Here is a 102,220-nt window from a genome sequence, read left to right on the forward strand (position 1 = left end):
GAAGTGGTCCTAGCCCTCAAGAATTATACACTCATGAAGCAAAGCGGGATATAGAAGCAATGCAGGGCAGTTCATCTGGACAGCTTTGAATGAGTCCTCCTCACTGGAGGTGGTACCCCACAGCATGCCAGCCAGAAGACCTCAGTCTGTGGTGTCCACTTGGCAATGTCACAAGGACAAGGGCAACACTTTGCTGCTTACAGCAGTTAGAAACCATGATGCTGTTAATCCACAATACCACGTCAAACTTTGTTTGCTTCTGCAATGGTAACAAAACACCCAAGACTGGATAATTCATAGAAAATAGAATCCAGATTCAGAGATACGGGAATTTAAGAGCATGCTCTGGATATGATAAAGGCCTTATTGTGGAATGATGACACGATAGGGAGTGTCAAATGGCAAACCAAACCAAACATGGAAGCTTGCCTCACTTGCCAGGGACCAGCCTCAGTGAACTGGGTCTCAAGATTGGGAGATTGGATCGGCGCTAGACAGAAAGGGCAGGTACAAGCTGATAGATGACTCATTTCAAGAGACTGTTCCCAGTGGCAGTTTCTCTGGTGTCTGGTGTCTGGTGTCTGCTCATGCTCTCTTTTTTCCTGCTCTGGAGCAGAGAGTCCATCCCAGTCTTTTAGTGTTAAATCATTTGCTTATATTTTTTTTCTACATGATCAAAAACCTTTTTGTCTTTCCCCAGAACACTGGCTTTTCCCCAAAGACCCACATATGAGAATAAACAGAATATAGCAAGCTGTACTCTTCATACACGGTACAGTGATTCCATTGCAAGCAAGCATATTTAATCATTAACTCAGTGCTTCTCTCAGACAAATCTTCACATCATAGGTCATCTGGGCAAAATCTTGTGGTTAAAATAAGTGGCATAAGAACAAAGAGGTGATAAACAAAATAGACATTTTTTTATTTCTCAGCTGCTGTTTGTAGCTGAGCAAGTTCTTTCTGAGCTTTTGAAACATCTTTTGGAATAGGAGTGATCTTTCAGAGGGTCTCTAGCCCCTCCTCATAAACTATACACAACTCCTGTAATCTCCTTATCCTATCCCAAGGAGTCATGTCCATGTGACCAAGTTTTTCTAGAAAAGGAAGTTAATATGGGTCCAGTAGTTTCTCTAGGGTCTAATTTCTTTCTGACTGCAGCAATCTGGGGGCTGAGTGTGGAAACACAAGCAATTCCTGATATCATTTGCTATCCATGAGCTGACTGAAATTTTTTCAGGGAACAATTAGCACAAATGGCTTCTATGAATTCAATTTCTTGTTCAGATAATTCAGGGTTCACTGCCTTTATAACCAAGAGGAATGCTTCCTCCGTAATGGTTGTTTCTGAGTCATTTCCTTCTCTCCCAGTCCTCCTAAAAATCTTACAAGTTGCGTTGACTAGGGTTGAATAAGGTAGAGTCACAGTAAGAAACAAAGCAGGCAGTCATATAGGAAAAAGCAACACCATTTGTTGACTGCTAATGCAGAGATTTTTTTTTTCCCCCAGGGCAACAGTGCTTCAGTGGCTGAAACTGTGTCAAGCAGCTGCTTCCACAATCATGTTGTACCTGACACTCACTTTCTCTTCTCGGAAAGTAACCGGGCCTGGTGACTTCATTTATTTCCAAAGGCTTTACCTCTAAACACCATTAACATTTGGGTATGATCTTTTCACCACATAAACCAGATGTTGGAAATACAGCACACAGAGGGGGCCAGGAGATCAAGGCCAACTTCAGCTACATAGTGAGTTTAAGCCCAGCTGGGGCTGCATGAGACCTTGTCTCAAGCAACTATAACAAAGTCTCTACCAGCAGACTTTGGAAGGACACATTTGACCTATTGCAGGCACCAGAGAATTACCTATCTCAAAACATCAACCCTATCAATGTCTGAGAAATGACGGATCAGAGACAGGCAGTCCTATACACTCCTAGGAAGAGATGTGTCAGGCCCACTCTAGGCCAGTGCAGAAAGATCTGACAGAGGAGGTGGTAACTGATCTGAGGGGCTTGGGGGTTTTATTGTTGCTGCTTACAGCTTCTTGTGGCTACTTCCTCTCAGACTCACTGCTAGTCACGGATGACATTGAACTTTTGGATCTATTTTGTCTACCTCCTGAGTGTCGGGATTACAGGTGTGTGCTATCACCAGTACTGCCTCAAGTGGTACCAGGGAACAGACCTCAGGGCTTTGTCCATTGCTGACATGTACTCTAGTGACTGAGTTATAGCCATGGCCCTGTTCTGAGTTCTTAATGAGAAATAAAAATTGACTGGTAAGAGAACACTTCATTTACTGCAGAGAAGCATTCTGAAATAATGACAGATGTAGCAGTAGAACATTTGAGGTTTGCTGTTGTGGGGTCTAGGGGGACTTGATGTGTAAAGGTTAGGCAGAGAATTGATAATTATTGAGGCTGGTGATGGACATAAGGAAGTTTGTTGTATTTCTGTTGTTTTATATATTTTATTTTATTTTTATTTAAAAAAATATGTCTTACTACAGGCTGTCCCCAAACTTGTGATCCTTCTGCCTCAGTCTTTGGCATACTGAGATTAAGCGCTACACTCAGCAGCTTCATTTAACCTTGTACATTCTTGGAATTTTTAATAAGAAGAATTCATAAGGAAGGTGTGGTCTTGTTGGCGGAAGTGTGTCACTAATTGGACTTTGGGATCTCAGAAGCCACGCCAGGCCAGTGGCTCTCTTTCTTTCTTCTGCCTGCTGAACTAGATGTAGAACACTCTTCTCCCTCACCAACACCATGTCTTCCTGAGTTCTGCCATGCTTTCCGCCATGACAATAATGGACTATACCTTTGAACTGTAAGCCAGCCCCAAGAGTTGTCCTGGTCATAGAGTCTCTTCACAGCAATAGAAACCCTAAGACATACCTCTTTTCTCTATATTTAGTAAACACAAAATTCCTCATAGGGGGCTGGAGAGAAGGCTCAGAGGTTAAGATCACTGTCTTCTTCCAAAGGCCGTGAGTTCAATTCCCAGCAACTCCATGATGGCTCATAAACATCTACAGTGAGATCTGGTGTCCTCTCTGGCATGCAGGCAGAACACTGTATAAATAATACACAGAATAAATATTTTTAAAAAGAGATTCCTCATAGTAATTTGGGTTAATTAAAATTTGAGGAACGTAGCAGGGCAGCGGTGGCGCAGGCCTTTAATTCTTCTAGCACTTGAGAGGCTCTGAGTTTGAGGCCAGCCTGGTCTACAGAGTGAGTTCGAGGACAGCCTAGGCTACACAGAGAAACCCTGTCTCAAAACAAAACAGAACAAAACAAAAACAAAAATAAAACAAAAAAAATGAACAACAACAACAAAAGGAATATGGCTGGAAGTGTAGCTCATGCACGAAGCCCTGGGTTCAACACTCAGCACCTAATAAAAAATAAGTGATAAAGTGGAAAGTTGTTAGTTGATAGGCATTCCCACTGGCCTGCTCTCAGGGACCTAGCAGCAGCTTACATGATCACCTGCCGCAGCTGGGTTCACAGGTATGCTAGGTGCTGCACATAGAAGGACCCCTAGCCACCCCACATCGCTCTGCCCTTTCTGTCCTCCCTCGCATCTCTCTCCTTGTCTTCTCTCAGGCTCTCTTCATCTCTCGTCTCTCTCGTTTCTTCTCTATCTCCTTGTCTCCCTGTCAGTCTGCTTGCCTGCCTCTGTCTCTCCCTCATGTCCCCACTCTGAGAAGTCCTTTTGTGTCCTCTCCTTCTCCAAATATTACATTAGATTTGTTGCGTGGTGTAATTTTGCAAGGGGCATACCTTAGCTTGGGGCACCCCACCACTGTTGCTGAAATTTTATCCTATCACACATAAATTTACTTTAAAAAATTCTTAATTAAAGATTTATTTATTTATTATGCCTACAGTGTTCTGCCTGCATGCACATGTACAAGCCAGAAGAGGGCACCAGATCTCATTATAGGGGGTTGTGAGCAACCAAGTAGTTGCTGGGAATTGAACTCAGGACCTCTGGGAGAGCAGCCAGTGCTCTTAACCTCTGAGCCATCTCTCCTGCCCCAAATTTGCTTTTTTAAAAAAGTTAATTTCTTCCTCCTTTTAGTACTGAGGCAAAATTCACGTAGTGAGGAATTAACTATTTGCTTTCATTTTTGAATGAACCGTCTTTAAGCATACCAGCCAGCAGTGTTTAGTACATCAAGATTCCAGTGTAGTCATCAGTTCTATCTAGTTCCAGGATATTTTCATCAATCCAAAAAGAAACCCATCCCCAGCCCCTCTGGCTACCACTTTCTATTCCTGCGCTAACCTATTCTTGATGTTTCATGTAAATAAAATCACAAAATATACAGTCTTTTGCATCTGTCTTCTTTTTGTTAGAATTATGGTTTTTGTTTTGTTTTGAAATAGGCTCTCACTGTGTATCCCTTCTTGACCTGGAACTCACAGAGAGCCACTTACCTCTGCCTCCCAGGTGCTGGGATTAAAGGCATGTACCACCAGTCATGGCTTATATGTTTGGTTTGACAGGGTCTTGCTTTGTAGTCTTGCTTTGCCTGTAATATATTACATAGCCCAGACTATTCTTAAATTCATGATCCTCTTACCACAGCAGGGCAAATATTTGGAATACAGGCCTGCCTCATTGTAACAGGCCTCTAGACCTTAGCACAACTGGCTCCATGATGGAAGTGCCATTCAGGCCATAAAATTCAGCATGCAGACCTTGTCATCTACTGAAATGAAAACAAAGGACTAATCCATCAAAGTCCATAGTTCTGGGAAAGTCTCTAAATGTACTAACCTTGCATTTTGGCTTTTATAATTTCACTTCTGGCTAACTGATCTTGTAAACCGAAGTATGTCAACCCAGGACATGAGTTTTGTGTTTAAAACTTCACCCTGAGAAAGGATCTTGTTACATTGTGATCCTGAACACCCAGTGTAGTAGCTTGCAAGCTAAGAAAGACTTTCAGTTGGCTTAAACTTGTGTCTGAGTAGCCTTCTCCAGTGGACATCCCAGATTACCACCACATTCAGCAAGCTTTCTATGAATACAAATCATCTTACCTCTTCATCACTAATTGCAGTTAAGAGATGAAAACATAGCACACCACACGCCTTTAATCTTAGCACTCAGAAGGCAGAGGCAGGCGATCTCTGTTGAGTTCAAGGCCAGCCTGGTCTACATAGTGAGAGTTACAGGACAGACGGGGCTGTATAGAGAGAACTTGTCCAGAAAAAAAAAAAAAGTTAAAAAAAAAAGCCAGTCATAGTGGTGCATACCTTTAATCCCAGCATTTGGGAGGCAGAAGTAGGTAGATCTCTTTGAGTTAGAGTTCTTTCCAAATGCAACTGTTGAACATGTAGTGTTTTCTTCCAGACCATTTGTCATGCTTGCTTAAGCACATCTCAATTCATATAAAATATATATATAAAAAAAAACCCTTGGTATGGTGATGCACACCTTTAATCTAGCACTCAGAAGGCATAGGCCAATGAATCTCTTTGAGTTCAAAGGTGGTCTGGGCTAGGTAGCACGTTCCAGGACAGCCAGAGATACATAATGAGATCCTAGCTCAAAAAACAAAACACCTTTTAAAAAGGTGATGAATTGTACTTTATTTATTTGTTTACAGTTTAAACAAGCAGATCCACTCTCTCCATCTTTCAAGTTTCTACGTGAACCTTGTGATGTGCATACTTCACAGCACAGCTGTTTACCTGCAGTGCCAAGTTCCTCTGTTACACAAAACAGAACAGCTGGAGCACAGGGCCTGGTGCGGATAACTGTCAATCTGGCTGCTCTGCTGTTGTTAGCAGTCACAAGGCCCACCACGGATGAATTTTTTCCCCTATGTTCCTTAGGTTTTCAGTGAATTGTATTTCTTTTTTATGGAATTCTCAGTCTTGAATCTGATACAACACAGCTGACAGTAAACTTCCCTGTTGAGGTTGAAGATGTCGCACAGAAATATTGGACAGCTTCCTAAGGGTAAGAAAATGCCTGAAGGGAGCCAGCACCTGCTCCTTTATAATGTAAGCACGAATCCCATCAGTATGTGTATTGACAGGCTACATACACACCCCATACATCACACACACACACACACATACACACACACACAGAGTGAACAGCTTGGTGAAGTCAAAGCCTTCAGGTGTTCTTACGTGTGTGCAGAGCACAGAAACTCAGGAAGGTCACGGCACTGGGCCTCCTCTGGTGGCACACTGTGGCCTCCTTTTGCACCCTCTTGCCTGGGAACAGGAATAACTTGTAGGAGTAGTTAGCATTGAGAACACAAAGCACCTTTCAGTTCCCGAGCTTGTGGAATTCAAGAAACGTGGAGTATCAGGAAAAGCAAGTACCGAGGAGAGGGCTTGCCCCAGGCAGGCCACAGAGCAATGGTGACACTCTTGAAAAGGTAACAATCACTCAAAACTGGCAATAGCTGAATCTGGAAAGAAAAAACAGCCAAATCTTGTCGACCCCTTGGGGTTATTCTGGTTCTTCTTTGATTAAAAAAAAAAAAAAACAAAAAAACAAAAAACAACTTATTTTATTTTTATGTGTTGTGCATGCGTGTATGCATACAGTTTCCTAGGCAGCCAGAAGAGGGTGTTAGATTCTCTTGAGCTGGGGTTACAAAAGGTTGTGAGCTACCCTATGTAGGTGCTGGCAATTGAAACAAAGTCCTCTGCAAAAGCAATAAACACTCTTAATATCGAAGCCATTTCTCCAGTCTCCAATCCCCTTTTCTGAGACACGGTCTTATTATCCTAAGCTGGTCTCAAACTTGAAATATAGCTGAGGCTGAACTTAAATTTCTGATCCTTCTGCCCCCACCTCCCAAGTGCTGAGATTGTAGGCATGGGATAGCAGAAGGCCGGGTCCTGGGAAAGGAACTCAGAACTGCCTGCACGCTAGGCTGCTGGTCAAGAGCTCTACCAACTTAGCTAGGCCCCGCATTTGTATGTTTGCTTATTTAATTACCGTACTGAGGTTTGAACACAGGGCCTTGTGTTTGCTAGGCAAGTGTATGACTGGGCTACAACCTCAGCCCTGTTTGGTTTTAGACAGGGTCATCTGTATTACCTAACCTGGCAAACAAAACCTGGCGGTTGTCACCGGCAGGATTATGCGGTAATGTAATCGATCGTGCAAGTTGTCCTCCAGAGTGGCTGCATCAATTTATATCAACATACAAACCTGCTCAGAGATCAGTCATCATTGTTAACGCAGCAGAACAGTTTTCCCCAGAAACAAGGCAGACTACTCAGAAAGCCCAGTACGACTCCCACGAGTCCTGGCCCCGCCCCAGGATGCCGGCTCCGCCCCACCCCGTCCTGCCCCGCCCCCTTTCCTCCCACTCGCCTAGTTCCCGCCTCTTCCGCTCGGTTCCTCCCGCCCACTCCCACCTCCAGGCGGCGTACGCTTTCCCAGGGAGAGCAGCGCGAGGGGCTGGGCCCGACGCGTGACGTCACTGCCGGCCGGGCGCCATCTTGCTCGATCGCGACCGGCCTCGGACTCCGGGGTGGCAGTGTTGAGAGGGCGTGGGGAAGGGTGGGGTGTGGGGGCGAGGCGGCGACGAGGGCGGCGACACTCCCCTCCTCTGGGCTCCACGGCGTGGGACGGCGCGAACGTGGTTCCGGAGGGATGTCCGCCTTCTCCGAGGCGGCGCTGGAGAAGAAGCTGTCCGAGTTGAGCAACTCGCAGCAGAGCGTGCAGACCCTGTCCCTGTGGCTCATCCACCATCGCAAACACTCGCGGCCCATCGTCACGGTGTGGGAGCGGGAGCTGCGCAAAGGTGAGCGGCCGCGCGCGTCCTGCCCCGGGCTCCCCAGTGCCTGCCGCGGGGCTCCCGGCTCTCCTGGACCCGGGGTCCCCCTCCAGGCTCCCCGCTCTTTCCCTGGGTTCTTAGCTTCCCACCTCCAATTCCGTGCGCCGGCTTCCTGAGTTGCGCCCCGGCTCCCCAGCTTTCCCCAGGTTCTTGGTGGCTCGGGCCGGACCCCCTTTCTCTCCACGCGGTCTCCCTACCCCAGGTTCCCGGCGATCTGGTCCGGAGTCTCCTTTTCCCTGCCCCAGACTTGCCGCTTTCCACCCCGGGCTCCCGGCGCCGCCGCACCCCGGCCCCTGGATCCCGCGTCCTTTCCCCGGCTCCCGGCATTGTCCTTTGCATTCCGTGAAGCACCCGACTTTCTGGTGGTACTGTCAGGCGTCGCGGTCCTCCTGGCTTTTTCCCGCTGGCCCTGCGCGACCCTCCCGCGCTCCCTGCGTCCCCGCCGCGGCTCGTGGGGTCAGCCGCCCGGGGGAGCAGTGTGAACCCGCTCTTGGTTCACCACGCCTCCTACAGAACCGGTGGTTGGCCCGCATAAATAATCAAAAAGTTCCACAATCTAACGCTGGATCAGTGTCGAGAGGTTTAGGCCCCGCACCCGCCTAGAGCCCGAAATTCCCTCAGTCGGCGTTTTCCTCATCCTCATGGACAATAGGAGAAGGAAAGATGTGTGGGGTTGGGAGTTGTGCCCTTTCAATGATAAGTCAGTCTGCTCATGTATTACCAATACAGATATGTCAGCTTTTGAACCGCGAGTCTAGAGATGGGTGATGCGGAGTAAAGAGCCCCTTCTTAGTAGGAAAGAGGGTCCTGGCTGGCGAATTTCTTTCTAGCGTTTGGATTGTAGATGTGTTTCCAGAAAATGATGGGACTTAGTAACCTAAGGACACTTTAGTTCGGCGTCTTTGTTTTTATAAAATATTTAATAGTGATTCCCAAAGCGAGGTGAACTTTTTTTTTTTTTGGAACAGATGTCTTTTGCTCACTACCACGCAAAATATTTAGTTCATTCCTGCTGAGAATGAACTATTTGTAAAGAGCTAGTTTGTGTTAGACCCACGGGGGGGAGGGGCGGGTTGCCCGTTGTGGTGGTACCCACCATTAATCTTAGCGTACAGGGGCTCTGAGTTCGAGGTCATTCTGATCTACAAAGCGAGTGCCAGGTCAGCCAGGGCTACGTAGCACATAGTGAGATTCCGACTTTTTCCATTGGCTGTCCTTGCTTTTATAGGCCTTAACAGCTATCGCTCCTGCTTCTGCCTCCCTGAGTGCTAGGATTAAAGACTGTATCTTAACTCTCTCCGCCTTTTATTTATTTATTTATTTGTGTTTTAATTTTTGTTTTTGTTTTCCCAGACAGATCTTTTCCTGTAGACGAGTCTGGCCTGGAACTCACAAAGATCCGATTGCCTCTCCTCCCAAATGCCAGGATTAAGGGCGTTCACCACCACCACCACCGGCTGTATCTTAATTCTTAAGTCATTGACTAGTACCACTGTTCTTTATTGTTTCAGTCACCAGCATGGATTTCATATAAAGTGTCTGGACTTTAACTTGTTTTTATTACATTAAGAATTAGTTTTACATTATGAATTAGTATGATTATAATGTATGTGTGTGATCTATTTGTGTACCTGGTGTGCACGGATTCCAGATGAGGGCTTTGAGTTCCCTAGAATTGGAGTTACAAGTAGTTGTGGGCCTACTAAGTATTGGGGACTGAATACTCAAAATTGCAGGAACCCAGGTCTTCTGCAAGAGCAGCAAGTGTCCTCTGCAAGAAGAGCAAATGTTCTTCTGAGCCATCCCTCCAGCCCCCTTTTTACATTTATTGTCTGTGTGTACTTACTTAGACATGGTTACATGTGGAGATCAGATTGTCTTGTGTGTTTGCTGTGGTTAAGAAGATATCAAATTTTAGAAAAAAATTGAGCTAAACTGTTCTGATTTTTGGGTTGGTTTCCAATTAGGTTTTCAGCTCAGGATCAAAAGCTTTGAGGAACACCAATAGGGCCTGGAAAGTAGTTGCAGATTTTAAGAAGTCGGGAATTTCAGTCAGCAATGGTTCTTTGGGGTGGGGGAAACATTTATAAACTCATGCAACCAGCACTGGGAGGAGACAGTAGGAAATCAATAGAAAAGGGACAGTATTGTTTATATTCTTTTTGCATGAAGAAACCTGAAAAGTTCGGTAAGTGACATTTAGTAATTAGGAAAAAAAATAGACCAATGGTTGATTAGTTTGGCAATTAAAAAGTATGTTAGGGCTGGGCAGGGCGTCATGGCTTGTTCCTAGCACTTGGGAGGCAGAGGCAGGTGGATCTCTGAGTTTGAGGCCAGCCTTGTCTACAAAGTAAGACAAGGCAGCCTGGCCTATTTCACAGAGAAACCCTGTCTCGAAAAACAAAACAACAACAACAAAAAAAAAAAAGAGAGAGAGAGAGAAGCATTAACAACAGTGCTTGCTTGGTGGAGGAGTTAAAGTATACCTGCTTTAGAGATGAACTTGACCTCTAATGAACCTGAAAGTTTGTATATGCCTGTTGGCTTCAACATTCTCTTGCTAGAAAAAGATCCTGAAACAAAGCCCATGGGCAGATTTGTGTATTGCAGCCTTATCACAAACTTGGAAATAGCTTTTACGTTGGGGTGTGTGTGGTACGGGGGATTGGACCCAAGGTCTTGCGCACCATATTGCTTTCTTCATAACCAGTGTAAGTCCCAGTCCTTTGATACTATCTAGTACCATGACTATTGATAGTCTCCCGGTTCACAGTAGTTAACTGATTGCCATTAGCGTTGTGCTACAGGAGATGAGCGTGCTGAAGGTGGTAAACAAAACTGTGGGGATGTGAAGATGATGTATGGCCTATGTCCTGTGTGATAAAGAAAGAAAACAGTCCACTCTAGTAGTTAAAAAATGGCCTTCAAATTGTGATAGTCACACAAATAAGTAATGCCCAGCAGAGTTTCTTGTTTGTTTGTTTTTAATCAGTGAACTAAATGCAGGTGTGTTGATTCTGCATCTGGAGGGCTCCATACAGCCAAGTCCAGGTATAAATGCTGTCTGACAACAGTGTCACAGTATGTGTTTTTTTATTTTTTAATGTGTGGTTTTGTTAATCTTCGGCCATTCTGTTGCACCATTCTTTTTTTTTAATTAATTTATCTTTTTAATAAATTACAGTTTATTCACTTTGTATTCCAGCTGTAGCCCCCTCCCTGTTGCATCATTCTTTAGAAATTTAAAAAAAATTTATTTATGTGTATGAGTGCACATGTTTTTTGTGCACCATTTATGTGTCTGAGGAGGCTGGAAGATGGTGTTGAAACCTGAAAGTGGAGTTATAGATAGTTGTGAACCACCATGTGAGTGCTGGGATTTGAATCTGGGTTCTCTGTAAGAGCAGGAATTTCTCTTGACCACTGAGTCATCTCCAGCACTATTGTATAGTTTTTAAAAATTGCTTATTTGATGTGTATGAGTGTTTCACTTGCTCTTATATGTGTACATGCAGTACCCAAGGATGCTGTAAGGGGTCCTCTCCCTTGAAACTCAAGTTGCAGACAGTTGTGAGCACCTGTGAGTGCTGGGGGCTGAACTCAAGTCTTCTGCAAGAACAATTGCTCTTAACCACCGAACCATCTTTGTAGCCTTATTGCATGATTTGTGAGTGTGAGTTTTGTAGGTGACAATGTCTTACAGTGTCAAAAGCTTGGGCACTCTTGATAGAGCTACAATTCAACAATATCTTCAAAAATATTCAACAAATACCTTGAAACAGCATAACTAAGTTAAGAAACAACCAAATCTTAAGTTAAACAGCCAAGGTACAGACCAATTTGCTATTTAGAAAAGTTAGAAAATGAGTTTGAGTGGGGAGTAGTGAGCTGTTGTATATGAAGTAGATAATGGGCTTCTTTGGGTTGTTCTATTTTCATTTTTAGCTGTTTTAGCTTAGCTGTTTGCCTTTGATGGAAGTTCTTAAGTATTTGTTGAATTTGTATTCACTGATAATGCTTTAGATAGTACTGAATATTACCTGCTCTAGTTTGTTTGGTTTTAGAAACAGCATTTGCTTTAAAAAAATAGCTGTTTATAATATGTATCATATATATCTGTGCCCTTGAAGAGATTGTTATAATTGATAACTCTGTATTGTGTGATACTGAACAAGTTTGCACTGAAGTTTCCATAGTTACAAAGAATTGCTGTTCTCAAACTAATGCAAACCTTTGAAGATATTGTTGAATTGTTGAATTGTAGCTCCGTGACTTTTTCTCATTTTTAAAGCTTTTTCACTTCCCTTTCAAGGAATAAGACCTTTAAATATATAAATATAAAGTGAATTTGTAACATTATTTTAGATAGAAAATTTAAATAATCAACTAGTAGACTGACCAGGAAAAAAAAAAATCACGAAACATGTCAAGTAAATGTAAATGCCATGTCGTTGTCACCCAGCTTCAACAGATAGTCTTTACTAACACTTAAAAGCTGTTAACCTCTGTCTTTTCTTCTTCATCTTTGTGTGTGTGTGGCTTGCCGTGCGTCCTTGTGATGGTCAGAGGACAGTCTGGAAGTCAGTTTTTTATTGTCATCAGGCTTGGTAGCAAGCACCTTTACATGCTGTGCCATTTCACCAGCCACAAAAATGTTACTTTTTGAAAAATATCAACTATATAGCCACTATTTGTTTTCTTGGTCATCTTCTTTTCACTACTTCCTGTTTTTCTTTGCCTCAGAATCAAAAAGTTTGTTGCAGGTTATTGCTGTACTCCATAAATCTGTCTGTGGCTTTCAATTTAAGTGGTTTTTTGTTTGTTTGTTTGTTTGTTTGTTTTAAACACAGTCTTATGTTGCTCAGGCTAGCCCTAAACTTCTTATTCTCCTGCCTCTACCACCCAAGGGTTGGGATTATAGTCATATACTTTCATGCTAGGCTTTTGTTTTGTTTTTGTTTTTTTGAAGTGGGATATATATTTATTACATTTGCTAAGTCTTTAAAAATTACTAAATTGATTTCATGCAACACAATATTTTTGATGAAAGTATATCTTCTAAAAGAATATTAGGAAGAGGAGTGAGTACTTTCTGTTTTGTTTGTGGTGCTGTGGGTACAGTTCAGGGTGTCCTGATGTTAAGTGATCACTCTACCATTGAACCACCTCAGCACCTGCAGATCTTTTAAACGCCTTAATGGGAAAATGAATTCTCATGTTTGTTTCTGAATTCAGTCTGTTCCATCACACATCTCATGACTGTTGTAAAGCGCCACTGAGTGCATGTGAGAGACAGAGGAAAAGATCTAGGGTAATTTAGCATTAATGTAAAGGTAGTTCTGACTACATCCGCCGCCTGGAGATGGTTCTTTAGATCCCAGGGGACTCGAGGTGTGATGGTACATGTCTCTTTAATCCCAGCACTCATAGAGGAAGAGGCAGGTGGATCTCTGTGAGTTCACGGCTAGCCTGGTCTACAAAGCAAGTCCAGGATGCCCGGGGCTACACAGAAAAATCCTGTCTTGAAAAAAGTAAAAACGACAAAACAAACAAATTAGGAAAAGGGCTTGTAAGATGGCTCCGTGGGTAAAAGTGCTTGCTGCCAAGCATGGTGATTCGAGTTCTAGTCCTGCTACCTATTTGGTGGAAAGAGTTGTTCTCCACCCTCTCCATGCACACCAAAGGATGCACATACCCGTGTGTACACATGTAATATGTGTAAAATTATAAAAGACGCCTTATGTTTGTATGCATGGATGTGAGTGCAACCTACATGCATGCACATGTCAGTGCTAGAGCTTGAGGATGATGTCTTTCCTCAGAAACTGCCTGTCTTGTTTTTTGAGATAGTGTCTCACCCAGAGCTCACTTAGGCCAAGCTGCCTAGCCAATGTGTTCCAGGGCTCTGCCTCCTAGTTGCTGGGATGCACTGTCTGACTTGCTCTGACTTTCGTGGATTTTGGGGATTGAATTCAGGTTACATACCACGCATAAGCCATTTCTCGAGCCCAAGATTTTTTTTTTTTAAGTGAGTAGAATGTTCTAGAAATTGTTAAGATTAGAAACTGTTGTAAGAATACAGATTTATACTGTCGCCTTAAGGATTTATTTTCTCGGATTGTTGGGAATCAAACCTAGAGCCTTGCACATACCAGTCAAGTACTTTACCACTGTGTAGTCCTCAGCTGCTCTGATCATCTGAATGTGGACATTTGCCATTGACATTTTCATGGAACATTTCCAGTTCATAATTTCTGTTTTGGAGGAAGGAAGGGAAACATGCTGCATTTTAGATAAACCTTTCATGGGCTTCTCCACTGTCTGCCTTGCTGGTTGGTGTTCTTAGGAACTGCTGCCACACTCTGATGTTCATGGTTCGCAGGACATCACTCACTTCTCCAACTCCACAATTGTCCTTTTTACTTATTATTTTTAAAAAACTATTATTTTTTAAAATTAATTTTGAATCATCTTATTAGTTGCAGGAAAAGGCATTTTGGTCTTCGGGAGGGCATCATTTCAACCTATTACCATCTTACAGACAGTTCACATCTTTGTGATGGCAGGGTTTTTATTATTTATATAGCATTCTGCCTGCACACCAGATCTCACGATAGATGGTTATAAGCCACCATGTGGTTGCTGGGAATCGAACTCAGAATGTTTGAAAGAACAGCAAGTGTTCTTAACCTTTGAGCCATCTCTCCAGACCAGATGGCAGGGTGTTTTAGTTTGACGACTTTTTCTACACGTGTGGTTATTATAAGTGGTTCTCAAACTTGTTCACCATCCTCCCTCCCTCTTTCTTCCTCATGAAAAAATACTTAACTGAAAAAAAGTCAACTGTGTTTTTTTAAATTAAGAAAATTGTATCATTGAACTGTAGCATTTTGCTGTAGTTCTAATTCAGTGACAGCTTAAGTAAAGTTCATCATTTCACCCAGCATCGTTGGTATTTGCAGGTAACTCAGCTGGTCTTGAGTTTCTTGTTATGTAGCTGAGGAACTTGAATTTTTGATCCTCCTGTCTCCTCTCAAGAGCTATTTTATATTAGTATTTAAAACAAATTTAATTTATTTGAGTAGTCAAGGACTATATTCTAAACTACTAGATCATCCAGTTTTCTTAGCAGTATATTATAAAGTATTCTTTTGTTTTTTGAGTTAAGAGTCTTGCTGTAGTATGGCTCTATCTTCTTGGTACTTGATATATAGCTCATGCTGGTACCTGACTTTTTGGCGATCCTCATGTTTCAGCCTTTAGAGAGTGAAACTCGGAAGATACAAGGTACTATTTTTGTTTGTTTTTTGTTTTGTTTGAGACAAACTTGTGCTTTCTTTCCTCTCCTCCACACCCCAAGTAAATAACTTGGGGGAAAAAAAAAAAAGACTGTTCAGGCCTCTTGTTCCTGGGAGCCAAGCTACCTAGAGGGGAGAAGGGCTGGGAAGCTGTTACAGGAAAGGGATTGGATGGAGTTAGAAATAAAATCTTGCTGGGTGGTGGCTGTGCATGCCTTTAATCCCAGCACTAGGGAGGCAGAGGCAGAGGAATCTCTGATTCAGGTCCAACCTTGTCTACAGAGCTGGTTCCAGGACAGCCAGGGCTATACAAAGAAACCAGATCTTGACACCCCCCGCCCCCAAACCAAAACAGAAAAGTAAATTAGTTGAGTCAGTGGGTGGGCCCTCCTTTAGAACAATTAAGACTTACAAATCAAAAATACAGTAATCCTAGCTTTTGTGTTTGCTTACATACTTACCCTTACTGTTGAGTATTATCTCTTAGGACTTTTAATTAATATCTAGTGTTTTTCATGTCAGCCCTAAAGAGTCCTTTTAGCATGTTCTTTGGTAGCATGAAAGATTCTCTTTCATCTTTACAGAGCAGTCTTCCAGAGGCTGTAGAAATGGCATGTGTTTAAGAGTACTGGTTCTTTCGGAGGACCTGAGTTCAATAATTTAGCCCCCAGGGCAGCTCACAATCTCAGGATCTCCAGTTTCAGGGGCTCTGATAATGGCTTCTTAGCCTCAGCACCAGACAACCAAGTGGTGCCAACATGCATGCATGTTTTACACCCATACATGCAAAAAATGATATATTTTTAAGGGTTGTTTCATAGCTCAGGCTGAGCCTGATCTCTGGTAAATCGCACTGAAGCCTGTGTGGCTGGGATTAAAGGGAGAAACAACTGTGCTTACCCAAAATTGTTGGTTCTAGGGCTGCCACTCCTACCCCCTTCAGGACTTTATGCTGGCTCTGTTTTCTCATGACCGTTGTTTCTGATGAGAAATTGGCTTTTAGTCATTTCTTAGGCTTTCGGACTGCACTGTTATCATTTCATGGTGTAGTTAGTTGTCTCTGTAAGTTCTTTTGAGTTTATCCTACTTTGTGTTTAGTAAGGTTGGGCTTGTAAATTCCCATTTTTGTTCAAGTTTTTAGAGTTTTCAGCCATTAAAATATTCCACTTACCTTCAGGTCAAGCATTCCAATTATCAGTCCGTGGCTCCCCAAAACTACAGGTAGCACTGAATCCTTGTTCACTGTTTCCCCCTTAAACAATATGCACAGAGACTTAACGGATTTTCCATCTTAGCAAAGCACCTGTCAGACACTGTGGTCATAACATACACTTTAAAGTGTCAAAAGCAAAACTAGTTCAACTCTCTTTTTGCCTTAGGGCACTAGGAGTAGATCTGTCCTTACTGTAAACTACAGTAACTGGAGCATATGATTTTTTTTCTTTTAAATTAAGTGGAGGGTAGCACTTTTCTAGTTCTTTCTTACATTTAGTTATTTCATGTGTTTTAACAAGCCTGTGTTGATTTTATTATTAGAAGACTGAACTTTTTGCTCTGTTTTTACATAACAGCTCAGTAGACATTTTATAGGTATGTATTAAATGAATTATTGATTGGACCTCAGAAGACTAAAATCTGAGAGCTGCACAATATTTTCATTTTAAAAGTGGAGGTTCCATGTGACCTCTTCAGATAATGACATCCTTGCATAGTTCCTGATGCTGCTGATGACTGGCACTTTCCTCCTTTTTTTTTTTTTTCCTTGTCTATTCATGCTGAAGACTTTTCAGTTGGCTGTATGCTGGTGTATGCCGTTAATCCCAGGCAGGTCTAGTTCAAGGCCAGCTTGATTTATGTTATGACAGGTTCTGGGTCAGCCAGAGCTAGGAGTTTTCAGTTGTATTGATCTTTCTCAAGATTAGGCTTTGTTTACATCAGTCCTTTCCTTCTTTTCCATTTAATTGCTCTCTTCACTGTCCTCCTGTTTGCTTGGGTTTATTTTGTGCTGCAACTTGCCTTCCTAATTTTTGAGCTCTGAGCAGTGTGCATTTAATGTGTTCAGTGTTCTCTCTTGGGACTACTTCACCTGTGTCCCATGGATTTGAAATGTATTTTAAGACATTTTCATGCTGGTTTGCATTTTTATGATGGCTATTTTAAGGCTTTTTATTAGATAATTCTCACCTCTCCTTGCTGTTGGCATCTGTTGATTATTGTGTTTTTATTCTGTTTGAGAACTTCTTGTCTCTAGTTTTGGTGAGTAAAAACTGATTCACTGCCAGGTGTAACCAGCCCTTGGGGAATAGAAACACCACTCCCCAAGTTGAAAGAACAATGAGAACCCGTCTCAGAAAGCAATGTAAGAAACAACCCCCTAAAAGTTGACTCATGTTTTGTTTTGTTTTGAGACCTAGTTTTACTCTGTAGCCCTGGCTGTCCTGGAACTCACTATGTAGACCAGGCTGGCCCTCAACACAGAGATTTTGCCTGCCACTTCTCCACCCCCTAATCCCCACTGGGTTTGAAGGTAAGCTCTATTCCATCTGGTTTTTGATTCATAGATTCATTGTGTGATATTATGAAACTCTCCCTCTTGCTCACTCTTGATTTCATTGGATCTCAGACACAGCACATCACAAGAGGGAGGTGTGGTGACTGTTGGGTGCTAATGTGGATTCACTGGTTCTTCACTGACCTACTGCACAGGGACAAAGGGAATGGGTGCTGCCTGTTAACTGCTGAGCTTTTATGAGAACAGGACTCAAGCAGGACTCCTGTGACACACACTCTTTGGATGTGCTGCCTATGGCTAGGGAGGGGATGGGGTCTGTGCATGCGGGTTCTCACTTTATCTTTGACCAGTGCTGCTGTGACAGGGGTACTGGCCTTGGTAGGTCCTGTGAAGGCAGAATTCCAGGCTTCCCATTTGACTACAGATTTGTTCTGCTAGGAGTGTAGCAGTTTTCTGCCTTGGGCCTGGAGAGCTGGTTCAGTAGTTCAGAGCAGTGGCTGCTCTTTGAAGTCGGGTGCCATTCCCAGCACCTGTATGGGGGCTTACAACTCCATTTCCAGGGGATCCAGTGCTCTCTTTAGGCCAGCTGTGCATATTTGTACACATGTACTTGGAGTCTCTCTCTTTCACACATACACACATAGAGTTTTTGCTTTGCTAGGTGCTCTTTTCCATGGTGATTTGGCTAGTGAACCAGACAATGTTTTAGGAGTTTTTATGTCAGCATTTGTTTTAGTTTCTCAGTCCTTGAGCTACAAAGAAACGGGAATGTATCCTGCTGCTGTTTGGGCTCCCAGATCCCAAGCCAGTCTTTCATTTCTGTCTCCTTTTGGTTTTAGTCATGTTATACTAGCAGCAGGAGTAGAAGAGATGCCTGGGTTTTCTCCCTAGAATCAGAAGTCCCTTGCAGGTGCTGAGATTTGAACTAATGTTTGGAACTCTTAGAATACTACTCTTTCTTAATTATTGTTTTTGGAGGGTATGCTAGGTATCAGACTTAGTGGTTTGCCATTGAGCTGCTTACACCTTAAACTTTTTTTTTTTTTTTTTAAGTCAGGGTTTCAGTTATGTAGGTTGGCCTGCTTGTCTCAGCCTCCCAAGTGCTGGTATTTAAAAAGGTATATGTTATTACTCCAGGCCCAGTTTTTTTTCCTTTTCCTTTTTCTTTCCTTTTCCTTTCCTTTCTCTTCCTGTCCTTTTCTTTTTTCCTTTCCTGTCCCTTCCTTTCCTTTCTTCCTTCTTTTCTTTTCCCTTCCTTCCACAAAAATAAAACAACAACAACAAACGTGGGGTACCATTATGTGGCTCAGACTGCCTCAGATTGATATAGTCTGACAGGTGAGCTGTCACATTCAGCCAGACTAGTGTTTTCCTGTCTCTGTCAGCAGAGGATACTTTCTGTTTGTCATGCTATGTTAGCTCTTTCTGATTTACTTATTTATTTTATGTACATTGGTGTTTTGCCTGCATTATGTTTCTATGAGGGTGTTAGATTCCCTGGAACAGGAGTTACAGACAGTTGTGAGCTGCCATGTGGGTGCTGGGAATTGAACCTGGTCCTCTGGAAGAGCAGCCAGTGCTCCTAACCGCTGAGCTACCTCTCCAGCGTGTTAGCTCTTTCTGAAATTGAAAGATTTAAACTTATTGTTGTGTGTGTGTATTTGATGGCAGGAAGGTGGGGTTCATGCTGTGGAGCAACAGAGGTCAGAGGACAACTCTGTGGAGTAGGTCTTGTCCTCCCACCTTTACATGGTCCTGGGGGTGGAGCCCAGGTCATCAAGTTAGCAGCAAGCACCTTAACACCCTATATCTCTGGCTGAATTTTAGCGAATTCAATTTAATGTAATACTATGCCAAACACTAATTGTCACTTTTTTTTTTTTTTTCGAGACAGAGTTTCTTTGTATAGCCTTGGCTGTCCTGCTTTGTAGATCAGGCTAGCTTTGAACTCACAGAGATCTGCCTGCCTTTGCCTGTCTGAATATTGCAATTACAGCTGTGAGCTACCACTATACCAGGCCTAATTGTTACTTTTTAATGCCCTAAAATTCTTGGTTTGAAATTTTGAATAACAAAGCAGTATACAAAATTGCTTAATAAAAATCCATTGTAAAGAGGTCAGTATAGTAATCTCCAGATTAATTTGTAAATGCTGAGAAAATTGTAAGGATTTTTTTTTAAAGAATGTTTTTTTAATAGTCCAGGTTGGCCCTGAATCTTGATTTCTGCTGCCTCAGTTTCCTGGCATGGGGGTTTTGGTATGCACTGGAAGAGTGTTTGTGTTTGTGTGTCTATGTAGGTCAGAGGACAACATGATGGAATATGTTCTCTTTTTGCTATATAGGTTCTGTAATTGAATTCTAATTGTCAAGTTCAGTGGCCACTACTCTTATACATTGAGCCGTCTTGCTGATCACAGGATCTTTGTCATAGGGTTTTTGTTGTTGTGGTGGTTTTTTTGTTTTGTTTTGTTTTGTTTTTGTTTTACTGAGACAGGGTTTCTCTGTGTAGCTTTGGCTGTCCTGTATTCACTTTGTAATCACAGAAATCTGGCCTTGAACTCAAAGAGATCTGCCGGCCTCTGCCTTCCCGATTGCTGAGATTACAGGTGTGTGCCACCATGCCTGGCTCCCAGGATCGTTTTTTTCAACAAATTTAGAACTAATTCTTAAGATTATTGGGAAAGGTAGACTTTGGAAAAAGAGCCTAGGTCATTTTGAAGGAAGGCAGTGGAAGTACCCATTTTAAGTTTCTAGGCAGACTGTAAACTCGTTTTACCTGGAACAAGGATGCTGGGTAGGAGTTAGAAGTGTACAGAGTGGAACAGAGCAGCGGTTGAGGAGTATTCTTGTTGTCTGGAGTTCTGTGGTCATGTAGATACTCAGATCCTTGAGAACCCGTGGAGTATTAACAAGTAGTCTTTGTCCTACCCAGTGGCAGGGAGAAAGCAAATGTGAATGAATAAAAAGCAGTTATGCAAACATGAGAGAATGTACATTTACCACTACTTCTTGGAATGTCAGTGATTTTTCTAAATAGGCTGTCAGCCAAGATTCATGTAGGAAATAAATTTAGCTACATAAATCTCTTAAACTTTTTGAATATAGAAAATGCCAAGTTTCAATTTTAAGCACTAACTCCAGAGAAGATACCTAAAGCATAAAAGGGCAAGTTTATTCATAAATATAAATTAATAAGTGATTATCTCAGCTGAAACCAGGCAACATGATATTAACAGGAAGTTTACCAAAGAGGGAATATGAACATTTTAAGAACTCAGCCTTACCCCGTGGTGGTGCATACCTTTAATCCCAGTCCTGGGGAGGCAGAGGCAGGATGATCTCTGAGTTCCAGGCCAGCCTGGTCTATAGAGCGAATTCTAGGACACCAGAACAGCCAGGGCTACACAGAGAAATCTTGTCTCCAAGATCCAAAAGAAACAAACAAACCCTCAGCCTCAGCCTCTCTAGTTTGGAATTACAGATGAAAATACTGTTGCACAAGATTGACAAAAATTTTAAGTATTCAGTTTGGTTGTACAGTGTGTTGTTCATATGTGTTTTTGTGGACATGACAACGTCGGTTGAAATCAATGTACCTCTCAGTACATCATCTTGGGATCCATCCTATATTCATACTTGTTCAGGTTAATGGGATAAAAGGCATCAGTGATTTGAAGCCTGTGTATTATGTGACCCAGTTGCCATGAAGAAATGACATTATTGAAAAGTGTTTGGTAGTGTACAAAAGTCTAGATGAAGTGCTCTTTTTAAAGGCATGTTGTAGCATTTCATTTTTGAAAAAAGTCTTGTGTGTGTATTGACTTCATGTGTATTCAGAGTGGCTGAAAGATGCATACACTAAGTTACTCCCCTGTGTTTACCCATAATTGGGCATAGAGATGAGGATATCTCACTAGCTCATTGCTTATAATGAATTTTCAAAATCATACGCTGGGCAGGTGGTGGTGGTGGCACACACCTGCATGTAATTCTAGCACTTGGGAGGCAGAGGCAGGTGAATCTCTTGGTCTACAAGAGGCCAGCTTGGTCTACAAAATGAGTTCCAGGACAGCCAAAGCTTCACAGAGAAACCATGTCTTGAAATATCAAAATCAATCAATCATATACAAAAGTAAGAAATGACCAGATATTTCATGAACACCATCCAGTTTCAGCATCATCTTTTTTTTTTTTTTTTTTTTTTTTTTTGAGATAGGCTCTCATGTATTTAGGTCTGGCCTTCAACTCATTCTGTAGTCAAGCATGACCTTATGATTTTGAACATAATGATTTGAACATAATGACTCTACCTCCCAAGGCTGGGATTACAAATGTGCACCACTACTTCCTGGTTTATGCAGTTCTGGGGATTGCACCCAAAGCTTGTGTATGCGTGGTAGGCAAGTGTCTTTCAGTTGAGTTTCAGTAGTTTAGCTGTAGAGTCCAGCCCTGGTTTCAGCATTAGTGACATAGTGTCTTTACTATTTCATGCCTGTGGCTTCTCCATTTTGCTACTTGATTCTTCCCTGGTTATTTAAAGCAAATATCAGATATAGAGACATTTTTATCATAACACATCAGGATGTATTTACCATAGATTAAGACCTATATTAAACTTTAATGCAATCATAAGGGGATAATCATACCTAATAAAATTAACCACAACTTTTTCAAATTTATGTGTGCGTGTGCTCATTTGTGCCCCACTAAGCCATCATCATAATTATGAGCCCCATAGCTGATTATTTCCAACCTAGTCTATGTTTTGTATCTCTGGTTCCCTTAGAAATGTCTTGAATAATAATATTATTATAAAGTAGAATACACACATAGATTTTGGTTGACAGATCTTTTCTTCACTTTACCCTCCCTGTTTAATTTTGAGAAAGGATTTCACTGTGTAGCCCTGGCTGACCTATGTAGATCAGGCTGACTTCAAACTCACAGAGATCTGCCTGCCTCGCCTCTCCTGTGCTGGGTTTAAAGCTATGCAACCACCATGCCTCGCATCCTTCCTGTTTTTGTTTATTTTTTATTCCGTGAAATTTATTTGCTGAAGATTGTGTCCTCTGGACTATAGCATTTCTCTCATGTCTGTCTTCAGCCAGGCATGTTGGTGTTTACTTGTGATTTCAGCACTCTGGAGACAGGCAATAGAATGAGCACAAGTTCAGGGCCTACCTGCTCTACATCTAAGCTAGCCAGTGCTACATGGTGAGACCTTGCCTTAAAAAAAGTATAGGCACCAGACAGGTAGCATTGGTATCATCTGAGAACTGTGAGAAATGAGTATTTTTGGAGTTTTATCTCAGACAGAAACAGGGTAGGACCAGCTGTTTGTGCTTTAGTAAGCCTTCTAGGTGATTGAGTCATAATCATGTTTGGATATCTGACCTGCAAACTTCTCCTTCATCAACCATTGATTGTCTGAAATACAATTCATACAGGGGAAAATAGCCTGTTGGCACTCTCTTAAATATCAGGGCTCAAACTGTATTAGTTGCTTTTCCTATCACTGCCACAGAATCCCTCACATTAACAGTGTCTAAGGAGGAAGATTTTTGGCTCATGGCCTCACAGGTTTCATCCCATGTCCCATTATTTTGGCTCTTGGATGAGGCAGAACATCTTGGCAGTGAAGAGAAGGCAGTTGATAGAGGTGGTTAATGTGGACAAGGAGAACAAGACAGAAATCCCAGCTCCAGTTTGCCTGGCCTTTTACAGTATTCTCTGTGCAGTTGTAACCTGCAACTCCTGTGACATGGTGCCTGAGATAATCAACGTGGAGGCAAGAAAACTCCAAGTTTAAGGCCAACCTGAGATACATAGCAAGACCATGTCATTAACACCCACAAACCAAAACCGAAAATGAAGGAGGGGTTCTTTTTTACTCTTTTACTCATGGTTCAGTCTGTGATTGTTTGGCTGATTTGATTTTTGGAACTGTGGAGAAGCATCATCATGGTGAGTGTGAGGTAGCAAAGCTGTTCAAATACAGCTTTCAAGGGCATGCCTCCCGTGAACTTCCCTTGAGACCCTTGACTTCTGAAGTTTCTCCCCTCTGTAGATACAAATCTTTTCTGTTTGAGCTTTCCAGAAGGTATCTGTGTGCCCTGCCCACCACCTACTTGCAGAACTGCTGAGTGCCATTTTTTTGCAGTGACACTTAAACTTTTGATAGTTTGGTATTTTCTTTTAAAATGTTAAACTGCATTTTTATTTATTTAGTCTCCTTTGTGTATGTAGGTTTGTGCATGAATGTGCCGAATGCAATGCCCACAAATATGGTAAAAACTAAAATAATTACCTGAATTAATGAAGGAATGGCGTGAGCTTTTCATCATTTATAACTAATCCTTTGTCAAATTTCATTCAGAAAACATAATTAAATTGTACTAAAAATTATATGCTTGCTTTTTTTTTTTTTTTTTTTAGCTCAGGTTGGTCTCACACTTACTGTTTAGTGGACAGGTCTTGAGTTCCAGATCATCCTGCTGTGTATTCCGCAACAACTAGGGTTATAGGTCAGCACTACCATATTTGGCTTAATAGAGCTTTTGAAAACATTACAACATATGTTTACTGGCCATGCCCCACCTGTGGAGGGCCATGGACAACGTACAGAGGTCAACTCTTCCCTTTACTACGTGGGCCCTGGGGATCAAACTCAGATAGTCAGGCTTGTCAACAATTGTCATTACCTTTTGATCCGTCATGCAACCCAGTACAGAATTTTTTTTTTTTTTTTAAAGATTAGGTCCCATAACATACCCACACTGACCTCAAAGTTGTGATCCTCCTGCCTCAGCCTTCTGAGTTTAGTGTAGGATTACCAAGCGTGGCTGTGGCAAACCTTTCTTTGTAATAGATAGTTGTTACAAAATAATGACTTTTCTCCTCATCTCTTTCTGTAAGACCTAAAGTGTGCACTCCCCACCCCCAGAGCGTCCATGTGCGCTTGTTGATATATAGGCTCTAGGAAGAATTTATATTTCTATACCCAGAGCACCATAAGACTTAGCTCAGGGAAGTGGGATGTACAGTGATAGTATTTCATTATATGAATATTGAGTGGCACTTAGTTGGGTTATGTTTTATTGATTAAAAATACAGCAAAGTACACAGACACAGTGGGCTATAATGTTTATGATTACTTTTATGTTGGTGTTATTGTATTTACGGAGAGAAGAAATAAAGGAAAAAGGAGCTTGCATTTTATTATAACCTAACACTAAATTGTGTTGGGTTTATAATCTGCCAGTATTTGAGGAACTTGAAAAAGTTTCTAACCCATGAATAGGGCAGACAAAATGGTTTTTGTTTTGTGCCAGTTATGATCCTTGGCACAAAGCAAACATCAAATAGAAACTGTTTAAATGAATGGAAGATGTGCAGACTAGGGAATCTTGTGAACAGCAGAAGCGTAGGAACTGGCCAGGTCAGACTTACTAGGCAGATTGTTTCTTTAGGGAATTCGGAATTTGAGGTAGAAATCCAGATCTTAATGCATGCTTGGAAAGTACTCTACTACTGAGCCACATCCCTAGCTTTTTTGTTTTGTGTTTTGGATTTTGAGACAGTCTTACTCTGCATCTTAGACTGGCTTAGAACTCCCAGTCTATTTGCAGCTGCCTCCCAGCTGCCTGCTATTACAGGCCTGTATGAAAGTATGAATGGCTGTTATTTTAAAAACTGTCTGAATTTATTTGTAAATCATTTTTGCAATTTTACTCCTGGCATTGCATTATTCATTCTCTCTCTCTTCCCCTTCCTCCTTCCCTCTTTCCTTCCTTTTTTTTTTTCCCCTTGTTGTTGTCATCCCGAGACAAGGTTTTTCTGTGTAACAGAACTAACTTTGGTTGTAAACTAGGCTGGCCTTGAAAGAGCTGCCTGCCTCTGCCTCCTCAGTGCTAGGATTAAATGTATGTGCCATCACATCTGGCATTATAAGGAATACTCAAAATTTCTTGTATTTTAACCTTGGTTCCACAAGAGGAAAAATTGAAAATAGTGCTTTGCTGTCAGGACCTAACCAATCCAAGCTGGTCAGCAAGCCCCAGGGATCTCCTTGTGCCTGCCTCCTCAGGACATTTGTTTTTCTGTGTGTTGAGATTGGATCTCATTATATAGACAAGGATGGCCTGAAACTTGGAGATTTGCTTGCTTCTGCCTTCTTGAGTGTGGTGCATAAATACATGTACTACCATGCCTAGGCCTAGGCAGCTTTCCAGAACAAGGGAAACTATAAAATCGAGATACTTCTCAAATACCTTGGTTAGTACATCAGGTAAGAAGATTGGTGCAAAATGGGAAGAACTGCACTACAGGCCTTTGATGCTGCCTGATAGAACTGACATTATTCTTAGCTGTTTTATTGTTTTGTTTTATTTTATTTGTTTGTTTGGATTTTGGAGACAGGGTGTCTCCTTGTAGTCCTGGCTGTCTTGGAACTGGCTTTGGAGACCAGGCGGGCCTAGAACTCACTTAGATCCTCCTGCCCTCTGCCTCCTAAGTGCTGAGACTAAAGCATGCTCAACCATGCCTGACTTCTTAGCTCTTTAATTGTTGAAAACTAAGGGAATCATACATTTCAAGGGATTCTTGTCTGTTAGCCACAGGATATTAGGTCTGGCACAGAGGTGGATAAGAATGGCTGTTTAGGGAGTTGAAGATAACTTAGGTTCTGGGCCTGCAACATTCCAACCTCTCCATAGCTCTGCTTTGTAGACACTTTCTTCCTAGGAATTCTTGTTCATGGTTATTCATCCAATTCATTTTGTCTGCCCGCCTGCCTGCCTGTCTTTGTCTCTCTTTCCTTCCTTCCTTTCTTCCTCCCTCTACCTTTCTCTCTCTGCCTGTCTCCCTTCAAGGTCTCATGCATACCAAGTAAGTGTTCTTCCATGGAGCTATATTCCCAGTCCTTAGAACTGGAATGTTTTGATATAAATTAAACAATATCCTCTGCTTCTGAACTTTCTCATCAGCACCTTCCTGTGCTCTGGCTCTGTGATTTCTTTTTGGGTGGACAAGAACAGTGATTTGATTATTTTTTAGTGACTGGATTCTTCTACTTGGTGTCTAAGTTGTAGACTGTCAGATTTTTTTTGGGGGGGGGTCAGGCTGAATAGCTTTCAGAAGGGCGGTAAACATCACTTTTGTTGTTGTTTTCTCTGTGTAACAGAGCCATGGCTGTCTTAGAATTTACTTTAGAGACCAGGCTGGCTTAAAACTCACAGAGATCTGCTGACCTCTGCCTCCCTGAGTGCTGGGATTAAAGGTGTGTGCCACATGCCCAGCTGAACAGCACATTTTATCCATTGCTGAACATGTAGGATGTTGGATCTCGGCTGACCTCATGCCTACCTCTTTTACTATGGATAAATTGCCTTTTTGATATTTCTTTGCTCAATTAAATAGCTATAGTAATTTTTTACATTATTTGGGTTATGTATATATGTATATATGCATATATATATACACACATACACATTGCTTAGTGTAGTGTGTAGTATATAATAAAAGTTTTAAAAAAATGATGTAACTAAGAAAGGAGCCCCTCTATTAGCTCCTATTAAAAAGTACCGCAGGCACTCTCTTACTTAGATTAGAAAAAAAAAAGTTTTAAAAATTATCTGATGGAGCTGGCACAATGTCACAAGCCTGTAATCCCAGCACTCTGGAAGGCAGAGGCAGGCGGATCTCTGGGAGTTCGAGGCCAGCCTGGTCTACAAAGTGAGTCCAGGACAGCCAAGGCTACACAGAGAAATTGTGTCTTAAAAAACAAACAAACAGACAAAAAAAAAAATATATATATATATATATATATATATATATAAATAATTTGATGGAGGCTGGACATGGTGGTGCATGTCTTTAGGAAGCAGAAGCAAGAAGCACACTGAGTTTGAGGTTAGCCTGGCCTACATAACAAAATCCAGCACAGCCAAGACTACATAGAGAAACACTGTCAAATTGGGCCGGAGAGGTGGCTCAGTGGTTAGGAAGATTGACTGCTCTCTCAGTGGGACCTAAGTTCATTTCCCAGCTCCCACATGGGGCAGCTCATAACCAATCCAGCTCCAGGGAATCTGACCTCTACAGGCATGCACATAAGGTCACATACACTCTCACAGATAGAATGCATATACACACATTACTAAAATAAAATCTTAAAATCATTTGATGGGAGACAAAGTGAAAACTTGATAACTATTGGGTTTTTTTCCTGGGTATGATTGAGAGGGTGCCCATAAGTAAAAAGAGAATACCCTTATAACCCTTATAATCCTCTTCACAAGAGGGTCTTGATGTCTTCACTGGCTATATCATGTAACCAGACAAAAACTCAGTGAACTAGATACTGGTGATTATTAGATTTTTTACATTGTTCCACACCAGCAACTTTTAAAAGCAGGAGAAGGATCTGGTAGCAACATGAACAGGCAGCTTAAGAATGTCATGGCTCAACTTAGAGCCTAATTATCCCTCACTTTGTGTTTTATTGTGTAGTGTGAGAAGGCTGTTATAGGTGTGAACTGAAAAGTGGGGTAGGGAGGTGGGGGTGGAAGTGAGTTTTCCACTAGGTGTTACAGTCAGCTCTTCTAAATGAGATTGTCTTATCAGAAGAAGTGGTCTATACCCTTTGGCTAAGCTGCTGTATTAACAGCTGGGATGCCTCTTTGGTTTGCAGCTGAAAACAGGCCTGGCAAGGTTCAGGCCCAGCTGTCAGGAAGATGGGTCCAGGTCTGGAGAGTACTTAAATGGCTGTGCTGCTAGGAGTTAAGAGGCAAATTTCCAGGGAGGAGGGGAACATCCCTCCCTCCCCCCAATAAATGAGGAATCTCAAGTGGCTGTGGTGGAAAGCTGATGGTAATACCCAGCACCTTTATTTCATGTGAAATCAGGGATTTATAAACTTTTGAGGGCGAATTTCTTTGATTCCATGGGACTAGAGGTGCAAGGGAACACTGGATTTGCATATAGTGGTATGGTTTTATCACAAGGAAAACATAGTATTTAATTATCCTATAGGTGGGGGAAAATCTCCAGGTACAATTGAAGGTCATTTTGCTGAAAGCTAGGATCTCTTTAGCATAGGGTGGGGTATTTCCTGGAGTCCTCACATGCTTGCTGAACAGGTTTCTTATCAGGAAGGGCCCTGTAATCTTCACTGAGGGTTATGTGATGTTCCTTACAGGTTTTAGGGTTCATATAGAGAGGACACCGTCCTGAGAAAGGGAGTTGACAGTTATTGACAGAGCTCAGAGACTATCTGAAATGTCAGACTTTCCCCAGCAGAGTCCCATAGTTTTAGTATCTTAATTTTTTTTTTTTTCTTTTCTAATTTTTTAGCCAAACCCAACAGGAAGCTTACTTTTCTCTACCTGGCCAATGATGTCATTCAGAACAGCAAAAGGAAGGGACCAGAGTTCACAAAAGATTTTGCACCAGTCATAGTGGAGGCATTCAAGCATGTTTCAAGGTAGGATCCTTTCTATATATGAGGTAAGGTTTAGAATAAGCAAGATAAACAGGATGTGTTTATTTGAAGCTTTCATGCAGTATGTGATGTTTTTGCTTTCTGTGAGGCTTTGAGCTGCTGCTGAGGCATTTGGAGTACATGAATTACAGCTTTCCTGTAAGGGATCAGAAGTCCTGCTGTATCCTGCTGGGATTAACATCACTGAGAGTAAACAAGGAACTGAACTGAAAATGTATGCTTGTAGAACTACATCTTATGTCTGATATTCTGGACTTAATATCACAATATTTTTGTTTTCTAGTGTGTGTATATATTTCTTAACCTTTTTAAGTGCTTTAGAAATTAAGAATATTGAGCCCACCTTGGTGGTTCACACCTTTAATCCTAGCACTCAGGAGGCAAAGGCAGGCAAATCTCTGTGAGTTCAAGGCCAGCCTGGTTTACAAAGTGAGTCCAGGACAGCCAAGGCTGTTACATAGAAAAACCTTCTCTGGGGGTCGAGGGGTTAATATAAAGAATATTTAAAATAATCATAAACTTTTCAAAAGATTTTCTTAAAGTAATTTTTTTCTGTGCATTTTTATTTATTTATTACAATTTGTTCACTTTGTATCCCAGCTGAAGCTCCCTCCCTCACCCCTTCCACCCTCCCTCCTTCCCTCTTCTCCTCCCATACCCATCTTGTAGTCCACTGATAGGTGAGGTCCTCCTCCCCTTCCCTCTGACCCTTGCCTATCAGGTCTCATCAAAACTGTCTGCATAGTCTTCCTCTGTGGCCTGGTAAGGCTGCTCCCGCCTCAGGGGGAGGTGATCAAAGAGCCAGCCACTGAGTTCATGTCAGAGACAGTTCCTGTTCCAGTTACTAGAGAACCCACTTGGAGACTGAGCTGCCATGGGTTACATCTGTGCAGGGGTTCTAGGTTATCTCCATGAATGGTCCTTGGTTGGAGTATCAGTCTGCTTGAGGTAATTTTGTGTGTGGAAATCTTTTAGTTTATGCACTCTAAAATGTTTCTTTCATTTATTTTTTTGTGTGTGTGTACATGTACCAGTGCACACAGATGGAGATTAGAGTTTTTTGTTTGTTTGTTTCCTATAATGTGGGTCTCAGGATTGTACTCAGGATTGTACAATCCTGAGTTCGTGAGACAAATGCAAAACCCAGGTGAGGTAGTGCTGAAGGAAATGGCAAATGGTTGAAAGTCACTTTGTCCTATTTTCCTTAAGGCCAGTATTCAGATTTGCTCTTACTGTTCAGATCCTCCTGATCTCTAACCGGGCTGCATCTCTCAGGGTGCTATTTGAGGCACCACGTTCTCATTCATAGTGCTTATGAACTAGAGGTGCTGTAATAAAGCTTCATTTGATTTCCATGACAAAGATGTTGGTAGGTTCGGTACATTTAAAAGTGTACTGGAACTGTATTTTAGCTCCTTTTACTTGGGAACATTGTCTCTGTAAAGCCCTAGTGCCTGTTCCTAAAACTGACAATTAAAACCATTTTGATGTGTTACTGAGTGAAGTGAGGGCAGTATTGCAGTCACATCCCGCCTGAGTACGTCCGTTGGGAGCTAGTTTTTGGTCCTGTTTTAAATACCATTACTTTGTGGTGGCACTCACTGTGCAGTTTTACTGTTAGTGTTTTAATTGTTTGTTTTTTTTTAATTTAGTGAAACTGATGAAAGTTGCAAGAAGCACCTTGGGAGAGTGTTATCTATTTGGGAAGAACGATCTGTTTATGAAAATGATGTATTAGAGCAACTTAAGCACGCCCTGTGTAAGTATAGGCTCTTGATCTCATTGTGTGATCCTCTCAGGAAAAAAGCTCATTAAAACTTCATGTTTTTAAAATCAGATGGAGATAAGAAGACGAGGAAGAGGACTTATGAGCAAATAAAGGTGGATGAGAATGAAAATTGTTCCTCTCTAGGGTCCCCAAGTGAACCACCACAGGTAAAAACTCAAGACAGCTCTGGGATTTTACTCTGTGACCTTTGGGCTTTGACACATTCAGTGTTCTGGGTACAAGAAAGGCACTAAATTAATCTCTTTTCTGGTTAACAAATTGCTTTTCTTTGAAGTAGTATGCTGTGCGTATATATGTGTGTGTTTGTGTGTATAAGGGGGGGTTTGAAAGATTTTGTTATGTTTGTTTTTTGAGATAGGGTTTGTGTGTAGCCTGGCTGCCCTGGAACTCATTATATAGACCAGGCTGGCCTCTAACCATCAGTTAAAGTAGCCCCCTAACTACTGGAATTCAAAGCGCGTACCAGCATCACCAGGCTAGTTTCTTTACTTAAAATATCAAAAAGGATGGGACCCAGGAGAGGTGGCTTGTTGGTTAAAAAACACTGCTGCTCTTAACCTCAGTTAAGCTGAGTTAGTCTCAGCACCCATTAGGTAGCTCACAAAATCTGTAATCCAGTTTCAGGGCATCTGACACACTTTTCTGGCCTCTGGGGTCACCAGGCATGATCTTGTTGCACAAATAGATACACATGGAGACAAAACATATGAAAAACATTAGTCTAAAATGTTATTTTTAAAAAGGTTGCCTTAAAAAGTGTTAAATTTTTGGGGACTTCTTGCTAGTGAATACTTCATAAGGATTAGGAATATGAAAGAGGTGTCAAGTCCTTTATATTGTTAGTTTTATTTTTTATTTTTTGGTTCTGAAGTTGTATAATTTTTTAGACTCTCGACCTTGTTAGAGCATTACAAGATTTAGAAAATGCAGCCTCAGGTGACGCAGCAGTCCATCAAAGGATCGCTTCTTTGCCTGTTGAAGTTCAAGAAGTATCCCTGCTTGAGAAAATAACAGGTAAGGACAGAAAGTGAGATCCAGGATGTTGTTTGGGAGGCAGGGTATGGGAGCAGCATGTCGTCATTTTCTCGGGTAATAATTGCTACTCTCCGCCTTTCTTAGATAAGGAATCTGGAGAGAGGCTTTCTAAGATGGTAGAGGATGCTTGTATGCTGCTGGCAGACTATAATGGCAGACTGGCGGCAGAGATAGATGATAGGAAGCAGCTCACCCGAATGTTAGCAGATTTTCTTCGCTGTCAAAAGGAAGCCCTTGCAGAGAAAGAACATAAATTGGAAGTGCGTAACCTTTTCCTTCTTTAGTGCCTATTTAATTTAATTTAATTTAATTTTCATATGCCTTAATTTGTCTGTGTATCTTAAAGTTCTTGCATTATGGACTGTTTTAGGCAGTGGCCCAGGTAAGCTTTTTCTTGCTATCAAGAGCTTTTCTCTGCACTTGAACCACAGCATCCTGATTAAGTAAACCTGAAATTTTGGTATTAGAAGAATTTGTTATATTTGAAAATTATTTATGTGAAATTCCATGTAGTAGTAGAAATTTAAACCCTTCAAGCACAAAAATAATAGGAAAATAACAAGTCTAATGAAGTCTTGTGTTAGTGGTAATAAATGGTTCGGTTTATTGCATTCCTATTCTTAGCATGTATCCTCTTTTAGGTCAGTCATTAAGTATGCAAATTATTCTCTCCAATTGTTGTTTCTCACACTTAACATATTCCTCAACATGTATACTCTGTGGGCTTACACATGCTCTTCTAAGGTAATTGATGGATCAGGTATAGTTGTTACAGTTGGACAAGTCTGGAGGCTCAGGACCTAATAAAGAAGCAGCCCCTTATTCTTGAGCAGAGAACCTTGTTGGCATGGGAGAGCTGGGTTTGGTTTTATTTGAAAACAGACTGTTGGATTGACTGGTTCTTACTTGAACTGTTTTAATTCCAATGCTATGTAAGATTGTCCTGCCTTTTATTTATAAGACAGCTCATTCTAAGTTTGTAGGTGTATCATGGTACTGCCTCCTAAGTCTGTTTTTTATTATTTAGCCCTTGGTGCCCCAGTAAGCCCCAGGAGGTGCTTAGACTGGCTTATACTGCTATTACAGTTCTGAGAGCTGTTTGATTATTCCACCCCAAGTGCTCAGCTCCTTATTGTGCACTGTCATTTTTCAGTTTGCTCCCTCTGCTCACGTAAACTTGCTCATTTATTGGCACTATGCTCTGTCCTGGAAGAGGTTGCCCAATTGAAATGGAAAAGATGCAGTGGAATTTCTTAGAACATGAATCTGGTAGTTGACTTACCTGTGTGTGATGTTGTAGTGGCCTTTCATCCTGATGTACCATTACTTGTTTCACTGTTTGCAGCACTAAGGGTGAGTATGTCAATGGTTTTTGTCTTCAGCCTTTTGGTACAGCTTCTTTAACTTCTGTCGAGCTTCTGTTGCAGATATTGGACACGGCGTATCTTCTATTGATGCCATCACCAATAGCATATTCTTCCAGCTAAAAATAAACATCAAACTCCAAAGCCTGTATTGTCTCATGTTTTTGAAAATTGAAGCACGAAGCTTTATTATTCTACCTAATATACCTGCTTTCTCACTTTTGATGTTGACTACCATTGGTTTTGAAAATAGCGTTTATATTTGACACGCAACTGTAGAAAATAGATCACCACCCACCCACCCCCGCCCCTTTGGCTGGTGCGATCTAGCTAAATTTTCTACCTCATAGTCATACACAGAGCTGATGATGGTAATGCTACCATTTTCCATGTCTCAGGGGTACTGTTGTAGGCACTTCACATAATCACCTCATTCAGTCCTACACAGCAGGGTGTGTTATTATCCACACTTTGTAGTCACGGGTGTAGGGCATAAGGAGATGAAGTAGCTCCCGCGCTTTCACAGAGCACTTTCGGATTGTTAGGAGAGGCCAGACAGTGCCTCCCGCATCAATGCATTCTACTTCAAAAGCCATCCTGCCTTCCTATTCTTACAGGAAGAAGTATACCCTGTGGCCAAATCACAAGTCTTATTTCTCCAGCTTTCTAATCCTTCCTTTTCCATCTAATCACTGGGTTAAAATAAAGTCTTAGAGGGAGGTTTATCGTTCAGCATGACTGATTTTCTTTTTTCCTCCTTTTTTTTGAGTCACATGTATTTCTTTTTTTTTTTTCTTTTTCTTTTTCTTTTTTTCTTTTTTTTTTAGAAGATGTATTTATTATGTATACAGGCCAGAAGGCGGCACCAGACTTCATTATAGATAGGCTGTGAGCCATGGTGTGGTTTCTGGAAATCAAACTAAGGACTTTGGGAAGAGCAGCCAGCGCTCTTAACCTCTGAGCCAACTCTCCAGCCCACATGATTGAATTTTATATTGAAGAAACCACCTCAATTATGATCAGATTTTTTTATTTAAAAATCTTTTGGGGTTTTCAACACAGGGATTCTCTGTGTAACTCTGGCTGTCCTGTTCCATGCTGGCCTCGAACTCAGCGATCTGCCTTCTGACTGCTAGCTTTAAAGGTGTGTGCCACCATGCTCAGCTCATGATCATATTTTAAAGATGCTCAAATAGCAAGAACTCACTGTACATTGTCATTGAGAAGAAATCAGATATTTAGACATGCTTTGTATTAGTTGGCATCAACACCCTGAAGCAGGGACTGAGGATTGAAAGTTTGTGGTTTTCTAAGTCACAGTCCTTAGCAGTCTCAGTTAAAATGCAACAAAAGTATCAGTCTTGAGAAAGCTACTATTAAAGCATTTGATATCAGTGAAAGCATGAAGTGTTCATAACAGTTTTGGTGTATTTGGTAATCACCTTTTTATTAACTTTGGTTAGTAAACAGATAATAGACTGTTATCGGATAACAGTTAGAGAATAGAACTAGCATCAGGTGTAGTACTTGCAAGGCTGAGGCAAGGAGATCCTGAGATTAAGACCAGCTGGGGTCACATAGCAGTTGTCTGACAAGGGGCAGGAAAAGATAGATAGTAAGTAGATAGATCTGATAGGTGATACTATTTGATTTGGTCTGGAATCTCAAGCTTCCTGCCTTGGCCTCAGGAGCACTGGGATTGTGTCTACCACTATAACATGATTTAAAGTGACATTTTCATTTGATGTTTTTGGAGAGGAACCAATGTACAGATGGAAATTCTTTCATATCAATAAGATCCTTGATTGCTCAGTTTCTACAATATAGTTTGTGGAAGGGAATGTGCTTTTATGAAGTGCTTGATGCCCTTATCTCAGCACTCAGGAGGCAGAGGCAGGCAGATCTCTGAGTTTAATGCCAGCCTGCTCTACAAAGCATAGTAGTCATTGTGTGAATGTTGGCTATTAAAGCTCATTCTGGGGTGGAAAGATGGCTCACTGAGTAAAATGCTTTCTAGGTAAGCCTGAAGAGCTGTGTTAGGATCTGTAGCCCCTATGGAAATGATGGGCATGGTGATGTGTACCCAAGATCCCAGTACCAGGAGGCAGAGACAGAGCCCCTAGGGCTTGCCAGTCAGTCTGGATAGCTGAATCTGAGTTCCAGGTCCAGTGAGAGACCCTTAAAGTGGAAGCAGTGTAGGGAGATACCTTGACTGTGACCTCTGTCTTTCACATGCATTTGTGCTCAGACACAAAAGCTGTTCCTTCTTGAGGTGTTGTCATGTTGCCTTTGTTAAACTGTTTGCATTCATTATAGTAATTTGCTATGGGCAGAACAATGGAGCAAGTTTGCATAGCTATATAACTCTTCTTCGAAGGATCTGCTCTCAGTAGGTCTCATTCATGCTAGGCTTCTGCTTTTCCATTGAGCTGCATTTCCAGGCCAGACTCTTAAAGCCTGCAGCATGAGGACGTCTTTTTTGTGTGTAATTTCACCTGTGCTGAGTACTGGTAATCTTTTTGGTGGTTGTATGTTTGATTGGTTGGAAGTGTTTGCTTTATTTTTCCTATAATTCTTATATCTTTTCACCACTCTTAGGTTCTGATTTTATGTCTTCACATGTCTTTGCCTGTGTGTGTGTGTATATACATATGTACATATACATATTTACATACATAAATGCATATATAACTCCCATATATGCCGTAAATATCCTCTGATATTTTATATTGTTTTTCAGTAATTTTATTGAAATTTGCATATGATACAGAGTTGTGACTTTTTTTGAGACAGGGTTTCTCTGTGTAGCTTTGGCTGTCCTAGACTCAGTTTGTAGACCAGGCTGGCCCCAAACTCAGAGATCTACCTGCCTCTGCCTCCATGAGTGCTGGGATTACAGTCGAGTGCCACTGTGCCCAGCGAGGTGTGACAAATTTTAAGTGACAGTTAAGTGTTCCTTTACTGATTAATAATTAATAGACCAGGTGTAGTGTTTCTTGTCTCTCTCTCTCTCTTTTGGTTCTTTTAATTGTAGCACACTGTAGATTGAAGCACGAAGGCATGAGTTTGAGGCCAGCTTGGTCTTTGAGGAGGTTCCAGGGTGGCCTCTACTTAGTGAGATTCTGTCCCAGCCTTCTCCCCTAAAGCCCCAAAATAGTGACTCTTTTTTTACTAGTCTTGTGAAATGCCATTCCCGCAAAACTTAATTCCTACATGTCCATACTGACCTGTAAGTCTTGCATTTAATTGTGAACATTGTGAATTTGATCACTTTCTCATCGTTCATGTTTGTCATTTCAACTAATCTTCATTGTTCTGTGTATGAAATTTTATTCCTCATTTTCATGCTTTGCATTTTAATTGGGAATGCTCATTCTTTTATCATGTCATGGGTCATTTTTTTTCCCTATCATTAGTACCTGAGATAGTTTAATTTACAAGTAGATAGAATAAGGAGTTAATAACAATGCAATAATTAAAATAAGGTATTGAAATAAGCATATGAAGCGTGGTTTTTCTTCCTCTCGATACCTCGGTTTGCTATAGTAAAATTTGTGGGCCATGGTGGCTGAGAATGACTGACACTGTGGAGAGAGAAAGCTGGGAAGAGGACCGCCAGAAATTTGGCTCTGTGGTTTGAACAAAGGAGAAAATGGCCACTTTTTACGTTGTGAAAGTGTTATTTTCTCCTTTAAAGAGAGGAACACCTTAGTGATCTAAGACTGCAGGAGCAGAGTGGCCAGTGCTGGGCAGTGAGCAGTGCTGGGGCTGAAAAGAGGACAGTGCCAAGTGCATCTGGATTCTTGGGATTGAATTCCCCTCTGTCCTTACTCATGCATGGGGCAGAGAGCATGTGCGGGTGAACAGGTGTGCTGCCTGCAGAGCACTTAGCTGGTCAGCCACCTATAGTTTAGCACTTTAGCAGCTGAGGGTTCTTAGGAGTGAGATGAAAGTCAAAGTAGGTTGGAATTGCAGTGAGGAAGGCACTTGAAATTCCACGAAGAGATGGTTACAAAAGTTCATAGTGCAGGAAGGAACAGTGGCACTGATGGTACTCTGGTTGCTGAGTGAACGAGAGAGGGAAGGTGAGCGACGCTGAGCCTTACAGGGCTTTATCTAAAGTGTTAGTATGCCTGCAGTGGTGGTCTGAGCTGCCCGAGTAGTAGCAATGAAGTGTTGGACAAGTTCTTGCTCTGAAGCCCAGGCTGGCCTCTGTTGCTTACAAGTGTGCACCACCATGCCTGTTAGAGGTAAAGTTTTGTTACTACTGTAAAGATAGTGTGTGGTCATAGTTTTGTACCAATTGCTAAAGGCATAGATGCTACCTACAATTCCATTATTCCTTTTAACGAGAATTTAAGGATGAGATTGTTGTACTCACAACTGTTGTCTTATTTTGCACATTTACTATAAACAGTTCCATATAATTATCACCCCCCCATTTCCTTTTATTTTAAGGGATAAAATAAAAAACCCTGAACTTTGCCCATTCTAAGCAAGCTTTCTACAATATACTCTTTGCTTGATTACCAATCTGACTTTAAATAGCCAGGTTATGGAGGGGCCTACAGCTGGGATACAAAGTAAATAAACTAATTAACATAAAAAAACAAAAATTTAATTAAAAAAATAGCCAGGTTATATCCTGTTTTACAGATTAGTAACTAACTGTCCACCTGCATTGTTTCAGTTTGTTGTTGAAAACTACTGGCTTAAATAACATTTGGGATGTCTGTTAAATTCAACTTTATGTTAGAAAATCCTGCTCCGAGTTTCTTTCAAGTTAAATCTTTGCTTATTTCTGGTAGTTTCAAGTGCTTATGAGGAAAAAAAGTGAGCCAATAGGAAATAATGTTTTTGTTTTGTTTTGTTTTTCAATGTGTACAGTATTCTGCCTGCATGTGTGCCCGTAGGCCAGGAGAGGGCACCCTTTCTAGTTAGAGGTGGTTTTGAGCCACCATGTGGTTGTTGGGAATTGAACTCAGGACCTCTGGAAGAGCAGTCAGTGCTCTTAACAAACTCTGAGCCATCTCGCCAGCCCAAAATACATGGTATTATGTGTGTGTGTGTGTGTGTGTGTGTGCTGCTGGATATCAGCCTCTGTTTCCCTCGTACCTTTGACTTAGTAATTTTGAGACAAGATCTCTTACTAGCTTTGTACTTGGCAAGTAGGCTACACTGGTTGGCTAATGAGTCTCCGAAATCTTCCTGTCTCTGATTTTTCCTGGTGATAGGATTACAAGTGTGCCTCACCACATTCAGATTTTTTTTCCTGGGTTCTGGAAACCAAATCCAGTTCATCATGCTTGCAAGGCCTCTCATCTTTTTTTACAGCCTTTTCTGTAGTGTTGATGTATATTCCATTGTTGCATGTTGTGCATCTAGAACTCTTCTTGCAAATCTGAAGCTTTTCACCCAGGAAACAAGTTTTCCATGCTTTCCTTTTACTTAGGTTGACTTTTACCTTGATTTTTAGAGTAATGAAATGCTTGTTTAATTTGCATTACAACTTCTAGGTCCATCTATTCTACAGCCTGTCAAAAACAATTTAGTTCCTTTTATTGATGTTTAAAGGGTAAGTTTTCAGGCATTCTATTGTTTTGTTGATTGGCTTGAAAAGTCATTCTGGCCAGGCCAAGTGGCTTACTCCTTTATTCCTACATTTGGGAGACAGAGGTGGGTGGATGGATTTCTTTGAGTTTGAGGCTGACTTTGAGTTTGGTCTTCATAGTGAGTTCCAGGACAGCCAGAGCTACACAGATCCTGTCTCAACAAAAGAGACAAGAAAGAAAGAACAGTTATTCTAGTTGACTATGTCAAAATTCTCTTCAGTAAACAGTAGCTTTACTTTTCTGCATTAGAAGCTCGATTTTGTTTTTATCATGCACACACCAGGATGTTAGTCTTCCTATTTTAACCATTTCTAAAATGTTTTTTTTTCTATATTTTATTAAGCTATTGATGGTTTTTGCCTTAGTCTTCTGGAATGCAGTCTTTGTTTGTCTGTTGTTGTTAGTGGTTGTGGCGTCATCTCATCTTTTCTGTTGCTTTTGTTCATTGAGATAAGATGTCTCTAGCATGGGCTGGCCTGAAATGGGAGATTGTTCCCCCTCAGTTTTCCAAGTGTTGGAATTAAGCATTTTCCACCATGCCTAGATTAAAGTTGAGAGAGTTGGTTTTGTAGGTTTGTTTCAGGTCTGCATTGAGGAAAAGGATTTACTGTCACAGGTTTAACTAGTTTGTTGATTATTGTTTAGGTGAGTGAAGAGGTAGTCGGAAAGTCAGGACTAGGACTTCTGGACACACCTGAGACCTGACTGGAAGTGGGTTTTCCCAGTGTATGCTGACTACTGTCGAGTATGCCCGCTATTGTCATAGCCTGTGGGATTTTACCTTGTTTTGGGGAGCCACAGGAAACAGGCTTCCTTTTTAAAATGACTTGAAGTGAGTTAGCAAGGATCATGAATATCTGCCGTGACTAAAATATTCAGACCTTCGGAGCTTGGCAGAGATCACAGCAGTGTCAGACTTGTTCAGCATAAATATAAAAACTTACTAATTAGCTCCTGTGCATTTTCTACAAATGCGAGTATGTGCTTCTTGTTGAGTTTGTTAATTCCTTAGGCTTTTGATTGCTATCATGTACTTGTTTAAAGCGTGCTCTTTTTTTCCTTCCTTTCTCCTTTCCTTTTTCTTTTTCTTTTTTTTGTCCTCCCCATTCCCTCCCCTCCCTTCTCCTTTCTCCTCCCCTCTCCTTTTCTTTCTTTCCTTTCCTCAGGGTCTCGCCACATAGCCCTGGCTGTCCTAGAACTCAATATGTAGACCAGATTGACCTTGAATTTGCAGAGATCCATCTGCTTCTGCCAAGCACCACTTTTATTTTCCTGATCCATGGACTGAATAATTAGGAAAATAAACATTTTGAAGTACATGCTTAATAGACAAGTTATGGCCTCTGAGGGAAAAAAAAATCTTAGGATAATAAATTTGTGAAATATTATCTTTCTGTTTTTTTAGAGAATATTCAACAAATTCCAAAAAGTCTTTTCTATGACAAAATAATTTAAGGTATTTTAAAAAAATTGTTAATGTTTTATTATGATAATTTTATACATTTATACAATTATTTTGATCATATTCATCTCTGTTACCCTCTTCTCCCTTCTGTACTGAAGAATATGTGTCTTCCTTGGCAGCAATTATCTGGGCACTGAGTTGTTTGTAGTTCAGTGGTACAGAACTTGCCTAGCATGCATGAGGCTTTAGGATTGGTCCACTGTTATCTCAGTACTGTGAGAGTTGGTAGAGTAGGGTTGTAGAGAGTAAAAATGGTCACAGTTGAGTAACCATTGGAGATGCCCTAACTTGTTAGTGTCCGTCATAAGACACATGCAATAGGTGCTATGTATGAGAAAATGTCTTACTTTTTTTCTGGATCATCAAAGGCATTTTCAATAATTCTAGATAAGGCAAGAAAGAAAAAATATAAGCAACAGCAGTAAAGATATAATGGCTGTGACCTAAGAACAGGGCATGGCACAGCAAAGTGAGACAAGGTTGGGTTTGTAGTAGAGTTAGTATGTTATGGTTGTTTTTACCTGTGAGCTTGATACAGTTACAAACATGTTTAGAAAGAACTGGCAAGATGGTCTAGTGGGTAAAGCCACTTGCTGCCACACCTGATAATCTGGGTTTAGCCCCTGGTCCCTACATGGGAGAAAGAGAACTGATTTTTACAAGTTGTCCTCTGATATCCACAAGCGAATGGACACAATACATTAAAAACACCTTGAAATGTGTATAAATCAAAGTATTGGGAGATCAGTGTTAGGGCTCAGCAGGTAAAGGCACTTGCTGCTAAGCTTGACCTGAGTTTGATCCCCAGAACCCATGTGGAGGAAGGCAAGAGCTGATGCCTTCAAGTTGTCTTAAGTCCTTGAATCCTATGTCCTGGTACATGCATGCCCCCTTCTGGATGGATGGATGGATGGATGGATGGATGGATGGATGGATGGATGGATGAATGGATAAATTATTAGGCTGGGGGTATAGCTCAGTTGGTAGTGTGTTTGCCTAGCATGCATGAAGCTTTGAGTTTGATCGAGCACCACAAAGGTACATACCTGTAATGCCAGCACTGGGGGGTGGAGGTAGGATCAGAAGTTCAAGGTCATGCTTAACCACATAGTGAGTTGGAAGCCAGCCTGAGCTATATGGGACCCCTTCTAAAAAATACAGTGTATCAACATTTGTGTATGATAAACAGAACTGGATATTTTTTTCCAGTTTTTAAAAGGTTTTAATTACCTTGACTTACAAGTTCTTTAGTATTCAAGGTATAAATTTTGTACGCCCAGTAAGTGAATTACAAAATGCCGAAATGTAGTTTAAAAGTTTCCCCTTGGAGTTAAAGAAGAGGAAAATTGAGCAGTTTTTAGTGGATTAAATGTTTCTGTGTGCTGATTTTGATGTCATTGTTGTGAATTTATATGCCGAACAAAAGATGTAGAAATCATCTCTTGGTTCTTTTTTGAATCCACAATACCTTCCATTTGTGCTACTGGAATTTTTTTGATGCTGAATTGCAGCCAGTTCACATATATGACATACTTTTTCCTGTGGTGTGGCACACAGTATCAGCAGCTGAAAGTCAGTATGAATGGACCAACATTTGCTACTCATGTTGTCACTGTGTCTTTCATAAGTCAATCCATAGAGCCTGCTGTGTAGAACTGAAGTGTGAGGTATAGAATCCACATGTGACAGGAACAGGAAGCTGTTTGATACTAGTATATACTATAGCATAGTGAACTATATGTGGAAGTAGGCTACAGGTAGGTAGTTTTGAAGTTTGATAGTGGAAGTAGGATGAGACAAGGGAACAAAACAGTGATTAACAGTACAGTGTTTTTTGTTCTGTAACCAAAATATGCTGTGTTTTCAGCATTAGGGTTTTAAAATCTGGTTCTAGTGTGCAACCAAAAGTGATGGCAACAGCTTGTGTTTAAGGGGCCTCTGACCAATAACTCATGAGGAGGTGTCCCAGGGCTGGCTCTTAAACAGTGTTTAAACATTTAAGGACAGCCTGGCGACATCTAGAGTAATGGAATGTCATAGTAGAATTTGATCAGGCCTACTGGCCTGTAGTCAGTCTCTAGAACAGTAATTGCTGCAGAACAAAGTCTGCTTCATTCTTGTTCCAATATAATGTAATTAGTGCCTGGGAGTTTATAGGAACAATCAGTATACTTCAAAATTGAGATAATTCACATGTCACAGTGTGGAACTAAGTAGAAACTGATTGTGATAAAAATTTCGTGTTTATTATGCCACAGTGTTTTAAATTATTTTAATTTCAAAGAATATTTTAGTTAGTGGACTGTTGAGAATGTAACTATGTTTAGATTTTCTGGATAAGAAAAAAGATACGCACCCTGCACCTAAGCAGCCTCAGAAACCTATTATAGAATAATTAGGAGATAGCTAGTTCTTTGTTGCCACCTGCTTTGAAAAATGCTTTTGCTTACATAGCAAGTTGCTCAGAGCTTTCTCTGAAAACTCACCCAAGATTAGCCAACTCACCCATCATTAAGATTTGTTATTTACTAGGTTAATACCAAGTAGGGGGAAGCACTGGTCAATGTAGCTGTTAGCTAGATGATGTAGATAAGATGGCATTGAGCTGAACTAATGTGGGATTCCGCATTACCAAATGAGCTGTCCAGTTTATCCAGAAGCAGAACCCAGGACCAGGGCCAGGGGACATGCAAACAGAATTCCTTAGAGTAGAGCACTAGGAGAGTGAGTGCTGGGGACTAAAGGCACGTGTGTGCTAACACTTGCCTTCCAGTGCTTTGGAAGCTCTCACAAGAGCTTAGTTTACCTCCAAGAGCAGCAGAAGCAGTACTGCTGCTGTGCCAACACCTACATCTTCAGCCTTAAACAGCCTCATTCCCATGAGATTAACACAAAACTTCACACACTAGACGTTCCCTTCACTGGTGCCTGGTACATTCTTTCATTGTCAGGAAAACAACATACTGATCACTAAAAGGCAGTCCAAAAAGACAAATCAAGAGTCAACCAAATTGTGACAATTTTTTTAAATGATCATGTCAGGAATGTAACATAAATGATTGGTATGCTAAGGGTTCTAGTGGATAAAACACCATGCCAAATTGGACAGGTAATGTACGTAGAGAGGTGAAGATGTCCCAGATAAAAACAAAAGAAAATTTCACCTAGTTCTTTTGACAGTTCAGGACAGCTGTGGAAATAACTGAACTTGTGAGAGATCAATGAGAACTTTCTAAACAAATGCAGAGTGGAACCCATAAATAGTATATAGTACATCCAAGAATTGAGACAGTTGTTATGTGTATGGAATACCAGATGAGAAGCAGGAAAAAATGTGAAGCCTCAGTGACTAAGGATTTCCAGAATGAATGGCAGAAACCAAACTCCTGCTCTAAGGGAACTAGAATGCCAAGCAAGATCAAGAAAACAAAATGCAGTCTAAACCTACGCAAATCCTCCACAATGGAGAACACCAGAGATAAAACCTTAACCCCAAGGCGAAAACATCTGCAGCGCAACAAGAAAATTGCAGTGAACTTAACAGAGTTGTGCAGGCAAGAAGGTGGAAGAGTGTTAGGCTACCGATGCCCAACATTCCAGGAAAGCTATGGTTGAAAAATCAATACGGGCTTTTATGTCAGAAGACATTTGAAAGCTGAGTACTGATAAGAGTTGATGGAATGATGGGATTAAGTGGCCAGGATGAGGGGAGAGTTGGATTCATTGTTGACCTAAATGTATCACTGTATCGCTGGCTTTGGGGACAGCTTCATGCTTACCTCCTGGTATCAGCCTGCTGAGGCTAGAACAGATGTAGCACAAGCCACTATATAAATTATAGTGTTTAATTATTCCTGTTTTGGAATAATTAAAACTTATTCCAAAACAGGCTTCGCTTTTGGCATACTTGTTTAAAGCTGTGGAATAAGATTCCATTTAGATGTCATAATACATGACATTTAAAAATCCTAAGGTACTGTGATTTAGTAGTAACTAGAAAATACACTAAGGGAGCGACTAAAGAGACACAAAGTAAAATTTCAAGCTAACAAATTCTGTCAGCTCTATTTATTGCTATGTGTAGAAGTAGGTCATTTCTTTAAGTTGCATCATTATGCTTTTGAGGTTGCCTGGTTGGTGGAGAAGCCACGAGTGTTGTATGCTGCTTGTCAGCTCCTGTCTTAACAACACCTCTGTTCCTTTACCTTTAAGGTTAAAACAGACTAGCAATGGATTGAGCTTTCCTGGAGTTCTAGGCACCATTTCTGGATTAACTAGCCCCTGATCACCTTTTCTATAATTTTTTTCTGTCACTGAATGTAAAAGATCATTTAAATATCTGTATAGGAGAAAATGGTGATTCTGCTACTGAACAGCCAAAGGTGTTTAATGACAGGCCTTTAAACACAAAAAGGTGTTAATCACAGTTTTCTCCTCGGGTCTTGAGTTGGGAAGTCATGACTGCTAACCCTTTTCAGTGGTGATCCAGTAGGTGATTTAGGTGACTTTCAGAATACCCACTGCTCAATTAATTCTGGGATTTAAGAAACCAGTTGGCGTAGTGGGTGAGCATAAGGACTGGGCCAGTCTGTATAGGTTTTTCATTTTTCTGTTGACTTTGAGTGATGTTTCTTAATGGTTGTGATATAGTTTCATCATGTATAGCATGTAGTTTCTATGTGTGGAAATTAAATGGAGTGTTTAGAAGAATGATTGGCGTTTTTCGTTTGGGTTAGAGTATACTAGATGTAATATCTTGAGTTCACAGTAGAATTTAAGTGATCATATATCAGTTTAATTGATATACACAGAGCTGTTTGAATATTTACATAGATGCCGCTTCTGAAATTCTATGGAAATAGTGTTCCATTGTCTCTGTCTTTAAGAAATTTTGTGGAAAGGAAAGTCTTTGACAACCATGCCAGGATGTCACTTCTGAAAGAGTAGATGTTGATGTTGGGTATTGTCAGTATAGTTGTGTTATACTTACAGAACTATAGAGATAGTTTCTATAGTTCTATAGGGGAGCTGTGACTTGTCTAAGGCTGTTTTCAAAGCGTTCTGAAATGTACTCAAGTTGCTTCCACCCGGTCACAAAACCAGCTCACAAGAATCATCCTTGGTTTCTGGTTTGTTGTAGTATTCCTTATGCTACAGCAGAAGGGTCCTAAGAAGGGGGTGGGGCTCTAATAGACAGTCCTCACTGCTGAGCCTTCCCGGCATCTGGGGGATGCAGTGGAAATTCTCCATGTTTGTTTTGGTAGATTTTTTTTTTAATATGTATTTATTTAGTTAGGTCTTTGAGACTAGATATCCCCAGCTCATGTGGGCTTCTATTTACAATCCTGCCTCATTCCTTTCAAGTTCTGAAAGTACAGGCATGTGGCACTACACCTAGTTTTCTTGTGGTTTTTGGTTTTGTTTTGTTTGTCACAATTGTGTATGAGAAGAGGATAGGAATAAGAGCATTTTCAAGAAACCATGAATAAATGTACAAGTTTTAAAATGTTTAAATCAGTGAGAGTTTTTGAACAACTTTATGAAGGCTAAATTAACTCTTGATTTTTATTCTATTTTATTTTATTTTCTGTTTTCTTCTTAAGACAGACAGGATTTCCAGAACTCTAGCTCAGGCTGGCCTGGTACTCACGGTATAGACCAGACTAATTTTGAACTTTAGGCTACTTTGCCTATGCCTTCCAAATGCTAGGATTATGGTGTGTATGGCCAGACCCAGTCTTTGAAGTTTATTCTTATAGCTCAGTGGTTCTCAACCTAGGGATCGAATGACTCTTTCAGGGGTGTTGCCTAAGACCATTGGAAAACACAGATATGTACATTACAATTTATAACAGTAGCAAAATTATGAAGTAGCAGCAAAAATAAGTTTGTGTTTAGGGGTCACCACAGCATGAGGAACTGCCTTGAAGGATTGTTGAGAGCCACTGTTCAAGCTACAGGTTTTGAGCTAATTCAGATGCTCTTCCAGAAAGTAATCACAGTTACATAACACTTTTATGATTTGAAAGTTTGAGGGTATTTAAGCATCATGGATCTCTAAAATAGACACTCTCCCTAAAGAAACCACAATACTCAGATAATCAAAGGTATTCCTTGTCCAATGTCATGCAGGTAGAAGTTTAAGGAGGCAGTTTATCTGAAGTCTCCCGACTTGCAGTGCTCTGCTTGTTACAGTAAGAAAAGTTGAATCAGGAACACTTCACTCCTCCCCAGAACACTCCTCCCCAGCACAGATATGAAGCTTTGAAGAGCGAGCATAGCACAGAGGTCAGCTGAGGCTTGGAGTAGCCAGTAGGCAGTGTTGGTGGCTGTATTTGGTCAGGAGAGTGTTGAAGTCTTCTGGGATGTACAAGACAGTAAACATTGGCTGCAAGGCAAACTACTTGTAGTTTGAAGTCCCAACTCTCTTGGCAGGACTTACAAGTCTGATCGTATCACCTAAGGGACTGGTTTCACTACTACTACCTTTTGTGCTAGGCTTGAGCCCTCCAGGCCTGTTTTACCTCTGAACTAAACCTGAACCTTAACTCAGTATTGAAGCATGGCAAGAGGAAGGCTCCTGCTGTCAAAGGTGACAGACATACATTAGTGCATAGGAAGAAGGATGGATAAAGAAATGTTCTAGGCAGTGAAACAACTCTATAAAATATGGGTAAGTTTTTATCTGTCTTTGTTTTATCGTTGTGGGCCTAGCCTTTAGCAGCTGAGCCTTCTTCCGGCTCCCAACCCTTTGTATGTTTGAGATGGTGTCTGTCTATGTAGCTCTGCCTAATTTGAAACTCTACATAGACTAGGCTGTCCTCAAACTGCCTTTTTCAGTCCTTGGATTAAAGATGTGCAACACCACCACTCCTGGATTATGGGTAAAAATTTTAAGGATGGAGGGCATGGGGACTAGAGAGATGTGTTTCCAGAGGTGCTCAGTTCAGTTCCCAGCAACCACATGGTGGCTTAGAACCATCTCTAATGAGATCTGGTGCCCTCTTCTGGTGTGAAGGTGTACATAGTGTTTATTTGCTATACATAGTAAATAAATAAACCTTAAAAAAAAAGTGGAGGCATGGGTTAAACCAGTGCAAGTGAGCTTAATGGAAACTGGGACTGAAAAGACTGCAAGCGTTAGGGTTGTGGGGATGAGCTGGGCAAGTGAATAGCAGACTGGTGCAGACATAAAAGACCAAGGTTAAGGGGCTGGAGAGATGGCTCAGAGGTTAAGAGCACTGGCTGTTCTTCCAGGGGACCTGAGTTCAATTCCCAGCAACTACATGGCCCACAACCATCTATAAAGAGATCTTGGGTCATCTTCTGGCCTGCTGGCTACACACACACACACACACACACACACACACACACAGAGAGAATACTGACTAAATAATAAAATATTAAAAAAAATTGTTAAGAGTAGTTCCCCATGCTATCGGCTGCTTGAGAAGGTGTCAGTTCTATTCATCTTACTGTGTGAATTGAAACCCAAATTAGCACTCATTTTGCTTAGTTTTTTTTTGTTTTGTTTTTTGTTTTTTTGTCTCTGGCTAATCTAAGCCATTGCATTTAATTTTTTATATATTAATCACAGGTTATTACTTTGTATCCCTGCTGTAGCCCTCTCCCAGGTTTTATTTCTTACAGTGGAGATTTGTGTGTGTGTGTGTGTGTGTTAGCTTAGACAGATGACGTAAATAGTGGTATGCATGGTTTTTTGAGAAAGACATAAAACACAGCCAAAGTTTGACAGTGATTTGAAATTATGGAGAAATGTTATGGGGAAGTTGCCTCGGGTTCTGAAAAAGCCCACATCCTTTCAAAATTAAACATAATCTGTATGTGCACATATTTGTGTGCCGTGTTGCACATGTGGAGGTCAGAGAACAGTTTGTGGGACAAAGGTTGTAGAGTAATAGCACATACAGAAAAGAAACAAGCTGGTTATACTAATAGGTAGAAAAATGTTTTCAGTTTTGATTAAATTCTTTAATACTTAGGGCTATAAAACCCCAGAATGTTAAATACAAAAATGTCAGCATTATTGCTCCTGTTCAGTTCTTACCTTTGGTTTCATACACAGATCCTCTTTCAAGCATATGTTCTATTGTGTTACATGGTCTCAGAAACAAGATGCTCTGGTAGTTCATTGTACATCTCCCTTCAGATATACTGTTTTACCTGTTGCTGAAGAGTGAACCCACGGCTTTGCACATACTAGGCAAGCACTCTATCACTGAGGTACACCTTTCCTCTCCAGAATTGATGTTAACAAGTGTATAGTTAAACCAAAGAAGCCTATTCCCCTGCTTTTAAAGTCTGTATAGCGCTTGAGATTCTGTGGTAGGAATCAACTTTGCCATCTTACAACGGTGAGCCTGGAAAGAGTATGAAAGTGAGAAGGGAGTCAGCCCATGAGACTGTAGAGCCTTTGAGGTGTCTGTTAGTGGACCTTGGCATCAGAATTGGTTGAAAAGGCAAGAATATTGATAGCTCATGTGTGTGGCTCTGCCTGTGCTTTGCAGCTAATATGCCCAGGTCTTTGTTTTCGAGTCTTCCTCCCTCTTTAGAGCGTGGGTTATACTCATCTGACAAGTCCTCTGCCCTGCTAGGGTAACTCCACTTTTAAAGAAGAGGCTTAGAAATAGGAAGACACTCCCTGACTGATAGTATTTTGGACATCAAAAATACAGGCAAGTGGTTCACACTCATTTGGGAGGCTTTTACACAGTTTACATGGTCTGGACCTTTCCCAGATAGTCTCAGATACTGATGTATAGTGGGGCCAATAGTTCTCATAACAAACATACAACCAACAACAAAATCCCCAACAAACTGTATGTTCTTGGAAATCCCTAAGGAGATAGAGGTGTGCAGCCAGCACTGAGGTACACTGAAGAATGGTTCTAGATACCCACCTTTTGCTCCTCCTAAGCCCTAATCCCTGTTGGCTAAAGGAGTATGGGAACTTCATGTGCTCTCCTGGGGAGGATTTAACTGAGGATCTGAGCCTTCATTTAGAGTGAGAAATGCCTACTACAGACTGTAGGCTCTTCCTGCTGAACCAAAGATGATCCTGATTGACTTTGTATTTTGTTCCTTGGGTTATCGGATGCCAGCCTTTTAAAATCTATTTTTGTGCTTTTGGTGCCTAGTCTGTTGATCTGTGTTCCCCATTTGAGGTTAAGTACATCAAAGAAAATGTATACCATTACAAATGTTGCAAGTTGCATTGAAGTGAGGCTATTAGAATTTCAAAATGTGCATAATGCTGAAACCTTTATTAATAACAGTGGGGGCATACTTATGACCTTAACTTTTAAGGCAGTAATAACTGGAGATAGTAATAAAGACTCTAGAGTCTGAAACTGTAGTTCCATTGGTAGATTGCTTGCCTAATGTACACAGAACCCTGCATTCCATCTCTTGCACCACATGGCTGTCATCCTAGTACTCAGGAGGTTGAGGCAACAGTATCAGAATTGCAAGGTCATTTTCAGCTACATACTGAATTCAAGGCCAACCTCGGTTTCATGGAACTGTCTCAAACCTACCACCACCAGTGAAACTACAGTGTGTTATTATGAAGCAGCAGGTTTGTATTGGAGACAAAGTCCCAGCTACTGATAATGCTGCAGTGGTTTATAGCCAGCAATCACAGAAAACACTTTGAAACTCAAGTTTAAGAAAACATACGCACATTCAAGTGGGTTTCATCATGCTGTTTTCATGCATGGGTATTATGTACTTTTATCTTCACCTCCTCTCCTACTTCTATAGCCCTTTTGACTAAAGTTCATAGTGAAATGATTTATTTGCCATTAACTGAATAATAAAAGTTTTCTTCAGAGAATTAGCAAAAAGCTGTTTTGTTTTTTCAGTGTGAAAGCTAACAAGAGTGGTTTGTTGTCACAGGAATACAAGCGCAAGTTAGCCAGAGTTTCCCTGGTGCGCAAAGAACTCAGAGCCCGGATCCAGAGCCTGCCAGATTTATCTCGACTGCCCAATGTTACTGGCAGTCACATGCACCTACCTTTTGCTGGGGACATCTACAGTGAAGATTGATGGCCAGTCTCCTCCAGGGCCAGGACTTTGCCAGACATGGAGACAGGTTAGGTGAATAGTCCTGTAGAGTTATTTTTGTACGTTGTGAGAATGGTACTAACACAAGAAATGACAAGGAATTATAAAAAATGGTTTAAAATGTTGGTTTGTTTACTATTTTATTAGTGAGTTAACATGAATTAAAGCCAAGTGATGATTTCTGTGTATTAATGAGCTTAAAAAGAATGATTATTTTCAAAAGATCTTTTTGTAAGTTTTTTTTTTTGATCCAAGGCCTTGTGAGAAATTCCATGTTTCTATTTCTTCTTGTATTTTCAATTATTTTTCTTTATTTTTTTCAGTATCTAATCACTGTACACTGTCTAATTCCTAAAGAGAAGAACTGATCAGGAGCTGATGTGAGACTGTATTATGGTATTGTTAGGACTTGATTATAGAAGAGACTAAATGTTTCAACTTCACGTTTATCCTTGCCACCCAAGTATTGGTTCTGTTGTCCTCATGCCTTTGAGTTTTAACACTAGACATGGATGCCACTTAGAGGGTCAAATTAAAGCCTACAGAATGTTTCCCTGGTAGCACTATAGTAATTCCATTCCAAATGCCAATCCAGAATAAAAGGCCTGTATAATAGAGACTTCCTTGATGACACTATTTAGAGCTTAAGTGCATTTAATGTTTTAAGAATGTTGTAAGTTTTGACGTCCTACCACAAGGACAACTCCAGCTCTACAGCTGACTGCTTCTGTCAGGTCAATCTTCTTACATCATTGATCCTGTTAATAAAACGCCAGGTGTGGGGAGTAAAGGAAAGCATCTCAGGCAATGAGATGCTTCATCCCTTGTCCATATAACTTAAGCAATGGCACTTAGCTTGAGTACCTCAAGAACTCAGTATCCATAATGTTCAGTTATGTAGCCTGGGGCATTTTATTTCCTAGAGGTTTTTGAGTGACTGTAATTGGGAACTAAGCAATGCTATACTACAGGGTAGATGTGGTGAATTTTATATTTGTATGTTTACAGATGTAAATACAGAGCAAGTGTCCCTTTACCTTTACTTGAACCCGGTGTGTTAGAGCAGCTGCATGCTCTCCAGCTTTCTTTAAGTTAATTGTGAACCTGCAGGTTTGTATTTGATAACGATGGGGGGATATTTTTCTCCTTTATTGCTTTGCATTTCTCATTATAATCAGAGTCAAACTAAATAGTTAATAGAACACCTTTTAAATTTCACAGGCCAGTTATACTCACTTCTCTGAATGGCTTCACTGTTTCTTTCCCACTATTAGAGGTTATAGTTGAAGAGAATTTACATGTGAAGTTAACGACAGGTAATTTATCTTTACTAGCCAGTAGATTGGGAAATAGTGCTTTTAACAATCTGACCTCTCTCCAAAACAGTTATATGAATGGCATCATCTCATCCCTGCTTGTCCTATCTTTCAATGATTTAGACAACTTTTGGAAGTTAGGACACATTTCTTGACAGAACCTAGAGCAGTTCTGTGCATACCCCTGAAGCTCAGCTGGCAGCCAAATCCACTTGACCATGGATGTACTGTAACGTGGCTGAGGAGTGGCTCATGGCACACTCTGAGCCCCATTTGTCTGTCACAGTAAGTGTGCGGCAGCCAGACCCTCACACTTGGGTGTCTGCCAATGCTGCTGTCTTTTTCCCTAGGTGTAGGGAGCGAAGAAAAGATTCAGCAAAGGAGGTGGGCAGACGCACAGTGCACACCTGATTAGGCCTGTTTTAAAGTATGCCAAGTTAGTTGTTGTTGATGTTTTTAAAAGCAAAGCTTTGTGTATTAACTTATTTTCACTATCATGACCTTATTTATGATTTGTTGACATGGTAATTTAGTCAATCTAAAATAGTTACTTTTCCATTTAAAACTAATTTATAAATGGTATACGCTTGAGAAGATATAAAATCTTTTAGAAGTTTGCTGAAATATTTTCACCATGAAGACAGACTTAGATACTCTTTTGATGCCAGTATCTGATCTAAATATTTATGATAAAATGTATTATTTTTTTAAAGAGCTTGATGAGATCTGTGATAAATGCTAGTACTCAAAACCTGAGCCCCACAAACCTCAAGTTGTTGGTTAGCTCACTAACTGAATACAAACTGTACAGTTTATTTTAGAAGTAAGTTTTTCAGCCTTACAGTAATAAACATGGTAAGCATTAGGAGATTGTCTTCCTAAAAGGAAGCTTTCACAGTGGGCTTAAGCTGGGTGTGGTGGTGCATGCCTTTAACTTCAGTAGTTGAAAGGCAGAGGTAGGAAGATCTCTGAATTCGAGGCCAGTGTGTTCTGTAGAGTGAGGTCTTTGCCGTTAAAGGTAGATAGTGAGACTTTGCCTTAAGAAGAAAGAAAGAAATGTATTTAGGTGAGGCGTATAAAATACCAAACTCTGAATCATGCACATTTTCTCTACCATGTGCCTGAGAGAGCAGCCTGGTCTAGCCCTCAGGGGAAAGCGTGTCACATTTGTAGCAGGGTCCCGTGCTGTGAATGGACACCATTCCTCTTTTCTCCACAAACAGTGCAGAGAGCTGTCGGAGTGGCAATTGGAGCAGATTCCCCGATGCTCCCTCTGCTCTTGCAACACTACAGTAAGTAAAAGAACCACAGGGGGAGCTGGGAGCCTGGAAATGAGCTATGCTCTGCAGTGAGCTTTCCCTGAGGAAGACCATCCCGCCTGCAGCTGTTGGGATAGCTCATCACAGCATTCTGAATCAGGGTTTTTCTATAAGGAATATTTTAGAATCAACAAAAGCTAGGGTGATCCCAGCCATCATGATTTTTAAAGTTCAAAGAATGTTGTCCACTGTCACTGTGGTGAACAACTTCACGGTGTGTGATTCATGAACTGGTCTGAGAAGACTGAAGAGAAGGACGATGACTGGGAGGTAGGAGGGCCTTCCTGAATTCCCACTCTGAAATTGGGGTGTGAAGCAACACAAAGCCCCTGCGCTGCTTTCTAGCTGTTAGGAGTTATTCCTATAGGTGAGCCTTGCTTCTCAATTGTGCTATAAAAGCTTTTAACAGTGTGAGTTCAGTTCTTCTCTGTATAGAAAGGGAACATTGGATTACTTAATGGATTGACTTATATAGCGCATTTGTTGCCATCAACAGTCTAGATGGCAGGAGCACATGGGAAGAGGATTCTCCCTGTCTTTTACAAACCCCTTTCTTTGGCTGTACCTGATGACAGTGTAAGATCTTAATAAAGTTTTATGTTGTTTTTGAAGAGTTTTTGTGTGTGCTATTTTTGTGACTTCCAATTCATTGGATAAAGGACAGGAAGGTGTGGGACTAAGGGAAGGGAGTTGGCAGAGTCATGAAATAGTCATTGAAGCAGAAACTACAGAAAGGGGTTTCTTTACTTGGCCAGTAGTCCAGACTTGTGGGGTTATCAGTATCACGAGGGGCACTTAATAAACTGCAGATGGCTGAGCACCAACTTGATTCTTGTTTAAGTAGGGGTTGGGGAAATAGCTCAGTGGGTAAGAGCCCTTTCTTCCTGTGTAAACACGAGGAGCTGAGTTTGATTCCCCAGCACCTGCATAAAAAGCGAGGCCTGGCCACAGGTGCCAGTGTGGGTGGAGACAGTGAGGTTGCAGGAACTCCCTGGCCAGCTAGCATAGCTGAAAGAGCTCCAGGCTCAGTGGAGATCCTGTCTCCAGACAGTGAGGCAGACAGCAGCAGAGGAAGAAAACCCAACAGCTCGTCTAGCCTCTGCCTGTGCATGTACCATGTACACACACAAACACACCGCGAACATTCTTTCCTAAGCATCTAGATAGATCACTTGCTAAAGTAGGATATGTGACAGATTTTAGAATTATCACATTGGAATTTTGTGCTTCGTGGAAGAACACAAAACTGAAAATCTGAATTAAAGTAATTCTGTGATTCTGAACCACTGGCTAATTCAGATATCTAGAAATACTGCTACATTTAGTTAATTCTGTCTTCCTGTGTGTGTGCTGCTGGGGATGAAAGCCAGTACCTTGCCCATGAGAGCCACTCACTCTGCCACTAAGCTATATTCAAGTTCGTTTGTTCGGTGAATACAACTTTACTTATTTGGAAGTACAAGTTGAGGGGGGGAATGGGGCATCATACGTTAACATACGGCTTTTCCCAAATAATACTGTCATTGGTTGTCTATGTGATCTCTTTTTATTACTGCTTCTTTGCATAGTGTCTCAGTAGAGTTCAGGCTGGCCTTGAACTCAGTCTGCCTGAGTGCTGGGATTATAGGCATGCACATGGATAGGCATGTCCAATAAAATCTTTCTGGAACTAAACTATTAGATTACTCACAAGTCTTAGGCTGTGTAATTTCACTGTATTCACTCTACTGCCATAAATAGGGCAATTGGGTTTGGGTTGTGGTTTTCAAATCTGAGCTGCAGTTAACGCTCTTTGCCTTGCTTTTGAACTGGTAATTGAGTACTATGGGGCCTCAGGTGAGCATCACAAGTTTATCAGATCCCTGTCTACTAGGTGTAGATGCCCAAGCTAGCAACAGATGTCACTGATGCTTAGCCTCTTCACTGTTTGAGCCTTTGGTCTGAATGCCTTGACTAACATTAAGAAGACATACTGTAGTTGTCCGCCCCTGCCTCTTTGCTTCCTTTTATGCCCATTCATGGGGCAGAACAATTATAGATGTAGTAAAAGTTTAAATCTGTATCATAAAAGTAGGTCTAATTTCCCCACTGTGAACCTGTAGAAAGCTAACTTTCAGCGACTGAGATTGGTTCATCAGCATGCACTTTCAGTGCGTATACTCTTCAGCACTTTATGGTGTACTTGCTGGGGTTACACCAGTTTTACTTAATACACGCTTCAAAGCATACCACGTAGTTACAATATTTAAAAGACATGGCTGGCAGAAAGTCCAGCCCTGTTCTCTCCCCTGCTAAGCAATTGGCTGTAAGCTGCTTTTTTGGCAATTGGGAGAATTTATACCACATTGAAACAGGAGATTCTCAGAACAAGGCTTGCAACCAGATTTGAGGGCTACATAAATAAGCATTTGAATAACAGAATAACGTTATGCCCCCTCAGAGAAGGGTAGGTCTCCAATTGGTACCAGCCCACCTTGGTACCTCAAGTCACAGCAGGACTAAGTGCATCCTCTCCCACTGAGCACACACAAGACAGCCCTGCTAGGGTAAAGGGATCCAAGGGCAGGGCAACAGAGACAGCCCCTATTCCCATTGTTAGGGGACCCACATGATGACCAAGCTGCACATCTATCACACTTGTATAGGGGGTACTGATTTTTCTTGCTTTGACTTGTCATTCCATTGGTGCACCGTGTGGATAGACAGTCATATTACACTAGAAATCTGGCTTTTAAAAGTTCAGAAGGTGTTTTTTAAATGTTTTTTGTATGCTGCTGAAATTGTCCTTCCTATTTATGCTCTCTAAAATTCCCTCTGTCAAGTGTACTATTAGAAAACGAAATTCGCAACATTTCTTCAGTTATTATTTGCAGACGTGTTGGGATTTTTCAATCTTCCTAAGACTTCCTATCATCCCCAAGATCCAATAAAACTAATGCTCAAAATTTTATCGCCCATAGTGTTTTTGAATCTAGAAAATAATGCATTGAAGAGCTCCCTAGCTATTCATATTGTCTCAACTCCCACCATGTTCCCCTTAGAAGGACCAAATGTCATATCTGCCTTTATTCCCATGAATAAATGCAGCCCTTCTGGTAGTACCATCAGCTAAGTGGAGCTGGAACTGAACTAATGTGTTTCTTCACTGTGTCTGGGTGAAAAGCTTGATGGGTGCTTAATTTCAAGATGGCACCAGTTGATCTCTAAGGAGGCGTATGTTGTCTAAAGTCATACTGCGTAATCCCTTCTCCACTCTTCACAATTCATGATCTAGTCTTGAGAGGCTCAGCAGTGACAGGGTAGACTATAGGCACAAGGAGTACCTGGCTTGGCTCACCACTGCTACAGTGCTTAAGACTTGCGGCCTAATTCTTAGTTTTGTACAGTGCTATTGTGCAAGGTCCTGAGTTTAATCTCCAGAACAGGTAGGTGTTTATTTTTGCTTTCAAAATGTGAAAAAAATGTTCATAGTTTACTAGTATTATTATGCATGACTGAGGAAATACACTTGACTCTTTTCTACACCCCGACAGAGAAGGGGAGAGCAAGAAGGGGCAAGAGAAGCAAGAGGGACCAAGAGAGACCAAGTGTAGGGTTGTCCCTTTAAGGGGCAAGGTAACCACGCCTTCCAGGTGTGACATGATGACATCATAAGTTGCTAGGCAACCCAGGAGCAGGTTTAGTTCCAAAATCCTAGCAACTATAAAAGCTAAAGTAAACATTACCATTCAGTATCCATTGTACCTTCACCATAAAAACTGTCAGTTTTTAAAACTTTATTGCATTTGTTCATCTTCTGTGTGGAGGTCAGAGAACATGTAGAATGGGTTCTTTTTGCCTTGTAGTTCCTAGAAACTGCACAGAGGTTGTTAGGCATGGCAGCAGCAGTACATTTATCCTTGTACCTCACTCTGGTTTGGTCATTTGTTTTCTGATCTTCACACTCACCCAGAGAGGCCTAAGTCACCTGATTTAATGAGACACTTTTTCCACAAACACTGAAGGATGCCAATAACAGCTTGCTTTTGGTCCTAGTTTCCATGTGTTTGGACCTCAAAGTGAAGACAAAAGCTGTTAACTGACTTGTTTTCAGAGAATGAGTACACAATTGTTTTCTAAGGTCATTCTCTTCACAGAGAAGATAAGAAGTGCCTGAAGTCCAGCTTCGGGCTCTTCTCAGATTCACTCTGACTAAGCAGTGCTTTCAGTTGAGAGAAGTGCTTCTTTCTTTTGCTCCCGGTTCTTGAGGAACAAATGGGTGTTGACTGTCCAGATATAGGTGTTCTGAAATGAGAGAAAGACTGCTGTCAATCACATTGCCAAAGGACAAATGCTCCTCCTGCTAAGAGCTCTGCTCCCAGCATCTTCCACTCTGCCCATCACACTCTGCATTACAGCTCTGCGTGGACACTGGCTGTCTTCATAGTAATTCTCATCAACAACAACAAACGCCTCATGGAATATCTGATTCTGGCATCATTTAGGAGCACACTGGATGGTTCCAGAAGCTCCCATGATACCAGAAAGATAAACCTGGAAGTAAAGTATTATCAGACTGATTTACACCTGGATGTCAACATTCATGACAATTCTAAGTGAGAACTTTGTCTTTCCCACGAGGATGGCAGGGCCACAGGACAGGCACCAACCTACTAGGTCTATGTTCTGGTACGTTTGGACAGTGCTAGGTGCATAGGACATACTCCACAAACACCCACAGAATAAGCCATTCACCATCTGGTGTGAGCTTTCATGTGGGCACTGGGAATCTGAACTTAGGTTTTTGTGTTTAGCCAGCATGGACTACCATCTGAACCCTTTCCCCAGTGCCCCTAAAAGCAACTAAACTGTTTTAAATACACCAAATTTTCTTTTATCCACATTTGCAAAAAAATGAAAAATTCTGTTGAATTCTTATACCAAATACTGACTTAAAATCAATAATATACAGAAAACTGGACTTGACATTTTAACTCAGGATCATAAATTTCATGTGCAATTTAAAATTTCAACCATTAAATGGAAATAATCCAGACACATACTTATGCCATGCCACAGAGTTGGGGTTAAAGGGGCTGAAAAGAGCTGCGCTTTAGATCACTGTCCTGACAAAAGGTCACTGAGGACTTGGCCCAGGTCAGCAACAGTAGAAAAGAAAACACTGAAACAAGCAGTAAGACTACAGTGTAGAAGCTGCCAACCCCTCCTGCCATTTTAGGTAAAGATGTATAAAAGGGCATTTTGTTCAGTTAAGAAACAGGAGGAAGGAAAACTTCGTAGCTGGTTGTAGATGTGTGCCAGGTGCCAGGGGCTGGAGAGACCGCCTAGAGCCACATGCACTGACGTTAAGTTAAGGATTAGAAACAGCAGGCAACCAAAGGACTTGGAAGAAAATGTGTCAGTCCTGTAATCCAAGGGCTGCTCAGGAGTGTACATTAAACAGATAATGAATACTTCATAGTAGCTGACAAATTAAGGTACCTGAGAGTTGAGGAGGGGCTCTTGCCTTTGGAACCAGGCATACTTTGACTGAGGTTTGTGGAGCCCAAAGCCTTTCTCTTTGGTGTCTTTAAGCCGGCTTCATTTATAGCAGGGGCAGTGTTGCTCTTCAGTGCTGACAGGAAGCTTCTACTCTTACCATGGTGTCTCACTGTTCTGTTGCATGTTCTGCAGGTAATCAGCTATCACAAAAAGAAGTTGGTCCCATGAGTTCTCTGGTAATGTAACCCAATAAACCACAGGTTTCCTCAGTTCCTACAGCTGTATGACAGAGGCCAGTTAGCACAGAGGCTACTATCTGGAAGCTTACAGGAGTCAGACAAGACAAGTTAAAAACAACAAAATTGCCAATAAGGTTCTAGCTAAGCATTTATATTATAAATACTTTAAAAAAGAGACAACAGGACTGGGGGAGAGGAGACCCCGAGAACCCAATTCTACACAAAGAACTATAGGCAACTAAGGAATGTGGAGCACAGGAGAAACAGTCTTACCCAGGGAAGAGCACACCAACTGGCTATCCAATAGTACGTGGACAGCCCTGAAAACATATGCACATGTAGCATTATCTAGACTGAGCAGCTTATATTTAGGAATATAGATGTACATAAATACATGCATGTAACAAAGAAAGGGGCCATGAATTTGGAAGAGCAATGACTAGTTTATGGGAGGTTGGAGGGAGAGAAGGGAAGGAGGAAATGGCGTATTACAATCTCAAAAAATAAAGTAACTTTTGAAAAGGTGATGGTCTCTACTCAATATGAAACTGGTTTGTATGGGAACTGGGATGAGAGCACACACTAACATCTAGATTTTCTTTGTAACAACAATAGAGATTGACTATTTTATTTTGAGACAGAGTTTCTCTGTGTAGCCTTGGCTGTCCTGGACAACTGTAGACCAGGCTGGTTTTGAACTCACAGCCATCTGCCTGCCTTTGCCTCCCAGAGTGCTGGGATTACAGGCATGCACCACCACACCTTGCTTTATTTTCTTTTTTGATATTGACTATTTTCTAGCTGAACTTTAGTTCTTTTCCCAGTAAGACATGGTAGATGACTGACATTATAAGTAGCACCTCCAAATCTGTAGTGGCTCTGTAAATGCTGGTGTAACTAATAAAACCTTTCAGATCCCATCAGTATTTATTTTATGTACGGATGTTGCCTGCACGAATATGTGCAACATGTGCATGACCTCAAGAGGCCAGAAGAGGGTACAGAAGGCAGTGTTGGCTATGGGAATGGCTGCTGAGAGCCAAACAAGCAGCAAGTGTTTTTAGCTGCTGAGTCATCTCTCGAGTCCAGCAGGTTGCTTTAGGACAGGGTCCACTTTGTACAGAAAGGCCTTGTCTACGTAGCTCATTCAGACTTCAGCCCGTATCTCAGCAGAATGTAAACTAGTTAGGTGAGAGGTACTCAGAGACAAAAGTGCAAATGAATATCTACGTGGTGGTTTGAATGAGAATCGCCCACATAAACTCATTCTGCTTGAACACTTGGTTCCCTGTTAGTATAACTAACTGTTTGGGAAAGATTAGGATATGGCCTTGGAGGTTTGTCACTAGAGGCAGGCTTTGAGGTTTTAAAACGTGATTCCCAGTGTGTCTCTGCCTCAAGATTGTGGATTAAGACCTGAGCCCTCAGCTGTTCCCCACTCAGCCAACATGGACTCTAGCCCTTTGAAACAGGAAGCCTAATTAAACACTTTTATAAGTTGCCTTGGTCATGGTGTTTTATCACAGCAATAGAAAACTACAACAATCTGTATAAAGGCCTTCTGCCTTACAGTTTTTGGAAAAAGGCTATATACAGACTAAGATAAATCAGCAAAACATCCCGAGCCTGCCTTTCTAGTGATCTCTAACTAAAATATGTGGAGTATAAGCTTCAGCAAAGTAAAGCATCAAAACACTTATCTTCCTCTAGGAACATTTCCTAAATATGGTACACTAATGTTTTCTAACAATTTCCTGTGGCAGGAGGCTCGTAGGGTGAGATCAGCCTCGGCTACAAAGCAAGACCCTATCTCAGTGTCTGCATGTACTTGAGTAAGTTGATAATGTTCACACAGAGCATGCAAGATATAAAATATATCTGATACTGGCCTCCACCAGTATCAGATACTGGCATTTTTGTTTTATTCCATTTTATACCCTGATACTAAACACTTTGCTGGGTGGACAAGTATTATACACTGACATTGGGGCTTCATACACAAGGTCAGTGTGGCAAAAGTAACTGTCACTGAAGAAATGATTTTACCAGTGGTGTTACACTGGTAAACACAAGGACTTCCCAGAATTAAAAATACTGTGCTCAACAGTAGCACTAAGAGCAGGTTAAGAGTATCAGCCCTTGGTTTTTAGGCAGTTATCAAAATAAGAATAAACTAGCCAACTCGGTAATGCATGCCTTTAATCCCATCACTTGGGAGGCAGAGGTAGACTGACCTCTGAGTCTGAGGCCAGTCTGGTCTACAAAGCAAGTTCTAGGACAGCCAGGGTAACACAGAGAAGTCTCAAAATAAACAAAATATAAACTATCCCCTCAGTGACTCACTATCACAGAAACATCATGTGTGCAATCTTACAGTCCAAATGTACTACTACAGGCCTGTTCTGCAAGGCAATGATTCTTAACCAAACAGAAAAAAAGACAAAATGACAGCTTGTTTTGATGCACCATAGCAGCATCCTTACCAGCACACTTGTGGACTCTTTGTACTTTCTCAACAGTTTTGCTTCTTTAAAACTGAGTATCTGACTTCTTGCTTCTCGATTAAGAAGTTTCTGAATCTTAGGTGTCAATTTGGCCTTGGGTTTGAGGCGCACTCTAGAGTTATCCAGAACCAACAATTGGAAGCAGTGTGGACATGTTTCTTGAAAAGTGCTGTTTTCCTCTACAATTACATAAAATCCACAGTTCAGCAAGTCAGAATATTCTGTTACTTCAAACAACTGGTATCATAAATGGGAAAAAGAAAAACATACTGATGGTATCAACAGATAGTCACATGAAGCAAACTCCAGATATAAAAGCAAACTGGAAATAATGTGCTTTAAAGAATTCTCTGATATCCTAACACACTCCTTCAGCAACAGATAGGCAGGTCTCTGGCCTTTATTCCTTTGCTCATCTGTTTCTTAGTTATCAACACATTTACCACAAAGACAATTGCTCAGGGATTTTTCTTTCCCTTCCTTTTCCCCTCCTTTCAAAAGTAGTACACCCAGTGCTTTTTTTTTTTTTTATACAAAACCAAAGGACAGCCAGATGACATACATTTTAAGTGCTGGGGCGGGGCTGGGGCTAAGGGAGGGGATCAGAGGCTGGTGGGGAAGACTTCATCAAATGACATTTACAGAGAAATAACAGCAGCCAGCAAGTAGTGTTCCAGACACAAAATGTCTTACTTTTGGAACACAAAAGCAAGCAGGTCTGGTGTGGCTGGTGCTGAGTAAACAAACTGGAAGTATGTCAGAGAGGTTATGTGGCGTGCTGCCTTAGACAAAGATTGCAGAATGCCTCCAGCAGTTAGCAGTAATCCACGCGGAGGAGGGAAGCACTAATTTTTGGACCAGGTTGCAAGCAGTGAATGTAAGAGGGAGTCAATTTGGGAGGTATGTTAAAGCCAATGTGATTTGCTGGCACAAGGAGGAGGTGTTATTAGGGTGTCAAGAATGGCTCCAAGGACAGGATCACTGTTTAATGAGGCAGAAACAACTATCTAGTCGTAAAAAAAAAAAAAAAGTCAAGAATACAGTGTAGAATCTGGAGAAGAAATCCAGGCCGGAATTAGGGAGGTCTCAGTATACTGTATCTTGCTCTAAGGCTGAACGAAAAACTGTCATCCAAGAACTGAGTTCTGGGACACAAACAATATTCAGATCTTCTAAGATTAGGAGAGCCAACAAAGTACACTGAGGTACGGGATTACGAGGTAGAAGCCCGCCCGGAAGACAGGTGAAAATTACTTCTGAAACACTGACCAACCTGAGTTCCATCCCTAGGAACCCATCTGGTAGGATAGAATCTAGTCCCAAAAACTTGTTCTCTAGCCTCCAGGCATTCACTCTCTTGGGCACACAAACAAAAACTGTGTGGGCTAGAGAGATGCCTCAGTAGTTATGACTGCTGGCGGCTCTTCTACGAAACACAGGTTTGATTTCCAGCACCCTCTCTGCACAGCTCATACTTGTTTATACCTCCATTTCCAGGGAATTCCGTCACCCTCTTCTGGTCTCTAGGCTTCCAAATGATGCAAACATGAGGGCAAAATGTATACATTTAATAGAATAAAAATTAAAAAGAAAAAAACTGGTCAAGGACCCAAGATCTGATGGGTCAGGGGTTAGGATTATTTGTTGCTCTTGTGGAGGTCTCGGGTTTAATTAATTCCCAGCACCTACACGGCGGCTCACAACCCGTTGAGACAGCAGTTACAGGGGATTCCATGCCCTCTTATAGTTTCCGTGGCACTAGGCATGCACGTGGTGCCCAGATATACACGTAGGCAAAGCACCAAAACACATTTTAAAATTAAAAAAAAAAAGGACCGATCAGTGTGCCAAGTGCCAATAGTTAAGATATTATAGAATTTGAGCTTTTCACGCAACTGAGAAGCCTAAGACTTTTTAATTTTTTTTTTTTTTTAAATGTGACAAGTTGGTCAGCCTTCTCTTTTGGACTTCTGGGGCGACAAGAAACGAAGCCACCGCGGCCGGCATTCTCCTACCGTGTGTCGAACTGTAGGCCCAGCTGCAAAAGAGAACGGGACGTGAGGCCGAGCACCGTGGCCACCCTCCCTACCCCGACCCTCCTCCCTACCTTCCGCCCTATGTCCCTCTCTTACAGGAGGTAGCGGGCTTGGCCCGGGCAGCTTTCCACCAGGCCCCGAGCAGCGGCTTCAAGGTAGTGCTTCTGCCTCATGGCTTGCCCGTACAGCCGCCGAAACGCCGCGAAAGAATGCCACGCCGGAAGTCGGCTTTCTTAGTGTAACCATCCTAAGGGCTCCGCATTTCAAACTCCCTCCGGAAACACGCATTCGCGACTCAGGAGTTCCGGTCTCCCCCGTGTGGCGTCTGGTGTTCGAAGTCATCTGGTTTGAAGTCATCTGGTGGAGAAGTCGTCCACCACCGCCACCCCTCGCCCCACGCCACGCTCCCATTCCCCACCCGCGGCCCCAAAATACAGAGCTAAGTTCTTGTACCCAGAATGGTGACAGGCTCTGGAGCCCAGGGCTCCACCAGCCTCAGGGACTTGCTCCCTGTCTTGCTTCTTCTAACCATCAGGTCAGAGATTTTCTAGGTTAATCAATTAACTATCATCCAGGTGTTTTTGCCTTTGTAGTTCGCATTATTTTAAACAAGACCTTATTTATTGTGTGTATGAGCATTTTGCCCGCATGTATGCATGTGCCTCCCTTGAGTGCAGTGCCTGGGGGAACTCAGAAGAAGGTAGCCGATGCCTTGGAACTGGAGTTACAGATAGTAGTGAGTGCTGGGAACAAACCTGGGTCTTCTGCAAGAACAATCTGTTTTTAGACCAGGCTGGCCTAAACACTCATGGAGATCTGTCTGCCTCTGCCTTCCAAGTGCTGAGATCAGAAGCTGTGTGCCATACAATGGCCTGGCTCAGTCAGTGCTCTTAAATACCAAGCCACCAAGTGCTTTTAGTGATGGAGCCATCTCTCCAGCCCCAAGCTTCATGTATTTCATGAACTCTCTACATGGTTCTGGTTTTCCTGGAAATCACTATGTAGACCAGGCTGGCCTCCAACTCAGAGACTGCCTACTTCAGCCTCACGAATATTGGGATTAAAGGCATTTGCCACACCAGGCGCACACATTCTTTAACTGATATTATGTTTCTCTTTCTCTTTTTCAAGACAGGGTTTTTCTGTGTAGCCTGGCTGTCCTGGACTTACTTTGTAGACCAGGTTGGCCTTGAACTCAGAGATCCGTCTGCCCTGCCTTCCTGAGTGGGATTACAGGTTTTTTTTTCCTCTCTTTCTTAAGTGTAAAGTAGAGCATCCGATACTTTTCAAGATGGTGAGCAAGTTATGTTAAGGCCTTTTACCATATACCCTTGCCTTTTCTCATTTGAAATAGAATGGGAAACAATTGGTAATGAGCATGACTACTAGGTGCTTTTCTTTTCTTTTGGAGAGGAGGGGTGTCAAGAGAGGGTTTTTCTCTGTAGCCCTTGCTGTCCTGGAACTCTATACACCAGGTTGGCCTCAAACTCAGGGATCTACCTGTTTTTAACCTCCTGCTGGGATTAAAGGCAAGGCCCAGGCACTTTTCTTGACACACTAATGTGCTTTGCTAACTCATTAATCCTTATGACAAGCCCAGAGCATAAATGCAATGCCACTTCATCTTCAATGTTTTTGTTTTGAGGTTCAGACACACCATGTAGTCCAGGATAACCTCAAACTTACCATGTGGCCCAGGCTATCCTTGATCTCACCCTGTTGCATGGCCTACTGTGTCCTGAGATTGCACATGTGATCCACCACATCACATCTGTTTCGAGACTCTCTGATCCGTTTCACCAGCCGGTAGAGCAGAAGAGGAGGGAAACACACACTTCCACCACGCCGTTCTTCACTGGCGTCTTGTCTCTCCCCTGAGCACCACACTGCTGTGTTCCGCCTCAGCAAAGTTGCCAGAAATAACTCTCCGGTTTGTCCACACAGACCTCAGATGCTCAGTCTACTTCTCTCCTCCGAGCCCCACTCCCAATTGCACTTTCCACCACGTCTCACTGCTCTGCTCCCAGGTCAACGGCTCCCTCCGTGAGCCTCGAACCATGACTCACTAGGCCCAGCGTTTCCTCAGACAGTTATCTCACACATTGTGAGTCCAGAAAAAGATAAGTCAAAATATGGCTTCTCCAGAAATGTCCTTGGTTCTCTGGACAAAAATGTCAGAAGGGAACTCTAACTTTCTCCACCTCCTCTTCCGAAAGATAGGGCTACTCCGTGTAACAAACAGCCGTGGCTGTCCTGGGACTCCCCCTGTAGACCAGGCTGACCGCGAATTTACAGAGATCTGCCTGCCTCTGCCTCCCAGAGTCCTGGGATTAAAGGCGTGTGCCACCACGCCCGGCTGTTTGCTTTTCGAGATGGGTTTCTCCGTGTAGCTCTGGCTATCCTGGAACTCGATTTGTAGGCCAGCGACTCACAACCATCTGTAACTCCAGGTCCAGGGGACCCAATGTCCTCCTTGGATTACTTCGGCACCAGGCATGCATGCAGTGCACAAACATGTAGGCAAAACACCCCTGCACATCAATCAATCTTTAAAATAATATAAGGTGGAGAAGTGACTCTAAAGCCTAAAACGAGTTTCCTTGTGTTGATGTGGCCATATAAAACAAGACACAATACAATCAAATCAACTGCTTGAAGGTAGTGCGCGGGTCCAAGGCCTATCTCGGAGGGAACACCCCAAGCCGAGCCACCAGCGGGGAGGCAAATCTTTCTGCAGGTCTCCGCTCGCCTGCAGTTCCCGACAGTCACCAGCAGAGGGGAAAGTACTTTTGTTTCGCATCGATCCCCGCGCGGCGCAAATTCTCTCACTAACCAGAAGCAACGGAGGATGCCCGGGAGATTCCGGTCTGTGGGTGGGTAAGCCGGCCTGGAGGAGTCACTGGTACCTGACAGGCCCCGCCAGGATGATGCACAGACTGTCGGCAGCTCCCCTCAAACGAAATATGAGGGACAAGTTGGTTGGGACGCCCTGCTGACCGCCCAGCCCCGTACTCCTTGGCTGCCGCAGCGGAAAGCATTCTCTGGACCCGGCGGACCCAGGAGGCGAGTGCCATCCCGGGAGCTCAAGCCTGGGTCCTAGTGTCATCCTGAGGGCCCAAGTTCTGGTCCCAGTGCTAACCAGGTAAGCATCCTCTTGGGGTCCGAGCGCGGTCCCGGCGAGAATCCTCCTCGGTTCCGGCGCGATCCCGGCGAGCCGGCGCCAGCTGCACCGCGCAGCTCCGGAGCCCAGTCCACCGGCCCCACGTCGGCAGGGCCGAGGCAGTGTGAGTGCAGAAGGGTCTGGGCTGGGGTTCTGGGCACAGATTGCGGAAAGGACCTTCCACCCAGGGGATGCGGTAGGAACGGTAAAAAAAAAAAAAAAAAAAAAAAAGTCCCGCTGATAGTAACCGGGTCAGCGAAGGGAGGCCGGGGAGCGGCTGTTTTATTAGGATGGGCGTGAAGAATTACTTCGAGGAGCTCGGCTGGACGGTGGTGAGCAGTGGCAGAGCCTGGGTCAGTGAGCTGCGGGAAGGGAGAGGTGAACTCGGTTCCAGACACAGTGGATGGGAGCAGAAACTGACTTGAGAGATAACGCAGGGGAGGCAAAGAAGGGAAACAGGAGGTTAGACCAAGGAACAGCCTGGAAGCAAGCGGTCGGATCCGCAGCTCCACCAGCGCCGGCCAGGGGAGCCAGAGCGCGCGCAGGTCCGGGACCCACTTGTTAAGCTCCGAGGCGTTTTAGCTGGTCATCCCCGCCGTGGGAGTAGGAGCCGCGGCGCGCAGGCAACAGGTTTGCCCGGGGCGGGACGGAGAGGGGAGACGCAAAGCTCGATTTGGAGGCTGGCTCTCAGGTGCTGGCTTTTCCTGTGCCCCGAGGAATTTCTTTAAAAAAAAAAATCATTAGTGTTAAAAATTAGACTTCAAGACCCAGAGGTCTTGCCAAAACAGCGCAATGAATAATTTGTTTACGCGAAGTCTGGGTAATTCTGTGTGCGGCAGCCATACCTCTCTAATGATATTTAAATATATTCAGAAAGGGCCCATTTGTTTTTAGACAGCTAAGCGCTCTTTGGAAATAGATGGGGGCAAGAAAATTTTCAATCACTTGAAATATATGCAGAAGTTTTGCCAAACTTTACAAGAAAATGAGTAAAATAATGACAGAGCCAAGTTCAGCTACCTCAAAAGAAATCTATTCTGCTCAGCTGCCTTCCCTTCGCTTGTGTCGGTGCTTGAGGGGAGTAGCTGCTTGTCACGGCCCACTCACTCTTGTGTGCCCCACTCTCATCTGCACTAGCCAGCTTGCTTCTTTTGCTTGACTTGGCAGTTGGGGGTGGGGGTTCCCGTGCCCACCTGCTCTTGCTTCAGCTAATTGCCTGTCGTGTGGATTTGGAAGAAGGCAAGTTGCTCAGATGGTGGCGGTAGAGGTAAGTGATGAGAGGGGCTTGTTGACAGCGAGAGAGCGAGAGAGCCATGGCAGGTGGGAGTGTGGGTTTGATTACCCGGTTTGAACTTTCCGTGTTGCTTCCCCCCCCCCCCCCCCCCCGCCAAATGGCGCCATGTCCGGAGCCCGCGCTGAAGCTCCGGTGTGGTTGAAAACCCGCAAGACAGTCTTGCCTCAAGCAGAATGCGTGTGAAAATATAAAGGAGCTGCCTTGCGTCTTCTCCTGTAACCCCAGGGCTCCCCAAACTCCAGCCAAACCTTTAGCTTGGAATGTGTTTTACTGTAATGAAAGTTCCCAATTAATCAGGCTTAGAGCTAGTACACACACACACACACACACACACACACACAACTATCATGTGGCCCAGGCTAGCCTTGAACTTGCCATGTAGCTGAGGATGGCCTTGTATTTATGAGAGTGTGTGATGCCCGTGTGTACACGTGTGTAGGTGCATTTGCTCGCATGTTTGGAGGTCAAAGGCTGTTGTCAGAATGTCTTCCTCAATCATTTCTCGACTTATTTTACTTTAAAGATTTGGTTGGTTTGTTTGTTTGTTTGTTTGTTTTTTAATATGTAGGAGTGTGTGGCCTACATGTTGGTCTGTGCACTACATGTATACCTGGTGTCCAAGAAGTCCAAAAGAGGGCATTGGATCCCCTGGACCTGGAGTTAAACATGGTCATGAGCTATGTGGTCCTGGAGGATTAAACCTAGATCTATTGGAAGAGCAGCCAGGGCTCTTCACCACTAAGCCATCTTCCTCTCTCTCTATCACTCTCCCTCTCTGTCTATCTCTCTCTCCCTCACTCACTCACTCTCCCCTTCCCTCATTCATTCATTCTTCAGGCAGGGTTTCTCTGTGTAGTCCTGGTTGTCCTGGAACTCACTCTGTAGATCAGGCTGGGTTTGAACTCACAGAGATCCCCCCTGCATCAGCCTGTTGAATGCTGGGACTAAAGACATGCTCCACCACCACCTGGCTCACCTGGCTTATTTTTTGAGTTTCCCACTGAAGGATTTCATCTTGGCCGGCTGTCCAGTAAGTCCTAGGATCCATCTGTCTCTGTGCCCATGCCACACACTCAGCATGTGGTGCATGCCACAGAACCCAGGGTTGTTTTTGTTTTGTGGGTGCTGGAGATCCAAACTCAGATCCTCACGTTTGCACAGCAGTCACCTCAGCCACTAAGTCATCTCTCCAACTCAGCTTGTTTTAAAGACAGGCTCTCTTGTAGCTCAGGCTAGGCTTCCAATTCTGTATGTTGCTGAGGAGCAACGGCTTGATGGTCCTGATCCTCCTGCTGAGGGCTGGGATTACAGGTGTGCACCGCCACATCCAGTTTCATGTGGTGCTGGGTAACAAGCCTGGGGCTTGATCTTGGAAGCCAAGCAAGCGCTGTGTCACCCGAACATCCCTAGGCCCTTGGTCCAGAGTCTTCACATTAGGAAATGCAGTGTAAGCCGTCTGTGGGATTCCTTCCATTAGTTGTTCATATTTGCGCCTGGGCACAGTGTGTTTTGTAGAATGGAGAAAGCTTTGTGCATGTCAGGGAACTCTGGGAGGAGTCATACCTGGTGTGACAGATGCTCTGTTGGAGCCTTCCTCCTTCTCTTTCCTTCTCTCCTGCTCTCAGTATGAACTCTCATCTCCCAGGTTGCCTCAGGGTCAAAAGATGGTCGCTGAAGTTCCGGTCACTGCACCTACGTTCTAGGCGGGGATAAGTAGAAATAAAGTCAGAAAGGTCTGTGAGACTGGTCTGCTTTTTTTTTTTTTTTTTTTTGGTGGCAGATTGTCTGCAAGAACTACTGCCAATAACCCCTGTGGGCACCTGTCGCTTTTTGTATCAAGGAGTGGAGTCTATTTATTTTTCATTTCAAGAGAACTCACTATGTGGTCCACTGTGTCCCACAGAATACTTTGAAAGGCCCAGCCAGGCCTTGCTGTTTCTGTGTCCCCTTCTTGGGATCCTGCTGTGTAAAGCAGCTTAGTGTTTGTGGCTGGATGATGGACAGTGGAGGCCTAACTTTCTCCATCTCCTCCAGCTGCCCTTTTGGAGGCATCAGCCATGGTGTGGAACAGTCCTGGGTGGGCCAGCCCAGCCCCAGCCCCAGATCCAGCTCCAGCTGCTCCCACACAGAATGCAAGATCCACCCTGAGCCCTCTCACCCTGTGTTGGCATCACTGTGTCACCCTGAGTGTTCTTTCCCAGCTCTTCTTTCTCTGCTTCTGGTGTCTGTGCCTGATGGGCCCTGGCCAACCCTATGCATATGGTATGCTCACAGCTCTGGCCACAGTACCTGGCCACCTTGCTTCTGTTTGCAGCTGAACAAGCTGTGTGTCTCCCCGGCCTTGCTCATTTCCACACCTGCACTGTCTGCACAGCCCCCTGCAGCCAGGTGTGGCAGGAGGAGACGCAGCTCCTCGAGGTTTTGCCAGTGATGGGCCTGTGGGAGAGTGGGGTGTAGGCTCCCTCAGGAGGTATGGGGGAAGTAATCACCAAGGTTTTATGAGGATGCCTGAGGAGGAGGATGTCCTTCTGGTGCAGTGGATTATTCCTTGAGCTTTAAGAGAACTGGATAAGCACCTTCCTGACCATGTGACCTGAGTGTGTTTTGTTGCACGTTGCCTCAGTTTCCACATTTGAGGCTTCCGATATCCATTTCAGAGGACTATTATGAGATTAAAGGAGAGGGTGTGTGGTGTTTGCTCAGGGGTGGTGGCTGTCCTCTTACTCTTGTAAGCAACTGAGTGTCCTAGTGTAGAATCAGTGTCTCTTGAACAGTTAGCTGTCCATCTTTCTCAAGAGCCATTGGAAGTTACTGGCTGCTGGAGCAGGAGAGTCATTTTTCATCGGTAGTGTAAATTGCACATGTCCTCGCAAAGAATTCCACTATGCTCATGCAAGCGTCCATAATTAGACTCACTGGTTTCCCCTGTTCTTCCAGCATGAACAATAATAAGAATTAAAAGAGACATGAAAGTGGGAGGGTGGATGCGGTGGTCGTCGCTAATTGCCAGTTTGGCAATCTACAATTGCTTGGGAGATGAACCTTCGGGAGAAAATTCTCTTTCCACCCAGTTGGAGTCAGGGGTCTGATTTAGGCTGTCAGGCGTGGTGTCAAGTTCCTTTGTCTGCTGAGCCATCTCACTTTTCCAAGTCCCATCTTTATTGTGTGTGTGACCAGTCCTTGGCTGGGATCCTGGGTGCTCTAAATAGAAAGGGAGCTGAGCAGCAGTGTGCAGCCATCGCCCTCTGCTTCCTAACTGTAGATGTGATTGGGTCAGGTCCTTGCTGCTTTGGCTTCATACTCTTGAACTGTGGGCCACAATGAGCTTCTCCTGTAAGTTGCTTCTGTCAGGGAGTTTTATGACAGCAACAGGAAAAGAAGCTTAAATGGGGACTTTCTTAGCAGAATAAGGGGTTCAGCAGGAGAGGGAAAAAGAAGATAATGGGTGAATCTGATGTAAATATATTGTATACTTTTATAAATTGTCGAAGGACAGATTAATACATTTTAAAGAATTACGGGTATGAGTGCAGTGTGTGTGTGTGTGTGTGTGTGTGTGTGTGCACACGCGCAATTGAGCACAGGTGCCTATAGTGGCCAGAAGAGGGTGTCAGATCCTTTGGAGCTGGAGTGATAAGTGGTTGTGTGCTGTTCAATGTGCCAATAAGGGTGGTGGGAACTGACTCCAAGTCCTATGGAAGAGCAGTATGTGCCCTTAACCACGAAGACATCTCTCCATCCCCCAAAATGTTTGTCAAGGCTTTAGCTATTGATCAAAACACATTTTTCTGTAGATGTCCATTATAAAATTGAGAGTTCTTTCCTACTGAGTCATTGCTACTATCATTGCTACAAGTTACTTTAAAGGTCGGTAAATATTATTTTTTAATTACCAAAAAAAAAAAAAAAAAAAAAAAACTGGGCCTGGTGGCACACACATTTAATCTCAGCACTTGGGAAGCAGAGGCAGGCAGATCTCTGAATTCAAGGCCAGCCTGGTCTACAGAGTGAATCCCAGGAAAGCCAGGACTACACAGAGAAACCCTGTGTCGACAAATAAACAATCCCCAAAACCCAAACAAGCAAAAAAATAATAAAATCAGAAGAAAATTATCTGGTCACATCTGGTCTTGTTCTGTATCCCTAGTTTTCTCTGTCTGAGGTGGGGTTGGAAGTTGGGAGTGGGTATGAGGACTGCACAGGTCACGTGACCACTCTGTGTCTCTCTTGGCAGATGGAGACTGCTCCCTTGGGGCCCGAGGGACCTGAGAGAATAATCTGTAAGACTAGGAGCTTTGAACAACACATTTTCAATTTGTTCTGGTGAAGACCCCTCCCCCCCAACACATGTGAAGTTCAAACTTTCCACCTTATGGATTCTGAAGGTGAAACTCGGGTCTTCAGACATCTTGTCACATACACACCCCCATTGCTTATTTAATAGCTACTGGGGCTTATAGCATTAACATATGAAAATGGAATCAATAGAGTCATTTTTTCTTTCCTGCCTAAAATGCGAGGCTTGCGCTCCACTGACTGGAAAACTAAAATCGACACTTCTCAGATCCGTCTCAGTGGCCTCCCACAACTGCCCAGGAGCAAAAGAATGCTCTGAAATACATTCTCCTGAGACCTTGGAGAGCTGTCTGACAGCCCCAGGGTCTGAAGGCTCCTATCATGATGCACTTTGAAATGCGCACTCATCCTTCAGAAACTGTGTAGCTTGGCAAACATGGTCCGTGGAAATCTTTCGCCTTTGGCTGAGCCTGGAGTCATTCTTTCTGTGCCCTGCTCCTCTGTGGCTTCTCCCTCCTTGGCAGGTAGCAGTTAGTGAGTTCAGCGAAGGTTTGAATCTTCTGGGGCTCCGATAGCAGGCTTGCTCTGTGATGTTCTTCGGCGATGATGCCTTCTCTTAGCTTAGGTCTTAGTCAGTGTTCTATTGCTGAGAAGAGACACCGTCGCCACAGCAGCTCTTGTAAAAGAAAGCATTTAATTCGTGCTTCCTTACATTTTCAGAGGGCTAATCCATTAGTATCATGACAGGAAGCTACCAGCTTAGATGCAGATTCAGTGAGAGACCCTGGCTCAAGGGAATAAGGTGGAGAGTGATAGAGCTGGACACCCACTGTCCTCTTGGACTCAGCACACAGGCGCCCACACACATGGATGCCACTGCTAGGGTTGCTAGCTCAAAAGCTCCCCTTGCCCACTGAGGCTAAATAGATGGCAACACAGAGAAACCCTCCAGCTTGGTGGAGTTTGTTCCTAATGCCAGGTGCAGCTTTGCAGTGCAGGCTTAGATGGCATACAAACTGATATGTAATTGCTTCAACAGGACCAGGCCTTAAGGGCCAAAGGAGTCAGCACAATCTTTCACGTGAACAAAACAAGGGTTGTGTGGCACTCAAGCAGAAGCATCTGAAAATTCTGCATTTGGCTCCACAGGCAGCAAGAAGAGAGAAATCCTTCGGGCCCGTCTTGTGCTTCTGAAACCTCAAAGCCCACCCCCAGTGATATATTTCCTCCCACAAGGCCACACCTCCTAATATTTATAATTCTTTCACACAGCTCCACTCCCCAATGACCAAGCATTCAAATATATAAGCCTGTGGGGGCCATTCTTATTCAAACCACCACAGTTTAATTTTCTAGCAGAGGTGCTGCTTCACTTGGTTTATGTGGAGAGTGAGAATGAGATGGAGGAGTGGGATTCTCTGTGTGGATCGCGCTGTGTGCAGGACCCAGGTTTGCAGGGCTGAAGGGCTTTCAAAACCTGTAGAAGGCCTGAAGGCTTCAGGTTTCTCATCAGCTTGTGGTGCTGTAGCTACCTGGAGCAGCTCATTGTTTTGCAATTCTGGACCACTGTAGAGGAGTCATGTGGTGATGTGAACAGCTCAACATAATAAGCCCAGGGGTGGAGCTGCTAGCCCAGCTCACACGTAACTGGCCCCCAGAAAAGCAGATGGGACTGAAGTAGCCACAGGGCTGACCAGGTGGCTTTGGACCCTAGCTATGATAGCTCTGGCAAACAGCCAATCAGCACTTTCCTCATCAGTGTAATGGCCGTAAAAATAGCATCAGACGGACCTTGTGAGATTGAGATGCTTATGCAAGCTCTTCCTGTAGGCAGTTGTGTGCAGCTTGACCCGCCTCTCCTAAGATACGTAGCCACAACCACTCCACCCTCCCATGGTTCCGGAGGGAAGCGTGGTGCCCCATGGCATCCCTCACGAGGCCCTCTTTCTCCCACTACATCCTTAGGGGCTAGGAGCCAGAGCTGTCCTGCCCAGAGCCCCACCCTCTACACACTCTCCCCTCCCCTCCCACCCCCTGCTTCTCCACCTGTTTGCCCTGTCTGCAGAGGGGCTGCAGAGGCCTAACCTCAGTGTACACTCCCGAGGCTGCTGCCAGGCTGTGCTTCCTTTGAAAATCCCTCTGCATCCCACCGTGCTGTCTTGCAAGTGCTGATGTGAAGGTTTCTCTGCCAGGATCAGTGACATTCGAACAGTGCCAGCACTTGGATTAATGTTGACATTTTTGGTGTCGCTTGAAATACAGATAAGCTGAAGTGTGGTTCTGCTAATGTCAGCATTCAGGGGCCTAAACTTTACAAACTGGCTGCCAGAAAAAAGCATCCTTTCCTTTTCAGGTAGTAAGATCATAATTTTTCCTTGGCTGTCAGGATGTGCCCAGCTAACTGTGTGAGTACAGCAGTTAAACCTCATTGATGTTTCATGATATAGTTATTGGCCTTTTTCCTGAATAGTTGTCTTAGTTAATGTTCTATTGCTGTGAAGAGACACCATGACCAAGGCAACGCTTATAAAAAAATATTTAATTTGGGCTTGCTTACAATTTCAGAGGCTTAGTCCATGATCATCATGTTGGGAATCAGACAGGCACCAGACCGGTAGCTGAGAGCTTTACATCTTGATCTTCAGACAGAGGGAGAGAACTGGGAGGGAGGGAGGGAGGGAGAGAGAGAGAGAGAGAGAGAGAGAGAGAGAGAGAGAGAGAGAAAGAGAGAGACTGGACCTGAAGGAAGGCTTTTGAAACCTCAAAGCCCACCCTCAGTAATACATACAGTTCCTCCAACAAGGCACGCCTCCTAATCATTCTCAAACAGTTCAACTAATTAGGGACCAAGCATTCAAATATATGAGCCCTCAGGGGCCATTTTCATTCAATCCATCACAATAATTAATTCTTACTTTAATTGCCCAGATATAGGCTATTTCTTGTAAGCTTACGAGATCTTATAAGCTCATTCAAACCCTTTGAGGAACAAGCCGTGTGTGAGTGGAAAACAATGCACGAATGATCTGAAGGATCAACCAATGCTTCATAGAATATAGAATACTCTGTGTAGCTTACTGTTTTCTTTCTTTCTTTCTTTCTTTCTTTCTTTCTTTCTTTCTTTCTTTCTTTTATTCTTTCTTTGGTTTTTAAGACAGGGTTTCTCTGTGTAGCCTTGGCTGTACTGGACTTGCTTTGTAGACCAGGCTGACCTTGAATGCACAGTGATTCACCTGCCTCTGCCTCCCTGAGTGCTGGGATGACGGGTGCGTACCACCACGCCTGACTTTTTTGGGTCATTCTTGAGAATAACCCATCTCAAAGCCCAGATTTCTAGATCTTATCATCTGAGATTGTGTGTGTACATGTTTGTATGTACATACACATGTTCATTTGTTTGTGTGCACACACATTCATGTGTGTGCATATGTTCATGTGTTTCACATGTGTTCATGCCTGTAGCCATGTTCAGAGGTGTTCATGTGTGCGTATACATGTGCTTATGCATGTGTGCATGTGTGAATGCATGCATATATGTATGCATCAGGTGTCTTTCTCAACTGTTCTTTCTCCTTTTTTGAGATAAGGTCTCTCTCAGAACTTGGAGCTCACTGATTCAGTTGCCTGGCTGGCCAGCACACCTCATGCCCTTCCTGTCTCTACCTTCCACATTGTGGTATCAAGTGTAGGCCACTGCACCCAGATTTTTTTGTGGGTGCTGGGTATTTAGACCCAGGCCCCCCCACTCCTGCATAGTAAGCTCTTTATGGACAACCATCTCCCCAGCCTGTTTTTGTTCTATGGTTGCTTAACAGTTCAGAGGATGTGTGGCACTTTAGTCGGGATATTTCTGGTTTCCATTGTGAGAAATACATTCAAATATGCAACCTTGAGCTTAGACACAGGTTTCGTGGCCTACCTGTTTGGGCTCTAGATGTGATCGGGCTGGGGTTCTGGGCTCCTGTTCTCTCTCTGCTTCTCTGGTTCTGTTCTGTGCTAGCCTTCCTTCAGGCTGGAAGGGGGAGGGCTGCTAGCTGCCTCTGCTCATGACCCTGTGTGTTGTGTGGGGGCCATTCTCTCTTTGCAGGAATGTACCCCAGAACCACACACTGCAGCCAAGGCCCACATGAGGCTGGGAGACCATATCGATCAGCCCACACAAAGCTCAGTGAGTAGGGTGGGAGATAGGAGGTACGTCCCACCCCTCCTCCAAAAACAGCTGATAAAGGGAGAACCAGAGGGATATTCTCAGGTGTCTCCTCTAAGGCCGTGTGCTTCTGTCTGCTGGGATTCAGTCTAGACTGTCAGGATGCTCTCATTCTGCCAGGATCCAGGGAGCATGGGTCTCATGATTCCCCAAAATGGGGCAGATGGAAAGCTGCCGGGACTTTGCCGTTCTACGGGCCCATGAACCACTGGCCCGTCCTTGAGATCTGCACTCAGTGGCATTCAGAGGGCTGAGCCCGGCATGGAGGAGCACACCTTGAACTCCGGCACTTGGAATGTGCATGGAGGGAGGAGGTCAGCACAGTCTTAACCACAGGAAACCCTGTCTCAAGACAAGCTAGTGCTGGGGCTGTAGCTGAGTAGGTAGGGTACCAGAGGCAATGCCTTTAATCCCCTAAACCGCCTAAACCAAGGAGGTGCCACACAGGCCTGCAATCTCTGTCACTGTGGAAGTGGAAGCAGGAGGATCAGGAGGAATTCAAGGTCTCCCCTGTCTCACCTTTAGCCCACCTGGGCTCTGTAGACCTTTTCTCTAAACAACAGCAGGACATTAGGATTTTGGCTCTTTCTCAAGCTAGCAAGATGGCCCAGTAGGTAAAGTGCTTATTTACAAGCCTGGTAACTTGAGTTCAATACCCCCTCACCTCCACAAGTGTGTGTGTGAGCATGTCCAACCCCCCCCCAACACACACCTCATTCACTTCTATTGTAGGAACCTTTTTTGTCTGGATTAACCAATGAATATTCCAATTTGTTTGAGAAAATAACCTTTTTTTCTTATATAAATATGTATACATAATACTTTTTCTTGTATATTTTCTTATATTCTTGTTATAGCCTGCATTTAATATCAATGGCTACTGGGGGACCGTCAGACTTCGTGGGAAAGGGAACCCTGGAAATGTACATTACACACACACACACACACACACACACACACACACACACACACAGCACACCTGTACTTCACTCCTGGACTCAGAACCTGTCCAATCCTCGTTTTGGATCTTAGGAGCTGAATTTGTGGCAGAAGGCCTGAGTTCAGGTAGTGCTGTATGTGAACACTGTGTGGAAGGAGAGTGGGGGCTGAGGGGCTGGGGTACTGAGAAGGACCAGGCCCTTCCTGACTATGTCTGGGGAATAAGATGGAGACATAGCTGAAGCCAGAGTCAGGAACTTCCTCTGTGTTGGGAGCCTCGGGGCACACTGCAGTTACTCAGTGGCTCTGGTGGCAGCCAAAGGGAAGATGCGGCTGCAGTTTGCATGCTAGATTAGAATCCTGCCTGAGTTCTGCTTCCCGAGGTCCCAGGTCCCAGGTCCCATTCTGAGAAGCTTTTCTTGTTCATTGCCTTTTCTTTTTTATTTTCACAGCACACATGTCCCTTCACATCTGTTTCCTTTACCTCCACCACCCTTTCCCTGCTGGATGGAAGGGGGACATGGCGAAGGTCCCTGTCCTTGCAGAGTGCTGTGAGGTCTGCGGGGCATGCCTTCTGAATTTTATTGCAGATCTGAGGGTCTGCAGTGTGCTCCGATACCCAAGTATTGGCATTAGGAAGAAAACAATTCAGGAAGGAAGAACGAGTGTGCTGGCCAGTGAGGGAACACCCCAAGAACCTGTCCACCACTGTGAGGTCACAGCGCCTCCATCACCCCAGAGCTGAGAACTTGGTGACTATCCTAATAAGGAAAACCAGGCCATGGTGGCCCAGGCTGTTTCTCTACCGGGGAGGGTGCAGGGAGCATCAGGAGGTATAGCACCTTCTCAGGAATTACTGCTGACTGATTAGCACATCTGCCTCTTAGTGCCACTGCTGCATTTGTTGGACCCAGGGTGCTTTTGGTGACAGCACAAGGTAAGGGAGGGCACCAAGATTGTGTTCTGCCCGGAAACACTGCTGCACATCTGTGCCAGTGAATGTGAACCATTTGTACGGGGTTGGGGCAGGGAGTGAGGGGTGTTGAGCTCAGTGGAGGGGTTTTCTGGGGAGGACAGTCAGGAGACAGGGCTGCAAAGGGCAGGGCAGTGCTGGAGAAGCAGCTTAGACAGAGGAATGACCCTCAGAGGGTGCCAGGCTCTAAGGGTTATCTTGTCAGCAGGATCAGGGAGACACAGCCCAGTACCCCTGCAGCCACAGCCAGAGCCCCTTCCTCCCTTCCCCCCCCCACCTGACAGGCACCTGTCAGGTAAAGCTACATACTAGACTACACTGGAAGAGAATTTCAGGAGGAGCCAGGATGATGGAAGTTTATGAGTTTAATAGGTAGAGAAAAACATATTTCTGATTGATACACAGGATAGAGAGAAAAAGAGGGAGGGGGGAAGGAGGCGGTAAATGCAGGGAGAGAGGGAGAGAGAGGATGAGAGGGAGAGAAAGAAAGAGTTAAGAAAAGGACAGTGCATATCCTGGGCGTGGCTATGGGCTTTTCAGAAGCAGTTATGTGGCTTCCTAAGCCATGTTATTCAAATAATATAATTTGCAAGAAGATTGAAAGATTAAGCAAGGCTTAAATTTTAAATAAAGTTTAAAACGTAAGTAGATATATATGAGCTGGCGCACTGACTTCTTTAAGAATTTCCTCCTGTAATGTGGTTCTTTGAAGTACATCACTCTGGGTTAAAGATGAGAAAAGCACGCTAAGGTGGTCAAAGTCAAAGTCACAGACATCCTGGCCTTAAGATCATTAGTTGCTTTGAACATCTTTGCTTAAAACAGTCTTGGAAAAGGGGACACAGACTCTGGACACAGTCCGGGCTTTCTCAGCTGTGGTGAAATTTCTGAGATCATAGCCAGGTTCTGGGGGGAGGGGCTTTTTCCCCCTTCCTGTGTCCCCTTAGCTTTTCTACCCTTTGGCTCGGAAGCCCTAGATTCATCTGCTTGGGACACACACAGAGGCCGGTTCTTGGGCCCAGCCTGTTGGTCAGAGCTTGAGACAGAGGCTCTGACTCATGAACAGTATACTTGGTGGGGTTTCCAGAAGGACTCACTCTAGGCACACAGGCTGCTGCTCTGAGTCTTTCTTTATTCTGGATTCAGGCCTCACTTGCAACTGAAGAAAAGGCAGGGCTGCAAACCCAGGCAATGCGGAAACCATGATGGAAGCTACACGTGGCTATGTAGTTCCTGAACAAAGGCCCAGGGGGGCAGCAAAGCTAATGTCCCAGCAATATTCTTCACCAAGCTGAATCCAAGATAGGTCTGGGTCTGTGCAAGAGAGAGTCTGCATTTAATTTGTGTCTATATGTGCAGTGTGCCCTGAGGACAGTCACCCAGAGCTCCTACAGGAGCACTGTTCCTTTCCTATCCCTGGAACTCAACACAGAGCTAGGCTCACAGCCCTCCTAGGCTTAGCGAGTAGGGGACAAGACACTTCCTTTTTACCCTTACCACTCTCTCTTCTGCAGGGCATGGGGGGATCACCCTTTAAAATTATTTCATTTGATATGTGTAGGTGTTTGTCTGCATATATGTCTGTACACCATGTGTGTGCCTAATGTCTTTAGAGGTTCGGAAGAGCATTGGATCTATCGGAACTGGAGTTAGAGGTAGTTGTGAGCCACCATGTGGGTGCTGGGAACCAAACCCAGGTCCTCTGCAGGAACAACCAGTGCTCTTACTGCTGAGCCAGCTCTGCAGAGCAAGCACCTTACTGCTCTAAATACAGAGGCATTAGCGCATGTTTTAGTACACCATAGGGTTAGCCCTGCTTTGATTTTTTTTAAATTGATTTCTAAGTTATGTATGACTATTTTCTATATAAAGTTTTAAGTGGCTTTTTGGGGTATATATACATATACTTCAGCTGCTTAAAATATCCAAATCAGTATCTTAGTATATTCGCAGGGTATTGAAGCAAGCCACCCTATCTAACCTTAGGGTAATTTATCCTCCCTAATTGAAGCCATCTACCCATTATCATCAATCACTGTTTTACCTTCTACCTTTGTCCCTGCTTAAGCAATCATTGACATTTCTGTCACTATGAACTTTACTTTTTTTTTTTTTTGGACTTTTCTATAAATATATTTATATACCATGTGGCCTCTGTTGACTGGTCAACTTATGTAGCTTGATGAAAATGCTCCTTGGTGTTTGGTTGGTGTCTCAGTCACTGTTCTATTGTAGTGAGGAGACCAGAGCAACTTACAGAAGAAAAGATTTAACTGGGGGTTTGTTACAGTTTCAGAAGGTTGGTCCACTGTCATCCTGGTAGGGATCATGGTTACCGGCAGGCAGGCAGGCAGGCAGGCAGGCGTGGCACTGGAGAAATTGCTGAGGGTTTCATCATTACATTCGGCAGCAGGCAAAGAGAGACACTGGGCATGGGTGGGCCTTTGAAACCACTAAGTCACCCCCAGTGCCACACTTCCTCCATGCAGGCCATCCCTCCCAATCCTTCTGGAACAGTTCCACAAACTGCTGACAAACATTCAAACATAAGAGCTGGTGGGACATTCTCCTTCAGATCACCACAGTTGGCCTTTCGGTATCCCTGTCCATTAGTGAGATGAGAACTGACCTCTTTGGTTGTGGAGTCTCCCACCTAAGGACAGAAGCTCGGTTCCTTTTGTCCCCGCCTCCTTTCCTACCATTGAGAGCTTGGATGAGTTTCCCACTCAGGTTCAGACATGTCCAACCACCTTGTCCTACTCATTTCACTGTGTTTATTACTGTTGTCTCCGGGCAGGACTTGTTCCTGCCTGTGTCTTCTGACATATGAAGGTTACTGCTTCGAGAAGTTTGCATTATCTTCTTCTGCTTTGGTGGTTGTTTTGTGGAGTTAGTCACATTGGGTCTCCAGGGTTTTGCAGGTGTGAACTCATGTCACCTGCAGAGAGATGGAAGTTGATTTCCTCTTTTGCCCTTCTCCAAGCCAGGTTCTACATGTGTTCCCTAATGTGTATGTGTTGGCTACAACCTGTGACACAGCATTGAACAATAGACCGGAGGAGAGTCCCCAGCCCTGTTCCTTGTTGTAACAAATGCTGGTAAGGAGGAGCAAGCCCTGTCATGACCAGAGCCTGAATGGTGTATCCTTGTCGGCAGAGTGAATAAATGAGTATTTACTCCTCTGAACGTTGGCCTAACAACCTAAAATCTTCATCTTGAATTATCAGGTCTCTTTATTGCCCAGTGTTCTGTGCCATTAGATTGCAGAGGGCTGTTAACAAGCTTTACGCTAGAGCACAGAATCTGCCACAGCTTCTTCAATGTGGATCATTATACTCTAAAACAGTTTTGTTTGTTTAACTGAATAAATAAAATGTTACATTTTGGTACAGTTACTTCTGGGAAAACATTATAACAACATCTAATAAAGCAATGCAATGTGATATAGGTATTTTCTAGTGTACATACATACAAATATACACATACAGAGTCCCAAAACATGTGCTAGAATGGTAATAAAAGCTTTACATAGAGCAGAAAAAGCGAAATATTGGGTACATTGGGATATATTCAAACAGCAAAAAACTCTCAACAGTACAGAATGGTCAGAATCTGTGTGTAACTACGTAGATGACTCTCACAAACACGAGTAAAAGAAACCCAAAGGTCTACTTAGTGCAGTGGGTTAGCAGTAGTGGGCACAGGGTTGGTGGGCAGGGAACAAAATCACCCTTTAGAACAGAGTAAGAACAGTCCACTGACTAAATTGCAAGGAGTCAGCAGGCTGGGCAGTGATTTTTCCTGCAGCTTAGGGTAATGGGCTACAGGGAGGTGAGTAAGAGGAGGTGTCGCCATTTCTGCTCAGTTTCCTGACGTGATTTTTTTGTGCTGGGTGAAGGGAGAGAATACAAACCAGCTAGTGTTCAGTTCTAGAATGTTACCGTAGGCCACCTTGCATTTCCAGGTATGGTGTTTATGCCATGCAAATAAGAGCCGTGTAAATAAAGGCAGTTCTGGTTGATCAAAGTTCAGCCTGTTAGTGGGTCTTGGGGTGTGGAGCTGAGGCTCTGTGGAGTCACATGATGTGGTCCCAAGCTAGCAGTTGGAGATCTCTGGACCAAGCTTCTGAAAATTCTATAGCAGGGACCTGCTCCATTTTCTGGCCTTGTATTAATGACCCTTTCCTCCACTCACTATGTGTGTTTATTACTCAGTGACCCCTTTAGTCAAAGGTCTCGGTGGTTGTGAAGAGTGACAAGAAGCATAAGGGGATCATTGGGGACAGGCCACGCTCTGTAAAAGAAGGGGGCTGTGGGTGTCCTGGCTCTTCTTTCGTATTTCTGAGCTTTCCTGTGTGTATATCACACTGAAACACAAACCTTATTGCTGTGCATGCGCTTATTAGCCACCCATGTGACCGTGTGTGTGTGTGTGTGTGTGTGTGTGTGTGTGTGTGTTTCCACAGTGGTACCAATTCGGAAGATACCTACTTTCCTCAGTAGCTCATAGTAACTCTCTGGTCACACATTACACATTGCCCAGTGGATCTGTCTCCTTATGAACATATGTAGGTTCCAGAATAGCTGTAAATGGCTGAGAGGCCACAGCAGAGTTGGAGAGGGTTCGAAGCCCGAGAGGAGGAAGGCTGAAAGGTGAAAGGTAATGGCATCTCCATGAGGGGTAAAGTAACACACAGCTGGGTCTGAGAGGAAAGCTGCCGGAGTGGAGCCCAGCCATAGAAGCAAAAGCACAGGACTTTTGAATTGAGGCGAACAAATGGGTAGGTGACCTCAGGGCCAGCTGGGTGAACAAGAGGACAGGCAGATGTCAGTCAGTCACAACGGCAGTGGGGACCAAATTACGCCGAAGCTCCTGGGACAGCTGGAAGTTCTCTGCCTATTGGTCCTTGACATTGTGTGGTGATGGGTTAGTGAGGACTGATGCCACCATAATGCTAGGTGTCACCTCGTTATGGAATTGGGTGAAAGAGTTACATCCTTCCTGGTAGGTTCCTAGGCCTGATATGATCTTCATATGCCTGGGTCCTATGGTCTCAATTCACCCCAAGAAATTTGTGGGGTGTTGTGATGGAAGTTCTGGTTTCTTTGTAAACTCATTTATGCTATGTAAATATGTTTTTGTTTTAATCTCAAGCATGGGATTTTCGTTGGGTTATAGTTTGTCCACAGATGTTAGTTATCATGTGCAGGGCGTGGTCTTTGCCAGTTGGTAACAAGTGGCACAGAGGGGTGTGGTCTGGGACTCTGAGCGTATAAATATGAAAGCTGAGACAGAGAAGAGGAGGTGTGTGTGGTGGCATTTGGTGTTGGCGTGTAGCGGTTTGGAGAGACCAGAGACGGTGTGGTGGTTTGGAGCAGACAAACAGAAAGAAACGCTTCAGGACGCAGAGGCGTGGAGGAGACCGCTGGCTGCATCTGCGTTTGATGGAGATTGGTGGAGAGCCCTAAAAGAACCTCTTGACCTTAAATAGCAGGGAGAAGTAAAGGGGTCTGGGCCTCTCTCCCCACTAGCCTTTTCTCTCTCCTGCTTAAGGTTCGGGGCTTGGTGGAAGGAGAGAGAGGCCTAAAAACCCCACATAAAGTAGAGTTTTAAAAAAAGACTTCTACAGGTGGCTTTCCGTGATGGGGTGTTCCCAGGAATGTCCTTCATCAGTCTCTGGTGTCTGACAGAGTCATTCACAGAGTCGCCTTCCAGCCTCAAAGTGAAGTCAAAAGCTGCTTGCAAATGAAGTCTCCCAGGGCAGCACACAGCCTGAAAAACCAGTTTTTTATACTGTATGGAGTAGCTTAAAGAAGACACAACCTGAGCCTTTTGTGTGTGCGTGTGTATTTGTGCGTGCCTGTGTGTGTGTGTGTTTCGAGACAGTCTTACTGGTCCTTGATGTCAGCATGGATGACTCTTCCAAGGCTGTGGCATGACATATAGCCCCAGCTCTGCCCAGCAGAGCAGAGCAGGAATGGGCCACTGCGCCCCTGCACTCCTTCTGCATCCCTGGCCAATGGCTGGCCTTCTCATCACCCCAGTCCCAAGGTCAGGGCTCCAGGTTGACGCTGTGAGAGCAAGAGCTAAAGGGCACAGTTCTGCTTCTCGGCTCCCAGCTCCCAGGGAGGTGGAGGAGCATGACCTACTTGTAGAAGAGGAAAGTGGCGCTTCTCAGCATGTGACTTTTTATCTTTAGAACATGGCCAACCAGGTGTTTCCTTGAAGTGCTGGGTGATCCTTGGAGCCAAATGTGATTATTCAAGTGTGTCTTGGGCTCCACAGTGTTCAGATTACCGTTGTTTTAAGGCAGGGTTAATACTCCATCCTCCTGCCTCAGCATCCTGAGTGCAGAGATTATAGGAGTGTGCCATTGTGCCTGGAAATGCTTGTTCATATTTACAAATGCCTGAACCCACTGACTCTGAGTGTATATGTGTGTGCCTGTGCATGTTTGAAGACCAGAGAACAACGCAGGTGTCATTCCTTAGTTGCTTTTTCCACTTAAAAAAATAAAAATCAAGTCTCACCCTAGACTCTCAGTTCCAACCACAGGACCTTGAAATATTTACTTTATTATTGGGTATGTGCAATGTCAAAGAACATCATTGTGGAGTCAGTTCTCTTCTGCCATGTCTGTGTGGGTTCTGGGGAACAAACTCAGATCACCAGGCCTGTGCAGCTCTTTTAGCAGCTGTGCCATCTTGCTGGCCCCATTTTTTATTTTCGAGACAAGATTTCTCACTGGCCTGGAGCACAGGGAGGCTGGCCAGCAAGCTCCAGGGATCGGCATGCTTGGCACTATGAGTGTACACCATCATGGATTCTGGGGATCGAACTCAGATCCCCAAGTTCGGGAGTCAAACATTCTGCCAACCGAGCTACCTCACCCCCAGCCCTCCTGATCCATTTTAACCTCTCTCCCTGCTCCATTCCTTTGTTTCCCATAATTTCTGTGTTATCTTGCTGTATTTGGTACCTGCTTTAGGTCAGCTTTCAGCAATCTGCAGATTCTTTGTTAACGCTGAGAGCTCTTCTCACACAGTCCATAGCTCGAAATCATCATGGTGGGATCATTTACATCGGGAATATAAGATACACTATGAATTAGAGCTTCAGTTTTTTCCTTCCAGGCAATTAGTCTGCCAGCACAGCCATGATTATGTCTGTTCAGGGAAAGGTGGAATTTAGCAAAATGTGATTTTTTTTAAAATTATATTTATTATTATTGTTATTTTGAGACAAGTTTTCTCTGTGTAGCCCTGGCTGTCTTGGAACCCACTCTGTAGATCAGGCTGGTCTCAGACTCAGAGATCTACCTGCCTCTGCCTCCTGGGTGCTGGGATTAAAAGTGTGTGCCACCATTGTCAAGCTTTAAAAAAAAGGTATTATCTACTTCCTTAGCAACTACACAGTGTTTAAAGTCTTTCCTTTATTCTTTTCAAAATTTGAATCAGAGTCAGCTTAACTGATACATTAAAATGTAAACACACAAGGTTCTGTGTGGTAGTGGCTTCAGCACACCTGTACAGTTTCAACCAGGTTCTATACATCTGTCTCCTCGAACACATCTCTTTGGGATAGCCAGTGTTTTCTTATCTACAGTTAGCCTATGGTTCAATGCCCACCAGAACCTGTTTTGTGCAGCTGCCCCATAGGACTCACTGGCCAACCTCAAGCCATCCTTTCTCTCTGCTGCTCTCCCATCCTCCCATAATGCTCATGCTGCTCCCGACTCCTCAGAGATCAATGGTTTCAGAGTGTACAAATGGTTGAGACCATGTGGCATTTGTCTTTCACTGTCTGGCTTAAATGCTGTCTGGTTCCATCAAAGGTTGTCTCAAATGTCAGGCTTCTATTCTGTGAGGATTCTGGCTGGAAGAGTATTCTGTTGTGTGTATGTGTGACATTTCACTATCCACTTACCCGTTGATGGACTCTTACCCTCTCTCCCTCCTTTCTTTTTCTTCTTCCTCATCTTTTCTTCCTCTCTCCATCTCTTTCTATGACTCTCTCTCTCTCTCTCTTTGTCTCTGACTCTCTCTGCCCTCCCACCTCAACAGGGATCTCCTGTAGTCTAGGTTGGCCTCAAACTGTGTAGCCAAGGATAACCTTGAATTTTTGATCTTCCAGCCTCTACCTACTGAGAGCTGGATTACAGGCATACGCTACCTCTTCCATATTTATGCAGTGCTGGGAGTCAAACCAAAGGCTTTATGCATGCTGGTGGGCAAACACTCTACCAACTGGGCTAAATCTCCAGCCCATTTGTGTCCATTTTATAGGTATGGTGAGCGGTGTATCCAGGAACAGGATGCCAATGTCTCCCAGAATACGAATTTCATTTACTTGTGGTATATACCCACAAGTGGGATTGTCTGGTTTGTGATCGTTTGTTTGCTTGTTGAGTTTTGTTTTGTTTTGTTTTCAGACAGAGTCTCAGTACGTATTCCTGGCTGGCCTGGATCTTGCTATATAGACCAGGGTGGCCTCAGACTCACAGAGCTCTTTCTGCCTCTCCCTCCTGAGTACCGAGATTAAAAATGTGCATCACCACACCACTGATGGTTCCTTTCCTAATTCTGGAAAGAATCTTCGGACTGTTGTCTACAGCGGCTATACAAATTCACGCTCCTGTAAACATGCAGAGGTCCCCCTTTCTCTTAATTCTCTCTCGCACTTGTTATTTTATTTATTTACATAATAACCACTTTACTGGAAACAGGAAGGATCTTATCATGGCTTTGGTCTACGTTTTCCTGGTTATCAGTCACGCTGAACATCTTCATGCACATTCTGCTCATTTGTCTGAACGTCTCCCACTCCAAGTCCGTTCTACCAGAAGTAGTTCTGCCTTGGGTCTAATAGTCTTTCAAGGGTAGTAAACTATTCAGATTTGTTTTTCTTCCTTTAATGGCCAACGAACAGCACGCTCCACCTCAGATGTGCCTCTCGAGCAGCTTGGTTCTGTGTGGTCGTTCGGTAGAAGGCATGTGAGTATCTGGATGAGGTGAAAGCTGTTCAATTCTCTGTTTATCACATGTTAAATTGAAGAGATGCAATTCTGGTGAATCTAGGAGGATTTGAAGTGAGTTGGTATCCAAAGCAGTGTGTGATGGTTGCTAAGGGGCCATTCAATGCAAATTAGAAGCAATAATAGCTGGGTCTAAAAGGGCAAAGAATTAGGGCTGGAGATGGCAAGGAGTCCCTAAAGAGGACAAGGGTTTTGTGCTGACAAACGGAGATGCTCTTAGGGTGGGAGAGTGTGTTTGTGAACCAAGGAGGGCTAGGGACAAGCGGGAGCAAGGCAGTGCTGGAGTTCAGGCCACTCTGCTGTCAGAGAAATCCGAGCTGGCTGCAAGTAAGTGGTGAAAACAAGTCAATAGCTCAGTGATCTTGAACTTGGGCAGTGGTGTGGAAGAGAAGAGAGTGAATTTCCTGGCAATAAAACAGCATCCCCGAGTCAAAAGCAACAAGATTGAAGGCAGCTGTAAAGTGCCTAGACCCGAAGGTCCCCACAGGCATTGCAGCGGATGGCATGGCTCATTGGCCACGGGAAGAGCTAACTACAAATGTGCTAATAAACACCTCACTCTGCATTAGCCATTTAATCTCACAGCAGTGGAAGACCCTGAGTGGTACAGAGGAGCCCAGCATGGTTCCTCCAAGGTGCCCAGAGGACAGGAGGAGGAGGGATTGATTTGAGTCTCTGCCCCTAGCTACTCAGATCAGACAGGGGAAAGATGTGTTGAGGAGGGGGGAGGAGCCAAGGAAGAAAGTGTGGGCAGGCTGGGGAAGGAAGAATGGCTGTGTGAGCAGGGCGAGCAGCCAGGGGAGCCCAAGAGGTGGAGGGTTGCAGACAGGCAGCCTTGAATGAGAGGGAGGCAGACCACACCTGGAAACCTATTCTACCAGCTCCTGTCCACATACTTCAGGCCACCGAGGAGGCTTGCTGCCCTTAGGGCCAGCTACAATGCTGGAACCACAGAGGTGGAGGCAGATGGGAAAAAGTGCGGCTAAGGCGTCCTCAGCTCTATGCTGGGTAGTTCAGAGGACTTGGTGACTTTCTGAGGGAGCCTACACCAGCTCAGGGCAGTTTTCTCAGAGGACCGTGTTGAACCGTGTGTCACATACACAACCCTGTGATTCAAGAGGCAGAGCCACCTGAGATGCAGAGACCCTGACACAGCCAGGAGCAAAGCTGGATAGGCACAGGGAGAGACTTAAGCGAGAGAATGGGGGATTTGGATAAATAAAACGTGAACGTGGGAAATTTGGCTGGATGGGCACTATGGTTGGGTGAAGGTAAGAATGAGCCCATGGGCCTCATACGTCAGAAGCTCCATGCCCAGTGTGGTTATGTCAAGAGGCTGTGATGCCTGTAAGAGGTGGGACCTCCAGGGAGTCTGAGTAGGTCACTGGGGCCCCTCTTTAGCAGATGTAGGTATAGGCTCCCTGGATGAACATGATGGCTGGCCTGGCCTGTTTCTCCCTGGCTTCCTGTCTTACCACGTTACCTCTCCATCTTCTACATAGTTCTGCCATGGTGCCATCTACCACGAAAACACCACCAGAGACACCACATGCTGACACTATGCCCGTGATCTCTAAAACTGAGCTAAACAATCCTCTTTTCCTTACATATTACTCAGCCTCAGGTATTTTGTTATAACAGAAAAAAAAAAAAAAAAAAAGGACACCCGCAATGAGCAAGCACTGTTCCTGCCTGTGGATTCTATCTGTCCTTCTCTGAGGACAGCTGTGGCTGTGAAACAGTGCCCGATGCTGAGTTCTTCACTGCTGGTAAATGTATTTGTAAGCTGCTGTTCAAGTCATTGTAGATTACCTAGAACAAAACATACGCAGCCTTTGTTATATCCAAGGAACTCTTGGTTGCCCCAGGAGAGAGCCCTGATTTCCACAGGTGGCTTTGGGGTTTTCTGATTAGGCAGAATAGAAGATAAGCTGTGCCTTCTGAGTGATGGGCATGATATCCTGGAGATAGAAATGGAGGGCCCTTTCCCAGAGGACCTATCTCTTCTATGGTCAGTGTTCTCTTTTCACAAGTTTATTGAGATAAAAATGTATAGACGCAGCATAGTATTTACCTGCATGTAGCATACAGCTCAGTGAATGCAGATGTATCCTTAGAGTTGTAGATATAGTCCATGACCTGATTTCAGAAGTGTTCTGGCACTTTTGCATCCATATCCTGTGGCTACTACTCAGGCCTGGGTGAGCAGGGATGCGCTTTCTCTGAGGTTATGGTTTTGAGGCACAGCTGCCCTGCAGCTGGAAGGGCACAAAACAAGCTAAGTCAACTATTTTTGCATAAGATGATGTTTAGTCTCACAGATTAAAGGACTGGCAACTTGAGTGTGCTAAAGGATGCAGCTCCCCGCTTACCCTGGGCCCCAGTGCTTCTGTGGGGAGGATCTGTCTAGTCACTGGCTGACCTGAAGGTCCCAATTTTCATTTTTGTTTAGCGTTTTGTTTTCTTCTGAAGGTCAGTGTTGGTTTAACATTGCCCTAGGTGCTCCACAGAATATGGGCTGCTCTTCCAAAGTGTGAGGAAGTGGGCCCAATATTTGAATTTCCCAGGTGGCTTTGAGTTTCCTGTGATTTCTGCAGTGTTAGCTGGCCAAGTGTGAGTATCTGCTCCCCTCTCTCCCGGCCCTCTGTTCCTGAGCATTCTTCCCTCCTCTTATGGGTGCCTGACTCATCCCTTTCTTGGAGACTATCGACCCGCAGCTTGCTGCAACGTCTTCCATTTGCAAATCTCCTCTCTCTGATGAAATTCCCCTTCACATGTTGCTTATTCTCTCTGATTGTCTTTTAAGACAGTCCTGTGGTAGAATTGCCTTGTGGGATGTCTTGGTTGCTGCTCCATTGATTCCTTCCAGACTGTGTGTAGGCTCAGCTTTACACTAGAAGAGGCCAGAGCTTGGCTCCTCATGGCCAACCCAATAGTTGGTCCTCAGACTTCGAGTATGCTTCCTGCTAGAAACCCAGCTTGCCTGGTCTTGGGACTGGCCCCTGACAGTCTGCTGTGCTGGCTACTGCCCATCAATACAGCCAATGCCTGGTGGAGACTCCATCCCACTTCCCACACATCTCCCTTCTCTCCCTCTCCCACCTCCCCAGCTTGGTTCTTTAGCCTCCCCCTCCTCTGCCTGGAACATTCCTAGGTCAGTCCACATAGACTGGCAAGTTCTTTCAATATACTCCATGCTGAGTTCCAAGTTTGTGTCTCCAGGAGTATTCATCATTTTTTTTCTCTCTCCCTACAACATGACACCTGAGCACTATAGTTTGAGGAGAGATTTATTTGGCTCCTGGATTTGGAGGCTTCTGCCATTATGCGGGGAGTATGGTGAAGCAGATTACTCCATAGTGGCCAAGAAATCACTGGTGAGATGTCTCCCTTTTATCACACACAGACCCTCCTCCTGTAGTTGTGCTACCCACACTTAGGGCCATCTGTTGTAGTTTGAGTGATAATTATTCCCCACAGGTGCTGATGTCTAAACATCTGGTGTCAAGGTGTTTGGGGGTAGGTTTTGGGAACTGGTTGGTGGAAAGATCATGGAAGGGAGGTTGAGAATGACAGCCTGGCCTTACTTCCAGTCCCAACCTCTTGCCTCTTGGTGCTAATTAGATTGTAAACAAAGTGTTTTGAGCTCCCTCTGCCATAGACCAAGCCCCTCCAACCACCATGCACCCCATCATGATAGACCATACCTTACAAGCCGTGACCTTACGTAAACCTCTTCTGCTCGCTCTCTCTTTTGGATTTATTTATTTTATTGTATATGCATTTTGCCTGAATGTATGTACATATGCGCAACATATATGTCCCTGATGCCTCCAGTGGTCAAGGGAAGGCGGTGGCTTCCCCTAGAACTGGAGTTATGGATGGTTGTGAGCTGCCATGTAGGTGCTAGGAACCTGGGTCCTTTGCAAGAGAAACAAGAGTTCTTGAGCATTTAGCCGTCTCTCCAGCCTCAAAGTTGTTTCTCTCAACTGGAGAGAAAAGCAACTAACATGAGGTGTGCCTAGGCACGTCTCATCTCAATCAAGTTGACAGGCTTAGCCATGACACCAACCCTGCCCACTCCTAAGCCCGCTGGAGTACAGGGCCTGTTTGTGGAGAGGCTGGAAGTGTCAGAATGTCCCTCCTTGGGCTTTTTGCTTCCTCCATGTTTCCTTTGCTGTCAAGTCTCCTGGCTACCCCCTTTTCTTGAGTAAGGTTAACTGTTTCTTTCTGTCCCCTTTTAAAAACAAACAAACAAACAAACAAAAACATGGCTTCTGGTGTTATAGCTAAAAGCTTGCTACTAAACCCAGGTTGCCGAGCTTGTCTCTTGTGTCTCCTACAAGCCTCATGGTTTTATGGTATGCATATGACCCATGGAGAGCCAATTTTTATGAAAAGCATAAAGCAGTCTGTGTCCATTTCAATCAACATCTGATTGTTCCAGTGCTATTTGTTGAAAAGACCGTTCTTAATTGCCTTTGCTTCTTTGTCAAAGAGCAGTTGGCTGGTTTTGTGTGGGTCTATTTCTGGGTTTTCTACTTTTCCACATCCTGGCTTTAAATATCATTTAAATGCTCTCAATTTATACACCAAGCCTGGACGTCTCCCCCGAAGTCCAGAGGAACATCTCCTCTTGGATGGCTAATAGATACCAAGACTGAGCACCACTCCGCCTGCTTCCAGTCTCCTCTCTCCTTCATCTTACCTAACGGCAACTCTTTCATGCTACTCAGGCCCAAATGATCTCTGTCACCCCTCATAGTCCTTACCATATATGGCAGGAGATGTTGACGCTTCTATAGAACAGACCAGTAACTTAACCACTTTTCAACATTGACCCTGCCAGTCCCAGTTTCTTTCACCTCTTTGCTAGTGTTACTCAGGCCTCCTGACTGGTCCAGATACTCCCTGTTGCCTGTTGGCCATGGAGCAGCTAGTGGTTCCTGCCACATCATGCCACTCTTCTGCCCAGTTCCTTCCAATATCCCCCTCTTGGATTCAAGGATTTCAGAGATCTTATATGGATACAATCCCAGGAGCCCCCAAATCTACCACTTTGAAGTGTGAGGATGAGCGAGACTTAATTTGACTGTAGTGTAACTATTTCCTCTGAAATCCTTCCTCGTCACTTGTGTTCTTTTTCCCCACTCACTTTGCTTAGCCCAATTTCCTTCCTGTTGGCAAATAAATTATCTGTGGGAAAATTCCACCAGGTGGGGTTCATGTCCTTATTATATTCCAAGTGCCTTCGGTGGTGCCTGACTCCAAGCTTCCTCCTAAGAGGTAGTTAGATAAATTGAGGAGCCAAGGGCAGAGCCACTGTCTGCCCCTCTCTGGATTGCTATTGGCAACTCCAGTACCGGAAGACCAAGAACCTATGAGTGCTGCATGGAGGATGGGGGTAGCCCTTGGCCTGCCCTTTCTTATGGTTGAGATGGTTGTGGTTCATGTGGCTGTTGGGTGGTTTGCTGAACTGGGATGTGGGGTGGAGGAGCTTCCGGAGGCTGGATCCAGGGCAGGGTTGGGGAGGGCAGAGTGGGGCAGCTTTTCTGGGTTCCTTGGGAAAGGAAAGGAGGCAGGGAGGCTGCAGGCACTCGGGGAAGCCTGCCTCCAGCTGGGTCTGCAGCATTTGGATTCTCCCCTCTTTCCAGAAAACAGCACAGCTGTCAGGTAGCCCATGGGGCACCACAAAAAGGAAGCCACAGTTCCAGGTTTTTTCTGCCCATTCTTCTGCCCTCCTTTCCGCCTCTGGGCTAAGAGGAGTAGAAAAGAGGGGTTGAGTGTGCCAGATAGAGTCCTTTCTACTGGCCCCCCCAGGTGAGTTTGGCCAGAGTTAGAAGAAGGGCCAGACATGAGGCTAAGATTTGAAGTGGACTGAGCCTGAGCTGAGGGGAAGGTCTGAGCTCTACCAGAGTACCCAAGGGAGGGAAAGAGACGTCCGCCTCCAGAATGGTGGACCAGAAAGGTGAAGGAGGAAACAGGAAGCCACTGGATGAAGAAAACAGTAATGTGTTAATGTTAACTAAGTAAAGCATCCACAGGAAATTAACTGTTCTGAGGATCAAGCCTGCAAGTAGACACCTTGGTTTTCTCAGACAGCTATACTCAAGACGTAGATAAAAAGCAGAGAATGGCTTCCTGAGAATATCTTTTACATCAAGTATCTTCAAAACAGAATTTAACAAACCATGATTCCTCATCTCATCTCCTTGCTATGTGGCTTCCTCAGGGACCCATAGGCAGAGAAATGACACTCAGCTTGTCTTCAAATCTCACCAGTGTGTCATTGTGCTTTGTTACCGAATCATAGAATTTTAGAAACAGATGATAGGATTTAGTCTAATTCTTCACTAGTTATAAAATGAGGCAAGATCAGAGAGGCTGATGGCTTCATCAGGATCACACTAGTTGGGGGTTACTGTGGACAGAACAATGTCCCTGAACAACACCCACATCCTTATTCATTGTTTATGTGAATGTGTTCCCTTAAAGGGGAAAGGAGAGATCTCTTGGCCAGAGCTTTTCCTGGCATGGCCGGGCATAGTCACAAGGGTCACTGTGAGAGGGAGGCAGGAGGGATAAAAGAAAGATGTGACAGCAGAAACAGGTTGGGAGTCCTGGAGCTTATGGTGCATGGCCCGTAGCACAGTTTCCTCCAGTGGTGGGTGGAGAGAGACATTCATGGAGTCCTGTCTCTCCGAAGCAAGCTTCCTCACTCAGACCTCACACCGCCCCAGGTTGGGGAGAAGATCCATCGAAACCGGTGTGGGGGTGAAAGATTGTCCACATATCAGATCTTGGTTTCCCTTCAACCTGCATCCTCCTGTGGCTGATTGAATCTGCATACAAGCAATTTGTCCTCTGGCTTTTTGATCAGGCCACAGGCACTGGCCAGGAGGGGAGAGTGGTAGAGCTTTCTTCAGGAGATAGTCATGTCCAGGGAAGACGAGAATAACATAACCACACAAAGTGACTGCAGAACCATGAGATCTGGACTAGACGTCATCCTGATTTTATTTCCCTTGGGTCTCTTCCACGTCCCCACACCACTCTTCTCACCTTAACCTTGTCAGAGACACAAGATCAGAGTAGAAATGGGCAGTGATCTCAGTTGTGGCTATAACATCTGAATTCTGGAGAATTCACGGCAACATGGACCCTGCAGTCAGAACTTCACAGGTCTATGTGTAAGCGAGGGAGTATGAGTCTTCTTCATTGTCGCCAAGGTGGGATTAAGCAGACACACATCTGGATTTGCCTTCGAGGGAGTTCATAGAGAGGTTTAGTGAGGAGAGGAGACCGCCTTGCATGAGTCCTGGACTAGATGAAAGGGAGACACTGAGCTGAACATCAGTTGCACCAAACAGCAACATTTGCTGGCCAAGGGCCAAGGCAAGGGCATCCCTGATGAGGGTGGGCCAAATGTCAGGCAGTGCAGATTCTGTAGGGCTGAGTGGAGGGAAATTCTTGTGGCTTCCCCCGGGGCTGGCTTTGTTATCACACTCTCCTTGAGCATGTGAAACTTCATTAACAGCTCTAAAGCGAACACACATTCCTAGATGAAATGTCATAAACGCCACACACCCAATACACTTCCGGTCAGTGGTGTTTGTTTGAGTTAGTGAACGTTGTGCTGAGATGAAGCTGCTGCTCACTGAGAGGACAGAGCCCTCCTGCCATCTTCATTCTGAGTCTCTACTTACCACTTGGACTTGCTGCGATCCTGGCGTGGTGGCACCCGAGTGTCATCCCAGCCCTCAACTGGCTGAGGCAGGAGGATTGAAGAGGGTTTGAGATGAGCTGGACTACACTGCCAGAGACACCATCCTTCCCGGAATAAATGTGCCAGGGCAGCTGCTCTCTGTGGTAGCTGCATCCGTCTTGCTTGGTCATGATCAGCCAACCTGCTTGTCTTCCTTTGTAAGCGTATCTGGCGGGCCTCGGGGCTGCTTCTGCACTCTGCCCCCTCACACAGCGGAGAGTCTGGCAGTCAGGGCGAGACTGAAAGGTTATGAAAAGCAGACTCGGAAGAAAAAGAAGAAGGAGGAGGCACAGAACTTCGGGGGAAGTCACAGACACACCGTGCTGTGAAGAATGCTTGTGACCGTGGCCCTGAGCGGAGGCGAGCGGCTGAGCGGTGCCAACAATCTCACACTGAGGAAAGCCCAGGAATCCCGTGCGGGATCCTTACATAGTGCAGTTGTCTCCATGCCTCTGTGTCTGTGGGCAGCCCTTGGTGACAGGGAGAAGGGCGTGTGTGTGTGTGTGTGTGTGTGTGTGTGTGTGTGTGGTGTGGGAGGGTAGACGGAAATCGGTGCCGTTCAGATGGCCTGAGATGATTAGCGGTGCCCTCCCCCACCCCAACACCCCAACACTTAAGGCTGCTGCTAATTGCCCCGTCTCAGGATTCTGAAGTGACACACCGGACCCACGAGCTTTCATCTTCACACCTCCTCACGCCTCTTGTGACAGATAATTATGGCTGAGTGTGAGCATCAACAGGAAAGCAGACCTCTTATCTCAGCGTTGGGCGCTTAAACGAGCATTTTTAAGGCAAATTATTAATAACTGTGCTTGAGAGGATGATCTCAGCCAAAGCTTTTGAGACACTGAGCTGTGTTACGTCTGCAAGAAAAAGGCCATTTCAATGATAAAATGGGGGAGGGGTTATGAAGAAATTTAATTTATCTGACAAATATTTGTTACATACCCTTAATATTCGGTGTTCCTTATTAGATACCGTGGGGTATAGCGTTCAGTCGGTGACAGGACAGGGTTTTCCAAATGCATATACTATCTCAAAAGATGTATAATACAGAGAAATCTCAGAAGCTCCACACAGTCTGAACACATGAGAAGATAAGACAGGAGGACCCCACCCCCCACCCTGTCCCCGCCATCCTGGCTGGCCCTGGGAGCATGGCAGGAGAGGCCTGCCTTGTAGGAGATGGTGGAGGCAAGGGCAAAGGGAAGGGAGATGGGAGCCAATCAGCTCCTCTGGATGTGAAGGACCTGTGGGGGATTCTGGCTAAGATCTCTAACCACTGCATCCTAGAAAACAGAGTAACTAACAGGTGACACGCAGGGGCCATCCGAAGGGAAGGCTGACTCAGGCAGTCGGGAAGGAAGTCTGATGGGGCAGGAGCATTTTTATCTATGTGCTTGTGAACTGTCAGGGGAGCACCGAGGGAGTCAAGTTTCACCTGGCTTATGGAGCCTGCTGGGGGTTATGGATGAATACAATGGCTGACCCGTCCCATTTCTCCCTGCCTGTCCCACCTCATGATATCTCCCTCTTCCCCATACTGCCACAGTAGAGGTTAGGATTGCAACAGGTGACCTGGACACATTCAGCACACTGCACTGCTATATATAACATCAGAAAAATCAAACCCGGGTCTCCATCTGCTCTAGGTGCTAGCAAGCCCTTTATGACAGACCTCCTGATATCATCCTATACCTGTGACTTTGTCACCTCCTCCTGTTTCTCAGATGTAGAAACTTGTTTTCAAAGGGACAGTTTTCTAGTTATACAGCTCAGTGGCTGGATTTGAACTCAGAACAACCTGACTCCAAAGGTTAGGTCTTGGCTCTGAACTGCTCCTTATTTCATTTGCCTGTGGAGAGCAGAATTGGACCTGAACCCAAGCAGGCAAGGTATTTACTGCCTTTTCCGTGTGCAGTGTAGACCTGGTGTACAAAAAAAGGCCCAACATATATTTGATCAATGAGTTCAGAGTGAATCATTTTTCTACGTAATGACTCTGCTAACATTTTGTTGTTAATTCTCCAAGCATTTATTTCTGGGGTCACATATACTGTTTGTAAATACAGCTTTACATGTCCAGAGGCAGGATTAGGGTTTTTGTTTTGGGGTGAATGTGAGCAGGTGTGTGCACGTGTGTGTGTGTGTGTGTGTTTGTATGTATGTGTGTGTGCGCACACCTGTGTGTATGTGTATGGACATGTGTAGAGGTACATTTAGAGGCCTGTGCATTTAAAGGCCAGAGGTCACGCCCAGGTGTCTTCCTCAGTCACCCTCTCTACTGCTTTTGTGGAGGCAGGGTCTCTCATCTTACCTGGAACTCACTGATGCGGTTTGGTCAGTAAGCCAGTGATCTGCTTGTCTCTGCTTCCCCAGCTCTGTGGCGACAAGCACACCACACCGTGCCCAATTTTTTCACACGGGTTCTAGGATCAAATTTAGTTTCTCATATTCTCATAAGCACTTTACCAACGGAGCCATCTTCCTAGCCCCAGTATTTTGTAACCCCATTTTGCAGAGGAAGAAACCAAGGCTTAGAAATTTTAAGTGACTTGTCCAAAGTCATAGAATAAGGCTTTGCACGACTGAGTCTGACCTTGAGGCCAGTCCTCTTTCTTCATCAGTTACCTCCTCTGAAGAACAAGGTAGACTCTAAGATCACGCTGTGTTTCTTATTAGCATTATTTTAAAAATGGCCATAGCTATTTCACTAATGTTCACATTTATTAAATGCAGTAAGCTTTCTGTGGCTCCGTGTGGAGTGGGCTGGCTTCCCAGCACTCCCTCCCTTCACGGGCTTTCCAAAGCACCCCTCCCCATCCCTGTGAATGGTCCTGGGTTCTGCTCTGGAAGAAGCGATGAGGTTGCTCTGTGTTGTGGGGTATCCACCAGAAAAGACCACCCTCACGCAGGTTCACGCCAACAGAAAGTCTTTATTGGCTGGCCATTAATTACATTGGATATTCAGGACCCGAGTGTAGTCCCAATTCTTTCTCTGGGTAAGCTTTTAAATAAGAAAAAAACCACATCCTGTGTTGGCACACTCAGTTAGCAAGAGCGGTTAGACAGAAGAGGAACTACAGAAGCCAAAAAGCAAGCTTAGCACACTTACGGGCTTTTCCAGAACTACGGGCTTTCCCAGAACTACGGACTTCGATGGATTAGGTCTTTGTTTTCATGTTGGCAGGTGTTGCTGCCTATGTGTTGGGTTCCAAGGCTCGAACAGCAAGGTACTTCCATCATGGCATCAGTTGTGGCAACAGATCTGGGGCCTGTTACACATTAAAAGCAAGGGAGGAAACATACTTATTCTCAACTATAGTAATCATACTATGGAGACTCTCTACCAAAGGGAGGGAATTCCAAGTGGGTGAAAGGTGATTATTTAAAGTTCAGGCTCCCCTTGTTTAGTGTATCCAAATAAAGGAAAATGGAGTTCAAACAGCAATCAGCCTCTTGGGTAGCTGGGACCAAGGTGTGCCACTGGGTCCAGCCCTCACCTGGCTTGTGTCTTCAGGAAACCAGATTTGTCCGTTGGTCCCAGCAAAAGACTTGGGGACAGATCAGACATGAAGCTGCAGGCAAATGGAAGTTGGACAAGCCTGCTTGATGACAGCCCTTTCCACCAACCCCGAGTGGCCATCTTGCAAACAGCGCTGTAACTTCTTGGGCGGTTTCTGAACCCTCAGGCATGAGGAGCATCTTGTTCTGCTGTCTCCTTCCTTTCTTCCTGATGGTCTTGTCACCACCATCTGCTCTGGACATGTCACCTTGGTGCAGCCAAGTTCCAGGGCTGAAAAGGAGGCACAAGGTAGACCAAGGTCTGTGGGAGAAGACAGTGGCAGAGCTCCTGCCAAAGCTAGGGGATACAGATCCCCAATATCCAGAAGACAGGATGTTGGGGGATTTTGAAGCATGCCTATCTGGCTTGAGGCATGCCCAGACCTATCAGAGCCTCTGTGACAGCCATCGTGCCATCCGTGCCTGCCCAGCTGCACTCCAACAAGGCCATGCCGGCTATTCAATAAGGAACTTCTTCTGTCTTCCCTAGTCCTACCCCATTCCAGGCTTCACCACCCCTAGGAGGCTCCCGACCCTCTACTTGTCACAGGCACTGTGATAATCAGAGCCCTCTTTGCTCGCCCCCACGCCTGACGCCCTCCCTTTGCTTGCCGCCCTCTCCGGAAAGGAGGAGTGATGAGCTGCAGGTTCTGTTCTTGGCTCCTCTCTGGTTTTCATTCTGTCTTCAGTCTAGCTCTCCTTGGCATGCGGAGCCAGTCAGCCTTCTCAGCGTTAGCAAGAGGGTGGGGCTGGCTCTCTCTAGTACGCAGGAGGAGGAGATGGATGGTCCCTGGCAGCCAGCAGGGACAGGAGGCTTCTCTTTTCCTTAGCTTGCCCCCACTTGCCACTGCCCCAGCCCATGTGTTCCCTGCTTGCTCCTCACTTTTCTCGTCCTGAATGTAGTCTGGGATGAGGCCAAGCCCATGCACCTGGAAGACACGCTGGAGGCAGGTGCAGAGGCTCACACAAGGTTGTACAGCTCGGTCCCCGCTGATCTACACTTCAGTTGCTTGTTCCTGGTTCCTGGGGCTAGGGGGTTCATCTTGTGTGACTTTTCCTATGGAGATAAACAAACATCTGCCCGTCCCAGATGGGGTATTAGTGACAAATGATTACCCAAGTCGATCGTAGTGAGAGAGTGAATTTATTGGGGTTACTTATAGGTGCATAGATGGCTTATGGCACCTCACAAAACAGTCCTCCCCCAGCACGGTGATGACTCACAAAACTGCACCCCTGGAGCACTCGGCACAACTTACACGCATCTTCACAGAACACTCTCCTCTTCTTCAGTAACTATTTAATGCTTAGAGCATCCCTGAGAGGGGCTTCTGAATTTTAGACATTTTTGGGGAAGGTTTTATGAGTCTCCTGCCTCCCTCTGGAGGGAAGGAGATTTCAGTCTGAAAACAGTCACTCAGCTGTGGTCACCGGCTCTGCTAGAGAGGAGGAAGGCTGGGAAGGAACTGGAAATGGCTGCCAGCCAAGATGGCTCTGCCTCCCGTGCGTCCTCTGTCTGCTCCGAGCATGTCCTACCGTCCTGAGTGAGGACGGTTCAGCAGATGCAACAGGGAGTGCCATGCCAGGTAGGAAGAGCCTCTCAGACATCTCTTACATAGTTTGGGCAAAAAAAGGGATTTTATTTTCCCTCTACATTATTTAATTTTAAATCTGAGTACAAAGGTGGACATGATATGACATCTTTCCACCTCCAGCTCTGCAAGTCTTGAGATTCTTGCCTTCTTTCATTGGTAGAAAAGCATGCGACACTTACGTTCTTCACTGCAGAAAAGACTGTCCCCAAGTCTTTTGCTGGGACCAACGGACAAGTCTGCTTTACTGAAGACACAGCCAGGTGAGGGCTGGACCCTGTGGCATACCTTGGTCCCAGCTACCCGAGAGGCTGATTGCCTGAGACTGAGGGGTTGGAGACTAGCTAGGAACCACAGTGAGACTGACAGAGAGGAAAAGAGGACAGATGAGGAAGAAAAAGAGAGACAGAGAAAAAGGGGGGGGGGGGAGGAGAGAAGGAAGGGAGAAAAGAGGGAGAGAGGGAGGGGAATACAGCTCTTCACTCCTCAGTCCTGAAGGCCACGGGCTTCTTTGCAAAGAATTTACGTGACAGTGAGTCTGGAGAAAAATTAATAACGTGCTACTTTGGGGGAAATTGACATTACGACACTATCTTGATTTTAGACCTACTTCATTTGATTTTTATTAAGAAAGCACCGAAGTGTCTCACCAAAAAGGATCCACACAAAAATACTATACAAGAGTTTTTGAATAAAAATAAACCATAAATAAGCAATAAATTCTCCATAGGCCCAGTGCAAATGGGTAGCAATAATGTTGTGTTTACTGCCATTCTCCCAGTGAAGATATTTATGATCCAGGGCAATTCATTGTATCAGCCTGGCATTTATAAAATTCTCATCATGGTATTAGAGTAAGAGCCGCTTCCTAGGAAGTGTCACTGTAATAAACTATAATTACTGGCTTGTAAACACCCATAATTTATTGTTTAGAGGGAGAGGGATGTGATCATGAGTGTGTGCATAGCCTCTGTCTCCCAACATCGTCACCAGGCTTGCGGCCAAGGCGGGGTTCTGCACCAGGCACAGAAAACCACTGGGTTTTCCTCTAGGGGTAGCAGTACAGTGCCAGTCCTGGGACCTGCTACCCACGGTGCCCTCTGTTCTTTTACAGCTTCCTCACTGGGTACACAGCAGACGGGACTTCCCAAGCAGAAGCCAGCAGAAGCCAGCAGCCCATCCAGAGGAGGAGCCACGTAGAGCAGGCTGCCCGGGCTCACGGGACATGATGCGGGTCCTCAGGCTACAACACAGGACCCGGGCGCTGCTCTGACCCCTCGTGTCTTGTGTTGCAGCCGGAGGGACGCAGGTCTGCAGCGGAGCCTGCCTGGTGGCCCCTGAGGGATTTGGCAAAAGGCTAGGACAGGAGGGGAGTGGGTACTGCTGGTCTTGAACACAAGGCACCCTCATCCGTTCAGCCAGGCATATAGAACCTGGATCCTGCAGGAAGCTGAGGCAGGCCTGTGCTGAGCAAATCTAGGACTGCAGCTCAACACAAAACCAGAAACTTGAGACAAGGTGAATTTTTTTTTTTTTTTTTTATAAACTGTTTCTATTTTTTGACGTTGAATGTCATAGGTGACAACATAGTGTAAAACAATGTTGCAATTTTTAAAGATTGGACAGACTTGATAGCAAGGGGGCGGGCAGTCCTGAGGACACAGAGTTAGTAAGTGACCCTTGGCTTCCTCCTTTGGGGCCTGTAGGTCATTTTTCTGCAATTCCCCGTCTCAAGGCACTGTCCTTCATTTATGACCAGTTAGCCCTCAGCGCCTAGGACTGCCTGCTGTGGCGCTCCATGGCTGCACTGTATGACTGAGCTCCGCATCCAAATGCTGCACTTTTACAAACCTTGCCCTGTCTACAGGGCCTCCTTTTTACAAGAAACGTGCTAAGTATAGGCAGTTCGTTATTTTTTCCTTCTTTTGAGTGCCTTGGAGGGAAACTGAGTAACAAGAGAGGCTGTGATTTAGTCTGACCCAATGGGAAAGTCAGGACTTTGAAAGGA

The 102,220-nt window shown here is 44.0% G+C and overlaps 2 protein-coding genes across 4 annotated transcripts; one reads left to right on the forward strand and one right to left on the reverse strand.

The window, feature by feature from the left end:
- The first annotated feature begins 7,486 nt into the window (after nucleotides 1-7,486).
- On the forward strand, nucleotides 7,487-53,739 carry Rprd1a (regulation of nuclear pre-mRNA domain containing 1A). 3 transcript variants are annotated; one of them, XM_021649222.2, is made up of 7 exons: nucleotides 7,487-7,797; nucleotides 28,995-29,124; nucleotides 30,795-30,901; nucleotides 30,980-31,077; nucleotides 31,819-31,945; nucleotides 32,051-32,230; nucleotides 33,394-33,620. In XM_021649222.2, the coding sequence occupies exons 1-7, from the start codon at nucleotides 7,647-7,649 to the stop codon at nucleotides 33,594-33,596; spliced, it is 996 nt and encodes a 331-aa protein (XP_021504897.1). In that variant the 5' UTR covers nucleotides 7,487-7,646; the 3' UTR covers nucleotides 33,597-33,620. The 3 variants fall into 3 exon arrangements, with proteins under 3 accessions (XP_021504897.1, XP_060233575.1, XP_021504896.1); XM_021649221.2 differs by lacking the exon at nucleotides 33,394-33,620 and adding an exon at nucleotides 50,326-53,739 and having other exon boundaries at nucleotides 7,493-7,797; nucleotides 32,051-32,226; XM_060377592.1 differs by lacking the exons at nucleotides 32,051-32,230; nucleotides 33,394-33,620 and adding an exon at nucleotides 50,326-53,739 and having other exon boundaries at nucleotides 7,489-7,797.
- A 3,148-nt stretch (nucleotides 53,740-56,887) lies between these two features.
- Nucleotides 56,888-63,639, reverse strand: C2H18orf21 (chromosome 2 C18orf21 homolog). The gene is made up of 5 exons (XM_021649216.2): nucleotides 63,485-63,639; nucleotides 63,368-63,390; nucleotides 61,332-61,531; nucleotides 58,610-58,809; nucleotides 56,888-57,412 (listed from the first exon to the last, which is right to left on the reverse strand). The coding sequence occupies exons 1-5, from the start codon at nucleotides 63,559-63,561 to the stop codon at nucleotides 57,259-57,261; spliced, it is 654 nt and encodes a 217-aa protein (XP_021504891.1). The 5' UTR covers nucleotides 63,562-63,639; the 3' UTR covers nucleotides 56,888-57,258.
- Nucleotides 63,640-102,220: the final 38,581 nt, after the last annotated feature.

This window comes from Meriones unguiculatus, chromosome 2, assembly GCF_030254825.1.
Source record: "Meriones unguiculatus strain TT.TT164.6M chromosome 2, Bangor_MerUng_6.1, whole genome shotgun sequence".
Lineage (NCBI taxonomy): Eukaryota > Metazoa > Chordata > Mammalia > Rodentia > Muridae > Meriones > Meriones unguiculatus.

Coding starts and splice junctions, on each gene's coding strand:
- Rprd1a (XM_021649222.2), top strand. CDS start 7,647: ATGTCCGCCTTCTCCGAGGCGGCGCTGGAGAAGAAGCTGTCCGAGTTG. Junction 31,078..31,818: donor CCCCAAGTGAACCACCACAG/GTAAAAACTCAA, acceptor ATAATTTTTTAG/ACTCTCGACCTTGTTAGAGC. Junction 31,946..32,050: donor CCTGCTTGAGAAAATAACAG/GTAAGGACAGAA, acceptor CGCCTTTCTTAG/ATAAGGAATCTGGAGAGAGG.
- C2H18orf21 (XM_021649216.2), bottom strand. CDS start 63,561: ATGAGGCAGAAGCACTACCTTGAAGCCGCTGCTCGGGGCCTGGTGGAA. Junction 63,391..63,484: donor GGCCAAGCCCGCTACCTCCT/GTAAGAGAGGGA, acceptor TCTCTTTTGCAG/CTGGGCCTACAGTTCGACAC. Junction 58,810..61,331: donor AAGAGTCCACAAGTGTGCTG/GTAAGGATGCTG, acceptor TTTTTGTGATAG/CTGATTACCTGCAGAACATG.